This window comes from Netta rufina, assembly GCF_964035555.1.
Source record: "Netta rufina genome assembly, chromosome: 1".
Taxonomy (NCBI): domain Eukaryota; kingdom Metazoa; phylum Chordata; class Aves; order Anseriformes; family Anatidae; genus Netta; species Netta rufina.
This window is the reverse complement of record NC_140123.1, coordinates 191,677,723-191,798,254: the sequence shown is the minus strand read 5'-3', so window position 1 is coordinate 191,798,254 and position 120,532 is coordinate 191,677,723. Positions and strand designations below refer to the sequence as shown.

The 120,532-nt window shown below is 40.3% G+C and overlaps 2 protein-coding genes across 7 annotated transcripts; one reads left to right on the top strand and one right to left on the bottom strand.

Annotated features, from left to right (window-relative positions):
• Positions 1 to 10,907: 10,907 nt before the first annotated feature.
• ERGIC2 (ERGIC and golgi 2) lies at positions 10,908 to 33,447 on the top strand. 4 transcript variants are annotated; one of them, XM_084285927.1, is made up of 14 exons: positions 10,908 to 11,052; positions 16,086 to 16,231; positions 19,045 to 19,153; positions 20,506 to 20,552; positions 21,736 to 21,806; positions 22,874 to 22,914; positions 24,048 to 24,149; positions 24,946 to 25,041; positions 26,101 to 26,156; positions 27,154 to 27,252; positions 28,484 to 28,581; positions 30,107 to 30,269; positions 30,990 to 31,069; positions 31,448 to 33,447. In XM_084285927.1, the coding sequence occupies exons 2-14, from the start codon at positions 16,126 to 16,128 to the stop codon at positions 31,511 to 31,513; spliced, it is 1,134 nt and encodes a 377-aa protein (XP_084142053.1). In that variant the 5' UTR covers positions 10,908 to 11,052; positions 16,086 to 16,125; the 3' UTR covers positions 31,514 to 33,447. The 4 variants fall into 4 exon arrangements, with proteins under 4 accessions (XP_084142053.1, XP_084142055.1, XP_084142052.1 ...); XM_084285929.1 differs by lacking the exon at positions 10,908 to 11,052 and adding an exon at positions 11,117 to 11,223; XM_084285926.1 differs by lacking the exon at positions 10,908 to 11,052 and adding an exon at positions 14,013 to 14,134.
• Positions 33,448 to 40,541: 7,094 nt separating this feature from the next.
• On the bottom strand, positions 40,542 to 117,701 carry LRRK2 (leucine rich repeat kinase 2). 3 transcript variants are annotated; one of them, XM_084303506.1, is made up of 51 exons: positions 117,365 to 117,701; positions 117,181 to 117,266; positions 112,850 to 112,956; positions 109,200 to 109,288; positions 107,381 to 107,515; positions 105,541 to 105,675; positions 102,186 to 102,317; positions 99,182 to 99,301; positions 97,920 to 98,044; positions 97,280 to 97,359; positions 96,423 to 96,529; positions 94,541 to 94,670; positions 93,440 to 93,564; positions 91,660 to 91,790; positions 88,989 to 89,133; positions 88,547 to 88,686; positions 87,081 to 87,209; positions 86,824 to 86,994; positions 84,904 to 85,159; positions 84,491 to 84,679; positions 82,874 to 82,995; positions 82,014 to 82,083; positions 81,335 to 81,555; positions 80,581 to 80,831; positions 79,084 to 79,232; positions 77,774 to 77,867; positions 74,309 to 74,495; positions 73,717 to 73,898; positions 73,164 to 73,393; positions 71,980 to 72,107; positions 70,545 to 70,763; positions 60,921 to 61,122; positions 60,477 to 60,565; positions 59,589 to 59,776; positions 58,563 to 58,717; positions 57,441 to 57,587; positions 57,095 to 57,286; positions 56,284 to 56,430; positions 55,848 to 55,948; positions 55,480 to 55,670; positions 54,785 to 54,945; positions 53,802 to 53,972; positions 53,082 to 53,182; positions 52,235 to 52,429; positions 51,039 to 51,232; positions 50,673 to 50,745; positions 49,639 to 49,823; positions 48,291 to 48,443; positions 47,343 to 47,551; positions 44,227 to 44,301; positions 40,542 to 42,333 (listed from the first exon to the last, which is right to left on the bottom strand). In XM_084303506.1, the coding sequence occupies exons 1-51, from the start codon at positions 117,531 to 117,533 to the stop codon at positions 42,212 to 42,214; spliced, it is 7,605 nt and encodes a 2,534-aa protein (XP_084159632.1). In that variant the 5' UTR covers positions 117,534 to 117,701; the 3' UTR covers positions 40,542 to 42,211. The 3 variants fall into 3 exon arrangements, with proteins under 3 accessions (XP_084159632.1, XP_084159633.1, XP_084159634.1); XM_084303507.1 differs by lacking the exons at positions 117,181 to 117,266; positions 117,365 to 117,701 and adding an exon at positions 116,979 to 117,009; XM_084303508.1 differs by lacking the exons at positions 109,200 to 109,288; positions 112,850 to 112,956; positions 117,181 to 117,266; positions 117,365 to 117,701 and having other exon boundaries at positions 105,587 to 105,675; positions 107,381 to 107,402.
• Positions 117,702 to 120,532: the final 2,831 nt, after the last annotated feature.

Sequence of the window (120,532 nt, the reverse complement as noted above, 5' to 3'; positions counted from 1 at the left end):
GATGATGGTGGCTAGCATCATGCAGCTGCACCTTGTCCCCTGTCTACAGAGAGAACTGGCAGCTAAGGCAGTATCAGGCAGAACAAAGAAAATGTCCTGCCAAGATGGACTTCAAATTTCATAGTCGGTGAGAATAATGAACAAACCCAGAGATGACCCTAAATGCAACCATTGTGACAGCACTGCAGTACAACACAGGTACCCACAGCAGAAGTAATCTACCCATCGTGGTGGTTACATGTCCCAGTCACGCTCCACACCAATGATATTCTTTATACATGGCTCGCTTTAACAGATAAACAAGGAGCAGCAAAACCCCAACAATACTTCAGTTCCACGCTTAGCAGGAAAATTAAATAGTGGAGATGTCTTACCTGTCTTTCAGACAGCCAAGTGTTTCAGCTCCAAGTGAACAGCCCAGAATGAGGGAAGCAAGTAAAGGCATACCTGTGCACTTCAGCTGAACAAGATCATGCGTCCCCCCAGGCACCGAGGTGTAGGTGCGAATGAGACCTGGCCTGCAACCTGCCAAGGGGTGATTTGTGAAGTCATTCTGCCGGGGCTTCTGGCTTTAGCAAGTACGAGCAGTGAATGAACACAGTGACAGGCAGAAAAAGTTCACGCAACTCAGGAGAGAAGAGTGGGGTTCTTAAAAAACAACCCTTTAATTGTTGTATGATTGAACAACTGTTAAATTGCTCCGTTTTGCACCCATACCTTTAAGTCTTCACCTTTGCTTTGCACCAGAGGTCCAATGGCACTGGTTTAACTGAGCGTGGTCTAAAGGACTCCTCCTCACAGCACGGGTGCAAGGTGTCTGAAAGGGCCAGGTTTTGGTTTTGAGGTGACTGTAAATGTCCCCACCCAAAAGCTGTGATCAAAGCCCATGTGGACATATCAAGCCAGCTTCGAATTAGCTCAAGCTCTGGATCAATGCCATGAACACTATCTTTTATTATTATTATTATTATTATCAATTTAAAGCTAAAGACACCACAGCAGCTTGAGGTACAGTCACAGCATTGAATTTCAGCATGTTTTGCCTGTGAGTACCTCACCAGCAAGCATGGGCAGGGTGGTGAGGCCTACCTTGCCATCATGAGAAGCGCTGTGATGAAGCAGCTCCAAGATGGCACTCACCTGCTTGTGCTCTGAACCATGTTCTGATGGCTTTGACAAAATCTGTGGCACTTTAAGTTCAATTTTCAGAACAGCAGACCTTGGATACATATATTTGGTTTTGATTTTTTTTTTAATCAGTTTTCTTCTGACTGCTTCTAAGGCCTAATTCATTGTTGCCTGTAAAGCATCACATCTTCAAATAAAAGATTTTCTAAAGGTGAAAAATATAATTTTTATATAATAATCATTTCTTTTCTTTTGGTAGTTTCTGTTCTTTCAAAAAAAAAACAACAACAAAACAACAGAAAAACAAACAAACAAAAATCAGGTAATTGCTCTTTAATCATATTGTACTGTTCAGTGCTATGCATCTTCTGCCTTTACTTTGAGTGTTCACTCTAGCAGAAATAATGCATATGCTTACATTTTTGGAAATTATCTTCCACAAGTTCATGTGGAAAATACTTATGAGACACTTTTCAGGCTAATTTAATCTGCATTTTTTTAGTATTCATACATGATCAATTATTTATTTAATTTTCTATATATTATAGTGATTATTATTTTTATTTAGTGAGTTTCAATGTTAAGAAATAATCAACTAAGTGATAAATTAAGATATTCTGCTTTTTATGTGTAAGAGGGATGTCAAGTGCACTCTGAAAGAATGACATTTAACTGAAGAAAGTATTGTTATCGTAATGCTACTAAATTATAGAATGGTTGATGTTTTATTAGCATATTTGGTAGGGAATTCAGATTGTGTTACAGACAAGCTATGTGAGGAGCGAATATGAAGGAAGATTTATTTCCAGAATATAGCTGGTCCTGTGTTTTGATTTATGTAGGATCCCAAACAAAAAGGAGGTTTTAAACTGCTTGAGGCAGGGATTAAGAAACTTTTTTCTTGCTTCTTTAATCTCTCCCCGGGTAAAGGATCTGGATTTATAATGCATCACTCATCCCATGTTGGCTGGAGGGTAGATAGCACTGGTGCATGATTTTTCAAGTCATCACAGATCCTATGGGCGTCATTTCTTTGGCCCAAGGCATATCCTTAACACAGACGAAGGACAGGAATTACTAGCACTTCAGCATATTTTCCCTTCATAGGCACCAACCAGCAGTGAGAAAAGAGGGATGAGGAGAGGCACCAGCCCTGACAGCCTCTGTACACCAGCCACGCTTCAGAGTGTGGCACCAGCCCCTGCAGGTGCATGCTTTCCTCTGAAGAACATGTTGAATAAACATATCTCTGTGGGTATATGGATTTTTTTCCCTTTAATGAAAATTTCGAAAACATCAGAGAAAGGATACAAATAATTTATCTAAAAAAAAAATAATAATAATAATAATAATAATAATAAAAAAGATGAGAAATAAAATAATTTGAGCCTGGGATTATTGCTGCCATGTGAAAAATAAGTACTTAATCTAAGCAAGTTACCTGGGCTTCATGAAGTCCTTGGAGAAAGACAAGGACCCCTGCAGATCCATCCTACCATGTTTTTAGATGCTTATCTAATGGGACAAATCACCTTCTGGAGGTATCCACTGCTTTCCTTTGGGTACGGACAGCCCCTTTCCCTAGCTTAGACCAGATGCCTGCATTTTAAGCACCTAAAGTGTACTTAGATGAATCCCATCCATAAAGAACTAGCCAAAATCATAAATGAAATCTAATGGTCTGAAAAGCAAAAATTTCTTGCTACATTTCTATCTTTCCCCTTTTGTTTCTGCTCTTATTTCTTCCATTTTGTTTAAAGTGTCATTTCTCAAAGGTAAGAGTGTGTATTTTTTTGATTTTCCACATATTGACAGAATGCAGCACTGAATAATAAAAACAGAGCAAAGCATAAGCTCACAGTAAAATAAGAGAAATATTTTATTTGACAGATTTGATCAGTAGAGCACTGGGGACAGCAGGACAACACGCGTTTTCATTTGCTCTGAAAAATAGAAATGATCTTTGTGAAAGAGTCCAGGGCACAGGCAGAAGTAACTTTGCCGTGACGCAGAGTATGGCACAGCAAAAATCAAGCAACTGACCAAGAGGCTAAACTCAGCAGTTTGTGCTCTGCTCCTCTGCGAGGCAAATTCTGCATCCTGGAGCAAATAGTTACTGTTAAAATTTTATTTAATTGTTACTTGAATAAACTTTTCAACATTTCAAAAGGATGTAAACCATACTTCTATGTTTTGAGATGCTTCTTCAGTTTTTAACAGTCACAGCACCAGAAGTGCCCTGCACCTTTTGTGTGCAAGTCTGGTATTTGAAGCCTTTGGTTTCTCCTCCACAAGCAAAAAGTCCAGTTTCAACTTGAATGTTACCTCCCTGGCAGGCACAGCGTTGCTGATGGTTGTGATCAACACTAAGGAGAAAAAAAGAGGGTGATGAACTGTATTGTTTTAAATTATCAGTGTAATTTTCAAAGTGCTATTCAAGATATGTATGTATTTGAGATTTAATGTTTCATGAGGTCCTGACACTTCCAAGCCGACAGTTCAATTGGCAGGATGAAAAGTCTGGCACATAGCCTGATTTTATATTAGTTTATTTGGAATCCGTGGGTTCATGCACAACGGGATGATGCTAATTCTAGGAGCCTTTGACCATCGATGAAACAAAGTACTTGACATTTTTCACTTTTCTTTTCACTGCTTAATGGCCTGTTAACCAGATACAATTATTCCTCCTAAATCCAAGAGAACTCTTGTGCGTGAATACACAATAGAAATGACAAATATGCAAAAAGAAAGGGAATGTGCTCAGGAAGAAACAACTGAAGAAATGCATAAGGAAGAGGAAGCAAAAGAGCTTTTTTTGGCCTCCACATGCTTAACACAAGGAGAAGCTGACTGAATTGAAGTCTAAAAATTAATTTTCTGTTGCAAGTAAAGCAAAAGTAGAGGCATCTGGAAGTTAATTTATACATCCTCCCTCCACAGAGGATATGAGTTCCAGGTATCTATTTCACCTGTGTTTTGTTGTTGTTGTTTTCCTTTGTTATTTTTGGCAGTTTAACTCCCTGAACTACCACTGTGTTTGGGCCCTGAATACCCCAATACACCTGAATGCCCCACACCAGCATTACCTGGGATCCCCCAGCCTTGCCCACAGCTCAGCCTGGGGCCATCATTCCCTGTCCCAGAGATGCCACAGGTGTACTTGGCTCCGGCCCTGTGTCCTGGAAGGACCTTGGAAGGTGGCCCTTGGACCCATGTTGCGCCTTGGTTTCAGTTCTGCCTCTGGCACCAATCTTTGCCCTCAACCAGACCTCCAAGATGAACCCTAAGACTGCTTCAGCCCTTATCATGTTTGAGGGTTTTGAAGAACCCCACTACCAGTACCCAGCTCTGGCCACCATGTCCAGATCCTGCGGGACTATCCTCACTGGTGACGTGGCACTACATGGGATTGGACACACTAGTGTTAAGGCCAGAGGTGTGGAAAAAGGCTGGAGAGAACAGTTCTCCAGCAGAGAACTGGAAGATCAGCATAGCCACGTGGTAAAGCCAAACTTCTAGGTCCTCTGAATGCCTTCAGTACAAGGAAATTTACCCTCTCAAGCAAACTCTTGGCTTTATTCAGTCCCTGCATACAAGTTTACTGAATTGGATTTACCTATATGCTTTTAAAACATATAGTTAATCATAACGTGTCTCAAAACATCAAGCCATATTTTGACAAACAGACGATGAAATACATTCCATGGTAAACCACCGATTCCAACTGCTATGTATTCCTTCTGTTGCCTAACTTGGCAATATACGCAGCTAAACTGACATTTGGGAGATTTTCCATTTCTCGGTTGCAAGTGAAATTTAACACGAAGGCTTCTGGGGAGTATTTAAATCTCTCAACATATACATGCCAATTACCTAAAAGCATGATAGACTGACGGCTGGCTGACTGTCAGCTGTTCGGTTGTATCTGTGTCTGTCCTGTAACATCTGGAATCTGTACAAACAAAGAAGCATCACAGATAAGTCATGCACAAAATAAGTGAGGAGAAGGATTAGGTTTTGTCATGGACCTCAGCGACGTAACTGATGTAACAGCAGCACAGCAGTAACACAGCAGACTAGCAAGCTGCAAACTGGTGTGTATAATTATATGATTTGCCCAGGGTCAAGAATATATAACCTCTACTTCATCTTTCTCACAAGTACTTAATTATTCCAGATGGAGACAGTAGGAAAATTAACGTGTCCCTTCACTTTCCTGCTCTCCCTTTGTCACACGGAGGGGAAGCGTTGTCACTGCCAGGCGGTCGGTGTGGTGTAAATGCCTGAAGTAACTAGGAAAATAAAACTAACATTCGCATTTTTAGGAAAAGGTACAGCATTGAAGAGGCTTTCAGGGTAGGGCATAACTGCATTATCTGAGCGTTCCCTAGGCTCCCAACCTTTGATGCTATCGCGCTGGGGAAACTTGGTGTGCTAGCTCTAACGAACAGCACGGAGCGTAGAGTGGAGTGGAGACACCACGGCTAGGCTCTGTAATCAGATGGGGCCTCGATTGTTCTTGTGCACAAAGCTGCACTTTTTGCCACCCTAAGCCAAAGACCTGTCATGTTTTGACAAATGCTGTACCCTAGTGTACTTTTTGCTCATTATAATATCATTATAATACCAAAACACACCTCCATCCCAAAAGCTACCCGCCTCCAAGGTGCGACCACCCCTCACTGAGCATGCGCTCTGAATTCCTCGGAGCCTATTACTTTAAACGGAGACGGGAAAACTTTACACCAATCATAACTAAGATATGCTTGACTAGAGCCACTCAAGCTCCACCTAAAAGATAGAAAATAATATAAATTGGCCCAAGAGAAAGGGGATGTTAGGGAAGATACCACCGTCAGGGGAGATACCATCCCGAGGACAACATCCTTAGGACCTCCTGACTCCCAGGATCAGTCGACGGGCTGAGCCTCTCTTCCCCCCCCATTGGGACGCCTTTGGGTGAGATCTGAATACTTGCTTATAAATCTCTATAGAGTCTTTGATCCTTTTAACGCGTTTATTTCTAGGCTGCGCACCTGTAACATCTATAACACCTGTAACATCTATAACACCTGTAACACTTATAACATCTATAACACCTGTAACACCTGCAGCATCTATAACATCTGTAACATCTGTAACACCTATAACACCTATAACACCTGTGTATTTTATGCATACTAGCTTGCTTTTGCAGACAGTCACTATCGCCGGCAATCCAAAAGAACCTGATTATCTGTTGCTGTAATAAACCATACTTGATTGCATTGTGATAACTCTCATTGAGTGCAACGAGGGTGAGGGTGGTTACCCGTGATAGTTCAGTGTTCTGAATCTAACCAGACCCCCAGGCGGTTAATGCATTTTTGGTGAATGTCCGAACGGACCCCCAGATGGTTAATGCGTTTTTGGTGAATGTCTGACTGGTTCAGTATCCTGAATCTGACCGGGCCCGTAACGGTTAATCAGCTACACCCCTTAACGCGACAGTCGGAAACCCAGCCAAGCTCAACAAACGCCAGCAGCAAACCCAGAGAGAAGGAAAGCCCTCCTGCTTTCAAATGCCATCATCGAGGCAGCTCCTTTTTGGCAAAAGAAGGTAGGAAAAAATTCTCCTTTGCTGACCATCTGTGAGGAGAACACTTCAACAGTTGGTTTGCTTGCACGCTGACCATCCTTTGGAGTCAAGGGGGTGGGAGGCTATGAACACAGGGCAGATGGCACTTCAGAGCCTGCTATATCTTGAGGGGTAGGCAGCCTGCAACAGAAAACAGGGAAAAAAAGGACCAGAGCTGTGAGGAAGCCAAGGTCAGTTTGAAGCTGAGAGGGTGGGAAAGAAAACAGGCTGACCCAGGAATCCCAGCAGGGAAAAGATTTAATGTTTTGAGAAGGACCACAGGTACTCACAGGGACATAAACTGGCCACAGCAAGAGCTGGGCAGGGAATTACCGAGGTGTTGGAAGTTGTGGCTTAGTCAGATGGATATGTAAGAAGTGCTGCATGTTAGGAGTCAGGAAAAAACGCAGTCATCCAGGAATGGGGGTGGAAAAAAAAAAAAACAGGGCTATCCACAGGCATGGTTACAGGACCTCCATTCACTGCCTGGCAGACCTGTGCAGAAATACAACGTTTGTTAAAAGAGCCGGGTGCATGAGACCTACTGGGCATGTTGTGGTGCTCCCGTAAGAGTATCCTGACCCCTTCAGACTGCCTCGCAGAAGTGCTCTGCAAATTAACTAAAACCGTGCTCCGTGCTGATTGCCAGATGACACTTAGACTAGAGAAAGCTTAATTAACAGCTGCTATCTGTGCTAGGTTCAGCTCTCACCAATCATATTTAAAACGGTAGAGAAAATAACAGGCAGAGTAAAACAAAGCAAACCAAACAACAAAGATGGAGTTAACGCTCTTCATTGTTAAAACTAAACCAAATTTTGCTTCTTATAAAGCAAAACCTTTTTAGTGATTTGTCGAGATTTTCTTACAACCTTGTTGGGTTGGCAGAACATCAAGGGAATAATTTTCAAGAAATCTCTACAGATATATTGCTTATAGAACCCAAACAATCAAATGTGCACACTTACCTACACAGCTTGCACAAGAAATTTGGGGAACCTCATTCTACTGATTAAGCATCAATTTATGTGCATTTATGTTCCTTGTATATTTGTAATGTCACATGGATCACAAAAACCTGAAACATTTTGATAAAAGACTGGTAAGATTAAAGCAAATTTATTAATGTTTTTGAATATTCACTGTCAACATCAACTCACATGTGCTTACCAAAACCTCCCCTTGATCCCTGAAACAGACTTCAGTGTCTTTTATGCAATTAACAAACAGAAATGCCTTTTCCCCTATTAAAGGAAAATCATTCCTATCCCTCCACCATACCTTCTGACACAGTTCTCGACCAGGTCGCTCTGCAGAAGCCGAGATCCTTCCAACCACCCAGGGCACTGCTTTTACGACCAGAAATGCTTTTTAAGACTACAGTGTTTGCTGGGAGGCGGCAAAGAAGAAAAATAAAACCAGTTTATGATGATTTGAGAAAAACTTCAAAGAAACTTTGAGAAAACTAATTATTAATGGCTATGAGGTTTTTGCTTGTTTATTTGTTTTTCTCTCCAGTAAAATTGTGTTCCACAGAATGGAAGACAAAACATTAAAATCAAAGAAATACAGAAGGTCTCACAATTTACACTAGTGTAAATATCTTTGTTTCCTGGTAGTTGCTGGCCTTGTGCTGAGTGTTTAGACAATTCAAGAAGCCTTTATGCCGAAGGATTAGTGTTTTTATGTAACTTTATCAATTATCAGAATATTACTGTTTTGTAATCACGATCTAATTACTAAAAATAGCCGAGTGGTGATAGATCAGGATTTATTACCAACCAGATGATCGTCATCTTGCAAACTGACATTTGTAATCCAGACAGGAATTCAGCTCAGTGACTTATGTTACTTTCCTCCCTGCCACATGCCACACCATCTATCAACAACGTATGGCAAATCTCTGCCGAATGAAAGACATGGCTCCAAATGAGTTATCTGTCTACAACAAACAATTTAAATTCTTGGGGAAAGGAAAAAAACAAGACCACACTATAACATCTTTAACTGCAGCTTTCAGAGTACTTCACTCAAGGGCAATACTTATCCCAGCTTCCATGTGAGCGAAGTACAAGCCTCAGTAGCAGCTGTATTAAATTGCATTTAAAATGCTAGCCAAGGCACAGAAATATTGAAAAGAAGAATTAGGATTAATTTTCCTTGAAAAGATTTGTAGTGGTTAATAATTTCAGATTCCAGAGAACGGAGTCAACCTATTTATGTGATGAATTCACTTTAACTGGGATTTTTTTCAGATAGCTTAAGTAGCTATAACACATTTTTTCTTTTCGATAATTGGACTCTTGTGCATTGTGAGACCCTGTGAAAATAAATGCTCATAATGACAATTTTTAAAGTGATCTCTCAAAAAAAAACAGAAGTGGCACTGAACTGGAAAAATGTTGTGAAAAATAGAGATAAAGGTCTCCTTTAATCGCCACTTGTTTTTATTTAAAGTAGCTACAGATGCACCGAGAAAATGTAATACTTAGAAAGCTGTAAAGAAATAAGACTACAATAATGACTGCTATTTGTATTGCAGCATTTGCAGTTCCTGTATGGAGAAATGAGGATTTCCACCAAGGTTTTAGGCAAAGAAACTGCTTTTGGCCACGTAATGCCAGAATACACACGCTATGCACTTGCTGCAGTGATTTAAATAAAATGACAGGATTACAGAATTGTAGATTCCTGCAACTGAAGGGAAGAAGAACATCCAGAAACGTTTCCTGACCATACTGTTTGTAAGAGAGGGCTTCCATAGGAGTCCGTACTGTGCCACCAGTCAGAAGCCTGGAGGGAATACAGGCTGAGGTCTTTGACACATGCTAAAATACCTCATTCTGAGATGCCCCATCAACTCTTCCTTTTCAGAGGGTGCTTTCAGATATTTGGCAGTCTACCAAGCACATTGGGAGACTGATTTTGCAAGCTGTGAGCCTGCAATGGCTTCCCAATAAAAAATTATTCTGATAAAGATAGGAAGTAAAGTTAATAGGGAAAGAGAAGCAATTCCATGAATGACAATGTCCTCATGCAGTCTCCACAGCTCTCCTTGCATCGATTCCCTGGTGCCTGCCAGCAGAGCTGGGCTCACTGCTTTGCCCACAAGGAAAGCAGGACGTGTTCCTCTGCTCCTCAGCTTCTCACAGCTCTGCTGTCCATCACTCCTCTGCTCCTCAGCCTCGCACTGCTCTCTCCTCCATCCGACTGAGTTCCTTAACAAAGAGGGATTGCAAGACAGAGGGACAGACACACAGCAAAACAAACAAACAAACCAAAAAAAAAAAAACAAAACAAACAAAAACGGTGAAATTACAATATCGCTGGCAATTCACATTATTAATGAAGACTCCTGAGCTCTAGACTATCAAAAACATCGCCATTTGTAATTGTTGGCTCATTGTTACAGGTCCACGGGGTTCTTAGGTCAGAATCCACCCAAGCTCGTATTTTATTGCATGGAAATCATGCTTGGGTGGGATTGCAATGAAAGGTGCAATTTTGACTGCTTATTTTCCCAAGAAAGTTTAATTTATGCTGCGGGCCACATCAATGTGCTTTGAAAAACTGCTATTGATGATTTAGGGTGTGTATGCCAACTTGATACCAACACACCCCGAGAAAAGGTTCTGCCCACCACCCAAATTCAGCAGCTAACGACTGGGGCAGTGTAGGTAGTAACGGCAGGCTGATTTATTACCCACTTCAGACATTTTTCCTCATAACTGGGTTGGTGATACCCCAGGATAAGGGGAGAGGGGCTACTGGAATTACTGGGTATGACCCCATCATTATATATGTGCATTAAAAAAAAAAAAAAAAAAAAAAAAAAAAAGAAAAAGAAATAAAAAACACTACTGAGAACATTGTTTCACATCAGACTAACAATAAAAGAAGCCAGTGTGAGGAATGAGACCCAGGGAGCACTTCATGCTGAGGGGATCTGAAGGAAAACCCCAGCTCCCCCGCAGCCCTCCTGGGGGAACCATCGAGTTTGCCTCAGGGTGGGGCTAGACAAGCCCAGACAAGCCCGCTTCCTGCCTCCTCGGCTCCTTCTGATTGGCTGCGCCGAGCTCCCCCCTCCCAGCCCCGCCCGTGCCGCTGCCGCTCTGTGCCGCCACTCGCTGCTCCCGGGTCCTCCAGGGCCGCCATTTCCCCGCCCCTGAGGCGCGGCGCCCCGCTGCCACTTTCCTCCCCCCCTCCTCCTCTCCCCGGCCACTCCCAGCCCTTATCGCCACGCTCGCCCTCCTGCACCTGCGCTTCCTCCTCCTCAAATGCCACCTCGGTGCTTCCACGTTGCGGTAAAGCGGCTCTTTTCTCCTTTCCCTCCCGCGGTTCCCTCCCCTCAGCCGCTCTCCCCCGCCTCAGGCGAGCTCCGCAGCCTGCAGGTGCTGCTTTTTGTCCTTATTCTCCTCTGTTCTGCTAAACTGTGCGGCGTTTTGTGGGGTTTTCCCCTCTTTGCAAGCACCAAGGTACTTCATAAATCGCTAGGGCTAGCAAGTGCTTTCTCTTTTCCTCTTAAATCAATTATATTTCTATGTGTGTGGCCACGCTTGGGAATCAGAGTGCTTTGGGAGCTTGTTAAACGCCGCACTGAAATAAAAGTGTGCCCAACAGTAGCTGTGGGGCAGCCCAGTCGCCCACCTGCAGGGCTACTTGTCGATAACCGGGTTTCTTCCTCCTGTCCTCAGGCTCCCGAAGGTAACTTGGCAGGTGCAGGTAGGCACCGACGGGAGCAGGAGCGCAGAAAGCTGCACGCAGGTGCACCAGGAAAGGAGCACGGTTTGAGTCAGAGCGGGCTGGAAGTGCAGGAGTAGTATACTCACATAGATAATGTTGGTATAATGCTCGTTTTCTCCATTTTTATTACATTCTGGAAAACACTTACTGTGTTTTCCCCTATAAAATCCTATAGAGACATCTATAGATAAAAATACAGCAATAATGGTGCAAAGCTGAAAGCATTTTTCCCCATGCTACTTCTTTTTTCCTCCATAAGAAGCGTCTCAGTGTGGTGTGGAGCAGTAGTGCCCAAGCCTGTGAGCAGATGGGATTGCTGTAGCTCGTAGCCTCTGAGAACATCTGTTGAGCATCTCTGATGCAGAGCTAATAACCAGATCCCTCTGTTGCTCTTTCCAGTCCGTAGTATTGAGAGCATTTCAAGGGAAAGCAGGGCTTAGCCAGTGAAATCCCTGGCTGCTGAATAATACTCATGAATGCTGGCACTGCGATACAGGAGCTTAAAGTCCTCTGGCTAAAGCTGCCTGCCGTTGTGCCTGAGTTGCCTTGGTTGTCTTCTTCAAGTTGCAGTATACTTTAACAGGCTAGGTGAAACAGCTTTGTGGTAGATCTGCTTTCTTCCTCTAAACTATTAAAAAGGGCAAATCTGTACTCGTGCTGTGAAGCTATCGCTTTCTGTGTGTTTCTGGGGTTATGCGTGGATTTTATTTGCTTGTGTCATCAAAAAATACAGCGGTCTTCAGTCTCATTTCTGATCTGTCAGTATAAATGTTTCGTATAATGGTTTGGTGTTATGGTTAATATTTGGTAAAATGTTTTTTAACTTGTTAAAAATCTTAAAAACTGTACTTCTCCTTTATGTAATGTTGATCTTGAGTAAGGTATTAGTATTTCCCCAAAGATATCCAAGATCTCCCCTTTTGGCTCTAGGGAGATGTCTGTATCTGTTCAGCCTCTTGTGAACTGAGGCGCTGTGGCAGTAGCACAAAGTAGCCCCGTTCAGTTTGGCTTTGTGAGTGTTTTGGTAGCAGCACTGTTGGAAAGGCTGTAGAGGACATCAGGGTTAAGGAGAAGGAAATGTTGTGGTTTTAGGGGAATTCTGGAGTTAAATAAGCGTTGCTGTTACTAAGGCCATAAGGTTTGTGGTGAGAGGTAGGACCTTTTTATTAGCTCAGCCTTAATTCCAGTCAGAAAATGTGCTTGTGAGCTCAAAATTTGTTTGTTTCCCCACTATTTGTCTTATACTCCCCCCTGACAGCAAACAGAAGATCTGATAGATGTTGCCTCCTTTCATATCCATAGACCCCTAGTGTCTAAAATAGCATTGCTACCACAGACCAAGTTATTAGTGCTTTCTCTAGTTTGCTTTTAAAGACACCTGGTGTAACAGCTTTTCCCTAACTGATCACTTTACTTCTAAACTTTACAAATTGTTGGTATCTGCTCACCCCTGTTTGGAGCACGATGTTCCTCCAGTGGGGGCATTGCTGGCTGTGGATCCTGATGCAGCAGTGAGTTATGGTCTTCAAGAACCTCAGAAACTCAAAGAATTTATGGAGGGGGGAGCCTTTCCGCACTGGCAGCCCCTAATTCACCTACACTACATGAAATTTACCCCAGCTCAGTGGGGCTCAGCCACTTCAGCTGATCAGGGCAGACCTTACTGCTCTCTGCAGCTACCTGAAAGGAAGCTGTGGGGAGCTGGGGGTCGGCCTCTTCTCACAGGGAACTGGTGACAGGACCAGAGGGAATGGCCTCGAGTTGTGCCAGGGGAGGTTCAGGCTGGCAATGAGGAGCCATTTCTGCTCAGAAAGAGCAGTCAGGCACTGGGATGGGTTGCCCAGGGAGGTGGTGGAGTCACCGTCCCTGGGGGTGTTCAAGGAGAGGTTGGACGTGGTGCCTGGGGACATGGGTTAGTGGTGGCATTGGTGGTAGGGGGTGGTTGGACCAGGTGATCTTGGAGGGCTTTCCAACCTTAATGATTCTATGACTCATTAAACAGCTTTTCTCTAACTGATCACTTTAATTCCGAACTTAACAAATTTGTGGTATCTGTTCTTCCCCCTTTGGAGCACGATCTTCTTCATTCCTCAGTTGGCGCATTGCTGGCTTTGGATCCTGATGCAGCAGGGAATTAACAGCCCTCAGGAACCTCAGAAACCCCAAGGCTTCACAGTGGGGGAACCTTCCCACGCTGCCAACCCCAAATTCACCCTGACTGCGTGAAATTTTCCTCAGCCCTTGGGCTGATCCTTGACTGTGAGCACGGGGAGCCCCGGCACAGCTCCGCACTCGGGGAACGTTCCCTCACGATAAGGGGAGGTTCTGAGCCCCTTGTAACCTCTGAAACTAACATATATACACGTTGGAAGGGAAATCTCTTTATATATGAGAGAACTTTATATGTGCGTATGTATTTTTTATATTTATTTCTCGCTTCCCGCGGCCGCCCCCCCCCCCCTCCCTCCCTCAGCCCCGTCAGCGGCGGCGCATGCCCGTGTGAGGGGCGAGCATGCGCGCGCCGGGCGGGCGGGCGGGGAGCGGGGCCGGGCCGGGCCGTGCCGGGCTGCGCTGCGCTGCCATGGTGAGCGGGGCCGCCCCCCGCCTGCCCCCGGCCTCGCCCGCTTCACGGAGCCGCCTGAGGTACGGGGAGGAGGCTCGGTACGGCTCGGCTCGGTTCCAAGCGGGGCTGAGCCGGTCCTTGGGTTTGCGGGGTGTGGGCGCCGGGGGGGTGGGGTGGGTGCAGGCGGCTGTGGGGTCGTGGGGTGTGTGTGTGTGGGGGTGTAGTGAGCCCAGTGAGCTGAGGGGGCCTGGAGGAAGGTGATGGCCCTCAGGGGGATGTTACATGGGGTGTGTGTGTAGGATTAAAGGCACGTCGGCAAACGCGGTGTTGGAGATGACAGAAATGCCCGTGCCCACCCGCACAAGGTGGGTTACAAAGTTTTGTATTGATGCGCTTCCAAATTCTCCGACTTTGGTGTGTTTCCACGCACGGTACAGAAAGTGGGGAGAATGTGAAGTGGGGCTGAACCGACGCCAGGACTGTGTGTAGGGCAGCAGGCGACCCCATCCAGTGTCTCCTCTGTGCTAACAAATGTTATGGCTCCAGTCACTACAACAAAGCAGCAGCCCAGCCGTATCTTCGTGCCCAAGTTTCCCAGCTTTTCCCTGAATTACTTGGAGTGCAGTTGAGGTGATCCCATAAACCACAACTATGTGGTGTAGTAAGGACAGGACTTTCCAAACCTTCCTTCCCAGATCACCTTTTTTTTTTCCTTTTTTTTTTTTTTCTCTGCATAACCAAACTTCTGTTCCAGCATCCATCTCTTCTTCCTGCTTTAACTGCATTTTCCTCAAATTCCCTGTAACACCCAGTATTATTTTCTTGGTCCCTGCAGGCTGGTTTGGCTGCTGCTCCCAAGCGCAGGGCCTGCACCTTCTCACTAAGATCCAAAGCAAACTTCCGTAGTGAGGAAATGGCAGATGTAGATCGTGACTCTTGAGCTGTTAACTTCCATTTCCACTTAAGCCTATTCCTTATTTCATGGTAGCAAAGGCTACATAGCACCGGTGAGGGGCAAAAGAGGGAATAATTCTTAAGTAATTTCACTAGGCCACATTGGAGGCACGATGTGCCCTTGGAATGGGGGAGAGAAATTAGCAGATTTTTCTACGAAACGATGATGAGTGTCTCACGTGTTAACTTGGTAGCTTAGCCTGCCTGCCTTGGTGTCTTTAAACAAGGTATGGTAATATGACATATTTTCCAAATCTAGTAGATGCACATTTTCTCAGCTTCAGGTTCTGGGCAAAGTGCGGCCCTTCCTCAGGAGGAAGGCAGCAGTGCCAGCTTGTTAAAACATGCGGTGTGTTGGCAGGACGGGGTTGTGAGTGCATTTGCAGAGTTTGGAAACAGTTTAAAACCGCTTCTTGGGCAGGCTGCTTCTCTCAGCATCGTGCTGCTTAATGTATCGGGGACTCCAAAGAAACGAGTTTGTGTCACGGACAAAAAGGATTCTGAAGGACGGAGCTAGGATTTGATACTTAATTTGCTTTGGGGGCATTTTTATAGGAAGAAAATCCTGTTATGATCATAAAATTCTAAAGCTGTGAAAGTAAAAATGCAAAATGCATTCTTTTTTTTCCCTTCAATATATAATGTGTCCACGTTGGCTGGATACAGGAGCCCAGAGCAGTTTGAAATCCTCCTGAGTTTATGCAGCCAATTCTATATTTTTTGCTAAATGGATGACTTCCATGCACTGTCAGATCTGTTTAGCAAGCTTACTTCAGAACTAAGTTTGTTTTTTAAATGAAAATTCTGTATATCCGATATGAGCAGGAATTTCATTGAGAAGTCAGTGAATCATAGTAATTAAATGCTAAGTGTGCTGATTGTGGCTGGAAGGTATGTAGTGGTGTACGAGCCAATTTCAGTCGTTCTCTTAAAGCAAAAATGGCCATCCTGTTGTGTAGTGTGTGTTTTTAGAAAGCACATTTCTTAGGTTTTAATTGCCATGTTACTGTCAGTTGGTTTTGAGACGGAGTGAAATTGTTTGCATCTTTTAATCACAACAAATTACTCCCAATTCAGAGGGAATATATGAAGGAGGAAGTGGAGGAGTGTGCTGAAGATGAGGCGACTGAATCGGAAGAAGACGTTGAATTTGATGAAAGAACTGGATGCCTTCCCAAAGGTTCCTGAAAGCTATGTGGAGACTTCAGCAAGCGGAGGAACAGGTAGGCCTTCCTGGGATGCTGGTGTGATGCTCTGAGGATAGCACCTTCAGTTGGCTGAAGGCAGGCACCTCTGTTTGTTTGAAACTAGCTAAAATTGGTGTCCTGATTTCTTTTGTGGGCTGACAGAGCTGATCTCCTTCACATAAAGACGTAGTATCGTCTCCTAATAGATGTAGTTAGCGCTCATCTCGAGGGTGTTTTTTGTGTAAAACTGATGAAAGATTCAAACAAATGCAAACATTCCCTGTAAATACTTTGAAATGATTAGGACTGGAAGCGCAGTGTGCCACGGCCATAAAAAAACTTTGTAACTCGTGGAGTTCCACTAAGCCCTTTCCTTTTCTCTGCGTAAAGTTTCTGGCTAAGCCTGTGTCAGCACAGAGTGAAATACAGATTGGATTCAGTGCTTATGCTCTTATAAAAAAGAAGGAAAAAATCTCGACCTTTTAGAATTCTCCATTCTCAGAGCTGGCAGAATTGAACATCAGGATGAAGAGCAGCTTTCTAATGCTTCTTGTCTTGAAGATGTATTTATTTTAAGAGTGAGGAAAGCCCTTTGAAGAGCTAACCACTTTACTCCAGGGCATGCGCTAATGCTGTCACTTGAGCTTCTCTCAGAATACTGTAGCTATAAGAAGAACCTTTTCTATTTGTATCTGACCAGAAATTTTTGCCTGTAGTTGGGTTGGGTTAGAGGCAGCCTGATACAGAAATAGTGACTTCATCTGTTGGACTGTTGGAATAGTTCACGGTTAGATAGGAAACTGCTAGCGGTTTGAAATAGAGAACAAAAATCCTCTCATGTGTAATTATTTTGGAAACGCAGTTGAATAAAATGTACAAGAAGCAATTGCAATCTGCGGATAAGCCTTTGAAGTCATTACACGATTTATAGTGCAGAAGTAAATACCACAAGGATCTGTATTTGCTGTTTCCTGAATTGCACTGTTAATAATTAAAGGGTTCTTGAATGTAAAACAACCTCTAAGAGGTAATGAAATAATTCTTTGTTAATTTTAAAAAGCCCCATTCCAGATGAAGCAAGTGAGATCCTTTTTTTTTTTTTTTTCCCCACCCTGCAAATTACAACATAAAATAAATGGCTAAAAATCTCTTCTGGTGTAGCATTGTGCTTCATGAGAACTTCACTTTATTGAAGGGCGCCTTAAGGATTTCTCAGCACCAACAGTAACTGTAGCATTCTTTATATGGTTTATACCAATAGCCTTACAACAGTATATGATTATGCCGCTATAAAGTCTGAATCAGACAGATTGTAGTGTTTCCACTTCATTCAGAATTAAAGTCCCAGGCTCGTTTTCTGGTGTGACAGGGATGCGTCACATCTTAGGACTCTATTCGCAGTCTTTCAGCGTCTTAAAACCTGTTGTAAAAGAAGGACTAGTCTAAGGCTGCAGTTTGACTGGCTCTATGCGGGGAGAACCTTCAGAAAAGAGAGTCTAGTCTAAAAGACTTTAACTTCACATACTCAATTCCACGATTTTCCTTGCTCTGAATTAACCCAGAAGGCATGTGCTGCTGTGATTGTTTCCTGGTGGGTTTGGGTAGGCAGTATGGCTCCAGCTTTCACAGTGCGTGGCTGGGCTACTGGCCTCCAAGAGGAAACACGGCCAGCAGAATTAACTGATGAGTGCGTCTGCTTTCATGGTGTGCCTTGACATGAAGGTCTTATATATGATCATTGCGTAGCATCAAGTGAAAGCTTGAACTTGAAATGTTACTGATCTGAAAACAACCAGTGGTTTCTTTTCTGGTCCTATAGCACAGTGGCTTTACTCTCCTGCTGCCACCCTTGGGCTGTAGACCACAATATAATGAATTGAAGCCTGTGAACAGCGGGCTTGTTTTGCTCAGGCTGCCATTCACACACTCCACAGAACACAGGTGGAAAATGTGTGCTGTAAATAAGCTGTACAGATCACTACTGTGCTGCGTGGCTGAAGGTTTTCTAACTTAACAAAAGCCTTAATTTAATAAAAGGTGCATAGGGAGCACTTTGGTGCGTTTGCCATGTTTCTGTGTGTGGTTGGGTGGTCTTCCCTTTGCATTGCACAACTTTGCAGGTGTGGTATTGTGGAGATAAGTGAGGCACTTACGGTATTAAAATGTACCATTTAGTTTTCTTCCCTAAAAATACCTTAAAATCAGTTCTGCACTTAGCTGTTGGTAGAAGGGATAGCTACATGCTGCTTATCCCCAGAGATGGACTTGGTCAAAGTAATGGGGCTGGCAGTCCTGACTGTTCCTATCCACAAGTAATGTAAGGGCACCTTCTCCTTACTGGACAGTGTATGCAGTGCGTATTATTTCTGTTACCTGCCAGCTTAAAAGCTAGATATTAAAAAATATGTATACATAAACATTAAAACATAAGTTGTAGAGAAGTGGAGGATTGAAGGGACTTCCGAGTTCACCTTTTCCTTCTTTCATACTTGAAATAAGGATTATCTTTGCCTAGCCCAACTCTGACAGTGATTTGTCTGCGTTTTATGCTCAGGAGTATCTAACCTGTTATTAAATCCCTCCAGGGATTTCATAACATCCCCATTATTCTAGTATTTGACTACTTAATATGAAAAGTCCTTTCTTAATGCAAAGGTATGACTTTTTCTTTTCGATCCTATGCAAAAGAAAATACTGTAGGTATGAAAACAGTTTTCTATGAGCAGCTTATGGATTTATAAACCAATCAAAGACATCAGTATTGTACTGGTAATACTCAGATTGTGTAATTTTGGCCTGCTTTTGTTCCTAAATGTTTGTCACAATCTAATTTTCTTTTAATTATTCAGTTTCCCTGATAGCATTTACAACAATAGCTTTCCTGACTGTCATGGAATTTATGGTGTATCGGGACACGTGGATGAAGTACGAATATGAAGTAGACAAGGATTTTACTAGGTAATTTTTATTCATTATAATTTTAAAAGTGAAGTTGTCTGCCTTTCAGGAAAGAATAGATGTGAGATATTCTTGTAACTTGCAAGCAATTTATGGTTGAAATACTGAAAATACTGGTTGAAAAGTGAAATACTAAGGGGGGGTAATTTATCTTTTGTTGATCAACTTGTGGCTTTTTTCCTGGAATCTGCGAAGAAGAGAAACTGAGATTACTGCAATGAAGAAGTCAAAATAGTGTAGGTGTGTTGGTGAAGGAGACCTGCGAGGATCCATTTGCTAATGATTCAGAGGACACTAATATGTAGCTCCCCATCAGCTACGTAAGCCCACCAAGGCTGCATGATGGTAGTTTTTACAGTTGGTATATTGCCATTATACTTCATGCTGCTGGAGGTGAAACTTCAGCACTCAGAACTGGGTTATCTAGAGGTTGCTTCTGATCTTGTCTGTTATGGTTCCGAAGATCATTGAGGCTACGTTTGCAGTTGATTTCATGTGCTCCTCAGGATTGCGTTTGCCTTTCTTCCCAAGGTGATGCCAGGTACCCTTGATTCTGTGTGAAGTTAGAGATTTCATATACTGAGCACCTCTAAATGTCACACGCCTGGAATTGAAATAACTTTAAAAGCTGTTTGACTTGACTTGGTTGCTGTGGTAACAAGCTAAATATGTGTATATTAATTGGATGTCTTGTACGTCAGAAATACCAAAGGGCGCTGTAATAAAAAGAATAAAGAATGGGAGAAACGTAAGGGAGAAGCATCAAAATCAAGTATTTTTTCCTTAGAGAAAATCCGTTCAGACAGACAGGAGTTTCACACTTAGGTCTTTCTAAAATAGGCTCCTTCCCTGGTGAAGTTACTGCAGAAGGGAAGGAAAGTCCAGTGCTTAAACCATTAAGAGACTTGGGAGACTTTCTGCTGCAGACTTTGCAGTTAGGTCGTGCAGGTTTATCACTAAGCCTGTGGTTCTGTGACAATTTAAACCGCTGTAAATTGGTATCACTGTAATTGCTCAGCTTCCGACCGTGCCTGATCCTGAGCTGAGCCAACATTGAATCACTTATGTATGTGATTTACCTGTGGTTAGTTGAGTTCCCAGAAATAGATCCCTAGAGATGATAGAACCCTATGACTATAGGGAGAGTTGTTACCTCTTAAGTTATGAACAGTGCTCAGTGCTTTAATAATGGAAACTGTATTGGTTCACCCAAATTTCAAATGGTTTATATTTGTTGGTGTGAATTTTGTCATTGGACTGTCTTTCTGCAAGTAATCTGCAAAGTTTAGTAATATTTCTCTTGATACTTGAACTCGCTGTTAATTGTTACTTTTTTTTGCCTTTTTTTCCAGTAAGCTAAGAATCAATATTGATATTACAGTTGCCATGAGGTGTCAGTGTAAGTATCCAACGGTGAAAGGTTAAAAGCATTGTGAGGACTCTTTAGTGTGTGCTTTTGTTTGCAGTATGGCTGGATATTGTTCAAAGTATTTATTTTAACGCTGGGATTTATTCTGTTCTTGATGGCATGTAGTGTACTGATATGACTCATTGAAAGAATTGGTATGAGATAAGAAAAAAGCATTTATGCTGTGTCATTCACATCTGGCAGAACTTTGGTTTGTCTTTCAGAAAGAAAATGGTTTGTTGTTCCAGTCTGTCTGTAGCCGGAATATTCTAAAAGTTGATTGTGAGACACAACTTAGCAGCAGGCATTTATCACAGTCATGAACTTTGCAAATATTAACCTGGCCTAATGTTGAACAATACTGGAACCACTAGGTTATAACATGAATACCTTCCCATTTAAAAGCAGTGCTTGCTGTTCTTTTGACAACAGTTAGGTAAAGAACCATTAGTTCTATGCAGTGATCTTAATTGCCCTGGACTGAGGGAGTACTGCTTCTACCAGGAACGCAAGCCAAATCTTCAAATCTTTTTTTTTTTTTGACTAGTGTAATCATATGGTACTTACGTTTATTTCATGAATATTAATTCAGAAGTCATACCTCCTCTGGAAACTTGTTTTTTAAAACATTTTCTAGTTAGCATCAAAAGTCGGAAAATTCTGAAATCACAAGGTTTTTTGTTTTTTTCAAATTTGATAAGTAAAACTATCCTATGCTTTGGCTAGTCTTGGTTTGGATTCCGTGCTTGTGAAACAACAACAAAAAAAATGCTCACTTGCACATAACAGATCCTAGAAAGCTTGTATATGTTTGGTGCATCCAATATCTACAAAGGTGTTACATTGGGGGGAAATATCACAAAGAAACTTCACGCTTCTGGTCACAGTGCATCAGTTCATGATACTTTGAGGTTTAATAGGTTGAACACACACACACACACACACACACACCACCCCATGGTAATCTACTTCTTGACAGCTTTGCTTCTCTTTTGGTTTGGACTTTGTTAACAAGAAATGCAGAGTTGGGTTGCCCTACCCCTCTCCCATTCTTCTCCACAGTAACTTACACTGAAGGTTTATCACAGTACTGTGAAACTTCATCCTACCTTGAACATTTTTTTTGTTTATGATCATCTATATGCCTCAATATTTTTCTCCCTTTTTAAACCAGATGTGGGGGCTGATGTTCTGGACTTAGCAGAAACAATGGTTGCCTCTGCAGATGGCCTCATCTATGAACCAGTAAGTGTATTCTGTCATGCTGGGTTGGCTTGCTGTCTTGTACCTCTTTTTTTTTTTTTTTTTTTTACCACAGCTGGGCTGCGTAGAGCCTCCCCAAGCATTGTCTGATCTTGGAGTGAGGTCTGCAGTGCTCACTGCAGGAATCACCTAAGGAAGTAGGCTAACACTGCGATTTCTGTTTGCTCACTCTCTGCAAATAACAAGATTCAAACACAGCAGACACCCCAAGTCAGTGCTACTTAACAAGCTACAGATTCCTACAGCTAGTTATTTTTACATTCTTAAATTCTTGGGATAAATGCCAATATCTGATGTGGAAGGAAACTGTCAGAGCTCTAAAAAGAATTGATCTAACTGCTTCTTAACTAGAAGAATATTGTGATCCTAAGAAAGTGAAAAGTCACCATGATATCCTTGTAGTATGGAATGGCAAGATCAATTTAAAAAGATTCTTTTAATTTCTGTATTGCAAACCAAAAGTGCTGGAAATGTGTAAGCCTATGCTCCTGAAGTGGACTTGCATAATGTGATAACCTTTGAAGTAATTACATTGTATATAAGTAATTTATCACTTACAGAAAACTGAACTGCCAGATTGAAGTAGGGGAAGTCTGGTGGTTTGTCTTACATCCTCAGTGAGGAATGACCTTAGAAATAAGCTGCACCTGAACCCTTGTCTTCCAGTGATTGCTTCTCTGCTCATTTCATTGCTTTTTTCATCAAAATCGTGCATGTCAATTGTATCACTTAGAATTAAATTGCTGCTTATTGCTTCTAGCTTGTATTAGTCAAAGGTTAGAAGGGCAGGGACTGCTATCTCAAGTTAGTGGAGCTTTAGGAAAAGATTATGAAGTTAGAAATGAAAGCAAGTGAATAATTTTGGGGGGGGGGAGGAGGTGTTGAGGATTTAAAATGCAAAATCCTTTCATAAACTCCAGTATGGGGTACCAAATGGGAGCTTGTTTCTAGCCTCTCAGAACTTCCCACCCCACCAGGTCTCTTCTAGTTTTTGGGGAGGGGACCGGTGCTTTCTGGGTGCTTTATTAGGTGTGTTATTTCTGTTTCAGGTAGTGTTTGAACTCAGCCCACAACAAAAAGAATGGCAAAGGTAACTCTGAAGTACTGAGATGCATGCTTGTGTTATTTGTAGTGGAAGCAACCTTGAGGTATACCTGAGTCACATAACAGAGCCATGTCTTGGGTCTGACAGCTGCTGCTTGTCATTTGAGTGCAAACCTATGAGAAAAAATTTACTTTGCTTTTCTCATCCTTTGAGATCTTCACTGTGTCAAAATTTTCCCTATTTTCAATGAAATGCTGTCATTTCAGGCATTTGTAATGGATTTACTATAAGCATACTTAGGGTTTTGTTTAATTTTATATGATAATGTATGCAACGTTATATTTCTTTATATAACTGTTCGTTTGCTGTCATTAGAAGAAATACAAATTGATGCCAGAGTAGCTCATCTTCTGTTGACAGATGTGTTACTAATTGAGCTATACTATTCCAAAAGATGAGATATCTGAAAAAAAGGGGAGGGGGAACATTCTTTGTACTGTTTTACACAAGGCTGGGCATATAATGCACAACGTGCTTTTATGTGAGGCCTGCAGACTGCTCTAGTAGTTGACTTTGATAAGAATTCCTCCCCTGGGCTTGGACTGGTTTGTGGAATTGGGTCATGCTGTTGCAAGACAAGATAAGTACACAGACTCACTCAGCCTACATTACCAACAAACACTCAGTAGCACAGGTTTTAATTGGGGCTTCGGATGTGTGACACAGACAGCTTGACATCTGAATGTCAAAGCGGAGCCATAATAACAGATTGCACATTCAGGCAAAGCAAACGAATTTGAATCTTTTGTGTATGGCAGTTGACACAGTGTTTATCACTGAGATTGGAATAGCTTGGTTATGTGTGATCATTATGCTGAGAACTGTGCAAAAAGAAAAAGCTTATTTAGGAGTCTGTCTAGCTTTGGTATTTTGATAATGCACTGCTATTAACAGCAAAACTTAAGCTATATTTACTTTTATTTTTTTGATTGTATGAAATGTGATTGTCAATATTTAATGCAGTGCTTGGATGCTGACGTGTCTTTGCTAAGACTTTGCAAGACTTTGGAAAGTCTTGCTAACTTCCCTATATATAACCTGCAGTTGAAGCTGATAATTGTGAATTTATTTTCTGTTTCTGTATTGCATGCTTTCACACTTGTCTGTATAACCTTTAGGATGCTGCAGCTAATTCAGAGTAGGCTGCAGGAAGAACACTCTCTTCAAGATGTGATATTCAAAAGTGCTTTTAAAAGTGCTTCTACAGCATTGCCACCGCGGTAAGAAAAAGTTGGGGTGTTTCTCCCCCAGCGCCCTTTAATTACACTTCATTTTTTGTAGGCTTATTATTTTTTCTTGAAGATAAGTTTGGAAGAAACAAAGGCGTTAGGGCTTTTAATTGCATTTTAAAATAGTGTATTTGATGCTTGTTTTGGAGGGCTGTAGTTTTATGAAAATCTCTGGGTCTTCCAACGTGGAAAAGGCTTACAGGCTTTGGTGTGTGTGTGTAAATGTAAAAAATATGTACATACATGTGTTTACACACACACACATGATACAGACAGCATTATACAGTACAGTATAGTACAGCGTGGGAAGGGGAGTATTACATAGTACAGTGTGGGAAGGGGAAGGCTTTGTAAAAAAAAAAAAGTTGAGAGCTCTCGTTGCTACAGTGTTAAGTGACTCACGTTTTGCTCTGTTCATTGTAGGAAGAAAACTTTCAGAATAATCTGTATCTGGTAGAAATAATTGGAAAAAAAAATCACAGGGCAGCAAGATATATGTAAGGTCTTGGAATGTTTACTGTTCAGTTGTTCAAGTGTTGTACGTTAGCTTTGTAGGCCACATCTCTGAATATAAGTATGAACAGAAGCTTATTGGTTTCCTCAGGCTGAGCTTTATTAATTTATCTCCCTTCTACCATCCCCAACATAGCTCCAGGAGTATATGATAAGGAGGGGTAGATGATAGTGCTTTATCTTTATGCCAGGAAAAAGAAAATCTAACTCTACTACTGTTACTTCTGTTAACAAATATTCTCAAGTACTCTTTATGTTGGTTTTGTTTAAACAGGGAAGATAATTCATTACAGTCTCCAGATGCATGCAGAATTCATGGCCATCTGTATGTCAATAAAGTGGCAGGGAATTTTCACATAACTGTGGGCAAGTATGTTCTGTTCAGTCTCTGAAAATAAAAAAAAAGACTTCTACATTGTGTATAATACGTGCATGTACGTGTGTGTATGCTCTTAAAATAGTTACTTTTTTCATTAACTGTGACATACACATGCATTCTCCATATGGTGTATTTCCTGGAGCAGTTAAAACAAATTTCTTATAAGCTATTAAAATAAGTTTGCAAATTCTTTCTTGCGTTCAGTGTAGTGGTTATGAATTCCAATGACTTACAGGATGGAAACTCTTGAAAATAGGCCCTCTGTAAATATATGATATGGAATGGATTGCTTCTACTGGCTTTCCATCTCTGGGCCTGTCTGGACTTTTCAAAGCTGAGATGTAGTAACAGAACCATAGTGAGGGAGCTGAATTCCCATTCATCTTGATTTGAAGAGACACTTTCTAATCTGCTTCTGTAGTGGTATTAGCTTACGTATATCTCATGCAAATTTGTGTTATGTTTTTTTGTGCTCTCCAACTGTGCTGTCCTCACTTCCCTGTCATCACTTTCAGCAGAGACCTTAGCACACAGTCCATACCCTATTGTATCCACGTGTAATTCCAACTGCTGCCTTTGTGTGGATGTTTCTCCAGGTGTCCCTTCCGTATGGTCTTGAACCACCTCTCTGACTTGTACCTAGATGGCTTCTTAAGCCCTTTTCAAAGCCAGTTGCTTTGGCCTTTCACATGGACTATCTTAACTTCTCTCTTCCTGTCTCCAGTTTTTAAACCCAGAATAATCTTTTGCTTTCCCTTACTTCCTTTTGCTCATCATTACATTCTATTGCTGTTAAGTCTGCTCCTCTTCTGCTACTTTTTTTTTTTTAATTGCTTTCTTCCCTAACCTGATTCATACCTCATTGTTAGAAGTCATTACCTGGTTAGTTGTTGTAGTCCTCATGTATAAATAAATGAAAAGACATTCTCTCCCTATATAGTATTGAAATAGAGAGGGAGAGGAAATTTTTCTGCATAATCCTTTTTAGGAGAACTGTGTGTGTGGCTTAATTGAACAAGTTTTCCATAAAACGTATCTTACTTTCTTTAGGGCAATACCACACCCTCGAGGCCATGCACACTTGGCAGCCCTTGTAAGCCATGAGTGTAAGTTCTTTGTTATCTCCTTATGAACCAGTATTGTTTCTTTCAGACTGCTGTCATCTGTTTCAGATGTTAACATAGCTTGTTGCTGCAGAGATCGTCTAGCTGGGCAACTGCATTGCAGAAGAGAGTGCAGAATATTCTTTTCAGTGTTGTAACTCAGTAGGGATTTCACCTTAACACTATTAGTGTTACCTATAGGTAACACTAGTAGTGTTGCTTCTATACCTAAAGGTAATGCTAATAAGTTGCTTCTATAGTAATGATAACATAATGGTAACTCAGGAATCTTGGATTAAAGATTAAATTCTTGCATTTCAGTCCAAAGTACCAATTTCCTGCAAAATCTGTTTTTCAAAAGGTTAAAAATGTTTGACCTCTGTCCCTAGACCCTTCATTTTTTAGGTTATGAGTCTGGGTGCTAAATGTGTATTGTTGCAACACTTACTGACAGGCAAGGGTGACTTACTTTGAAAAATGAACTTGATATTTAATTGGTTTAAATCTCCATGTCTGCCTGTGAATGTACATTAGCGCAGGTGTTTAATATTGTGAAGCTCAGATATCTGCAAAATCAGGCAATGTAATAACTTGACAGGTGCCTTATGTTTCCTCTGTACATTAAATTTATGAAATTTTAGTCTTTTTAATACTGTTATGCACAACAACCTGAATTGTAGAACTTCAGTATTTGATGAACAAGAAGTTTCCTGTCATGAAGTTTTGACTCTTTCCAGCTTCTAGGGTGGTTCAAATACAGATGTAATTTGTTTTAGAATTTCTTTTGCACAGAAACTGAATTTCTTTCAAAATAATTTGAATTGTATTTGAGATATGTATGTGGATTTATTACAATTACAAGCACAAATGCAATGAAATGCACACTAATGTTCTAAGTTTTCTAATTATATGTTCTCCAATGTGTGTTTTTTTTCTCTGAGAAAAGTACAGAAGCTCATAGTTCAAAAATGTTGTTTAATTTTTCTGTATTGTTTTTCAGCCTACAACTTCTCACACAGAATAGATCATCTGTCATTTGGAGAGCTTATTCCAGGAATTATCAATCCCTTGGATGGAACAGAAAAAATAGCATCAGATCGTAAGTGTTGTGTGTTCAAAAAAAGCATCTTGTTTTGTATATTCTTCCAATAATTACATGTAAAACATTATCACATTTCATGATTTGTGTGACTTACAAATAATATGCCTTATTACATTTGATAGTGAACATTGCACTGTTTGATTACTGACATGGCATCTTAGACATCTTCTTTTTAAGATCAGTACTGTTGGACCTCAGTGTTTTGCTGAAGATGTTTTGCAGTTTAGTCCAGGCTTGTATTGAAGTTACTGTATGCCTGCACTAGTTGTAAAGAGTTTTGCAACTGTGTGCTACAGAGGAGGGTCTGTAAAACTCTTTTGGTTTAAAAATAATAATAAAAAAAAGCAATAAAACAACAACAAAAAAGGATCAAAACCAAACAAAATCCCTAAACCCACCTCTACCACACACACACAAAGTAAAATATCTGGCATCAGGAGTCTTAGTATATTGCTGTTTTCTCATGTATATAAAAAAAAAAAAGTAGTAAAAAAAAGTAGTGCTTTACAGAGATAACTGTCTCATCTTCTGACTTCTCTTATTCCCCATGCAAGGGATCCCCAGGATCTGCTAAAGCTGCTTTTGCTTCAAAGTCAGCCCTTGGTGCATTGGCTGTTCCAGCCAGAATGATTTTGTGTAATTGAAATAAATTGCTTCAATTTATCAATGTTTGTTCTCTAAGAAAATTGAATGAAGACAGAGCAATCATAAATGCATAAGCCTACTGATTGCTTTAGAAGAAGTCTCTAGAAGACTCTCTAATCAGGAGAGGAAACCATAACGAGTTTAGAAGGGATTCTGGCTTTACATAGATGATTAAATGCCTAAAATCTATTCAAACCATTGTCAAGTCAAGATAGATATGCCTGTGGCAGTTTGTATCATGTAAAATGTGACTGTGAAACTCATTCTACTGCCCTGGGAAACTCTGTGCATTTCATTTACAGATCTGAGTGGCTTGACTTTAATGAATCTTTTTGTTACGTAGGTAAAATGTGAATTTCTGAGTACAAACCTGATGTAGGCTTTGCCCCGTGTAAACTTTGTTCACATAGATTGTGCTGAAGTGGTCTGGGCAGTTCTGGTATCCCTTGAAGAATGTCCCTGCTGCAAATGGTGTAGTTGGTTAACTGTCTTAAACTGTTTTTGTTTGACTTCTTTATGACTGTGTCTCAGATAATCTTTTTACTCCGTACTTAACTGAGCAGTGAGATTTGTTTTCTTCCAGACAACCAGATGTTCCAGTATTTTATCACAGTTGTGCCAACCAAACTTCATACATACAAAATTTCAGCAGAAACTCATCAATTTTCAGTGACAGAAAGGGTAAGTGGAAATAAGAGAGAACCCTGCAGGGGAAAATCTAGCAGTGATTGGTCTTAAAAGCTCAAATGTGAGAACTGAGGCTTAGTTTTTGAAAACTCCTCTAGTACAAATGTAGCCTATACAATTTTCCAGTGCACTGGATTTATCTGTAAATAGCGTGATTCTGATGTTCAAATGCATATGCTTGCTGATGCATGGTAACTTCTTGCGTTAATATTTTGCATCTCTAAAATTTGTCTGTGGAGGAAATAGGATGAAAATTGCATGTCAGGATGTCATGAACTTGGTTGTGGAGTGTTAGAAATGGAAGCAATGTGCATGAAACAAAACACAGCATTTCTGTCTCTCAGCTGTCTTGTTTAGCCTTTGTTGAACCACTGACTTTAATTATTCTTCAGACTGGAGAGCTTCCAGTTCTTCTGAGCTTGGAGAAACTTGTAGTGATGAATCTGTAAAGGAAGTAATTATTGCAGTATGGTGCATGAGCAGATCATAAGATACCAATTTAAAAGACTTCTGTAAAAGGCCATGCATGTACCAGCTACGTGTCTCATCATTTCCAGGCTCTGAACTACATTTTGATCTTTTATTCACAAGCCAAGAAAAAAAAAATATATTTGTGAAAAAGCTGAATTAAAACCAGCAGCTAAAGCGAAGGTTGTGGAGGAAGCCTTGGGTTAAAAGGAAGTTCAGAGATTCGGATGGCAGTCTTATTGAGTAGGAAGGTTGCAACACTTTCAAGATGGGAGGGAGAAAAACTTGTCAATAGAGGAGGCGAAGTGGCATTATGTACTTGCTCAGTCTCTCTCAGTAGGTAGCCCTGTTGCCTGTACAGTTTGCTTGTGTTTACCTTTGGAAACCAACTCCCCAGCAGATGAGCTATTAACAAAAAGCTGTTCAGAGCAGTTATTCACTGGACAAATCGACACATTTATTGCATAAGAGTAGGCACGTGTGCAGACCCAGAGAAAGGTGGCCAGCTAGCCATGGCTAAAATGTGAACGCAGCAAGAAGCCAGTGGTGAGCATCATAGCAAGCAGAGCAAGCACACAATGAGCAAAACAAAACCAAAAAAAAAAGTTAGTCTAATTTAAGTTAAGCTTCTGAATTTTTGTGATGGTATATTCAAGTTTAGGATCTTCCCTGATGCTTTCTAAGAACCAGCACTTAAATCCTCTGTGGCACGTAAATCCAGAGATGTGCTTCAAAGGAAGAAGGATGAAGCCTAACAAGTTGTAGATGCTGTTTGCAGATTTGCATGTACCTCTAGAGAAAACTGCAATAGCTCAGGCTGTTCAACAACATAAATGTTTTCCTGAAGTTCTCATCCTGAGTTAAGTGGTTAATAGCAGTGCATAAAGAGCTGGGGCACTGTGTTACACCACTGCATGCTCCTGATTTCACAGCCTAGACCAGGACTTCGACCCTCATCTCTCTGAAGTAGTTTTGTCATCACATCTATTCAGATGGTTTTCCTTGTGACTAATAAGGTGCAACTAACTTGGGTTTCTCTCCGATCTCTCAGGAAAGAGTAATTAACCACGCAGCTGGCAGCCACGGGGTGTCAGGAATATTCATGAAATACGATATCAGTTCACTTATGGTGACAGTGACAGAAGAGCACATGCCTTTTTGGCAGTTCTTAGTACGTCTCTGTGGCATTATTGGGGGAATTTTTTCAACTACAGGTAACTGTCAGTACTCTCCCTTTTTCTTACGCCCTATTAGATCCTTTTTTATAGGTTACTGTGAGTATATTTTGAATAAACAACAGGGAGTCCTGAAATATGCAATAAAAGCTACTCCTTGTCAGTGTTCCAGAATGCTTTGTCTGGAGGGGGCTGCTGTTTTCTTCTGATGTTCTCTGTATTTTCTGTAGCTGGATTCTTGTGCTAAATCAGTGCCAAAAATTGAGATAACATTTCCATCTGAAGTCACTGGGAGGATTTTCCTTATGCAACTTATCAACATACTGCAGGATTTGGTCTTCAGAGGAAATAAACCAAGTCAGAGGGCACAATTCGCTTTGTTAGTCACAACATAACTTGTAACCAAGGTGCCCTGTTATTTGTTCTCTAGCTTTCACTTGAAGAGGCTGTTGTAAAAGCGCTGTCTTTCAAAGTAGTGTTTTTTCTCAGAGTGTATTTTCACCTGTTAAAGCCAGGCAGGGGTATTAAATTTGTTTGGATAGCCTTGTTTTTGTTTTTATTGATGCATTTCAGAATGCAAGAACTTTGTTTCCTTCCTTGATGTTTCCACTTTTATTTTGGTAGTTCTTTTCTTAGCATTTCACATACCGGTCTATTGCACTGCACTGTATCTAGGTATTGTAGAGCTTTGCTGTAATATTGCCATAAATACTTCAGTCTTACTTCTTGTGACGATTTAAATCTTGTTTGACGTTGCAGGAATTTTACACGGTTTTGGAAGATTTGTAGCAGAAGTTATTTTTTGCCGGTTCAGACTGGGCTCTTACAAATCTACGGCGGTAAGAAAAACTACTTGATAGGTATTAAATAAGTATCCAGTGCTACTGCTGGTCAGCCTGTGGGCTACTGTGACGCGGTGTGGAAGAACTGAGCAGTCTTTTACGTTGTACATTAGTAGTGATGTTCCTCTCAAAACGACTTGATTTCATTTTAATTGTATTTTTTCCGTGTAGCCTGTAGGGAGCCTCGTCTTCAAATTTTGTTCACGTTTGCCAGCTGGCAAAGTTAGGTGAGTGGGAGGAGAATAAAGGGAGGTAAATAGGCTCGTAGAATAAAAATTGTACAACTTTTGGAGAAGAAATGTGGTTTTGGGGTGGCAGCGGGGGATTAATGTTCCCAGACAAGCCGCTAATAATGTTTGGTTTTTGTTTAACTAGGTCCCACTTCCTGATGGCCACACAAGCAACCACTTACCTCTAAGTACAGACAATAACACGCATTAGCGCCTCCTGAGAGAATTTTCTTTCGTCCTGCCTGATACAGAAGACTTTTTTTTATAATAAAGAAAACATTGTGCAATATGCAGAGACAGTACTGATGGGCGGCAGAAAAAAATGAAGCCTCTACAAAAAAAAAAAAAAGCAAACAACAAAACCAACAAAATTTCTGTAACTTCTTGTCTTTTTAAGCACGTATGGAGTCATAGGAAGTTCTGAGAGTGGTGCCGTGGACCAGCTGGGGATTAAAGGAGCGTTCCTGCCAGTACAGTATTCGTGGTCGAGCTGAATGTCTTTGTGATGACTGCCATCAGCCACTGGAGTGTCTGCTCAGGGCCTTGATTCTGTGCCGGGGAAGGCTAGCAGGCTCCGGGGAGGACAGAGACCACGTGGGATATGTGGAAGAGCCGGGCAGTAGGCAAAGAGGGACAGTAGCAAAGCTGTTTTTTTCTTCTAGGGGTCTGGGTTTTCTTGTTCTTCTTCGATGGCTGAGGGTGGGGGCTGAGATGCCATTCTTACAGGCTGGGAGTGATTTTGGGAAGTCCTGCTTGAGAGAGAGAACTCAGGGAGTAAGATGGAGCCCAAGCCATAACGTTGGTTGTATCCACTGCCTTTGCGGTCTCCCCGTTCCTTAACGCAGAGCAGGTTTGTGCCTCTGTGTTCTCACACGACCGCTTAGCCAGCAGTGACAATATTGCTCCTGGTGCTTAGTGGGATGTTCTCGAGGCCTCTGAGAATGGGTTCCTGTGTGCCTGGTGCTGGTTTTTGAGGTGGAATCAGAAACCTTTTAAATAAGGTTTCTGAGCGTAGTCTTGGCTCCCTAGCAAAAGATCGGGAAAACTCTTCATACACCCCTTTCTTAAATAAAGAAGTTGCTTTGATAGAATCTTCATTGTACCCCTGTTGCTAGCATGTAAGGAAAAAGAGCAAGAGCAAGAAACTGCCTTGCTTTGGTTCACTTAAATACTGCAAAAACACAGGATTCAGGCCAGCTGGCCAGGCTGCTAGTCCAGGCAGGGAGCAGTGGAGGTGGTCCCCAAATTAGGCCCAACTTTGAGGAATCTGAACCATTTAGCTGCGGAAAAATGATGAGAAGTGATGACGTGGAGTTAATCCTGATTGTTCATGAAGGTTTTTGTAAAATAAATGAAAAGAGCAATATCGGTTTTATATTGTAAATACGCCACTGAGAGTGAATGTTGTTAATGGAGACGGTGCTTGGAGAAACTGAAGAACACCCGCTTACTGCTGAGCTACTGGCACACACCTGTGGTTAAACAGTTACTCCACCAGGGTGAAAAGTGGTATCAGTGTGATTCCTTCTCAGCAAAGTTGGTTTAATAATGCGTTAGGAGATGATGCTGATCCTGGCCTTATTCACCATATTGGATATTAAAAAAAAAAAAAAAAAGAGGACCGACTATGGAAAATAAAAATCTCTGGTGTTGTCAGATTTTTGCTGACTTCTGTTAGCGTAATTTACTGGACACTTGGGTATTGGTGATGAGCACAGTACAAATAATTTAGCTGATTTGCTATGCAAAGCAAAGGGCTTCTGAAATTGAGAAATTACACAAAATGCTAAAATAAAATGCGGGACATGAGGAAAGACCTTTGTCCAGTTTCCCTCTTGAGAAAGACAGGAAGGCAGGTCCTTGGGGTTGGCGGCCAAGTTTGGTCTTCTTATATTTTTTTTTAATCTGTGTTTTTTTTTTTTTTTTTTTTTTTTTTTTTTTTTTTTTTTTTTTTTACACTAATTAAAACTCCAGCAACTTGAGAAACAAACTCTTGTTCTTAGTGAGCAAGAAGGTCAGAAGCTGTAAGTTCTGGGTTCCCGAATCTCTTTGGCATTTCCCTCCGAGGCTTTTTGCCTACTTCCCAGGCTGGTTCTGCTCTGGGCTCTGTCCTAACACCCATTTCTCAGCTGCATGGAACAGACGGCACCAGTGGAGGTTTTGATCTCAGTTGACTCTGTATCAGAATGTAAATGTTATTTTCTATTCTCACATAAAACAGCCAAGTGGCTCGGTGTGTCTTAAATCCTCGTGTGGCGTATTCGTGGTGTTCTGTCTGGAGCAGAGCTCGCGTGACAGCTGGCTGCTAGCGGGAGAGGATTTGGGGTTGACTTCCAGGGCTGAGGCACTGTGTTGCAGGCTGAGTGCAGGATCAGCTCAACTTCGCTGTTTGGTGCTGTTTGCCATCACCCTGCAGGGGGTTTGGTCATTACAGCTGGTGCCACACATTTTAATTACCTTAGCCAGGATGTGCAAGGGGGTTCCCGAGAAAACAGTTCGTTGAAATGATTTTTTTTGGTTGTGTTTATCTATGTTGTGGGCAAACAGTGAGTGGAATATGGAAAGAAAGGAAAGGAATGGGCTTCCCAAGGGAAATAAAATCCTGATGGTGGTGTGTGGGGGGTAGTAGGTTAATATGATCATTTTCTGGGTGAGGAACAATGATCAAAAAGAGAAAGTGGGGAAGCAATGTGAGCAGGTATTTCTCAAGTAACCTGTTGGTTTTAGGGCTCAAGATAAAACAACAAGCTTATTTTTTTTTTAAATCAAGAGAGAAGAGTACCTTCAGGCCCCATCACCTGGCACACATTGGCACAGCATTGAAAAGTCACTATAAAATCTCTAATTTGGGATGTCACGCTTCACTATTGTGTTTCTTGATACATTTCACAAAAAGACTTCAAAGAAAGGCAGAAGGTGAGGATGTAGCGTGCCCCGTTACCTGCAGGAGCTCAGTCTGGGGGCCTGTTTGCTTTATGGTACAGCGCTGGGAAGCAGATGTGTGAAGGGGCAGGGGCAGGCCCACACAACATGCAGGGAGCTGTTTTTTAAACATTACAATCCAAGATTGAGAGTTCTTTGGGGAGGGAGGATTGATTGTGAGCTGATACAGGGAGTAAATTTGTGAAATCGTGGTAAGAGCACATCACTCGGCTCGTGGATGTGTTCCCCGCATCGTGGGAGCACAAGAGGAGCAGGATGTGCTGGGGTGTGTGCAGGTAGGTGATGTGACGGGGAACCCACAGAGGTTCCTGCGACAGCCTCCTGCTGCCTGTTGTGGCTACAGCTGGAGAGCCGGGTGTTGATCCATCATTCTCACCACCTTCTGTGGCGTGCAGTGCCTGTAGCAGGACAGGCGGTGAAATGCGAGTAGAGTGGGTGTGAGAATGGGGAAGGAAACTTCCCTTCCCTGGGCTCCTTCCCTTTGTTTCTGGCTTTCCTGGCAGATGTTTTGGGGCTCTTGCTGGTGTGGAATTGAGGAGGATGAATTCACGCTCCGGAGTAGAGATGAATCAAGATGAATTCATGCTCAGAAGTAGAAGAGGGATTGTGTTAACCTAAGCAGGAGATTTTCTTAGGAAAAAAAAAAAATCAAAACAAGATGATGCTCCCCTTGAAATTCTCATACTAGAAATGGCTGAGTAATTTGAACTCTATATTCAACTCTTCCCATCCCGAAAAGCACCCACCTGGTTTCCTGCAGCGTCTCTGCAGCCACTGGCTCTGCCCTGGGTGCCTCCTGTGCTGGGAGGTGGCTCACGGAGATCCCTCTGAGCTCTTCAGGGAGCGATGTGATGAGCTGAGCTCTGAGCAGCCAGCACCGTTGCCTAGGAACTGTCAGAGGCAGACACACATTGGGGATAAATTTGGCTTTTTTTTTTTTTTTTTTTTTTTTTTTGCGAAGATGTGAAATTTGAAGAGCCTGGTTGAATGCCTGCAAAGACCTTGGCCTCTTTTTAAAAGGTATCGCAGAAGGTGGGAGTATCCGGGCTACATCTGTTACATGCATCTGTTCTACCTCGTTTTTGTAAAGATGCTTTTCCTACCAGCACTTGGTTCGTGCAAGCCATGTCTGGTGTTTTGGACTTGGTGGTTGTCTCTTGGTTAGAGGAAATGTCCCTGCCTGCATATGCAGCTGGTGTTGAGCTGCTAACGCTTCTCGAAGCCTCCTGTGCCCTAGCAAAGGCTTGGTGCCGCAGGTCAGCATTCTGAGGTGCTTCATGTTTTTCTTCTGCCGTGGCTCGGTGTCCTTTCCTGAGCATTTCTAGTTCCTCCTGGCACGGGAGCAAGGCAGTGTCACCTTTTCCCATCTTTCCAGATGAGTCTTCTGTGAGTCTGAGGTGCTTTGAGGTGGTAGCACCATTCCTGTCCCGGTACGTTTTTCTGCTTTGGTAAGCAGCCCTTTTTGGCCCTTACAAGACAATTTTGCTAAGGGAGCAAGCTTAGAGCAATGTCTCCACTACTCAGTTTTACCCAGTTTTTACTCAGTTCTACCCCTGAGACCATTTCCTCTCCACAGCAGCAGGGGGTCCCTCACTGGTAGGGACGGACGCAGCTGTGCTGAATTCAGGGGGTGATGCTGGCTGACCCCAAGTGCCTGGTGTTTTTGTTCTGCCCTCCTAAGTTCTCGATCAAAGCCCTGCTAAGGACAGAAACGAAACGCTGCTGCGTCAGGCCTTCAGCTAAGGCCTAATTACCTGCTCTGGGTGCTTTAACTGTGAAAATCCTGCCCTGGCTGCCCAGTGCAGGGGCACCTTGGGTGCTGGTGCTGGCTGGTGCAGGGGCTGGGGAGGAGATTGACCTGGGTACAAAGGGAGGACATCCCGAGTGTCCTTGAGGTGACAGAGTAGAGCAGTGGCATGGGGTGTGCTCCCTTCTGCTGTGTGGCTCAAGCTACAGCTGCTCTCTTACATGTGCTGTCTGCAGCAAAATCTGGTTTTGTGACTTTTTTTTTTTTTTAAATGTAAAGGGAGAGCTGCTCAAAGTCTGAGAGCCAGTCATTTGAGGTGTGAAACAGACAGCACGTCTGGCTTGCGTTGAGGATGACCCTCCTGGTATTAGGGGCAAGAGGCAATTGCAAATGGGTGCCTGGCAGGCTCTGGGTGAGCAGAGGCCCTGGGGGCAGCCGTGCTCAGGTCCCCACTGTCCCAGGAAGAAGCTGTTTCAGCTTTGCTCTGCCAGCACCAGAGGTGGTGCGGACTGTAGTAACTACCCAGGAGCCTCACCGTGGACAAGGCAAATTGGGCAAGACTGTGCAGATTCCCTGCCTGTGCCCTTATCTGTAGGCTTGGATTTATGGAAGCCAGAGGCTTTCTGAGCTCCTTCAGGAAGGACCATCCCTGCTTGTCTCCAGGACCAAGGCCACCAGCATCCTGTAAGCAGGTGTCTCCCCCTGTACCCTGATACCCTGTCTGCATCTGCCTTTTCCAAGGGCTCCTCTCAGTGCCAGTGCCACCTAGGAGTGACATGGCTTGCAAAACCACCCACCTTGGGCATCCCTCTTTTATTTATTTTTATTTTTTTCCAGTTTCAGCTATGGGGACTTCAGGTTTCGTGATGCTGGACCAGAGAGTTGCACTTCTGAGCCCCTGCAGAGCTCAGGTGTTTGTGTCCCCTCCTGGATCTAGCTGTAACATCTGGGAATTGAAAGGGTTTTTTTATTATTATTTGCAAGGAAAACAAAAGGAAGTGTGAATGCTCAGCACATCCAATTATTATGGAGGAGAGGGGGTAAAAAAAAAAAAAAAAAAAGAATTTTGATGCATGGAAAATATTTGAGAATTACTGATTACCAAAGCTTAATTATCTGGCTAGCGGTTAGTTATTAAGAACAAGTGTGACCAACTGTGGTAGTTGGGCCTGGCTGTCTCCACCCAGCTGGGGCTGCCGTTGCACCTTTCAAAGTCAGACCTCTTCCAAGTGCTATCAAACTCACTGAACCTTGTGCAACACGATTTAACAGCTTCCTTTGAGATACACCAGCTGCCTAAACCCAACAGTGTTAGACTAATGCAGAAAGTTGTGGCCGCAGCAGCCCATGGCCATCGGGCAGGAGGGAACATCTCCCTTCAGCTGGCCAGCAGCACCACGAGCAGCTGGAGCTCTGAAGGAAGACCAAGAGCCCTTCTTCCCAGAGAGGTCTGGTCAGGACAAGGTGGAGAAGGGTCAGCCCTGCTCTAGGCATCAAGGTAGAGGGCTTAAAAACGGCAATGTTTGCATTGCTTTATGCAAGTGCTCAGCAGGAAATGCTTACAGTAATATAACAGGTACTGTGTGTAATTAGCTTCCCCAGACATTTGTGTAAGGTTTTGCCCAAGCCCGGCAGGATTTAGGGGTGTTTTCTGGCTTTGGACCCCACTTTTGCTGCTGTCCCGGCCCAGAGGAGAGGCCTGAGGCAGGTGCTGGGAACATATCGGGCTCCCTTCACAAGATGGCCACCGCCTCACGCTGCTCCTGTGGTGATTGCCCTTTGCAGCCCAGAGCGCTGTCAGCAACCCAGGGAGGATCATGCAGGGATATCAGGGATTCATCCCTGTCCCCACACCCACAGCACTGTCCTGGGATGGAGGCACGGGTGTGGGATGATGACAGGAGCTACTATTTTTGCTGCCCTGTGCCCCCAGCCCATTGCATGGGGGAGAGGTGGCTGGGTTGATGTCCAACATTTACCGCCACCATATGTCTTCCAGGGGCTTCACCACACGAAGCCACCCCAACCCTCTGCTGAGCCTCTGTTACTTCTGCTTCAGCAGATGCTCTGCAGCTATTAGGTATTTACTGTGACTTTTGAAGGTGACAGCGTGAAACCAACTGTTTTCTAAACCCCTTGGCCTTAGCTCCTTTGCTTTAAGGCTTCAGTTGCAAAGCCCGGGAGCGCTGCTCAGCCCCGCTGGGGAGCGGTGAGGGTGAACAGATGCCGTCAAGGTGACTGCAGAGATGTCAAGGCAATGAAAAGCAGCAGGACCAAGCATTAATGTACCCAAAGTTCATTTATTTGCAGCTCAGTTGTTCCCTACTATGATCCTGCGTGGGCAGAGCTTGGCGGGAGCTGTCGAAATGAAGGGCAGCAGAAGAGGGGGCGATGCCGGAGGTCTGGGTCACTGCACTCCTGTCACCATGTTGGGGTCCCAGGACCTGTGGGTGAGCCCAAAGCCTGTCCTTCGAGTCCGTGATGTGATGTCCTGCTGCAGGAGGGCAGGCAGGAGCTGTCGCACGCTGCAGCCAGGGCAGTCAAGCTGGGGTATATTGTAATGTTTAATAACTTCCAAAAATATTTCCAGTTTACTGCCCCAGTACAAATAAATGGTAGATACCAGGAACCATAAATTCATCACAGTGTACTCTGCAGGCAAAAAAAAAAAAAAAAAATCATAATTTGATTATTCTTGTAATTCTGTTATTTAATCTAATAGGAACTAGTTTGTGTTAAAGAGTCTGTGCACATATGGGCACTGCTGTCTTCATACTGTAGGTGTACAGTCCATAAATATAGAGAAGAAATTCTTGAAGGGTAATACTGGAAATTTTACTTGCATTTTCTTCTAAATATTTGCTAAACCAAGTTTCACTTTGCTAATACAACAGCAGTCGTTTGTGCTTTTTTCTTAAAAATCATGGATTTAAAAATACAAATATGCGATAAGTATGACTCTCAGATCTCACCTTGCTGTGTCAATGTACTTATAAACAAAATTATTAAAAAGATAGGCACCCATCTAACCAAAAGTGCTTTGGTAAGGTCATAAAAGGGCCACAGTGGACAGTCAATAAAGGTGAACTTTTTTTTTTTTTTTTACACTTGTTGAAATGACTTGGAGAAGGTTTTATTTAAAAGACAGAAAATAAGTAGTCTTGAGATTAGTTCATAGTACAGCTGCATAACTAACTCAGACAGAAAAAAAAAAACAAAAACAACAGTTTTCTGAGCAGAAAAATTCATCCTCTTAAGACAAGTAACGGAAGTTGTCTTCAGCTTTTTAATGACTGACAGGCGAGGAAAAAAGTAACAAGGGGAATTGTTTGTAAAATTGTCTAACTGAAGTCTGATAGAAAAATATGAATGTCATCTTTTAGTCACTCACTCACTGAGCCCTTCTCCATTTCCTAGGCCAATAACTTTTTTTTTTTTTTTTTTTTTTTCCTTTTCTTGCTGCTTTCTGATGCCTCTTGTATCTGAAGAGTTCATCATAACATAGACTGTTTGTCTCATTAGCTCTGGGTATGTCTGTGTTATGTTCCTGATATGCCGTCTGGCCTCTTGCATCTCTCTAGGGGCAACTGCTCCTGCTGCTTCCCTGAAGTCCCTGTATTCCCATGCACGAAGCATGGGGAATAAACAGGATGAGCTTGAGATCTGTGTACGGTCATGGGGCCACAATCTCATTGTGATCATGGAGATGTGGTGGAACAGCTCTCATGACTAGAACGCTGTCATTGAGGGCTATGGCCTCTTTAGGAAGGCCACTAGCAGCAAAATCCTGGGCACTGGGTCTTACGGGGGACTTTATTTATCCAGACAGCTGTTGGGTTAGCAACTCGGCCAGGCACGTGCAGTCCAAGCAGTTCCTACAATACCTTGGAGATAATTTTCTGACACAGGTGGTAGAGCTGGGCACCATTCAAACAGCACTTCTTCCAAGCTTGGGATCGATGCATCCCTAAACGTAGGAAACTGGGGAAGGAGGACAGGAGACCTGCATGGATGAGCAAGGAGCTCATTGACAAGACCAAAAGGAAGAAGGTCTATGAAATGTGGAAATATTTCACCAAAGGGGAAATTGTGCTTGACCAACCTCGTTGCCTACTATGATGGCATCACCAGCTGGGTAGATGGGAGGAGAGCAGTGGGTGTCATCTACCTTGACTTTAGCAAGGCTTTCGATACTGTTTCCCTCGACATCCTGCTAGCAAAGCTGAGAAAGTGTGGGATAGAGGAGTGGACAGCAAGGTGGGTTGCGAACTGGCTGACTGGCTGAGCTCAGAGGGTGGTGATTGGCGGCACAGAGCTGGACTGCAGACTTGTGGCTAGCAGTGTTCCCTGGGGGGGGGTCTGTGCTGGGTCCGGTCTTGTTCAACATCTTCATCGATGACCTTGATGAGGGAATAGTGTCTGCCCTCATCTCTGGAGCTCCCTTCCAACCCCTACAGTTCTGTGATCTTAATGTAAGGGATTAAGCTCAACAAAAGCTGCACACAAAAGCTCCTCCTTGGAAATTCAGTAATGAGAAAGTAAACAATGATATTAACAAAGCAGGGTTTTAATAAAAAGATATGAGTTACATGTCAAAATGATTTATAAATAAACATAATCACATTACATATATTCTGTCTTTTTAAAAAAGTATTGATTATACAATAATATATATTTTCTGAGTTATAAAATCCCATATAAATAGCAAATTATTCTCAGTATGAAGAATACAAGAATACATTAAACACAAACAAACAAAACTGGGGTACATCTCTGAAAGGAATCCTGAGTACACACAACCATGGGCAGAAAACAGAAGAAGGGAGCAGTGGTTGGATATATATACAAAATCTCCAAAACTGTAAAATTGGAACCAAGAACCTTCTGGTGGCACTAACCCTCGTTCAGCTCCATAGAAATAAACTCAGGAGTGGCTCTGGGTACTGCTTGAGATTTCAGGAGCACTCTATAGATTCTTTTGGTATTACAATAAGAAAATGAGCTCTGTCTTCTGGTGGACAGAAAGAAGGCACTTAGAGCAGGTGAGCGAAGGCTGTAAGCAGCAGCTTGGACTAATAGCCAGGGAACAACGAGATACAGCTCCTGAATGAAGACATGTGGCAACAAATTCTTGTGGAGTTACAAGAGGTAGCTAACTCTTCCACTCCTCAAGGTTTCACTGCTTACCGCCAAAATAATGATATAAATTAAAACAAGACTAAATCAAGGCAGCACATCGTACTAAGGACTAGCAGTCTGGATGCAGCAGCGTGCTTCTTTCTTCGTGGTACGAGTTGCAGCAGCATTTAGATCAAGAGTTTTCGCTGTCTGTTTTCTCTTGGCTTTTACACCTGTACAACAGACACAGACGACTGGTAATGCTCAGAGCTGTGACTGCATCTTGGAACAGGGCAGACTGCAGCACTGCAAGAGGACTCCACCTAGCAGAAGCTGGTCTGTATCTCTAATGTATTTAAATGCTGAATTCTGAGATTTTTTTTATTATTATTATTAAATACTATTATTATTTATTATTTTATTATTTTAGCATAATTTTTTTTCCTGATCACAATGAAAAATGTCAATTATTCATGGAATTATTCATTACTGTTCAGCAATGCCTCACTTCTGCCCGCTGTTTTCAGCAGCAGTAATGCAGCCACGACACGTTCCCTCAAACACTGCTCTTTATATAAAACAGAATGTTTTCTTTCACAGGCCCAAGGTCATGAGCTCTGACTTGCTAAGAAAATATGAATCATCAGAGAAAACTCACACATGCAAACGGCAATAAGCACACAGAGGCTTAGATTTTGCTCCTTATTACAGCATCAACTCAACAGAGATAACGAAGTAAACAAGAGCCATTTCCAGGCTCCTGGCTTATTACCAGTTTGACAGAGATCAAAAACTGGATGAACAAAGTTATCCTGAAGCTGAGCCAGAGTTGCTCAGAACAGGATTTAACAAGTAAACAGACACGTGAGAACACTTCAGTTTCTTAATTTCTCAACGATTTTCTGTCCTTTGAAATACTACAAACTAACAACCTTCTTTCTGCTTGGTATACCATGATTTGGGAAGATCCTGTCCCATGGCACTTTTTTTTTTCCTGGTTTTGGGTTAAAAAGCCCAGCAACAAGAAGCAGTAAATATTGCACAGTGAGTTAGGATAGCAGTCTAGAAAAGGGAATAGCACTTGCAGGGTGGGTTTTTTTTTCAGTCCAAAGGAAAGCTCTTCATTTTTTCTGCTAGCTCCTGTCTCATTTCTATATGTTTTTTCAGGTTTTGCACTTCGTGGGGGAGGTTAATGTCCCACACTGACAAACAGGATTGTAATTCTGAAAAAAAAAAAAAAGAAAAAGAAAAAGAAAATGGTAACAGTGAGAATTATTATTGCATAATTAGAAGCGGTTTTGCTTATCTGCTTTTTTTTTTTTTTTTTTAATTACTCATAAATTGCCTCTCAGAGGCATAGTGTTTAGGACCTGGAGGCCAAGTTGTGTGACACCTTATGTGTGAGGTGATGAAGATACGGGTTACAAGCCATTTCTACTTGCACAGTAGTTTGGATTCCACTTCCCAAACCATTTAAAAGCACTTCAAAAAAACATTTCTGGTGCCTGTGGACCATACGGTGTTTACCTGAGCTGCAGCCAATGCTAGTAGTGAGGTGCCTGCATAAAATTTCATCTTTATTTTCCAGAGCAGATATACCCTAAATGCTTACAAGACTCAAAACCCATTCACTACAAACCAGAAATGAAAATTGATTTCATAAGGTAGTAAGTATACTGAAAAAAGGTCACTTCTTCAATCTCCACTCAAGCAAACAACTCTGCTCCTGGAAAAACATTATGTTTAATGAAAAATGGAGAACACTTACATGAGCAGGGACTCATAAACTAAGGTCCTGAAGGTTCCTGAGAGTCTGATTACTCTTTGTATAATTTATGGCATTCTCAAATACAATTAGAAAGCTAAAAAGGCAATAGGTGCTCTTATGGTAACAATCAGGAACTATCATAATGTAAAAAACACAGCTGTAAGTCTGGTTCTTATTTTAGTCCAGTTGGCTCACCTATGCTTGCCACCTTTAACTTTTTACTATTACTGCCATATTATCAAGAAACTCAGAAATTGGGATCAAAGAAATGTGAAAAAGAGCATCCATCAGAGCATCAAATGTAACTGCACTATGAAAAAAACACACAAAGACGGTGATTTCATATCTTCCTATTCCAACACTTCCTCATCCTAATTGTCAGGAAGCTCTTCCTGATGCCTGAACTAAATCTCCCTTATTGTAACAGAATCTGCTTAGCTTTTATCCTACCCACAGGGAATGTGTTGAAGTATTTATTCCCTTCCCCTTTGTTTACATATTTGGAGCCTATCATCACATCCTTTCTATGCTTTCTTTATATTAACCACTTTGTCTTCAGTATTTCCCCACAGGCTGCATTTCACTCCTCTGGGCTGTTCCTAGCAGTTCAGATCATTCGGCAGTGTCCCAGATGGAAATGCTCCTCCCGCAGAGGCTTCACCAGAGCTCAGCAGAGCACAGGAATTCACACATCTTAGAGAAGCCACTTTTCTACTGGTGTGAGAAGGTGTTTGCCTCTTCCACAGGAACATGATGCTGTTACCTCATGTTTAGCCAGTGATCAATTATAAACCTTTTGCTGCAGCATTGCTGTTTAAGCTGGCCATTTCCTCATGTTGGTACAACGGATCACTCCTAATTAAGCAAAAGGTCTCGCATCTGTCCTTAGGGAACTGTATGCTATTTCCTTTGGGACCATTTATTCTATTTGTCAAGGTTATTTCAAATGCTAATCCTGTCCTCCAGCGTGGCTTCTCTTAGCTGAGTGTTGTCTGAAAAGCACGTTCACCTTTCCTTCCTCCACATCACTCATGAAAACACTGAGCATTCCTGGTTTAGCACAAACCCCTCTGGAAATCCATCCGATGCATTCTCCCATTAGACAAGGACTATTACTCTTTAAATACAGTTTTCCACCAAATTACATGCCCTTCAAAGAGTAGCTTCATCCGATCCATTTTTGGAAGTTCCTGTTAGTTTGTATGGAGCCCAGAAATGCAACAGACTACAAAAACTAGTGACAATATTTTGCTAACCACCACCTCTCCAAACATACCTCAGTGGGTAGTCAAGCATAATAGTGTCTACTCCACTAACAATCTAAATTAATAAAAGACAGTTGAGGTACCTTTGTGAGATTTGTCGTCTTCGGTGTCACTCTTATACCAGTATCCCAAAACCAGCACCACATTCTTCAGACTCCCTTTTTCAAAGAAACAAAATGTCACATTTTAATTGTAACGGGAACTTGGTAATTTAAGGAAGAAAGAGTAGCTTACATGATGCCATTAACAGGATAAAAAACGGAGTTTTTATCTTTATTCATAGTCATTAACCATGAAAAAAAGGACACTAAAACAATACAGTTCACGTCTCCATTTAATGCAGGGGTTTGCCAGAGTTCAAAGCTGTAAGCACGGGATCAGCCGGCCAGCCTGTTGAACAAGCCAGAGAACAAAGCACCCTATTATTTACCACATGCAGAGGTAGCAGAATCATGGAAAACAGATGTCACAGCGAAGGGATAGGTTGCGAACGGAGTCCCAATGCACAGCAGAAGCAGAAAGGGCCAGCAGTCAGTCTGGTTATAAAAAACAAACAAATAAAACAACCAAGTGTGGTACAAACTAATTAAAAGTGTTCTGCAGTAACCACGGCACGTAGGTAGGGAAGGAGAGTTAGCAGGGATGTAGAAACATAATGAGGTAAATCCCAAATAACACAAAAAAACAGAGTGGGAAGACACAAGTGGATGGATCACAGAGGCCTGGTGGGAACCCCGTGCATCCTTCCTGATCAGATGTTTCATTGCTTTACCTTTTTTTCTGCAACCAGCTCTAGCTCTGTACCAAATGGATTGGAACTCAAGTGCAATGTTTCTTATTCAGAGTAGGGCCCTTGCTTTGAAAGCTCTGCCTTTCCCCTTGCAGAATGAACTACATATATTTACGCGTTAATGATTCTCTACATATGATGTCTTGTCGATTATATGTCAACTGTTAGGTGAGAGAATTAGAAAAAGACATTATATTCATATATTCATACACAAACTGCCAGATTTTGAGACATCAGTTTTATCAGTAATCTCTTTTCCCTAAAGCATTTACATTTGATTGACGTTATATGTTTTAATCTCAAACTGAAACTTTTTAATGCAAAAATATTTCCCACTATCTTCTCTCCCCGCAGAGATGCAGTGTGTTACTATTAAAGACGTGTTCAGCAGCCTCTGTGCCATTTTCAGTAATTCTGTGAATATACCAGTGGAACCAAAGCCCGAATTTAGGAAAAAAGCCCAACCCTTATAAATAATTGCCGGGAGAAAATGATCAAAAGACGATGCACACATCAAACTGCATGCATCAGTCTCACTTGCCATCCGTGAGTTCTGTGCAAACACAACTCATCTATTTCTCAGGGAGCACTAACTTTTCTGTATAAAACATTTTGATTAAAAATGCTGTGTTGGCTGGAAACCGAGGCTATGAGACTCACGCCTTTCTAAGTCACTCTCTATTATTTTATCCAACACATTTTGCCTATCAGTGACAATAATGTGAGGCAGAAATCTTATTTTCGAAGTAACTATTCTTTACAAAATACTAGAAAACAAAACAGTCCCTTTATAGCACTAACACTGCAGCTATCAGGACCAGAAGGACTCAAAGTGCTGTGCTTGGGCAGCTGGGCTCTACAGCTGGCACTCCAACAGCGTGGGGTTGAACAGACTCCACAAACTTGCTGTCTTGGGCAGAAGCAAATCATGGGAAAATGGATAGGTTTTTGACTGTCAGCACCGTGAGCTAGTCTACAGACACTCCTGGTGCCAAAAAGGCAAAAGCAGCCCCCAAATTTGGTTTACGATGGTAATGAGAAAACCATCCACAGGCTGCAACAGTGAAATTTGCTAGCAGGATTACAGTGTAATTCTGACACCTTAAATCCCGCTGACAAAGGAACAAAACCATTTGAATGACATCCAACAAGGGTAAGGGCTGGGCCCTACACTTGTGTTGTAACTACCCCATGCAGCAGTATAGGGTCAGGAAAGAGTGGCTGGAAAGTTGCCCGATAAAAAAGGACTTGAGGGTGCTGGCTGACGGCTGAACACGAGCCAGCAGTGTGCCCAGGTGGCCAAGAAGGCCAGTGGCATCGTGGCTTGTGTTACAGAAAGAGTGTGGCCAGAAGGATTTCAGAAGTGACAGAAGTGATTGTCCCCTTGGATGTGGCACAGGTGAGACCACACCTCGAATATTGTGTTTGGTTTTGGGTGCCTCACTACAAGAAGGATATTGAGTTGCTCGAGCATGTGCAAATCAGACAGAGCAACAAAGCTGGTGAAGGGACTAGAGAACTTATAACTTAGAGAAGGGACTAGAGAACTTATAACTCGGTCACTTATAAGGAGTGACCGAGGGAAATGGGGTTGTTTAGTCTGGAGAAGATGAGGCTCAGGGGAGACCTCATTTCACTCCACAACTTCCTTGGGAGGTTGCAGCAAGGAGGATGTCTGTCTCTTTTCTCAGGTGACAAGTGATAGGATGTAAGGAAATGGTCTCAAGTTGCACCAGGGAAGTTCAGATTGGGCATTATGAAAAATTTCTTCATGGAGAAGGTGATCAAGCACTGGACTGGGCTGCCCAGGGAAGTGGTGGAGTCCCCATCCCTGGAGGTATTCAAGAGACCTGTGGACACGTCTGTAAGGGACAGGGTTAGTGATGGGACTTGGTAGGTCAGGCTGGTGGTTGGACTTGGTGATCTTGAAGGTCTTTTCCAACTTAAATATTTCTGTGGTTCTATTTTTCCTGAATAAGGCTGGGAGAAGACTAGAAAATTAGCAATTAAGGAAAAATAATTCAAACCTAGCGAGCTCCATGGAGAGAGAAGCCAAAAGCATAAAACAAGATGGAGAAAGAATACACGCAGACACAGGTCAAGATAAAGACTACCAGACAGAGGACAGTGAGAGCTGTGCTGAAGCATTGCACGAGGTGAGGGTGGGGAGCATTCACGTGCTGATCAGTGAGGAGCCAGAGAAGAGCTGTTGTTTTACGTGGGCACGGCTAGGACAGGCTGCTGGTGTTCAGCTAACACTGGCCCGTCTGACACTGAGGGGAGATGACAGCAGTAGAATAGAATGAAGGAACAGGATGTGGAAAATGCTAATCTGTGCCTGGCACACCGTGTCAAACAGAAGCCAGCAATCCTAAACTTGGCGCTGATTTCACCAATGGCTTTACTTACCTAGCTGAGCTGTTAGCATGACTCGAACAGAATCACAAAATTTATCTATAACTCGTACAGGGCGACGCGTTGATAAATCGAGCAGCAGAATATGTCCTCCTCCTGTCCCTATCCACAGCGCAGTGTTTTTCTGCAGGCAAATTGTCTTCACTCTTCCAGAATAAGCAACTTTCTGTTTTAGTTCTTTATCTAGTTTTTCTACTTCTTCCCTAAAAGCATGGAGAGAACTTGCATTAAGTTTTGGTGGCATACTATTGTACAGCTGCTAAAATGACTCCCTCAGTACCAGCCTTTTAAATGATCATTCATCACGACAAAGTGCAAAAAAAATCATGCTAATAAGTTGTCTTACTTTAGAGAGTCTGGGATGAAAACTATTGGACTTCTAAGACTTGCTGGCATGCTTGGAAAGACCTTTAAATAGTAGACAGGTACATTTCTCTGTTTTCTCCCAGTATGCAGGAGAATAATGTCACTGCCAAGTGGGAGGAGCACAGCTAGATAGAGCTGCTCCTAGCTTCACCATAAAAATGAAATGGACGTAGCACATGAAGGAAGAACAATTTAAATGTAAATCACTGTCACTGTTACTAAAACTCTGATGCAGAGATGAGGCATTCTTAATCAGGGGATGCAGGAAATAACTGGATGCAAAAGCAGCAGTACCTTATCGCATCAGGTAAGGCCAGCAAAATACTTTCTTCTTTATTTAATGAATCCTCTCATAATCCCAAACTGTGAAATACAGTAAGGGTCTTAAAGAACTGAGATTCTGCACAGGATGTTATGAAGTTCTGGGCCAGAAGAGAGGAATTCCGCATTTGCCCAAAGAGCTGGGCAGGTCTCTTATCTCCCTCTCCCCAGAGGGCTGAGGTGCTGTGCTAGGGAAGGCGATCTGTTAGCCAGCTCTCCGTGCATCAGGTCAGCAATCTGAAACAGGATACTTACTTAAGGAAATGTGCACAGTCAATGAGTTCAGAAAGCTTCTCTGTCTTCTTGTCCCAGATTTCCACAAAATGACTGTTTTTCTTTGCCAAGTAGATGGATTTATCTACTGCTATTGAAATTATGTTTGCATCACTGTAAGCCTTATGGCAGAACCTAGAAGGGAGAAGAACTCCAGTTAGAATCCCAGGCAATATCCAGTAGAAAAACTTGAACATTATGAGTGAGGTTCTCTGTAACTGTTAAGAGATTCAGCCTTGAGACACCTATGTGGGCTAGGATACAACTGAGAAGGTTTGCTGTGATCTTCCTGCAGTTTGACCTGAATTCTCACAGTAGTGGAGCTGGAGTTATGTTATCCCCGGAGATGTATCGATGCCCCAAGCCTGCTCAGAAATCTTTCCCATCTATCTGCTCAGATCACACACACTCACATCACAGCAGGGCAAACCCCACCTTTTGGTGTCTGCAGACACCCGACAGTTCCTACAGGGCCCACAGGACCGTAAGGGGTCACTCGACAAAGATGACTAAGCCTAAAAAGCAGCAGTGAGATTTAGCTCATCTTGCTCTGCTCGTTTCACTGCAGCTGACAGCCGTTTTGTCTGGTTTTCTCTACATCTGAACGTGTCTCTCCTGCCAGATCTGTGCCTGTACATATCAAAGTACTACTGGCTCTGCAATTTCATAGCATTAGCTTTTCATCTTGCCACTGAACTGAATTTTACTGAAGCTTTAGTTTCTTGCTTTATATTAACTTGTTATTTTCCAAAGCAGATTCATTTCCTGAAATAACGACCTCTATGAGTATAAAATCAAACACTGTATCACCTGCTCAGGAAAAACTCCCCTTAACTTCAGAGCAGGATTTACCCAGGTATGAATTACAGGAAGTGTTCCAAACACTTCAGTCTCTGATTTCTATATAATGAGGTCAGCAAAGATGTGCACACATTCTGTGCAAACAAACACGTAACGACAAATGCTGTGCAAAGCATGCACGTGTAGCTCTTAATAAAGTAACCAGAGCTTGGACAAATGTCATCAAGGGAGAAAAACTGAGCAGTAGCATTTATACATTTTCTGACTTCATTATACTGACTTCATAAATCCTTTATATAGTAAAAAGGCACATCCCTTCTTTAAAAGCAGTCATGAATATTTCAAACATTACTCAGTGCTCTTATTTTAATGCACATTATAGTTCATCAGTATTATGGAAGGAAAATAATGGAAACAAAATTAAAAAAAAAACACAACTCTAGAACAAGATATTATATAAAATTACTGTTAGAAATCTTTAATAAAAACAAGAAAAGAGCCAAGTAGCATTACATAAAAATAAACTTACAGTTGACTTGTTTTTGTTTCAATCAGCTTTTGGACAGAGAAATCACTAGATAAGGCTATGAGCTTTGTTCCACAGCCTCCCCAGATTATATTTTTTTCAGATAAGTGTGAGGATTCATTTAAGCACATTAGTGGTGTGTTAACATTTCCTATAGTTAGTATCTTCAAAGGTGTTGCGCCCTTACACTGCAAAAAGAAATAGACTCTCCATTAGAAACAAGGAGTATGCAGACATATGAAGTAGAAACTGTTAAAACAAGGCCACACAACCTGCAGAATACTTACACAGCTAGATTTTCTGAACTATTGTGGTCTCTTTCGAGAATGTTAGGGACCAAGAAGCACTGTACTATCATTATAAACGCCCCCAAAAAACAGGCTGTGTGAGCAGAAACTGGATGGAGCTCAGACTCCTACTTTCTGCAACCAGAGGCCCAGTTCAAGAACTGAGAAGAAAGTCACATCGGTATCCTAAAGACATCCCACACTAGACTATATCCTAGTTCTGCAATGGATTGCAACCGTGTAACTGATCTAAGGTACATATGGTCAGGAGCTAACCCTCAGGAACCAGTTGATACAAACAGCTACTGGCATTTCTTTGTTCTGGGAACAGAACTCTGACCTAGAGGGAACCTAAACAATAAATGTATTTTTTGCAGGTATTTGTTCTACAGAGTGGTGTGATTGAAAGGAAAAAGGAGCTATAGCAGCAATAAATAAAGGAGATTCTGTTAGAATATTATATATATTCTATAAAAGAATATCTGTTAAATAGTAGCCATTAATGTCACTCTCTAGCCACGCCTGTCAAAGACTTATTTTCTCATTATAAATTATTTCCCCCTCTTAAGTCTGTTGTAAAACATTTATTGTAAAACATATGCATTTCCTCTAAGACTGCACAGAAAGTGATTTTTAATTTTAGAGATGTAATTTACAAATAATAAGATGTATGAAATAAAGCCACTGCCAGTAGCTGTATCCATATTGCTGATAGTTTTTTGTAGAATGGACAGCAAAGAACAAATCTACCTTTACTGCTCTGTCTTCAAACACTGCCAGTTTGCCATCAGCTGTGCCAACCAGAAAGAAATTCTTCTGTTTGCTGAAATAAAATAAAATAATTAATTCCAGAAATGCCCTGATCAGGTAAGAAAAAATTAAATTTGTACTCTGCTATTTCAAGAGTTTCACTGAACACTAAGCGCAAAACCAGCCAGCTGTGGTCAGGAGTAGAGTCTCCAGCTACCTTGGGTGCAAAACTAAGTGAAAGCATAAGCAAAATAACCAGCTGTGTGAAGAAAGCTGTCTGCATGAATGTACAGCTGTTATTTTCTGCACATCCCCGTTAGTGGTATTTTCAAAGCGTAACCCAAAATATTTAAAAATCATGCATACCTTTGCTTTGAAAGGGAATTACAGTATAAACAGGTGATAGAATCTGACATTTTCTGCAGACGATGCCTTCTTGTTTCATCTTCTGTGTTAACTGCCCACAGAGAACCAGACTGGGTTCCTGCTACAATCCAGTTTTCTTTCTCAGTAGTAAGGGTCACTAAAGCCAAACTTAAAATTTTACTGTCTGCAATATCCTGAATCATACACAAAACAAACAAACAAACAAAAACAAACAATGATATGGTTATATTTTCAACAATGGTAAATACTAGCAAATAGCTGGTAATAAAAGTAAATTAGTCTTGTACTGGGGAAGACCCTGGGCCTTGGATCTTCCCGTGAAGATCTTCCCCATGAAATCTAATCCTGATTAGCAGAACTTATCTTCAGAGGTACCATCATCTTCAGCGTGCTGTGAAGGGCCCCTCAAACAGTACACTGGAAAATCTTTAAGATGAATACTATAAAAAAAAAATCTCTATTTTAATGAAGGTCTCAAAGCCATCAGAGCATTAAGCAAATGGAACTACACAGTATAGGTTCAGTTTAATTGCTAACAGTAAAACTACTGGTCTAAAAACCTTTTTTCCATTTTAGTTTTAGAAAAACAAGCCATAAAATTTAAACCAAATCCACTAATTCAAATGTATCATGGTCAACAGATGGCAGATACTCTGTGGAAATACAATTTAAATAGCTTTGATGTTGAGTCATACTCAGCTCTGGCAGCCAAAGAGAAACACGTTACATCACAGCACTTCAAGCCTGAGTAAAACTTTCCCTTTTCTGATGGCCCAGGACTGGGATGAACAACAAGCAAACCCTGCCTGCAGTGGGAGAAGGAGGTGGCATCCACAGGAAGAGAACTGATAAGAGACTAGCTGGATTGTTACGGGAGGCAGAGATACAAAGGGTTGTATAACTATTATTTCTTGTCCTAGCCTCCATGCCAGAAACAGCTTCTATCTGAGTGTAAGGAAGAACCACAGTAGTGGAAAGGCAAAGTGTTAGTCAAAATTTCAGGCTGGACAGCAGGAAGAGAAGGAAGACTGACACATAAGTAATCTTTGTTCTCTCAAAAAGTCTCCCAAAGCTGAGCTTTCCAAAGCAATATCCTACTGTTCAGATACAGTTTATTCTTCTGAAATACATCTGGGTGTGAAAAATTTAGAATAAATGACAAGTTCCACACATACCTCACAAGTATGTCCATCTGTATTTAGGTTCACAAATGAGAGTTGTGCTTTTTCTGTGTTCCCATTGCCTATCCAGACTCCTGCCTTCTTGCAGCTTTGATTGGCAGCTACCATGCACTCTGCTGTGGAAGTGCTGGGTATTGAAACGTACCTCATCAAACAGATAAGCTCTGCAGAATTCAAAATCTCATACACCTGCAAAGAAAGCCACAAAACACTCATGGTAATAAAAATGGCTTTTACAGTGATACATTTATGACAAGGAATGGATACCAATGTTTTATGGAATACCAGCACAGGTTCTCAGCAGATCTGCAAACTTGTATATCACTTTCGTTCACTGAGCAATTTTAAGTTCACTCTTCTTATTTTTCAATTAAAATTTCCAGAAATCACTGGGATTAAGGCAGATTTCAAAATTTCACCCAATGCAAAGAGTAGTATGATGTGTGATACCAGTAGGTTTCACATCCACCCCACTGTTCCTCCTCTCATGTGCATGGAACAGTGTAAGGTAGCTTCACTGATACACAAAGAAGTCCTTTCTGCATAACTCTAGTAAAAAACACAAAGTGATCTGCATTCTGTTTCAATACCATCACTGCATACCATCACACAGAGAAAAACAGAAGGTTACCAATAAATGGTTGGGAAATGTGAATGGAAACATTTATTCTGGATAGCAAATCCAGGCAATATTCCATGGCTGTTTCTGCTCCAGAAAAAGAAAACAACAGAAAAAACACCATGCCTTTACTAATATAATCTTGCCATTTCTTTTTAGAAAGCACAATAAGTTCACGGTATCATTTATGACAAAAATACTAATAAATACACTAAGCAGTACCTGGGAAGATGTTGGTCGTTCCTGAGGATTTTCCTTCAAGCACTTTTTAATCAAATTTTCAACTTTAGGCCAGGGGGCACACCCATATTCTTTGACAGGATCTAAAATGTAAAATCACACAACTTCTTAGCCAATGTTTACCCGAACTGTAAGTTCTGAATAACTTTCTCTGTATTTTAAGAATTTATCTAACTTCTTATGAAGCTGCTCTAAGAAATACTATAGTCTTAGGTAAAATGTCAGTATGATCAGCTTGGAATTTCTCGTCTGCCATTACAGGATAATGAGAGTCACAGGGCTACAGTCTTTTTAATTAAAAGCAGCTTTTTTTTTTTTTTTATATAAATTTGGTACATGATAAGCATAATCAAAGCAATACACAAGGGTCAAGGCCAGACATTGTCCTAGAAGGTACTTCCAGCAATATTCATTTTAGGACAATATTCATTTGGGACAAAATCCCAAGTACACAAAATCTCTACTTCTTTATAAAATGAACCAGCTTGTTCCCTTGAAATTATAACCAACATAATGATGAATAGATGCCTATTTCTCACAATTTGAAGACTGTGTGAAATTAAAAGTTTCTAAAAATTGCTATTATTTAGCCTCTTCCCCTGATCACTGTCAGATTACAACACAAAACAGGAGGTGCTATTTTTAGAGGAGGCAGGACAAATTGTCCTCTTTCATGTTAAAACTGGAAGAAACAAGGCATACCTGGTAACTTTCCTTGTATTGCTAACTCATCAAACTCATTTGGAAACTTCAAGCCTTCCATTATTCTACCTCCTCCTGTTAAAATGTCATACAGGAGCAAGCCAAATGAATAAACATCAGCTTGCTGATTGTAAATAACATTTCCTCTGGCAACTTCTGGTGCTCGAAATCCTGCAAATAAATCATTAATAGTTATTATGATTCATACCAAGCTGAAGCCATCTTTATCCTTTTAAGAATAACCACTTACTGATGAAAATATCACAGGAAGTGAACCAAAAATGGCACACTACTTCTGGGCATGTGGCAGACTACCAAAAATATCAGCAATCAGTGCAAAGGAAGGGTACAGTACGTTAGTTACAAAGCTCCTGCACCATTACACATAAATAATTCATTTATAAATGAATACTGAAAATGAAGAACAATTCTACACAATTCTACAGTCTTTACTGAAGGCCTAATATTTAACACTTGTAGGCACACGCTTACACACAATTTCAAAGACCTAAAGGCTCTCTGTGAAGTTCAAGAAGTGTGTAGTGCTTTAAAATGGATACTAACAAGTTTTCTCTCAGGTTGGGGAACAGTGCAAGTATTCATTGCCTTTAAAAAAAAAAGACCTACCTATGCATTACTGAAAATTAAAACAACAAACACTTTCAGCAGTTTAATTTCACTACCACAATAACCATACTAAAACAAGACAGGGAAAAAAAATCAAAATTAGTGCATGTAATTCAATTTGTTCTCCTTTTAGCCCCTCAGTATACTTCTCAATTCTTCTAAAAGGGTTTAAAGCACGAATAGGAAGAAAGGCCTAGGGGTATTAATTTGGCATCACAATGTATAATATGATTACGACTACATTTTAGGATTTCAACTGAAGCATACATTGGAGTTACTTCTTATACACTAACTCAAAAAAGTATTAGCTACTTTTTTTTTTTTGACACAATGTAGAACAAAGCATTTTTCCCTACCTGGTGTGCCTTCAGAGGTTTTTATTCCCATTCGGCAACAATACTGGGCGATGCCATAGTCAGCTATTTTTGCAATGACAGCTGAATTGGGATATAGGGTAAAGAGCAACACATTGTGAGGCTTTAAATCACGGTAAATGATCATTGCTGAATGCAGGTACCTGTCAAGCAAAAAGGTATTAAAAGCACTCATAATTAAGGGATGCATGTGCACACAAGTGGTAAATACTCTATTCCCACAACAGTAAATTGTGCTTTCAAGTGTTATATACTGGGTAACAAGCCACATATTAACAACATGATACTGCCTTACTGAATAATGACTTCAGAATTGTTCTGACATACTATTTACCAGCACTCATACACTGCAATTTTAGTGCCAGCTCTTATCTGAAGTGTCACTGGCTGTTCGATAACTGAATTTCAAGCTGAAGGTTCATTTGTCCCTGAGCTCCTCTGAAGATTTTGTGGCTCTATAGTCACACTGCGATAGCTCCTGAAGACATTCACGGACTTGCAGAACTTTAAAAACACAGTAAACTCTTTTATTTGACACTTTTACAAGGAATCAGCAGCCACTTTTCAAATTCCAAGCAGCGTTTTTGCTACTTCTCTACTTATATAGGCACCACTTGTTAACGCAAAAAAAACACAACAGGTAACAAAATCTTGTTTTCTATACCAGTCACATTTACCTTAAGCCATCAGCTACATGTAGAGCTATCCTGTGCTGAAGTGTTCTAGTTAAACTTGCTTTGTCTTGTTGAAGCAAGCGATCAAGAGATCCTTTAAGGGCCAATTCCATCACCAGCATTCGGGGACGGACTGCAGCAGCCAGCAAAGACACTAAACTGGGGTGATGGAGGTGACAAAGCACTGCAAGCTCCTGTAAATTGTAAAATCAGATGAAACACTGCAAGTAGCATAACCTCTGTAGCTCTGAGGTGAACTACGAAATGTTTTGAAGTAAAGTATGGTACTTAAGTTTTTAAGCTCTTCACCAGCTCTAGGGCTGGTGATATTCCACAAGCAACATTACAGCAGAAAATGCAACATTTCTTACTTGTCTTAGAAGCCTGAGGGAAGTATGTTTATTGAAAATCTTTACTGCAACTTCTTCTCCACCATAGGATGCACGGTACACAGATCCAAAGCCACCATCACCTTTTCAAAGATAAAATTGAAAAGAATATTAAAAACAAAGGGATATCAACCATTTCTCAAATATTGCCAAAAGGGTCCAATTCTAAAACATGTGGATCATCCACTGTGTCAAACTTCACCAACAGCCATCTAACCGCATAAAAAGCAGTGTCCCAGTATAAAAGTTAATGGAAAATTCAAAATTCAATAACCTGAAATTCAGAGTACCTTAGAAATACATTTCCAATAAGGAGAAATCTCTAATATGTTTTCCCAATGTTTCCACATTGCCAAATTGATTTCAATAGATTTGTTTACATAAGCTCTTTTAAAAAGACCTACAAAATAATGATTACCCAAGAGAAATTCAGGAGCTTTGTCAAATTCCAGGTCATCATTGTTCAACATAATATTTCTAGGCAAATCAGCCAGTATCAGATCAGGAGCAATCTGAGCTATTGGGATGGTATGTCTGGGTTGCTCCGGATTTACTAAGAGGTCACCTGCAAAAAATAAATGAGACAGTACTGAAAGATGAAGAAAAAAGGCATGAATCTCTGTGAGTGCACATGATGAATATAGCTAAAGTGAAATTCCCATATATATGTGTGTGCATACATACACAACAGAACACTAATTAACTATCCTATTCAATTTCTACAGTATCTGACATATTTAAATATTTTCAAGGTTCTGTATGTGTACCAATCAAACATGACAGCAACTGTTGCTATGTCACAGTACCAAACTAACCCAGAGATCAGTTTTCTGTCTACAAAAATAAAGAATTTGCTTATTATGCGCTATGTCATCACGAATATTGCCGTTTAAATTACTGTTGTACACGGTCCTAACAAAAATATCTAATATCAGTTTTATTACGTGTTGGGTTTGACTACATGAATGAAGTTGCATTACCAGTACCATGACAGAAAAACTCTTCATTACTGTCATTTATACAAGAATATACTAGGCAGCTGCAAACTGACCCATATTATATATAGTTATACATTTTTTTTTTTTTTCTCTTGGAGAAAAAAAAGAACAAGTTGCTTTTGACTCATGCTGTAATTATTTTTAAATAACATGAAGTATTCAAATATTATAAAATCGATTCCTTGGATGTAAAACTTATCTATCTCGCTCAAATAGCACAAATATATATACCTTCTTCAGCTTTTTTAAGCAAGTCATCAAGTAGTATTTTTTGGTGTTCTTCACCATCCTCAAAGCTGTACAGAGCCCATTTCTTCAACAGTGTCTCCCCTTCACCACATACATCTATATCCAGCAAACCTGGAAACCATTCTTCCATGAGAGAATCTATATGATCCACAACTTGTCCCAGAAGGATGCAACCTTTAACAAAACAAAGGAGGAAAGTTACAGCCTCTACCTGCTATAGCTACAATTACAAAGCTAAAGTCTACATTCCAAAAGGCAAAAGCACAACAAACCAAAATGCCAAGCTGCAATCAAACTGGAGCACAAATCAGGTTCAGGAATAATTAACCTTTTCTGCAAGAAGGTGCCGTAATTTTCAAAAAACTGTCCGGGTTGTTGTCAAATACTGCTGATTCCACTAGACAATAAGCTTCAGGAGACCAGTTCAAGTAGATGCCTTGTCTCCAATACATTCTGTTAGGACGAAGAGCTCGTGCTAGAAAATAAAACATTTGATTAAAAATCTGACCTCAAATATGAATGTATTATTTTTTTAAATTTTGGAATAATTAGTAGTATTAAAATATTTAATTATTATTGTACATTTATGCCTACCCAAACAACAAACAAATTGAGTGCTACAACTTTGCAGTCGGAACAGCCCCACAAAAGCTGAAAACGTGTCAACTGGTCATCAGTTCTACAAGGCAAATCCATAAACTAAGTATTTCATGAGATGCTAAGTAATGCAGCAGGTGATGCATGTAGGGATTACCCAAGTGCTTAAGTACACTTGGCTTCAAATATAGATTACATAAGGCCTGTGTGAAAAAAACCTCAGTGATTTATATTTTCCCTCTATCACACAATCATGATATAGGATGCGACTGGAATTCTATACCAAGGAGATAGCTATAAATCACATTTGTACATTGGCAATGCATATTTTGCATACTTCACCTGTCACCAGTATTCATAAATCACACATTAAAAATACAAAGATGAATGAAACTGCAAAGTTCAGGAGATAGATCTCATGTCAAAACATGTAAATGGTAGAAAAAAAGTAAAAGAAAAATCTCCACTTCTGACCAAAGCACAGCTTTCGGATTTTCATAAAGGGAGAACAGACAAAACCTGTCTTTAAGACTTATCCTTTCCTGTATTCCCTGCAGAATACAGGACCAAACAGCAATATTGCATAAGTACAAGGAGTTCCTCTACCTCTCTGGCATGTGAATAGGCTGCTTACACCTTCACTTTCTTTTGCACATCACTGTGAAGACCTGGCACCAATTGCTCCAGGATATTTCTAAATTACAAAAATGACCACTGTTCTTTTTCTCACATTTATGAAGTGGCCAGAAAATAGCTAAAGCAAAACAATATCACGGATAAGAGCTTTAACACACAGGTGTTTGTGTTTACAGCAAACATGCTCGTTATTGCTTTTGAAGTCAAAGATTTGTACCTCTTCCTGACAGCATGTAAGGTGATATTTCAAGCAACCTGTTGATCAGCCTGGACCAAAATCCCATAGGAAAGTATGGCATCTCATAGAGCCTGATGATAATTTCTGAATTTTCACAGTGAGGAAGCTCTATAACCGGTCTGTGATCAGACAAACTGAAAGAATAAAAACATTAGACAGTATTTAATGATTTACTTTATTCAAATGACTGATGGCATACATTATTTACTATATAAAATGTATTATTTATTACTGAATGATTCAAACAATCAGGGAACAGACAGTATATTTGCTTATTCTGTTTGTTTGTGCTAAAGTAAAGTTCTGCTGTAGTTTAAACCCATCACAACCTCACTAACAATCATTAGATAATGTGTGAAAAAAAATAGAAATATATATAAGGCAACCAACAGGCATTCAGAAAAAATCTACTTATTCAGCACTTAGAAGTTTATTGTATAAACTCCTATCAATTCAGCTATGTAATACTCTCATTCATTACAAAAATAAGTATTATTAAACACGTTTGGGAAATCTGTAACTGAAGCAGAGAAACTTACTGGCTTCATATAAACCAAAAAGACCACATTCACATTCAGAATGCTTTTTTTTTTTTTTACACATTTAATCATTGGACTGTTTGGAGGAGATTCTACCTCCAAGTAATGTGACAGCTGTTCTGACTCCAAGCAAATAGGCTGTAAGAATTCATGGTTACAATTTGCAGTAAATATCTGTAATGTTGGCCCACAATGTAAGGCTACGTTATAATCTTCTGCTGGAGGGCATGATAACTGTAAAAGAAGTATTTTTCCCATAAAGCCTTTCATTATTTATAATGGTAAGCTTTATCTGCTATAAGATCAGTTTAACATGTCTCCAAAAGCAATTACTAAAATGTACTGTACTAAGTCTGTATCATGCTTTCATATCCCAAATTGCTCTGGTGATCAGTTAAGCTAGGTAGCCTGATGGGAGGTTTTTATTTTGATTGATCTCTGTGGCATATTTGTGGGCTCTGCTTACCTGCTTGGGATTAGGAGCTGATCCTCTCCTAATGGCAAAGCAATCTGAAACTTTTCCAGAAGCTTGAAGTACTGTGACATGTAGATCTTGGGAAACTTGCTCTTCTTTAAAAGGAATTTTTCCACATCTGAGCGCTTTACAATCCCCTTAGGATACTTAGAAAAGCCTTCCATTTTCACTGTCAGAATCTTTCCAAAAAAGAAAAACAACCTGAGGTGTAGAGTCACCATTAGACTGCATTTTCCTGAAAAACTTTGGTCCCTGAAATATTTGGTAGCCTGTTGTTTAGGGGGGAAAAAGGACTCCATATCACAGTGAAACCAAACACTTCCATAATGCTAGCTAGCAAGAAGAGAGCAGTGAAAACATGTAACCTGTCCAAGACATTAGTTTGCCACACATTCTTCAGTAGCTTCCACTGTTTCATCTTCTATGGAAAATTATTCTGTAAGTTAATTTGTGAAAATGTTGTCTGAAAAGAACCTATGAGCACAGTGATTTTTCAGATCAGCACATGACACATGCAGACTGGCACAGAAGAAAGACCTTTCCAGGTCTTTTCTCACTCTTACTCGCATCAGGTTTGTATGCTCAAACTTACTTTGCCATCCCATTTCTTCTACTGAATGAAAGGTAAAGTTTCAAAGGTTAGCTTATATGAATATATATCAAAAAGTCTGAAAATGTTTCTCAATTATGGAACAACTGAAACAGACATTTGTCTAGAATGCAAAAACAGAAAGAGCCAGGTCAACCAACCTGGGCCCTGAGAAAATACTAGATCACAAAACTCTAAATAACTTGTGAAAAAGAATCAGTTGTTACAGTTGTTTGGAACAGGGGAAAAAGTTTCATGAATGTAGATGCAGAAAGTAATCAGAGACTAACCTGTGCCATGATTTTACACAGCCACTTAGGATCTACAAAATAGAGATCTCTGAGCTGTAGTGCTGGGTCTTGAAAATGAAGCAGTACACCTGCATGGAGAACACTACAATTAGCAACGTATTCTTCAAGCTCTGTATTAAACAAACTATACACCCCACTCTGGGCTGTCTTCCTTATGTAACTTGATATAAGCAATTTGAGTAACAACTACAGTTATTGATTTTATGTCAGTAAGTCAGGACGTGAATTGTTACAGCAGTGATCCTTTATATCATGAAATTCCTTTATGAAATAAATATCTGGATTATCAAACTGTAGTATCGCCCAAGGTTAGCATTTCAGCTCCACAAAAACTTTGTCTGAAATTTAAAAATCCATGCAAGTCCTGTCTGCTGCAGATGTGCAACAAAATGCTAACAACATACATTAAAGGTAGTATCTTACCTGATTCATTCAGAAAGTGAATCGCATGAGGGAGTTCATTTTCATCCAATTGCAACTGGCTTTCTTGTACCAGTTCTAGTAATCGTTTCTGGTCAATCACAGGAAATTCAACGGGGACGTTTTTACGTTCCAGCAAAATTCTCTTCTCTAGCTCCAAATAGCTGTCAGGAATTAGCTGACCCACCACAGGCTGATCTCGGATCTGTATAGTTAGGGATGATAGTATAAAATATATTAATCTATTCATGTGAAGTGCAAACAATAATGCAACTAGGATGTAAGATGGGTATAACCACTCAATAGTAATGGCAATAAGGAACAAGAACACTCATTTATTGTATAACATGGCTTCTGAAATGTCGATGGGACTAATTCTTTCAGAACTAAAGTTTGCATGTTTTTCTATAAATTAATACTCATAAAAGAGAATATTTCCATATTATATGCGTGTACATCTACAGAAAAATACAAAATGACATCTGAGAAGTACAAAGAGAAGCTTTGATTTGAAGTAAAAGGAAAATGTTCACTATATGAACAGATGATGCCACACGCCTCAGGTTAACAGAGAACAATAAGTAAATAAAAGAATAAATTTTAAAAAATGCTCCTTGTAATCTGTAATGTCCAGATATCATTAGACAAGCTATGGAGAAAAGGGTAGTAGCTCAAGTAAGACTCCACAGTCAACTGGTAGTGCTAGTCAGTGGATGAGAGGAGGGGAAGGAATAATTCTAGCAGAGCTAGTGAGACTTAATGGAAACACAGCCAGGAGCTTTGTCCCTGTTTCCTGTAGACTGAGTTTCTTCCTGGAGACATGTTTTGACCTTCGGTACTGGCTAGCAACCAGTCAGATTTGTCGTTCTCCACTGAGGAGGCTGAGCTAGCCATTTTGTGGAGGAAATGGGAAATGATTTTCCCAACATTTCTAAATTGGCTTCTGTCCTGGTTTCAGTTAGCACAGAATTAATTTTCTTCCTAGTAGCTGGTGGAATGCTGTGTTTTGGCTTAGAATGAGAAGAGTGCTGATAACACCCCGATGCTTTAATTGTTGCAGAGCAGTGCTTATACTAAGCCAAGGACATCTCAGCCTTTGCTCTGTCCTGCCAACGGGCAGGCTGGGGGGTGCAGTAAGAGCTGGGAGGGGACAGACCCAGGACAGGTGACCCAAACTAGCCAAAGGGGTATTCCATACCATCTGACGTCATGCTAAACAATATATAGGGGTGGCTAGCCGGGGGGAGGGGGCCGGACTGCTCGGGGTTAGGCTGGGCATCGGTCAGCGGGTGGTGAGCAATTGCATTGTGCATCACTTGTTTGTACATACTATTATTACTTTCGTATTATCCCCATTGTATCATCATTATTATTATTGTTATTATTATTTTTGTTATTTATTTTTTTTTTTTCCTGTCTTATTAAACTGTCTTTATCTCAACTCACGGGCTTCACTTTCCATTTCTCTCCCCCGTCCCAGAGAGGGAGGGGGGAGGGTGAGCGAACGGCTGCGTGGTGTTTAGCTGCCGGTCGGGTTAAACCACGACAGTCTTTTTGGCGCCCAACGTGGGGCCCGAAAGGTTGAGATAACGGCAGATCTGATCAGAGTGTGTTAAACTAAAATTGGTGTAAGGATTAGACCTGCTTAATAGTCACTTGTCATGATGCTGATTGCTTTAATCACAACTCTGCTGCGCCTGTTTTCCAAATTGAGTATTATAGTACATTATTTTCCGTATTTGCTCTCTGTAGTGTTGTTTCTCCTCTCCGGGCCCTGGTTTCAGACCATTATGGTACTAAGTGTTATAGCAATGGCTTATGAGACGATAAGATATCTGGTCATGACTCTAACTTGGTATTTATACTCAGTAACATCGTGGACTCTGTACTTTGGAAACAGCATCTTGGGAACTATTAGCAATTATACCTATTGTTTTTCTCCATTAGAGAGTCAATCTGTGGAGGGGAAAGGGGAGGATATTTTTCCTTACTTGCTTACTCTCCCTTTCTCCTTCACCACCCCTGTATCCTCCTGGGTCACTCTGCCTTCCTCCTTCACCACCCTCTTATCCCCTGAGCTTGTCACAATAGCTCTCCAAGATATTGAATATTTCTGGAATACTCAGAATACCATAGTCTTGTTGTTCTGCCTCATGAATGCACTTCAGATTCTGCTTAAAGTTAAACAACTACTTATGAAGCTCATCCGGAGATCTGCCCGGAGGCAGTATAGTTGTGGGTGGCAGGGAGTATGGGTGGATATGGGCAGGCATCTAGAGCAGTTGGCACCCCCAGTGTGTTGGAAATTCACCCCTGAACAATGGCAAAATCCTCAAAAACTGGCAGAATGCTTGAAAAAAAGGTGTAATGATTCTGGCAGTTCCAAAGTAACACAAATCATTGTAACGTGCTGGGGCCTGGCTCATGCCTATCGAGCTGCCATTGATACTGCTGTCAACTTAGTGACAGACCCTGCGGCCACTCCAAACCCTGTGACAGATCCAACGGCCACTGTGACCCCTACGGTGGATTCTGCAGCCGCTCCAGTCCCAGCTCCTGCAGCCGCTCCAGTCCCAGCTCCTGCAGCCGCTCCAGTCCCAGCTCCTGCAGCCGCTCCAGCTCCAGCTCCTGCAGCCGCTCCAGTCCCAGCTCCTGAAGCCGCTCCAGCTCCAGCTCCTGCAGCTGCTCCAGTCCCAGTTCCTGCAGTCGCTCCAGTTCCAGCTCCGGCCGCTACTCCAGTCCCAGTTCCTGCAACTGCTCCAGTCCCAGCTCCTGAAGCCGCTCCAGCTCCAGCTCCTGAAGCCGCTCCAGCTCCAGCTCCTACTGCTGCTCCAGTCCCAGCTCCTGCAACTGCTCCAGCTCCAGCTCCAGCTCCTGTAGCCGCTACAGCTCCGGTTCCTGCAACTGCTCCAGCTCCTGTAGCCGCTCCAGCTCCTGTGGCCGTGTCAGAGAAACGAGCTGTAGCAGTGCAAGTTGACCCTGCAGAGGGCATTCCAACCCCTGTGGCAGACCCTGTAACAAAGTCAGAGAAACGAGCAGTAGCAGTGCAAGCTGCCCCTGTAGAGAAGGTGAAAATATGGTACAGAAATTCAAGTCGTTTAGAACGCAGAGAGTCTTCTGCCAATCCAGGTAAGGCTTCTGCCAAAACTAAGTATAGAGATGACGAAGATGATGACGACGCTGGGCCGTCAAGGATTCAGGAGGAGGAAGATGAGGATGCCGAAAGAGCAACAGTAACTACCCGAAGCCTAAACGAGCGCGAGCTACGAGATGTGCGAAAAGATTTTGGTCGCTGTATAGGTGAGCAGCTTGTCACCTGGCTGCTCCGGTGCTGGGACTCTGGAGCCAATTGTGTGGAATTAGACGGCAGGGAAGCCAAGCGGCTGGGATCCCTTGCTCGAGACGCCGGCATTGACAAAGCAATTGCAGATGGAGCACGACCCACCAGCCTCTGGAGGCGTCTCCTCTCAGCTGTGAGGGAAAGGTATCCCTTCAAGGAAGATATTTTATGTCTACCAGGCAAGTGGACCACTATGGAGAAGGGAATCCAGTACCTGAGGGAATTAGCCGTACGGGAAGTGATTTATGAGGATCCAGACCTCAATCAAACATCCACAGATCCAGATGAAGTCAAGTGTACACGACCCATGTGGCGGAAGTTTGTACGGAGTGCACCATCATCATATGCCAGCTCATTGGCAATAATGGCCTGGAAAGAGGATGAGGAACCCACAGTGGGTGAAGCGGCTAAACAACTCCGGCAGTACGAAGAAAGTCTCTCCTCTTCCTTACAGGCCTGCGTCTCAGCTGTGGAGAAACTTTCTGAAAAGGTTCACCAACTTGAAGAGAATCTATTGTCCTCCCCACCTGAACCAACCAGTGCCCACCGACCAAAGGAGAACACTTGGGAGAAACTTTCTGAAAAGGTTCACCAACTTGAAGAGAGACTATTCTCCTTCGCACCTGTACAAAGCAGTGTCTCAGCTGTCAGGGGTAGGCGTTCACCCACACAAGGAAGACGATATGGTGGGTACTCACCCCGTGCCACCCTGTGGTTTTACTTACGAGACCATGGAGAGGACATGAGAAAGTGGGATGGAAAATCTACCGCGACCCTAGAGGCACGGGTACGTGAGTTGCAAAAGAAAACAATCAGGAAAAAGGGATTCTCCGAAAAGTTTGCTGCTCCAACTTCCAGCAGACAGTCCTTCAAACACAGAAACGAGGAAGATTCTGACCAGGATTAGGGGGGCCCTGCCTCCAGCCAGGGGGAGGAAAGGGACAATCGAGTTTATTGGACTGTGTGGATTCGATGGCCTGGCACATCACGCGCACAGAAGTATAAGGCTTTAGTAGACACCGGTGCACAATGTACTGTAATGCCATCGAGCTATAAAGGACCAGAGCCCATCTATATTTGTGGAGTGACAGGGGGATCTCAGCAGTTGACTGTATTGGAGGCTGAAGTGAGTCTGACTGGGAATGAGTGGGAAAAGCACCGCATTGTGACTGGTCCGGATGCTCCATGTATCCTTGGCATAGACTATCTTAGAAGAGGATACTGCAAGGACCCAAAAGGGTTCCGGTGGGCTTTTGGTATTGCTGCCTTAGAGACAGAGGGCATTAAACAATTATCTACCTTGCCTGGTCTCTCAGAGGACCCCTCTGTTGTGGGGTTGCTGAGGGTCGAAGAACAGCAAGTGCCAATTGCTACCACAACTGTGCACCGGCGGCAATATCGCACCAACCGAGACTCCCTGATTCCCATCCATAAGCTAATTCGTCAATTGGAGAGCCAAGGAGTGATCAGCAAGACTCATTCACCTTTCAATAGTCCCATATGGCCAGTGCGAAAGTCTAATGGCGAGTGGAGACTAACAGTGGACTATCGCGGCTTGAACGAAGTCACGCCACCACTGAGTGCTGCAGTGCCGGACATGCTGGAACTTCAGTACGAACTTGAATCGAAGGCAGCCAAGTGGTACGCCACAATTGATATCGCTAATGCATTTTTCTCCATCCCTCTAGCAGCAGAGTGCAGGCCACAATTTGCCTTCACTTGGAGGGGAGTCCAATATACTTGGAATAGGCTGCCCCAGGGGTGGAAACACAGCCCTACCATTTGCCATGGGCTGATCCAGTCTGCACTAGAGCAGGGGGAAGCTCCTGAACACCTGCAGTACATCGATGACATTATTGTGTGGGGTGACACAGCAGAGGAAGTTTTCGAGAAAGGGAAGAAAATAGTCCAAATCCTTCTGAAAGCCGGTTTTGCCATAAAACAAAATAAAGTCAAAGGACCTGCACGGGAGATCCAGTTTTTAGGAATAAAATGGCAAGATGGACGTCGCCAAATCCCAATGGATGTGATCAACAAAATAACAGCTATGTCTCCACCAACTAACAAAAAAGAAACACAGACTTTCCTAGGTGTTGTGGGGTTTTGGAGAATGCACATCCCAAATTACAGTCTGATTGTAAACCCACTCTACCAAGTAACTCGCAAGAAGAATGAGTTTGAATGGGGCCCTGAACAACGACAAGCCTTTGAACAAATCAAGCAGGAAATAGTCCATGCAGTAGCCCTTGGGCCAGTTCGAACAGGACCAGATGTAAAGAATGTGCTCTACACTGCAGCCGGGGAGAACGGCCCCACCTGGAGCCTCTGGCAGAAAGAACCTGGGGAAACTCGAGGTCGGCCTCTGGGGTTTTGGAGTCGGGGATACAGAGGATCTGAGGCCCGCTATACTCCAACTGAAAAGGAGATATTGGCAGCATATGAAGGAGTTCGATCTGCTTCGGAGGTGGTCGGTACTGAAGCGCAGCTCCTCCTAGCACCCCGATTACCGGTACTAGGCTGGATGTTCAAGGGAAGGGTCCCCTCTACGCATCATGCAACTGATGCTACATGGAGCAAGTGGGTTGCACTGATTACTCAGCGGGCTCGAATAGGAAACCCCAGTCGCCCAGGAATATTGGAAGTGATCATGGACTGGCCAGAAGGCAAATACTTTGGGATATCATCAGAGGAGGAGGTGGGTCGTGCTGAAGAAGCCCCACTGTACAACCAGTTGCCAGAGAATGAAAAGAAATATGCCCTGTTCACTGATGGGTCCTGTCGTATTGTGGGGAAGCATCGGAGATGGAAGGCTGCTGTATGGAGTCCTACGCGACGAGTTGCAGAAGCTGCTGAGGGAGAAGGTGAATCGAGTCAGTTTGCAGAAGTGAAAGCCATTCAGCTGGCTTTAGACATTGCTGAACGAGAAAAATGGCCAGTTCTCTATCTCTACACCGATTCATGGATGGTAGCAAATGCCCTGTGGGGATGGTTACAGCAATGGAAGCAAAACAACTGGCAGCGTAGGGGCAAACCTATCTGGGCTGCTGCATTGTGGCAAGATATTGCTGCTCGGGTAGAGAACCTGGCTGTGAAAGTACGCCACGTAGATGCTCATGTGCCCAAGAATCGGGCTACTGAAGAACATCAAAACAACCAGCAGGTGGATCAGGCTGCTAAGATTGAAGTAGCTCAGGTGGACCTGGATTGGCAGCATAAAGGTGAATTATTTATAGCCCGATGGGCCCATGACACCTCAGGCCATCAAGGTAGAGATGCAACATACAGATGGGCTCGTGATCGAGGGGTGGACTTGACCATGGACGCTATAGCACAGGTTATTCATGACTGTGAAACATGTGCTGCAATCAAGCAAGCCAAACGGTCAAAGCCTCTTTGGTATGGAGGACGATGGCTGAAATATAAATATGGAGAGGCCTGGCAGATTGATTACATCACACTCCCTCAAACTCGCAATGGCAAGCGCCACGTACTTACAATGGTGGAAGCAACCACCGGATGGCTGGAAACATATCCTGTGCCTCATGCTACCGCCCGGAACACCATCCTGGGCCTTGAAAAGCAAGTCCTATGGCGACATGGCACCCCAGAAAGAATAGAATCAGACAATGGGACTCACTTCCGAAACAACCTTATAGACACTTGGGCCAAAGAACATGGTATTGAATGGGTGTATCACATCCCCTATCATGCACCAGCCTCCGGGAAAGTTGAACGATACAATGGCCTGTTAAAGACTACCTTGAAAGCAATGGGCGCTGGGACGTTCAAAAACTGGGATACGCATTTGGCAAAGGCCACCTGGTTAGTCAATACTAGGGGATCTACCAACCGAGCTGGACCTGCCCAATCAAACCTGTTACGTACTGTAGATGGGGATAAAGTTCCTGTAGTGCATGTAAAAAATATGCTGGGTAAAACAGTCTGGGCTACTCCTGCCTCAGGAAAAGGCAAACCTATTCGTGGAATTGTTTTCGCTCAGGGACCTGGATATACTTGGTGGGTGATGCAAAAGAACGGAGAGGTCCGGTGTGTACCTCAAGGAGATTTAATACTAGGTGAGAATAGCCCATGAACTGAATTGCACCATGTTAAATAGTATATTATACTGTATGTTATCACTACCATGATTACTATAGGTGACTAATTAGAATGTATGGAAAAGAGGGTAACCTGAGCATGACATAAATGGTATGGAATAAGGGGTGGATAGATGTCCTGGTTTCAGTTAGCACAGAATTAATTTTCTTCCTAGTAGCTGGTGGAATGCTGTGTTTTGGCTTAGAATGAGAAGAGTGCTGATAACACCCCGATGCTTTAATTGTTGCAGAGCAGTGCTTATACTAAGCCAAGGACATCTCAGCCTTTGCTCTGTCCTGCCAACGGGCAGGCTGGGGGGTGCAGTAAGAGCTGGGAGGGGACAGACCCAGGACAGGTGACCCAAACTAGCCAAAGGGGTATTCCATACCATCTGACGTCATGCTAAACAATATATAGGGGTGGCTAGCCGGGGGGAGGGGGCCGGACTGCTCGGGGTTAGGCTGGGCATCGGTCAGCGGGTGGTGAGCAATTGCATTGTGCATCACTTGTTTGTACATACTATTATTACTTTCGTATTATCCCCATTGTATCATCATTATTATTATTGTTATTATTATTTTTGTTATTTATTTTTTTTTTTTCCTGTCTTATTAAACTGTCTTTATCTCAACTCACGGGCTTCACTTTCCATTTCTCTCCCCCGTCCCAGAGAGGGAGGGGGGAGGGTGAGCGAACGGCTGCGTGGTGTTTAGCTGCCGGTCGGGTTAAACCACGACAGCTTCTCAAGTTTCTCCAAGAAGATAAATACCAATGCACTGTGGTATTTTTATTTGTCAAAAATGTAATCACTACCTTGTTTAAGTTCAAAGACTCAGAGCATTTGATGACCATGTTCAATACTTAATTCACTATGACTAACTTCTAAGCAGGTACCTTGTAACTCTCCTTTCACAAAGTGTCTGCATTATTTACGGAAACTATCTCCGTTCCTTCAGGCTACCTTACTTTTCTGTGTAAGTTCAAATACTGGTTTAAATCATAGTCGCAAGGGATGTGGGTGTTACAGGAACAATTTTTAGTTATCTAAGAGCAAAATGTTCTGAAAAAGCAGTATTTCTCCTGAGTGCTGAACACATATGGCGAGTACAAGAGTACATATACCTTTATAATGCCAGCTCTGTTCATGCCTATTGGATGTATTATAAACAAAATTAATTAAGGCCACCTCACTGCCACTTAGCACTGGTTAACTATCCCTTGAACTGTGGAATGAAGTTAGGCAGACCATGGATATGGCTGAGGGGGTGGTTTCTCAGAGAGAAAAAAGAGAAGTGTGCACTCTTCCCTTCCTTTGTAGCACAACAGTGTGAGGCGAGTCGTAAACACAGCATTTGCTTTTTAAGGTCATCAGAGCAGTAATTCAGAAGAAATTTTGACTATGCTGTGACTTACGGAGTTGTGACATTGACTTTAGTAGCATAAAACATCACCTTTTCCCTTCAACATCTTATGACACTGAATGCATGATCAATATTGCATAAATAGAAAAATAAAAGCAAATATATTCTTTCTGCTATACATTGGATTCTGTCTTGAGTGGACAAGCTCCATGTTTGGGCTAGTCTCTTTGCAGTTGTTCACACTTGGATGCTGTGGCCAAGTAGACAGCAGATGATGAGTGGTAGTGATGACTTTGGAGACAACAGAACTATCAGTACTCCAGTTCAGAAAGTCTTACTTACTGGATAGCGAGACTATCCAGTTTAGGAAGATCATTCAGACCATTGTGTCTTCTTTTCCTGCTTTCACTCACTTTCCTCTTTCTAAGATTAGTATCACACAATGTAAAATGAAATCAGTAAATGGAGAATTAGTGGGCTTTCAGAAATTACAAAATCTCATTTCTTGATCTCAAACCAACAAAAACGGGCGGTTTTTGACCAGATTTCTTCATACAAAAAAAGAACAGCCTATTTTAAATTAAATATTCTGTGTATGATATTAGTGTTTGAAAATTAAACTTAGCTGAGTTTTTTACTAAGTTGATTTTTTGATAGAAAAAGAAACGAATACAAAACTGGTGACTCGTTCTGTCTAATGCTTTAGAGAAGTCACAATGAGTATACTATCAAACTAAAAACGTAATTATGTGTTTAAAAACATTTCAAAATACATTTACTTCACTAAAATTAGGATGTTTTCAATGTTACAAACTGTATGCAGCTTACTTTGAAGTGAAGACTCTCCTTTATTATGATTTTCCGAAGTCTGATAATGGAATCCGATTCTTCTGTAGCATTCACAAAGTGGTAATTTTGGATAGCTGGGAAGCCTCGCTTATTTAACAGCTCTCTAGTAATTTTACTCATGCAGGCCTTATGTTGCTTTTCATCAGAAACATCTAAATGAGTGCCAACCAGAATGACGGGGGATGTTGAAGCTCGAGCCTGTCAGCAAGATCCATATAACCCATTAATTCAACAGTGAATGTTGATTTTATTTTACATGTGCATAAAATGTGAACAATTTAGTTAAAACAACCAATACAATGAAAAGAGCAACTGTTTCTTCCTCTTTCTTCTTAAATATACTTCTTTTAAGTACATTTGAGCAGTGGATAGATCTAAATCTGAAATACTACTTCAAGCCTTTGATATTCAGAGTAACTTTAAGCTGCAAACCCATCCAATAGTCTTGACTGGACAAGGCAATAAAAATGCATCAGCCTACAAACACGAAACATATTTTTTAACATAAAGACAGAAGTCTAAATCAAAACAGAAATCTAAACATTACGCTTTTTAAAGGAAGTAGTTTAGATCTGGATTTCATTCTTTGTAGATTAATAGTATCAGCAGTAACAGAGCCCAACAAAGAGGAAAAGCAAAGGGTACTATGTCAGTTGTCATAGGAACAGTGCATCAGTGGAACACCAGCAAGCACTGCATAGCAGAAGAGAATACATCAGAAATCAGCTTCAACAACACTTAACTGACCATAACCCTCTGTCCTGCACCACTGCTCAAGGTAAAAGGAGTAAAAAAAAAAAAAAAAAAAAGTTTAACAAACAGCATGTAAAATCTTGATGTGAGCCCAGATACGGCTAACTATCAGACTGAAAGCTGAAAGACAAGCCATGTTCAACATGGGGTGATTCCACCCTGGGCAAACAAAACACTTTCAGCAAAAGAAAAATCCACAGGCAGATTCTGAGACCAATTTCCCAATACAGTCCTGGGATCATTCCTATTAACAACAGGATGCTAAACATTAACTTATAAGCATGATTTCAAACCAACATCTAGTCAGTTTTAAATTAGTGAAATTCTGATCTGCCCAGAATTTACTATGGTGTGGACGAAAAAGCGTGCTTAACTCTTGTTATCCTTTAATAGCACCCCTTTCTTATTTTTATCAGTCAATATAAAATATCAATAGAACATGCACACTGTTCTGCATGTCAGTGAACCATTTCAATTGCATAATGGTGCTAATCTTTCATATCCGATTTATTATGTATTTCAGCTCATCTCATGTATCGTTTTATTTGCTGAAGAGCTTCTTTTTTATTCCCCTCTCTAAAAAACACTTGTGGTTAATTTGTGTTCAACAACAGACCCCTGAAAGTGGCAATCCATTCTGTACATATCTATGGCTTAATACCTTGATGTTAAAAAGCCACGGCTTCATAGCATCCACCTCTGCTTGTCCTTTGCTGAGATCATAAACAGCCAGATATAAAGCTCTTTGGGTCATAAAGTGAGGATGGGTACTGTAGAACTCTTCTTGTCCTAATGATAAAAAAATCCCACTGTTAGTACTTCTTTCATTGAGCAACTCAGATCACAAAAAGACAGCAGAACACTTATTCTCACATCACTAATCCACAAATGAAATTAACACTCACATAAAATTGTCTATATTGACAGGAAACCTGTAAGAACTATGCATTTTAAGTAGGTATTCTGTGGTATCTCACTGACTGAAGTATAGCGTTGAAACATGTAAGGTAGTTTTAAATCAAGAAGTGTAAGGAGATAAATACAGTTGCTGCAAACAGAACTTGAAAGGTCATGATTCTTTTAAAAATCCAATACTGAATATTCCTAATCACCAAAATTTTAACTCCTTTCTTCCATGCTCCTTCCCTTCTTTTTTCCTTTCTGTCCTTCTTCCCTCCCTTTCTCCCATCATTTCAGCAACTTCAAAACAGTCATGTTCACACGCTTAAGCACCTAAAATCTCAAGGTGTCTCAGCTAAAGCTGGACAATGAACGTGAATACTGCTCTGCGTATATACATTGTGATATAGATTCTATTAAGCTGATCAAAGACCAATGTTTAAAAATAACTTTTCTATAGTCTAAAACACCCCTAAGTTTTAGAACTGCTTCTGGAATCCCTAGACTTACAAAATTTTACCTTCTAAAGTCCCAAGTCTCTCCCTAAGTGCTTTGTTTTATGACCTTACAAAACCATGGTACTGTGCAGCCTAGAGAGGCCCAGACTGCAAAAGGGAAAAACAGAGTTAAGTGGAAGATGATTTTTCTGGTGATTAAAAGCAATTTCTTATTATTCTGAAATTACAGTTCTAGAGTGCAATGGCTGAAATGAATGATTAGACTGCATTTGGTGATGAAAAATTCCTGAAGCTTTACATTACATTTGAAGCATTTATGGCCAATTTGCAGAATTCACTGCCACTTCGGTGGCCACCTGACTCTTGGAATAAGTTTGTATGATTTTACTGTCTACAGCTTGAAATTTCACAGGCTGACTCTAAGAATAACCAATGCATTCATGTGTTAGAGAAGACAACAATAAAGGACAATTAGCTCTAAACATACCTCCGAAATCCCAGACATTTAATATAAGCTCTTTCTTCATTTTGCCTTTCCCTTGAATAATCCAGTCTTTCACATCAATGCCTACTGTAGCTTTTGGGCAACAAAATTCCGATCGTTTGCATTTCATTAGCTGTTGTAATAGTGTAGTTTTCCCACTACCCGTGTTTCCAACAATCATTAGCTTCATTCTGTTATAAGGAACCGCCTTCTTCAGTCGTTGCTGAAGAAATCTGGCATGAAATAAATTTGCAGAACTCACAGAAATGTGTAGTAAATTAAAACACCACCAGAACTCAAGACCAAGCAGAAATCTAAAACCATACAATTTATTGCATTGTTTATAGAAATGTCAAATTCAAGAAGCATTCAAATCATATTTTTATGACTATAATCTGTTTTATGTGTATGAGATAAAGCCTACCTTCAATAGAGAAGCATATCATATGGATGTCATACGACAAACCAGCACTTCTTTTCAAAAGGATATGTTGTTTTCTTACTGCTCACCACATATCCCAAGAAAACAAACCAAGAATATTAAAGGGCAACAAACCTGATAATGTCTCTGGCTTTGCATCCCACATGTTTGAAGTCAAAATTAAGATGGAGTCCTTCCAAAGGAAGATCCCAGATTTTGGATAGCCTTCCCATTTCATCTGGAAAGAATCTCAAATCGGGATTATAACTTACATCCAGAGAAGTCAAATTTTCTAGGAGGCCAATCTGAGGTGGAATCTAAAAAAAAATAAAAAAAATATCAATGGATGACTGAACATAAAAACATAATGTTATATGAACAAGAATACCATAAGTATTTAACAAAAGACAAAAGTAGGTGTAATTTTTACAGCTGTAGTTTTTTTTTTTTTTTTTTAATAAACAGATCTAATATCCTTCACTAATAGACAAAGAACCTCATAATGAATTAATTATAAAAATTGATTATATGTCACATTCCAGACAGAAAAGCTTAATAGAATATGGGGATTCTCCTTCACAGGAAATACTATTTCTAGTTATATACCATTTCACTAATAGAATTTTCAGTGATATGAGGCAGTGACATGAAAATCAATTGAACATTGAAAAACTGTATTCAGTTACAAAGTGAGTTAATTTTCTTTAGGCAGAGTCTTGTACTTTACCTCCTTTAACTTGTTGTGGGACAGGTGTAGCTTTTCTAGCCTAGACCACGCACATGCCTTTTCACTCAAGTCCAAGATGCCAATTTGATTATGATTAAATAACAGCTCCCTTAAGTTTAATGATTTCCAGTGCACTGGCCCCGGCAGGCTTATGATCTTGTTTTGGCTTAAATCTACTGATCGCAAACTAAAGACATGAATAAACAAAAGAGAAAAGTTAGAAAATGCAATAAATAAAACTGAGATTAACTAGAACAGTATGAATTTTCAATGAACAAACAGATTAGATATCAGAATGGACCGTTTCTATGGTCTGGAATCTAGATGGGAAGATAGAGAATTACTATCATGATCAAAAGTAATTAATATCAGAAAATAATAATACAAAAATACATATGATTAATACAGTATCATATGTTTTCAATGTAATTGCCAGTGAATGAATTTTCCTGGTCATGAAAATAAACATTCACATTATACTGTGCACATATGTTTCAGATAGTAAAAGAGAGAACCATAGAATGGTTTAGGTCAGAAGGGACCTTAAAGATCACCTAGTCTGAACCCTCCTGCCATGGGAACGGAGACTTTCTACTAGACCAGGTTGCCCAAAACCCCGTCCAGCCTAGCCTTGAACACCCCCAGGGATGGGCCATCCACAGCTTCTCTGGGCAGCCTGTGCCAGGGCCTCACCATCTCTGAGTAAAGAATTTCCTCCTAACATGTAATCCAAATCTCCCCTCTTTTAATTTAAAAACTATTCTGCCTAGTGCTATCAATATCTGTCCATGTGAAAAGTTGCTCTCCATCTTTTTTATAAGTCGTCTTCAAGTAGTAAAATGCCATAATGAAGTCTCTCTGGAGCTTTCTCCAGGCTGAACACCCCCAGCTCTCTCAGTCTGTTTTCATCAGACAGGTGCTCCAGTCCTCTGATTATCTTCATGGCCCACCTCTGGACCTATTCTAATTAAAGAGTTTAATTTAGTCAACTTAAGTAAGCATGTATATTGGGATAACATTACACTATTTCCTTTTTCTGTGATGTGCAGATGTGCATGGCTCTATTCAGATTAGTAGGAGACAGATAAATATGGTTCACACTCTTGTAGTGCATGTATTCTGTAATTCAATTGTAAACAGTACAGTCAATGTTCATTTAGCCTGCAGAAAAGAAGGCTTGGGAGACCTTTTCATGCTCTACATTTACCTTAAAGAAGGCTATATCAAGGTAGGGATTGGTCTCTTCTCCCAGGCTCCAAGTGATCGCCAGGTGATAAGATGAGAAGAAATGGGCTTAAGTTGCGCCAGGGGAGGTTTCGGTTAGATATTAGGAAAAATTCTTCACTTAGAGGGTTGTGTGGCATTGGCAAAGGCTGCCCGGGGAAGTGGTTGAGTCACCATCCCTGGAGGTCTTCAAAAAATGTGTAGATGTAGAGCTTAGGGATCTAGTTTGGTGGTAGATTTTGCATTGCTAGGTTAAAGGTTGGACTAGATGATCTCAGAGGTCTTTTCCAACCTAAATGATTCTGTGATACTATGATTTACACCCAGGCAACAGAGAATAGGATTAGGCTCAGGGTGCCAGTAACAGCTGAGTGCAGGACTACAGAGTACAACATTGAACTTATTAGAATAAATGTATTTTAAAAGTTAAGTGCAGTCTAACATACCAGTAATATACATATTCATGTGTTTTATAATTTTCAAAATATTAATTAAAAAAGTGTAATAGGGGAGCTTCTGGTATTATCAACATTCTAGAAACCACAATTCCATTTACAAACTATAGAGATTAGTTAACACAAGTAATCTGAACTGCTTTCTTTCTTGCTCCTAATTTAGGAGACTAACATCGATGATTCTGATACTTTACCCTTTTATCAGAATGTTTCTATGAATATATGCTTGTATATAAAAGTACATGCATAAATTATGTAGTTCAACTGTGTGTGTATTTAAGAACCATATAATAAAGAACATTTAATTTCTCTAAGTCATCTGTTGGACAAATATGCTGTTTATGTCATTGTGAAGCATGAACCATACAATAAATCCATGAAACTCCTTGTTGACTCATTAGGACTGGGAGTTGTGGAACCTGAAGGATGCATCTTTTTCACTCCATCCATTAAATCTGCTGTTGTGAATTCAAACATCAGCATGCTGACACAGTGTAACACCATATTAATAATGACATGCTGTATGTAAATTTGATTAATGCAAGTCCAAAAGCGTTTTTCTTAAGTACTAGAGTTGCTACATATGTAGCCTAGCAACATTTTTTACATCTGATTGTTTCTATGAGCACAAGAGTTTGTTTATTCTTTCCTCCTACCCCTCCATCTCACCTTTCATTACCTTGTAGGCATCAGTGCTCTTTAATGATTTACTCCCTTGCCACAGTGCCTTCAGCACTCACACCTACCCACATCTATCAGACACCTGATCTATCACCCCTCCCAGTGCTCCTTCCACCATCTGATTCTGCTGACCTGTGAAGGTCAATAACTTCTATAGAAAAAGGGGGAGTCCTGACTTTCACGTGAGTAATGCTTTGAAGGTATAGCAAAAGAAATGTCACATGCATCTTCGTCACAGTTCCATACAGCGGAAGTATCACTCTTTGAGAATAAACATCTTGTGATATTTGGGAAGTGAAAAACTCATTTCAGTAGCCTTGTGCTGAAGAAGCTGCGGAACTTCTTGAAAAGGAAGAAAACTGCCAGTATCTTTTTACTATGTTGGTTTCAAGGAAGTAATAAATTAATTCTAGTCTTCTCAGAACTGTCAGCTTCAGCAGTCAAGCAACACATTTTTAATAATAACTATTTATTAGCCGAGGAGCGGCTGAGGGAGCTGGGCTTGTTCAGCCTGGAGAAAAGGAGGCTCAGGGGCGACCTTATTGCTCTCTACAGATACCTTAAAGGAGGCTGTAGTGAGGTGGGAGTTGGCCTGTTCTCCCACGTGCCTGGTGACAGGACGAGGGGGAATGGGCTTAAGTTGCACCAGGGGAGTTTTAGGTTAGATGTTAGGAAGAACTTCTTTACTGAAAGGGTTGTGAGGCATTGGAACAGGCTGCCCAGGGAAGTGGTGGAGTCACCATCCCTGGAAGTCTTCAAAAGACATTTAGATGTAGAGCTTAGGGATATGGTTTAGTGGGGACTGCTAGCGTTAGGTCAGAGGTTGGACTCGATGATCTTGAGGTCTCTTCCAACCTAGAAATTCTGTGATTCTGTGATTCTGTGATTCTATTTGAATCTGAGGAATAATGCTTCTCAAGATAATGAAGGAAATGTTACTGATTTGTCTTCCGTTGAAAGATACTACTAAACATTTAACCTTTGAGAAAGGATTTCCTGAAAATCATTAAAACATGCTGAATGTTCTGCTTAACAAAGGTCTTGACACAAGATCTTCTTCATCAAAAACTAGTCACTAACTTTAATAAGAAAAACATTAACTTACTGTGGTAAAAGAAGAATTGTTTCTGGAACATTAATAAAATTATTTTGGGATAATTTTAAGGTTGTTATGCTGGATGACAAGTCAGGCATTATCTCTGGAATAGAAAAAGAGGTTGATACCATTATTTTTCAGAACTATTGACATTATTTTTAATATTGGAATTTTCTAAAATCAGACAGACTAAAATGTCAGTCTATCATCTATACACACATACTTAAATAAACTGCTCTGGACGGAAACTGTATCCTTTTTTTAAGGCTTATTTAAAACTAACTTTCCCAAATAAAAGAAGTGTAGAACAATAGTTAATGTATTTGCTTCTATCACATTGCATTCTATTAAACTTTATTTCATATTGGCATTAAACACTGAAATAATCTTACTTACACTTAACTGTATTGCCAGTACACATGACGTTCACATCACTCACCATATGAGTGGTAGGTCTTACACATTCAAAAATGACTCTAATGTTGCAGCTGTATTTAATGCAAGTATAAGAGCTACTTCCTGAAGTACTGTGTCAATTATTTCAAAATGGAAATTTTGTATTTTGAAGATGGAAATAAATGCTAGCAGTAATTTATGAAATCCTGCAATATCACTAAAAGTGCACTTATGTAATTTGTTTTTTTTTTTCATAAAATAACTTTGGAACCTTTGCATAAAATATACTTAGCCACAGAAACACATTCTGGATTGAATTAAATTCCTTAGACACAGGTCCAGAGAAGGTGAGCTACTCTGTGGTACCTTAGCTATCTGCACAACTTGGAGATGCACACTGGAGCTATGGAAGACCTGCTTGTCCTGGATCTGAAGCTGTAGGCTAAGTGGAATACTTCAGGGCAACTGAAATGTCACCTGTGTTTAGGCAAGTGAATCAAATACCCTGTTTTATTCAGAACACTATGCTGGATATAATGTGGTAATACTTGACATGCCTCTCTGTACATAGTCAGACCTGTATTACTAACAGATTTTCAAGCTAACTTTGAAGAACTTCCTCTGCCCTGAGCCTTCCCCAACAGGATATAACATCCCAGCTTCATTCAACCTTTTTCATAGCTTCCATTACAAACATAAGAGTAGTATCAGTTACAAAGTCAGATCAAATGTCCATGAAGCTCTACTGGAAGTATAGTGCTTCCAACATTGATCAAAAGCTGCTTAGGGACAATATAAATAAGGACAAGCATATAAGATGTTCTCCTTGACTCTTCTCCCAAGACTCCAAATGCCAGTGGCTGAGGCATTTTGTGACTCGGAGTGGTTTCTAGAAGGTGGGTCTTACTTTCATAGATACTTACCAAGAGCATTCATCCTGGCATTGAACAGCTCCAGTTTTGTACAGCCCATGAAGATGTTCTCAGCAAGGGAGGAAATACTGTTCTTACTGATGTTTAAAATTTTCAGCTCTTTCAAGCATATGGGTGAACATATGCATGAAATTTTATTTCTGTGGTAACAAGAATAAAAAAAAACAAAACGTGTTATTCAGAAACTGTTAGCTAAAAAGTGAATGTAAAGAGTATTAATCTGACTTTGTTATCCTTACGCTGGTAAAGAAAAAAATACGTATCTTATCTAGATTGACCAGTCAGCTAAAATACTGGTACATGTAGCAACATGCAATAACATGATTGATTTAAATTTACTTTAATTAATGTGGAAAGCAGATGTCAGAGTATACTCTAGGCATAATTTCCTGATTATGTAAGCTCAGTCCCACACAAAGAGAATTGCCATGTTTGCGAATAGTTCTGTTTACTAAAGATGTGTATTTGTTTCTGTGATTACAATCACAGAAAAAACTGTTAAAAAAAAACACAACAAAAACAAAACAAAACAAAAACAAACAAACAAACAAACAAACAAACAAAAAACACAACAGAAATTCCACATAGGAGATATAATGTAGGTGGTATTTGATGCTACAGACAACGTATTCCAAAAAGAAAAATATAGGAAAGAGAAAAAGACAATGATACTGAAAATACATTGATATAAGAACCACGTAGCAATGTGTTGTAAGGGTAATGTTGCTAGTAAAGCTGAAAATAAAGCTCACAAAAATAAAGCTAATAAAGTTTAAAATAAAGTAGTACAGGATTTTGAATTCAAAATACCGCTTTTGTGATTTTGATTCAAATACTTAATACTGCCTGGTTTAGATTTGTATCTTGCTACTACTAAGTCTGTGTGGATTTCTGTGTAAGAAATATCATACCCTTATGTAAATCGTGGGAAACGTATGAGACAGCACCTGCAGTTTACAGAACTATCAACATTATCATTTCTACAAATTCCCAATAGGTATGAATTATTTCATTCACTAACAAATATAATAAAAATGATGGTAAACTAAAAAAATACCTATTTTCTCTTCTGTTATTTGAAATATATCCGTAACAAGCATCATATTTCAAAAGAAAAAACTTTGGTTAATATAAAATACGGTGGAAACTGTATTCTCATACTGAAAAGCTACCTAAATATATCAGACAACATGGATGGTCCTGTGGATATGGAGTGTGACAAAATAAAAACGCTGAACTACAACACTTTTAGTACATTACTGAAAATGCAATGTTATTAGATTCTATCAAGGTTCCCAGATGTTGTAATGTACTTTGTAACACAACATTGAAAATTGTAGCAATTTACACATTTGTAAAACAATGTCAATGTCTCATTGCTGATCAAATGATCCTTTCCATGCTACAGCAGTCACCATTCTGGATAACAAATGCATTATTTCTGCTATTTTTGTTATGCTACAGTCTATTTACAAACGTTACTCTCACCCTTCTAGCAATAGCTGTTCCAGGTTTTCAGCGACATTTGCAAGAAATTCAGGAGTGCACACCAGTTGATTGTATGAAAGATTAAGCTGTTTTAGAGTTGGACATCTGAAGCATGGATCCAAAGCAAAGGAAGGTCCAATGTCATTTCGAGAGATATCAAGGTTTGCAATACAATTCATTTTCAATAAGTAAGTAGGAAAAGAAGTAAACCGGTTACTGTGCAAATCCAAATAATTCAAGCATTTCAAGTTCTGAAAGAAAAAAGGCTTGTTTCAAAAAAGAATGTAATGAAAATACCAATCCATATCTTTTAAGCTGAGTTATGTTTTATACACTTTACTTATATTTGTCTTACTAGGAAAAATAGCAGAAAATATTATTCATAATAATGTAAGCTGTAATATTTCTCTTAAAGATTAAAATATAAAGCATTCTTTAAAATTAATTAACTCATTTTCATAAAATCTAAGTTATGAATTGCCTGCAGTTCTCCCTTCCATTTATGTTACTATGTTACTGAATATAACATGTTCTAGAGCAGTTCTCTGAAGTTAATGCTTTAAAACAGTCCCATGAAAATATTTTTATTTCTAGCTGCACATAAATCTAAAATGAAAACAAATAGAATGGATGAAACATGCAAAGATACACTCAAGAGTAGTACTGTTAATAGACTCCTACTGTTATGAGTTAGAGTCAAACAACTAATTGTAACTAATCTTGACTTGTGTTATATAAAATTATGCAGAATTACTTCACACAGTTGTTCTGGAATGTTTGTAAGAGCATTTTGGTGGAGCTCCAGTTTCTCAAGATGTTCCAAATGACTAGTTAAGCTGCTATTCTGGCTGATGGCATCTATGTTCTCCAGCTCGTTTGATGAAAGATCTAGTGATTTAATATATTCTTTCTCTGAGATCAATGAAGAAAGACTGTCTGATGGTCTTAAATATGGTGAGAATTTTGAGATTCCTTCTATTAAAACAAAAACATGGGAAAAATAGCATGATTTAATTGAATGCATAAATTAAGATGAATCAGCTTAGGATCTAAAGAAGCAGAAGACCGTGAATGTTTGGTTCAAGATCCAAACAAGATCCAAAATCCATGAATATTTCTTTCAGAAGACAAATTTGTAAGACAGTAGGGAAGAGAAATAGGTTTATGCATTACACAACAAAAGTGGGTTTTGAAAGCTAGTAATGGCACCCATGAAATTACATTGTTTGTAAAACTCTACATAAATTACTTGTGAAGCCCAGGAAAAAATATTTCACTATATATACTGTATTTGTACTCCATGGTAGTATTTCAATATGTATCTTCCTCTTTGTAAACAAACATATAATCTAACTAAAACCTTTGTGTGCTATGCTTATGAAAGCATTAAAGATGAAACATCATATATATATCCTAAACTGTAGTTTACTTACTGGGAGATTCGTCTGAAGGCAATAGTTTCCTTCTTTGTTTCACTGATGGTTCATACTCTGTGCCAGGTCCCTGGAAAATCCCAAAATAGAATAACAAAGAAATAACAGCTGTGGACATATGCAGATATATGAAATGATCTAAATACAGTAGATTTCTTTTTGTCATTTCTTTTTATCAGATCTCCCCAGGGTAACACAGAGACTGAATTTTTAAACTCTAAAAATACCACCAGGCCACATTTTTATGAAAATTACTGATCCATGCAATATAAAACAAGAGCAGATTTTGATGTGCAATGGATATAGTGTGTTTTTTAACAACCTAAAATGACTTCCACCTGGGTAGGCTGAGAGGGTGAAGCAAGATATTGCAAAAACTAATTTTTCCAAGGAAGCCAGTCTCTCTGATTTTGCAGACAATGGAAAGAGACACACTCCTTTCAAGGGAACTTGACTTTGACTTCACTGATTTGTCATCCTGAGAAATCTGTCTCTGCATTGACCACAGAGGCACTCCAGAGATCAGCTTCGCTACAGGATAGTTAAGTCTTTGTGAACAGAACCTTATTTTTTGTATTTGTATTTGAACAGTACCAGAACATCCAACTGGAAATCTGAGCAACTTGGAAGAACACATTTTTTTATTGATCATAAATTTTTGCTGAAATAAACTCTCATCTATACAGGTAATCTGGAGCACAGTAATTACACAGCAATAGAAGGGAGCATTAAATAGCAACATTCAGGCAAGAGCCCATGTAATTTCAAGACCTATCCTTACACTTGATTATTAACAGTTTCACAGTAGGCAACACAGATGGATTTATAAGGAACCTGATACGAATAAGGATCTGACTTACCAGAGAGTAGGAATGTCGCGGCAAAGCAGAAGAACCTCTTTGAAAGGCATTTTCCCTACAATATAAGTCCGCAACTGCAATGGAATTGGACTTCTTTTTTGTAAAAAGTGAACCTTCACTTCCTAGTACAAAGCAACAACACAGGAAGACAGGTAAATAAGAAAATATATTTAAAGCTGAATTCAACTGTAACGTAGATGCTGACACACAAAGGAGAGATATATTTCAAAAGCATCAATAACAGCAGGAACTAAATGGTTAATTGTGTGTGCAATAGGCCAATGATATTAACATACTTACCTGGTATGTTCTACATATAAACTGTAGGTTGTTACATTGGTGCTTTATTGCTTAAAATTTCCATCAGGTTTGTATTATTATACATGTTTTATGACACACCTTTGTACTACTGCAGCATCAGTAACTTTTTAATAAAGAAAATGTATTTGAATAGATACTTTTGCACTCACACCCTTACTGAAAATCAAACATCAAATACTTCTCTGGCTCTGGTGATTTAGGGTCGTCTAGACTCATTTAGTATTCTTCCTTTCAAAGCTAGTTTTTTAACTCCTAAAAGCACTCCTGTTAGTGAAACCTATGTTTTTTTTTTACCATAATTTATGTAAGACTTAACAGCTTTTCTATGTGAAAACAGTACCTATCAGTGTCATAGGTCTGTGCCACGGTCCTACAGAAATGAAAATGGTGCTGAACGAAAAGAACAAAAGCCAACCAAAAAAAATCATTATGGTTCTCTGATTCCAAAATTCAAATTCTTCATCTGTGATGATTTTAAGTATCTAACACTTCTAAAATACAACAGTGACTCCTGAATAAATAAAAGGCACATTATAAGATAAGAACACTTACTGTTGCTATTAAGTTACTGATGCTGCAGACAGAAATGCTGTTTTTCGTATGTTAAAGGCATTCGGATTTCTTGACATGGCTACCAAGAACAATGTTGGACTGAACACAGACTTGTCACTTACACTTTCTCATCAGTTAGATATCTTTGGGATAGCTTTGGGAAGCTTATTTCACTTTACTTATTTGTTAATAATATAGTCCTCTGTACCGAATTTAGTTGTGTTTTCTTCATTTACTGACAACAGTGGGAACAGGGCATTTTTGAATCACAATTCATCTGACTTCATGATGAGACAATGTGCTTTTGAAGCACTTGCTTTTTGCCATTGACTATAAAGGGAGAATACAAGAATTGCTAAGAAACAGACATCAAAACAGTTGATGTAAGCTTAGCCCAGAAACAGGCATCAAAATAGTAAAATACTCATTATCTGAATATGGTTAGATGAATTCCACCCTTTCTACAAGAAAGCAACTGAATGCATTTCAGTTCAGAAAGAACTGATTTTAAATGGATAATTGAAAAAAAATAAGGTGCTAATTTCACAGATATAGAATGTACTAACCATAAACAATTTTCCAGTGGACCTGATTTATGATTTCTTTTTTGCACATTATTTATTCCTCAGCTGATGGTTTCATAATTTCCTATATAATTTGAAGGAATTCATAGTTATTGCCAAACCCCAGTAAGCTACACTGCGACTATAATAGGAAAAAAAATTAAAAAAAGAAAACATTTACCTTCACTATCAATATCATCATTCAAAGGAAAAACACTGTCCACTAGTGGGTCAGGAATGAAATTCCAATCATAGTTTTTATCCATTCCATCTTCAGAGAAGTTTAAATCAGAGCAGGCTCCTGATCTATCCTCTGAAATATTCTTCATCTGGTATCTAAGCACCATTCTTGCCAGTACAGAACCTGCATCTATATGAAGAAGAAATCGAGATGGTAACATGTTCTCCAAGAAATTCATATAGCTTAAAATAGTAACAGAAATACTTGGTGCATTTTCAAGGCTTGGCAATCTTTCTACAACCAGCTAAGCACCATAAAGAGATTCTCAACTGAAAGTCGTGATAAAAAACACTTAATTAATACCATCAATAGATATAAACACATGAAGTATAGCAAATTCTGTGTATACTCACTTTGTTTCCTTAACGGAGTAAGTTTATCTGGGAACAAAGGAATGAGCCAGGAAGGTTCGAGTCTCCCTATACCAAATCCTCCAAGACATATACTGCTGTTGGCAACATCAAGGCTAAGCTTCTTTAAGAGCAAGCTGATGATTTGGCTATCTCCTCTCTTTATGCTGATGGCCAAAGCACTCCGAACATCTTGCTCCCGAGCACCATTGGCTAACAGCAATTCCACCAATTTAGGACTACTTCCTTTTTCACAAACCTAACACAGAAAAACAAACAAGTTTATGTGAGGGACTCAAACAATAGCTGAGACTGCAGTCAGACATTCTCAAATTCAGATTCATGACATTTTTAGGCTCATGCCCCCTTTTCAATTACACAATTCCCTACACCTCAGGGCACATGCCTGCTTAAGGCATTTGAGTACCAACTCCCACTTTCATCAAGTCTTTACCAAAATATAGCAAATGCCTGAGTTCTGTAATTGTAATTTCTGCCATGAGTACACCCAATTTTTAGACAAAAATGAATGGTAATTTATGTAATTTGGTTATTGCATGTGGTCTGTGGTTCAGTGGAAAAAACACTTTGTGGTTATTTTGCCACGTTATCAGGATACCAGATGAAAAGCCAATAACATTGAGACTCATTAAGCTCTGCTTAGTGCTAGGGAGCTCAAGTCCACTGGTTTCAGTCAGCTCCACTCCCTTCAGTCTCTCAACTTGCATTGCTAAACAGAGCAGTGTTGATTATGAATGTTACAAATATTTTTTTTAGAAATACTTCCAGTTACTTCAGTATTTCCACTGGGGTTCACTAACACTGATTTGCCTGCCTCAGACTTCATGGCCTGTTCCAAATCCATCTGTGCTTTATCACCCAGCCAGCTCTGCTGGCAGAAATCTTCATTCTTCACTTCCAAATTTACTTCAAGCAGTACTTGGTAGAGTTATCTCAGACCAAGAATTTAAAATTGTGACACTGAAGCAAAATTAAGAAGCACTCATACAAACAGTTTCTCCAAATGTTTTAAAGACAGGCACATTTAGCAGGGAATACTTATGATCAGGTGTGAATCTCATCTGTTGGCACACTTGAATCCAGATGGGATGTTTGCCTGTGGCTGTCGTAAAGTGTATTTCAGAGAGTTCAGGCTCTGGATGTGGCCACTGTTTGGATCAAACTCATTGCAGCTCGTGATTCTTACACGTATTATTCTGGTTATGTTGATAGAAAGTCAGAACCCTAGCTTAATAGTTAAAACAGCACAAAAAATGATGACTGTATTGATCTGTAATAACAACAGAAAGTAAAAAAGATCCAACACTCCAGGGCAGGCACTTTAGGCAAAGTCTTCATTGCAAGGTCTAGGACAGAGTGGGATTTTTCAGTGGCACGCAAACTTGGTTATGGACAGTTTTGCATGCAGGTCTGTCTGCATTTTGACTTCAGAGTGCTTGGGAAAAGCTGAATTGGAAGATCGGATGTTCATGGACTGAGCTCTAATGGGCTTGATGCTATCTATGCCTGATAGTTCAGAAGAAACAGCTGTGAGGTTGCAACGCCTGAGCTTAAGTCTTCTTCCTCAAAACTACTCTAAAGCTAAGGCAAAGTCAGTACTTGAGTGAACCCTGGTTTGCACATGAGCAGGGTGAACAATCTTGCATCAGAACCAAACCAGCAGTGCAGGCATAATCTAAGCGACAGTAACTATGAGCCTCAACGAAGTGAAGGGTGTTTCAATAAGTATCAGACTGCCTGAAGTCACCCGGAATAGCAATGGTTGTCAACACTTAAGTCACAGTTAGATTGCCCTAGAGAGTACAACTGTGTTATGGCTTATACAGCTATACACAAAAAGAGAAAAGAACCCAAAAGCTGATATTTTATAGCAATGAAACTACGTATCTTTCCATATATTACCTGATAGATCAAAGAGCTTGTCTTTGTCTTCTTGTTAATATCAGCTCCCAGCAGAATTAAACATTCAGCCATGATACTATTGCACTCCATACATGCTTTTTCAAGCATCACACTTTTTAAATCATCATTTTCCGCTATTTTAGCAAAGCATTTACAACACAGGCTTTGAAACTGAAAGGGAACACAAACAATCAAAGTTAGGACTGAGAAAGCACCAAAGTTTTTCAGATATTGAGCTGCCAAAAGAGAGAAGATACCTGTCGATCTCGCTGGTCAGTGAAACACATAGACATTTGGTGGAAAATGACTGTGTCAAAGGATTCGTGTACCAGCAGCTTGGCGAAGCAAGGTGACAAACTAAGAATTGACAAGATTGCATGAAATCCCTACAAATATAACAAAAAGACTGTAAGCACAAAGTCATTTTAAAACAAGTTATGAAACAAATCAAACTGCAGCTTCATTTTTTGTTTTTCTTTTAAACATTCAATAATTCACAAATTATAACACATTAGCAAAGAAGGAAGACACCCTGGTGTTTCAGTGTTTAATACAGCTGCAGTCTCATGCTTGCATAGCTGACCCACAAAAGCAGATATGAACTGACATTTTGAAAAGCGCAGTTATGCACAGTAATATCTGACAGCATCCTGCCTGGCACATGTACATGTGATTTCCTGAAAATTTACAGAGGAAACAATCCGCTCCTAAGGATATGGGATGACGATGCATTGCCTGACCCAGTGTGTTGCTCCAGAATCCTTGAATTAAAAAAAAAATAATAATAAAATATATATATAGGCTAAATGAAAAACTGAATATCTAGAAACTAAAAAAAAAAATAATACAAAATTATCCTGTGATTCCACAAGTAAAGTTCACACAGAAGGGTGAACTGGGTAAATCATGGACTCTTGTCCAAATGTCATTAAGACTAAATGATTTTACGCAACTTCTTTATTCCTCCACATTATTTTGATCTCTCTTTATGCTAGTTTATATTGGTTCCTAAGCAAAACTTAGGAACTGTGGGAAAAACAGAAGTAAAAATAGGAGGCTGTACTTGTGATAGTTCTGACTGATCTGAAACAGAAGTGCAGAAACTCTGACAAGAAGCTGATCTCACAGGCAAGCTTCATTCCACCAGAAAATGAAACTGGCAACAAACAGGGAAAGCTTCCAGAGCAGAGGAAACAGAACTTTCACATGAGGAAGTCTGAACATGATTTCTCTGACAGAATAAGGAGAACTCTACTTCCATGTTCAGAAGTAGATTCAAAATCTGTCACTCTGACACAGATGTCTTTCTTAAATAAAAAATTCTTAAACAGAGCCTATTGCTAGTGACAGGGCTGTGAACTAGGGTATTTTCCCTCACTTTTTAAAAGAAAGAGTGATTTATACTATAATGATGGTTGCTTCACTGCATGATTCTGGATTGACTGAATAATGGACTGTGACCAAAAAAATTGTTCTAGTTTGCTAGATAAACAACCAAACTTGTGCTTTTATATTTTGGACTGAATTGAATATATGGTTCCAAGAAACCCATCTCTCTGGCAATCATACTGGTTTAATTTTAAAGGCTTATAACTAGTAACTGCAACAAAATAAAAATGAAGTGATTAAAATAAAGAATTATACTTCAAATACAGCTACATTAAAATAATTTCATAAACTTTTGCCTTTCACTTTTATCTTTGTAAGTAGAAATAACACATACATGCATCTGGATTTCAGTGACCTCTTTAAATCGCCGCAGAGTAGAAACCAGAACTGTTGCCAGGACATGCATAGTTGCAATACACAAACTCCTCCTTGTAATCAAAGAGCGCAGAAGACTCAAACCCAAACACTGTATGTCTTGAAGAATAAAGAAAAAATAATAATGTTGATTATTCAGACATTCTGAGTAGGATAAACCCATGACCTAAATAGAGTGTGATATAGCTAATGTGCTAGAAAGTTATTTGCATCACCTATTACAGGGCCAAGCATAACTAGAAATTGGATAAACCTGGGGACTACACAGTACTGCTGCCTTTTACTGCCATGTAACCTACTTCACATCGAGTACTAAAGAGCGCAATAGGCTACAGATTATATGGTTAATCAACCCCTTCTACTATATCATTCAAGTTGAACTAACAAAATAACTTCCATACCTTGTGTATCTGGATACATCTGCAGGGTGTGAAGCACAGTGTCAGTAGCTCCTTGTTGGGTTAAAATTTCTAATGCACCAGTGCACTCAGCTACAGAAGTAAGCAGTTTCAATCCACACCTCTGAATGCTAGGATTTCCAATAAACTAACAGAGAAACGAATATAAAATCAGATCAACACTTTGTTTTGGTACAATGGCAATAGAAGAGTTGATAGTGATAATTTTTCAAAGAAGTATGTCAAATTAAAGCTGATGTGACAGTAAATAGCAATAATTACAATTTCAAAAAGTTTTCCTTTTCAATCAAAGTTTCAGTTGCTCATACCCTCAGATTTCTACCAGAGAGTAGGAAGATCTGGTTTGAGAGCATCTAAGGAACCTAAAGGCGTACAAGTCCATGGGACCTGATGAGACACATCCACAGGTCCTGAGGAAACTGGCAGATGTACTTGCTAAGCCACTATTCATCACGTTTGAGAAGCTCTGGCAGGCCAGTGAAGTTTCTGCTGACTAGAAATGCCATCCAGACAGACCTTGAGAGGCTTGAAAGGTGGGCCCACATAAACCTCATGAAGTTCAGCCCCAAGCACAAACACAGACTGGGCAGAGAACGAAATGAGGCCAGCCCTGGGGAGAAGGCCCTGGGGGTGTCGGTGGATGAGAAGCTCAGCATGAGCCAGCAATGTGAACCTGCAGCCCAGAAAGCCAACCGTGTCCTGGGCTGCATCAACAGAGGAGTTGGAGGTCCAGGGAGGGGATTGTCCCCCTCTGCTCTGCTCTCATGAGGCCCTACCTGCAGCACTGCGTTCAGCTCTGGGGCCCCCAATGTAAAAATAATATGGACACATTCGAGTGAGCCCACAGAAGGGCTATAAAGATGATCAAGGGGCTGGAGCACCTCTCCGATGAAGAAAGGCTGAGAGAGCAGGGGATGTTCAGTCTGGAGAAAGCTCTGGGGAGACCTTACAGTGGCATTTCACTACTTAAAGGGAACTTATAAAAAAGGTGGACAGTGACTCTTTGCTCAATCAGATAGTGGCAGGACAAGGGAGAATAGTTTTAAACTAAAAAAGGGAAAATTTAGCTTAGAGGTTAGGAGGAAATTCTTCATTCAGGATGGTGAGGCCCTGGCACAGGCTGCCCAGAGAAGCTGTGGATGCCCCATCCCTGGAGGTGTCCAAGGCCAGGCTGGATGGGGCTTTGGGCAACCTGGGCTGGTGGGAGGTGTCCCTGCCCATGGCAGGGGGTGGAACTGGGTGGCCTTTAAGGTCCCTTCCAGCCCAAATCATTCTATGATTTTTTTTTCTAATTTTCATTACAACCACTCAAGTTTACACGATCTTGCCAGGAAAAGGAGGGTGGGGAAATGTGTTTCCTTTGTGGTTCAATGTAACCAAACGAGGTTTTGTGAAGCAAGAGACAAGTGACAAATGTGGTGGCTGTTGATAAAGTTAGGATAGGAAAAAGGTATGAAGCAGGATACCTATTGCCACACCACATCAAGTTTTTAAGTTTTCTTTTCCATCACAAAGTAATTCAATAGCTTATTTGTTATTATCTGTCACAATTTTTCCCCACTTTTAGGTGGAGGAAACCTAGATAAGGCCTAGATCTGAAAGTGTGTGTGGACATCACAGTGACATGCAAAGCTGCAATATTATTTTAGTGGAGTTGTGCCCATCTCCTTCCTTATTCCTTCTCTACTTTTTCATAAGAATATGTTAATTTCTAGCCCTTCTGCTTGATTATGTAGTACCCAAAATCACAAACCAGCAAGTTCAAAAAAGCCATCGAGGTGGTAAAAAAGCACTGAAAACTTTGACGAAGTCTGAAGTAAAAAATAATTTTGCCTTGTTAATTCCTGTATCCTAGGTCTTAAGGTCAATAAATGTCCTTTAGATTTCAGCATTCTTTTGCTGATACATCATTTGCTCTGACTTTTATAACAGATGTTCAAGACATATTTCCTTGACTGAAGGTTTTTGCCAAGTCTAAAGTTGTTAACAGACTTCTAGAAAATCATGAAGTGCTGTATCCATTTTGATTGTGGTCATGTGAAACCTGTAAACCAGTGGGAATCTTCTGAAGGCCAGGAAGTTAAAAATTTCCTGTCACCAGGATTTAAGATTAATTTGCTGTGCAAAGTGCCAAGTACTATCTCTGCTTAGCCCGGGCCTGCTTTGGCAGTGATGCCTTTCACTTTTCAGATTCCACTTTAAGGCACTGTGATCATTTTGCCTTCCAGTGGCTGGAGAAAGTCATGGAATTGAATAATGCAAAGAATGGAGACAAGTGAGAAACACTGTTCTGTTGAAAACAAAAAGTATGTATCAATGAAAGCTATACTAAAGAACCACTTGGCTCTATGCACAGCTGAGGCAAAGACACAAGAACACCTTTCATGTATAAAATAGTCCATAACAAAATTACAAATAAAATGCTTGAAAAAAAATCATCACTGTGTAAGTATCCCCTAGAATTACTATGTAAAAGATGATCTAATGTACTCTAAAGTAGAAAAGAAACACCCAATAATAAATGAAACTCAAGGTTGAGATTGATTTTATCCAATCAATAGGAAAATCACCATGGAACTACGAATTATAAATGATTCCTCACTGCACATGTAAAATAGTGACAATATTCATTAGGATAAATCTTTAACCATACCCTGTTCAAAGCACCAAGCACCAATGAATGAGTTCCCTCCAACAGACACTGGCTTTTAATGACTTTTACAGTAAGTGTGAAAGCAGCATCTCCCATATCTCCCAAAGAACCATTCTGGTCATTCTTTGTATCTGAAACAATGGAAAACAGGCTTCTTCAGAAGAACAGATTTAATATTCTCCCCATTATTAACCCAGTATTATTAACACAGTATTACAATCAGATTGAACACACAGGCTAAATGACTCTGCAGGCATACTTCTAATCTTACGACATTTTCAGAATGCTGCAGTGATAGAGACTGGAGTTCTTCCAGATTTACAATGCAGCATTGGGTACATCGTGTTTGAAATGATAATTTCACCATATGTTTGCTCACTACTTACTGTGAAAATGCAAAATCATGCCAAAGAATTTTGCCTAAGGAACACTGCAATACATTAGTACTTCCTTGAGCTATATGGTTTCTTGGTGTTCCAGATAACCACTTCAGAATGCTTCTTCCTTCTGGGGAGGAGACTCTATAAGGAAGCCATAAACTATTTGTTCCTTTTCACTTGGCAGTACATCAGAGGCTGACTTTTACCAACAGATGAAATAAGTGAAAGGTGAGTACAAATTAAAGAACACAGAATGGTCTTTCAGATTTACCTTTCCAGTAGCTATTAGCACTTGCAGGCAAATGGCACTACAGAAAGTACTTAGATATCCTTTAAATGTCAATTCAGCATTCGTATTTTTCTGATTACTATTTTCCCATAAATGACTATTTATTCCCTAATTAACATGCATATTTTAACATCCGCTCTGTGTATTGTTTGTTTCATTGCACTCTAGAAGGGCCTCACTTTAAGGATTCTCACCAAAAAATACTCTTGCCTACATGTTAGAATATATGTATAAAGTCTTAATCCCCTTGTTTATTGAAAAAGTAGGAAAGAATTGGAATTATAATTAAATGAATAGGAAAAAAAAGGAAATCTATAATCAATCTGCATGCTAGTGGAGCGACTAGATTAGAAACTATTGGTTTTGTAATATGCAACTAAAATTCATGAAAGATACTTGCAAAAACCTGTTTGGAAAAAAATCAGCATGTTTGTACTCTCACATTTAACACTGGGGAAAGAAAAATGGGATATACAGCAGTAAACTGATAAAGAAGAGATAAAACTTCCCCCATACTCTGTTAAAGGTATGGAAATAAAAAAAAAAAAACAACAAACACACACTTTTTTCATAATGTAGATTGCTCTTAAACAGTTTTTTTGGGGGGGAAAAGGAATTCCTAAGCTAGTCAGTTTGGTTTCTCCTTTGCTGGAGAAAATAGCATGTAATAGTAGCTTTCATATCTTTGAATCACTTTCTTAGTGTCAGAGGTCTAGTTTTGATGTTTCTTCCAAGAGATACTATCAAAACAATTGTATTTTGTGGTAAAACCATGCTGATATCATTATCACTGCTTGCTCTCACTTAAAAATCATGAAATCATGGTAGGAGTATGCAACCACAGTAGTGGCTCCACAGAAGCAGCAGAGCTAAATCATTACTGATGAAATCAAAGGGATATCAGCAGTGATAATTTTGGCTTGTTATTTTCAATGGACTCTCCATCTTGTACATTCTAAAGTTACAGTTGCTCTGTCAAATACAGAATTTTGGTATTTTTTTAAGTCCTATTAAAGGCTGTCTCATTAGATAAGACTAAAACCAAGCTATCTAATTAAATTCTCTGATTTGACATATGAAGTCACACCAATTATATTTTTAAATGACTTACCAGGCATCATGAAGTGTAAAAGGACTCGAAGTGCTTCCAGTTGTACAGAGAGTGATTTTTCATGTTTCCTCATGGCTTTTACAACTTCTGATGCAGCTACTGTCATTATATCCAGATGAGGGAAACTGAAAATATTATTTATAAAATTTAAATAATTTAAATTAAAAAAAAAAACATTTATAGATTTTATACATTTGCTTCTTTCATTAGTATGGTGTGACATCCCTTTATTACAATGCAAATCTGTTTTAGTTACAAAATATAAACTCAACTATGTTTCTTTTCTTTAGCATAGCAAACATGTTATTTTCATGTCATTTCATGAATGTAGAGTATGTAATTAATCCAATTTGAGACTACTGAGAGGTAATTTTCAATTCAGTCCAGAACGCTGGTACGCAGTATAGTACTTCACTCAGGGTGAATGGTGGATTCATGTATTTCTCTTTGATTCTAGTGCAGACATATGAGAAGATAGATCTTCTCTAATTTACTGTTTCATAGTCGCCATAACATATTGATGAATTGCCAGATACTTGCAGAATAAACAGAAAAACATCAATCATGTCAGTTTCTAATCTTGAAGGAAAAAAAAACAACTACAGCACAACGACATTAACTTAGAAATGATAGTAGCCAAAGGCTACTAATTTATTTCTAAGGTCACTTTCTTATTTTATTTTATAATACATTTTATTCCTGTAAACATGTTTATGGAATTTTGAGATCTTCTTTCTGAGTCATGTCCTAGAGCATTTGCAAAAGCCTTTACAAAAGAAACTTTTATATACATATATATATAAGTTTCTTTTATATATATATATATATAGTTTCTCTAATTATATATATATATATATATACGTACACACATATATATATATAATTAGAGTTAATATTGTGTGAAAATTTTTAGCTCTCAATGGAAATCAGTGTGGCTAACAGGAGGGGCTAGATGTGATTCAGTGTCTTGAATAGAGCTGTCAGACTGTGGTCAATTTTAACATAAGTGAAACAGTCAGTAATTTAAATGTAATCAATTAACAGCACTGAATCTCACAAACCTTCGCTTTGAAAGTGGTCACGTATTTCTAAGTGTATTACCTTCCTTTGAAAACGTGATTCAGAATTCTGCAGGCGCTTTCAGCCACTTCAGGGGAATGCGGATGTTTCCTCATTATATCCAAAACATTCATGTGTATTCCTTTAGACAAAAGTGTCTTCCTAATATTTCCTACAAGACAAAACAGCAAGCATCCCATAAGCAAATCTCTTTCTCCCTATATAAAGAGTTCTAAAAAAACAACAGTACTACTAATTTTTTTTTCTCATTTTGATTTTTTCCCTCAAAATCATACGTGTTATAGCATTGTAAATTAAAATAGGAAATGATTCAAGCTGAAGCTGACTTTATTTCCATATCTTAATCAAAAGCATTAAAATTCCTGAAGTGCCTAATAAGTTTAAATACATCTGTATTTTTACTAGCACCTTTAACTTAGGGGAAGGAGAATATATCACTTTACTTTTATTTTTGAAAAATATTTATTTTTAAACATTTTTTTTCTCTGAATTGCACTCTGTGATTCAGTAGAAAAGTGAGAATTTACCTTTCAAAAAACCTTCTAAATTCCAAAATAAGACTTCAGAAATGAAATATTAACCCAGTCTAATTACTTTGTTCACACATTTTTAAAAATTCAAATACCCAAATATATGTTAGAGCTCTAAGTGTAGCCAATACAGCTCTGAATACTATACAAATATTCTATATTATCATGGTAACTAGCACCATTTTTTTGTCATTTTCTTGGTTGGCTCAGTAACCTAGTGATAAACCAAAGCTTTCTCACCTAGAGAATGGTAATTAAGTTAGTCCTTATCTTCATATCAAGCCAGTGGTTTTCAATGCACAGTGTACAAACCACTTGAGATCCATAACCATTTCAAAGGATTCTGGGAAAATTATCTGACAAAAGAAGGCCAAAGTAGGCTTAAATAGTCTAGCCAGAGGTCCACACTGCCACTGAAAAATGTTGAAGGGGTCCACAAATAGAAAAATTTTAGGAAAAGCTAGGGGACACAATCAGGACTAAAGCAATCTTGAAAATTGTTATGCACATGCTTAACTTTCAACATAAGATTTGATTTACTGAAGTAAACGTGGCTGTTCAGATCCCCTGTATTATTAACAAAATGTTATTTGTCAGGCTGTAATCCTTACTCATGTGAGTTTTGACAAATTCTGGTCTTGACGAAATTTAAATGTGATAAACATTTAAACAAGCACACAGAGAGAACAGACTCTTCTCATGTCTCCTGCTCCAAAAAAACAGCAATTAAAGTATATAAACTGGCAAAGATCTCTTTCCTTGGACATGAATTCTTCAGTACTAGAATCACAGAATGGCTTGGGTTGGAAGGGGCCTTAAAGCTCACCCAGTCCCACCCCCCTGCCATGGGCAGGGACACCTCCCACCAGCCCAGGTTGCCCAAAGCCCCATCCAGCCTGGCCTTGGACACTTCCAGGGATGGGGCAGCCACAGCTTCTCTGGGCAGCCTGTGCCAGGGCCTAACAATGAAGAATTTGCTCCTCAAATCTAGTCTAAATCTCCCGTCTTTTAATTTAACAACATTCCCCCTTGTCCTGTCATTATCTGATTGAGCAAAGAGTCGCTCTCCATCTTTTATATAAGCCCCCTTTAAGTAGTGAAACGCCACAATGAAACCTCCCTGGAGCCTTCCCTTTTCCAGGCTGAACATCCCCAGCTCCAAGTAGATGACATCGGTCGGTCTAGCTCCTAGCTAACAATACCTTTTTCAAAGCAAGGAATAAACCTCCTATTGAGCACAACTTTACAATGTTCTAATCACAGGGATTACGGTATCCATACCCTAGCACATTTTGTATGTTCTTTAATATCAATATTTAATATTATAGCAACGACTGCAGAATCAGAAAGCAAAGACAGTTACATTCCCTTACCATTCTGCTGTGACAAAATTGCCAAGGCACTAGCAGCTGCCTGAAACACTTCTTTTGAAGAGGAGTGCATCAGCATGGACAGCATCACCGCTCTGTCTATTGGGAACCTTTCACAGAGAGAAACGAATCACTGCACAGGGAACACACTACAGCAGTTACTTCATAACCATAGTTCAGTTTACTAAAAACCCACTAAGTGACATAGTTAATTTTTTAGATGACTGAACTTGGCTATTTCACTACAGCAACATCGTTGCATACCATGTGTGTAAGCCAACTCTGAATCTTACCAAATTCACTTGGAGTCATGACTTCCAAGTGACTTGAGGTGCAGAAATGAGTAAAAAAAACAGTCTTACCAAAATTTGCATGATTAAAATTTTAAACAACTCTGAGAAAGAGTTTAAGGGAAATTCTGTTTTATCCATGCCTAGATTCTCCTTGATGGCCAGTGCTCCCTCTGCTATGCCCTTTCATCTGACTTGTGGGAAAACGTGTGCTGCTTTTCTATTCTTCCTACCTACTTAATCTGAATCTCCTCTATTTTCCCTACTCTTACATTCTTTAATCCCCCCTATCCCTTTTTTCAACTGAAAATGAAGTTCCTTGTAAACTGTATAAATTCACTCTATTAAGACTGTGTCCTGACTCTTTATTAAAACACTAACAATTTGGTCTATGTGGAGATTAGAATACTTTTCAAGAAAGAAACTTTCTATGTTGATTGTCATGCAATTCATCATGTATTAGAAAACAAGAAATAAAAATAACTGAAACATGAGACCCCCAAATGGCCAAATAGTAGGCCACTTTTTTTTTTCATTTCCAAAAATACAGTAAAAGGTATTAATACTGACTGATTATCTCCATCTCCAATCTTTTCATGAAGGTTGCGTTGATACAGGAACAGATTTTTCAAAGCCCAGCATGCAGCCTCCTAAATACAAAAAAAGAGGAAACAAAAGGATTGAAGAAATAAACCTTCAGAATAGAAAAAAAAAAAAAAAAAGTTTGAGACTTGTTCTGTCCATGATAAAGGTGTTAGTTGCTTTATGTAGAAATACAACAAAGTATGGACTGCTGCGTTTTTATATCTGGGATAGAACTCAGTTACAAGCATGTGCCACGTTCTTATTATTTGATTTTCATTTTGTTACCTACATTAGGCCAACATTAATTCTTCAGCTGATGAGCCTGTGTTTTGCTGCTGTATACAGAGCAGCTGAGCTTTTGTATACAAAGCAACAAGCTTTTGGGTGGCCGAAGTTCCAGGCACTAAGTCTCAACTACCTAACCACATTTGATCCAAAGGAGTGACTGAAACTGCTTGGGGTGAACAAAGGTAAGGATGGAATGAAAGGGAATTTTTTTCCAAGGCTAATACAGTCCCTCAGACCTAGTTTGTCTGAGGATATATGAGAGAAAATTATGCTGCTAAATGTTTTATTTAACGTGTAATGCTGTCTTTCTACACCCCCATCATCCAGAAATTCTCACCAGTACATCTGTGTTTTTTCGGTGTAGTTCTAATGCTCTGTAGCATGCTTCCAACCAGCATAATTTTTCTTCCTCCTCCTCTTCTTTTCTTTCCTCTAAGTCTCGGTTTAGGAATATTGTTTCAGCTTGAAATACAAAATATTTACAATCAATTCTTATTGCAAAGACAAAACACTTATGTCTTAACTGTAGTCATGGAGGTGCTCCCATTGCCTGTGTAGGAAAGTCAGCTGGAGGATTAGTCTTTTCTGGGAAGGGAGAAGTCTTTTGCTCTGTGACAGAACTGAGACGTCTCCAAGGTTATAAAAGGAATAAGAAAACCCCTTGCTATGTAGTACTTTAGTGTAGCCAGTTATATAGATAGTTACAGATCAGTCAATGGTCAGGTTCTGAAAAGAGCAGCACATACTTGTTCTGTTATGCATTTATATACAGAACACCACACACATAAAATATAACTGTGGTTCATTTGCACGTAACCACTTATCGCTGAGCCATCTTCACTCTGAAGATATGACATTTAAAAATATAAATTGCAATTGCTGAGAGAAACAGTAGGTCCCAGAAAGCGCATTGAAATGTAAAATAAATCATTTCATACCTGTGTTTTTTAGCATTTAAGAAAAAAAGGTATCAACACTGACCATAGTATCTGAAGTCTACTGGAGTGTATGCTGATTACTAACATTTGCTATTGTGAGGACTGTTACACAGCCTTTCTGCTGACATTGATATTACTCAAAGACTAATAGGATCTGATCTTTAGCTTTGTGCCACTAGGTAACTAATTTCTGTTTAAAAATAACAACTGGAGCGTACTCAAGGAAAAGGTTAAACCTTTTCTTTGATTTCAGAACTCAGGCACAAGCATTAACTTGGTGTTGCAATCTACTGGCAGTACATAATGAGTACTGCCACACATGGCAAACATGGCATCAAATACATGTTGCTGTCTGCAGACATTTTATATTAATCAGGGATTATCCAATATTTGCCTATGAACAAACAGGTTGCTTTGTTAAGATCTATCAGCATAACGTCCCAGCTCTGAGTATCTGGGAATCTGGTATGAACACAGGATTGTCATACTAAACCATAAATGTGCAGGAAATCTAGCCCTATCAAAGCTACCTTACTTGAGGCTTCCACATTAAAAACAGAAGCAGAATTAAGAATAATTACAGGAAATCACCAGTATGAAAACATTTACTTGTTTATTTCATAAGTAATTTATTTATGTGCTTAAGAATGAATTTACTTACTGAGAAGAGCTAAACAGCTGAGACCTGCAGCCTGTAACTTCGCATTTTTAGAATACGTTTTCACAGCCTTCACAATGACTTCTGGAACCTTATGTAACACAAGGATATTGAAAAAATTTCCTGAAAATAGATGAAGGTATTAAATGAATGTAAACACACATCTATAGCTTTAAACACATTTAGCATAGATTTCTCAGCACATAATGCATAAGCTTTGTTTGTAGTAAACATTAGATTTGTTATTAGGAGGCTTCACACAATGGTATTTTATTTGTGGAAAGAAGAGGACAAGGATAAAAAGCATCTGGGATCTACATGTAGGTTCTTTATTTTTAATATGAAGACTGAGGTTTAATGCAACATGACATACACAGTGTCAGCAAAATAAGATACCATCTATATATCATTTGCAGACTTCCTGCCAGGAAACCAAAGCAGTGCTGGTCTTGAATTCTTGCAGTGATTTGATTTATCCTGCCAAGCAAGTGTTTAAAACCTGTTTTGCCCTCTAGTTTTGTCCTCCTTGTTCAGAAGATCAAAGTCAGCCTTATAAATACAGAATACATACATTTTGGAACAGCAGAAAGAACTAGCTTTTGATGATAAATGTATTATTTAAAGGACAGCTTTTATCAAAGGCTATACATTACATGTAATTGAATATAAGGTTGAATGTAAGAAATTCTACAAATGAAAGCAAGCAAAAGAAGATAACTTCTCCATTTGTTGTGCAAACAAGAATTATGCATACAATAATATAGCTATGCTCACTTTGTAAAATATAGTCTGATAGATACAGTTTCTATTCTGATATTTAATTTTATTTAATTCTCAATTACTAAAAATGAGAATCATACTAACCACATGAAAAGTGAAATTCAAATCTGTATCAATGTTTCTCAAGTGCTTGAGATAAGGCACAAAATTAAGAATTACATGATTTTGGTGCATGAAAAATAAAATTAGAACTAGAAGAAAAGCTAACTTCATTTCTTTACCTCAGTTCTGGTCCTGAGCCCTATAGGTGCTGGCTACCTGCAATGTCTAGGTTGTTCACTGGGAACTAAGTACCTCTCCCAGTGTTTGATGATTGAGCCTGGTTAGTCCAAGTCAACAGAACTCCGAAGAACAGACTTTAAGGCAAGTCCTTTCCAGATCCCTCATTCTAAAACTTTGGCCTTACCACCCACACAAGTGCAAATGGAAACAGCATTTTTCTTCTTAGTCTGTACTAGTGTTGTCATGTTGTAGCAGCGTTGCTGTTTCTTGCTGTATTTTACTGAAAATGACATGTTTGTGCAAATATGCCACTTATCTCACAGAAAGTAAGAAATTTAGGCTATGCAACTAGTAATTATGCTGGACTTGTGGCTGCTTAAACAGGTTGCAGTCAGTTAAAATTCTGATGACATTCTCATCTTGAATAGTCATTACCAGATTAGCAAGAACACATGACAGTGATTTTGGAAGCTAATAGATGTTGACTTTACAATTTCACTACCGATTAACTTGGGTTTAGGAAAACAGTGTCCATCAGAATAATTTGCGAACCCACACTGGCTATAAGAAAATCTTCCAGACTATTTCCAGTCTCACGTGGAAGGACAGGACGGACAACCTAGCAATTTCACACCTGTTCTACCTAACTGTCTGGTGCTCTGGGCACACATTCCCAATCTCCTCCTAAAGTGTCTGCTTATCAAGATGAAAGGGACCTGTGGAGCTGAAAAAAGAATTAATAGATCTCATGTCTGTTTAACTGCCACTATTACTTGTTGGTCAGTAAACACAAATCACAAAAGCATGTTCTGAGGCCATGAAGTCAGGCTGGTTGCACACAGGGCAGGATTGAAGCATGCCAACAAAGTTGCTGTGTCCCCACAAGTGCTTGGTTACCATGCCTTCCGTCGGCCTTGCAGAGGAAGCTGTTGAAGCTTAACACCACCTCTTGCCAAATAACTGCAAATACCACCTCAGAAGCCACATTTTCTTTAAATGTTTGTTTGGCTTTTTGAAGGGGAACTGGAAGTTGCACTCCATTGCACTCAAGGTTGATCTGCATTCTCTACAATATCTGCATGAAGGAGCGGAAACAGATGGTGACAGGACAAGACTGATTTGATTAAGAGGAGTCATGCAGTGGCACCAGCATCTGCAGCAGCTTCAGGCCACCACCTGCAAGAACTGGGAAGTCTAACTCATGAGAAAGACCTTGGCGGAGTGATGAAAAACCTGCCATGTAGTGTGGGTTATTCCAGCTGCTCTACTCACAGCCTTTTTTTCACACAACGGGGGAAAAAATGTATTTATTTTCATTAGAATTTGCTATTACCTGGTCCACTGCAACTGATCTGATCATATTCTTATAGTGGTAAGAGCACAGAGCTGGGAAGAGGCACAACAAAATCCTTGTAGACATTGCCATTATTTGGCTTGACATGACATTAGCCAACCCAGACAATGGAAGTACTATTACCCAAGCCAAGGGAAGTCCAGCAAACTGGTTCTTTCACTGCTGCAGGCCAGGGCCCCCAAGGCTGGCACCATACCTGAGCAGGAATGCAGCACAGGCCTTTGGGTAGATGCATTGCAAGGAGGAAAAACACAGTCTTGGAGAGCATGCCCCACATAATTCAGTAGCACCAACAGGATCTCAACATCCAGCACCACCACTTCAAAGAAGAAATTTGGAAGGAATTTTCTTCCATTCTTTAATAACATCATAAAGAATGGGAGATCTATCGATATACTCCTTTTTTCTCACTTTTTCACTCTTGGTTTTTATGACTGTTTCTGTCATTGTTGCTAGCCTTTATCACGAAAGGATTCCATACTGGTTGTTGCCACTGTTGCCTCAATACCTTCATGTCAGTAGAAAAATTGAGTTATACGCCGTCCTGAGGATTCACTGGAACAGTAGCTCTCTAATTGGCCTAACATTTCATGTCAGTACCTCCAGTTCTTACACAAAGTAAGCTGACTAACACCAGCTTTGTGAACTTACCCAATGTAAGCTTATGCAACAAACAGCAACAGGCTTCCTGAACGGTTTCACTACTGGGGAATCTTTTCATGGTTTCCACTATAACATTGTAGCAGCGAACATTTCCAGACATCAGCACTTCCACATTGCTGGCTAAAGAGGGAAACAGAAACAAAAATTACTTAAGATTAAAATAAAAAGAAAACACAAAAAGAAGCATGGTAATTGGGTTCTAATATTAATGACTACCAACACTTGGTAATAATTTATAATAATTAAAGTAATTAAATTCAAATAAAAAAATCATGTTTTTCTTCTTTTTTAGGGTGCAAGTTAGCAAGTTAATCATTTGGTTTAAACTAGTTCTCCTCTATGACTATTACATATTGAGGGTATAGAAAGGTTCACCTCATGATCCTGAAATTTTTCACAGAATCACAGAATGGATGAGGTTGGAAGGGACCTTGGGGGTCATCTTGAACAACCTCCCCTGCACAAGCAGGGCCAGTTGTCCAGAACCACAACCAGGTGGCTTATGAGTATTTCCAAAGATGGAGACTCCACAGCCTCTCTGGGCAATCTGCGCGCCAGGGCTCGGTCACCTTCACCCTATTCACTGTATATTATGCAGGTCAGATACTGAAACTAACAGGCATTCACATTAGTCAGTAAAAAGACAGAATGCAACCTTTCCTACTGAGATCAGAGATCCCACACCCAGTAATTTAAAACAAAATAGTATCATGGTAGTTAGAAACACAGTGCTTGAAAGCATCTTTGCAGTACGTGTCTATACAGGGCGTGATACAGAACACCAAAAATCTTGGACAGAATCTTGGTTCCAGTGAATGAAAGTCCTGTCACTGCCTCCAAGAGGTTCAGCATTATTCTACTGAGGTCTATAAACTTTCTTAATATTCTTTTCAACAGCTTGGCTGTCCTGTATACAAAGATATTAAGTTGAAAAAGCAAGCTGTGAGTGGGAAGCGTTTCTGAATCATTCTGTTTGTTCGTGTAGGAAGGTTCTTTTCACAATGCTTTAAGATGACAGTGATTTATTAATGTCACTCACTACTGAAAACACCTTTCATTGTAAAGGTTTGCACACTTCACAGGTGATAATTATCAACATATTAAAATATTCAGATCATTCTAAAATTGTTGATTACAGAGAGAGCACAATCAAATGTATATTTAGATCCTGCAAGAACGAAGCAGTGCTGTGGAATGGCTCTCATTTAATATTTACCACTAGAACTCGGACATCCAGCTTCTCACAGAAACTGATGAGGAGATCTGAGCACTCTGTAATTCATGGAATAACAGGTACCTCTCTCAGGGTGAGGTGAAATTGCCTCTGGAGGTGCCTGTTTCTCCCCATTAAATATAGGAGAAGCCTGGATCGCTGCCTATGACTAACACTTAGATGGCAAACATCATGTGATACATTGCTTCCCTGGGGACTTTGAAGGACAGTTGTCAGCAAAGCATTTTCTCATTCACTCAAGACTACTGAAATTTAAGAGAGTTCTTGTCCTGCACTGGGATAAACTGCCCGCCCACGATTTCTCACGACATATGAGCCAGAGCAAAGTCTACGTATGTATTAGTGTAAGAAGGCATCCTGAGGCACAAATCCATGATGTATGTAGACTTCAGGATATGGGGACACTACTCAAACTACGCTGAAACTATCTTTGTTTCCCTATTTTCAATACTTCACATCAGAAAGGGAAGTGCAAACTCCAAAAACAACGCCTGCTGTAGAGTAAGTCTTTGTCATGGCTTCCTCTTGGATCTGTTACACATTCTCTAATTACTTTCTTTAAAGAGCACTTCAGGCTCTCTCTGAAGTGCACTCTCTTCTTCAGAAAAAAAAAAAAAAAGCACTTAGCACTCTCTGCTTTAGAAAATGGAAATAGGCTATGGTAAAATTATTTCTGTCTCAAGGAATGCTTTATTTTTAAAGACAAACTGGAACAGCAAGAAGCTTGTGAAAGGGAAATTAAATAGCTTGGAGAATGATGAAATTTGGAAAACTGCAGTCTAGTTCCTGTTTTGTGGCACACCCTTGGCCAGCACGTTTCCTATACGAATGGACAGGATGTATGAGGTAGGCTTTGTGAGGAAACACTTCTGCAAGATTACAGCCATTGCTCAGCCTGGAGAAGAGGAGGCTCAGGGGCGACCTTATTGCTCTCTACAGGTACCTTAAAGGAAGCTGTAGCGAGGTGGGGTTGCTCTATTCTCCCTCGTGCCTGGTGACAGGATGAGGGGGAATGGGCTAAAGTTGCACCAGGGGAGGTTTAGGTTGGATATTAGGAAGAACTTCTTCACTGAAAGGGTTGTGAGGCACTGGAACAGGCTGCCCAGGGAAGTGGTGGAGTCACCATCCCTGGACGTTTAGATGTAGAGCTTAGTGATATGGTTTTACTGAAGGACTGGTTAGTGTTAGGTCAGAGGTTAGATTCGGTGACCTTGGAGGTCTCTTCCAACCTAGATGATTCTGTGATCTTGTGGAAGAGACAAAGAGCTTGATGCCTGCTGAGTTTGCCAACAGTAAGGTGCAAGAGCTGCCTCTGTGTCAACAGCATCAGGCACCAAGTCAATAAAGGGACACATATTACCAGGGACTCTTCTTGGAGCCTGATTTTGCCCATAATAGGGACTGCTGTGATGAGAGAACGAGACACAATGAGATTTTCTTCTGCCCTATTGCACAACACCTGAGGACACCATGAGGCTCCAAAATGTGCTCAATACTACCTGTGCTCCTCATTGCAGCCACCACTGACTGGTCAGAGGGGGGTGCTTGAGCCCTAACACCATGTCTTAGCTCTGGCCATTGGATTTGCATGGGAAATTTTCCCCTTGTGGAACAGCCTCTGCCAACAATGTTCTTAACCAGCTACCCAAACTCACTGAATGTTCATTTAGTCAATAAATATACCTTATTATTCAAACTTCAAAAAAGGAAGAGCAAGGATTTGAAATCTGACCTCTGCAGCCATGATAAGCATCTTAGTTAACACTTATTCTGAGCAGAAGAAAGACTCTTTACCTACTTTATGAGAGATTCCAGTCTTGTAAGTATGACTGAATAGGAAAATTTCCCATAAAAAATTACAAGTCAGTATTTCCCACAGAAAACAGAAAAGTGATTTGTTTAGCAGCTCCCAACCAATTCTCATTTCAAAACTGTTCCCTCTGTCAAAATGTGTCACTATTTTTGCAGCACTACCAACTGTTTTTCCCTAGAGAGACTCTGAAGTTTTGTTTGCTTTCACAGTCACTGAAAGATTACCATGCACTCAGGTGAACTGACGCAAGCTGTGGGAGGTGAAGAATTGAAAATGATTTCCAGTAGTGCACTTACATGGTCCAGCTAAGGAATGTAATGAGTAAAGTGCAGGAAGAATCACCTCTTCTCTCTCTGGAAACTCTTTAAATACTTCCAGTATGATCATATGATCTTTGCTTTCAACAAATTCAGTCAGCTGCTCTTCTGGAACTAAATTAAAAAGAAAGAGAGAGACAGTAAGTTTTGAGGAAGCAATTCATATCCTGATACAACATGAAAAAATACAGTTACTTTAACGAAGTTTCCTTATATGTCTTTTGTATATTCCACAGAAATAAAGGTAGTCTCCTCCACAGAGATCATATTCCACAGTTAAGACTCCTTATACCAAAAACCGAGCTACTTTACAGAGACCTTTTTCTAGCCCACATTTTCTGTAAATGAGTTCTGACTTTCAAGTGCCTTCCTGTGAATGAGTATTTTTTTTTTAAAACGAGTATTTTTTTTAAAAAAAGTCTTTTAGTCTTTTCCACAGAACAACCTTCAGGTATTCTTCACCAAGACAGCATATAAGTGAAGGAAAAGCTAAGAACACAGTGAAAACAATTTGATGGAATGCATTTCACATACTCCATTATTTTATTTTACTTCTCAACTTTTTTGATAATAGAGTTCTTTTCATAAAGACTACAGCCATGCTTTAATAATACCCTACCTTCACTGTAATAATAGCATAAGGTTTTTCAATCACTGTCCCCCGTCATTTGTGCTGACATCACTGCAGTTGTGCAGTGAACCAGATAAAGGAACTGATCCAGCTTGAGCACGAACCCCACACTTCAAACTTTGTAAGCAGGATCATCTTCTGAATTTGGTTCATGATAAGGGTACAAAAATTCACATTGCAATAGCTGAGAAGGTTTCTCAAAGGCAAGAAAAACATATCCAGGGACAGCCTAGGAACTTGTTATGCTGCCGTCAAGAAGAAGGCATGCAGGTCTGTACCTGAAATGTCTGTGAATCTGTAAAAATCAGGCACTTCTTATAAAAGGCATACACAGAAAATGCAAGAAGCTGAGACACTTGTGGAGACTGAAGAGAAAATATGGCAGGACAAAAGTATTTAGGGAGAGAGGAAAAGGGAAAGAAAAGCAGACAATAGTTCCAGGCACATGTGTGGGAGGAAGACTTAGAAAAAAAAGCAATATAAAATGGTGCCAGGAAGAACAAATCTGAAGAACTGGAGACTATCTTTGAAGCAAAGGAGTATAGTGGACTTTCTAGGAGTACTAGAATTTCTCAATAGTTATTCCGAAGCAAGAAACTCAATGCAAAGATAAACTGTCACAATAATGGGATTTTTGGCCATTATACACAGACAGTTCCTAAAAATGTTGCAGAAATTTAATACATGGTGACATTATTCCTCAAAAGAAACACAGGGATATTGTAGAGATACAATCTTAGCCTTTCAGTGTTGTCAGGATCAATAGCTGAATCGTATACTTTTTTGAAAGTGCAAACATTTTGCTTGATTTTAGACTTGCTCACAACTTCCTGGCAATCCTAAAATTTATCAGTCTTTCAAGAAGCAGCTTTGGTTATTGAGAATTAAAATCAAGTGTCACTACTCTTTGTCCCAGTGTTACTGACTAACTTTAAATCCCATCTTTCCCACTAACTCTAGTCAGAAATGTAGTGACATTTTCCACATTAATTTAACCGATTCAGAAAATTTATGATACTGCTTGGAAAACCTGTTTTGTGCTAATGGGTTTTGAGAACAGATATAATACAAAAAAAAAAAGAAAAAAAGGAATGCAAGAATTCATGTTTTTGCAGTTAAATAAATATCTGTAGTACCCTCCCAATCTTTTATTTTTTTTCTAACTTAAGAGCCCACATGATATAATACCTTTTTCAAAAAGCTTGTATAATGCTGTGCATCCGTGTTGCTGGATCTCTTCATTTTTAGGGAAGGTGTGCATGGCATTAAATATCAAAGAAAACACATCCACCTCTTCCTCCAGGAGCAGGAAAGCAACTACATCTAAAAAGCAGAAGAGATTACATGTTGTGCTGAGGTGTTCTCAACATGTTAATTGGAGCACTGTACTTAACTATTAAAATCCCAAAGTCTTTAATATTGTCCTTCAAATTTACTCTGGTGGCTCACACCCAGGCTTTTATATAAATTATGAGGCTGTTATCTCTTAAGGTAGTATTTCAGAAGACAAATGAGGTGTTCTAAAAGATTACTGGCAAAAAGACAGTTTCCTCTCTCCACTCCTGCTCCCACTGGCTTTGGTACTTGGCTGACTTCTCAGAGACAGCTCACCTCACTAAACCAGTGGAAAAATAATCAATGCAAAAAAACTGCACTTTTTGCAAACTGAAGAATTTCACTAAGAAACTAAACTTGTGGAAAAAAAAAAAAAAAAAAAGAAAAAAGATAGGACTACACTGCCAGAAGAAAGCACAGGGGGAGTTGAAATCTACCTTTCAGCTATGGTGAACCATGAAATTGACCCATCTGTATCATGAAATGCTATTCTCACTCTGTTGGCCATTCTTTCAGCCTGGAAAGATTTGCTACCTGACAATGAACTAAAAAGCCAATGTCACTGTTGCTCTTAAAATAATAATTAAAAAAATCTGAAAAAAGTTGCTGTCTCTATGTCATGTATAAGGAAGAAAATCATATTCATGACAATTTTTCAAGCTTACATCAGTAACAGTAAAATTAATAGTGCCTGATCTGGTATTTAAGCTGCAGCTGTTTTTTTTTTTTTTTTTCTTTTAACGAAAGGATCTTTCTGTATGGCTACCACTCTGCATTCACAGTGGCCTACCACCTCCAGCTGTAGTGCAATTTAAGCTTTTGGACATACAGACATAAAGAATACCAAGAGATTTTTCTGACAAGGTACAGTTTCAAATACTTTATATAATTAAATAATTAAACAAATAATTAAAAGGGAGAAGAAAGCAGATTCAAGAGGTAATTGATCTTATAAAATAGACAAATAAATAGCATGAACCATCTTCTTAAAGTTCCTGTTTCACTCTATTGCGTATAGCAGGAAGTTGGACAGCCAGATCAGCTTTAACTACCTAAAGTCTAAGCCTTATTTTGTAAGGTTGATTACAAGGCCTTTCAAAGCCGGTGGAAACTCTCCTATTTCGACAGTAATTTAGTACTAGTTATTATATGCTACCTTGAACCAAGCTAGCAGATATTTCCCTTACCGTCTCTTTAATTTCAACAAAAGATCGAGAAAAACATTCTCAGTACCTGATAAGATCAAGTCTCTAGAGAGCAGAATAACAGAAATATATCGGAGACAATTCACTCTTTTCAAATATATAAACCAGTACTAAAGAAGCAAGTCAGAATGTGACCAATTTTATACCTTGCTAAGAAAAAGCTCTTACTTATTTAACTTACAGCACAGCACAGCACTTATTTAACTTACTGTACAGCAAGTATTTGTGCCTATGCTAATAACAAGTTGGCAAAATTATTGGGCCGTGTTGTTCATAGCCTTGAAGTTTGGAGACTCCTTTCTACCTGGATAGAAAAAGGTGTAAAACAGTACTGCACCTTTGTATACAAGCACAAATGACTTTACAGAATAAAACGGAGAGACAAATAGGGTCCAAAATGTATGGTCATGCACTTTGTATCACAGTTCTTTTTTTTTTTTAAAGGCTCAAAATGAAACAGACAATACCTGACATGAGGAGAAGATTTAATGTTTTCAGTCCTATTACTGAGAGATTTATGTTTCCTTTGTGAACTGTGAGCATTTTAAGGATCAGCCTAAAAAATTAAAAGATGGAAAACAAGAGTTAGGGCTAAGTAAATACTAACAAAACTATTTTTTTTTCAAACATTACTTTAAAAAAAACAAAAAAATACAAAGTAGCTACAGAAATTAGTAAAAGCTTTCTAAAGCCATTTTTGTCATTTCTCAATTCATTTTTCACTTTTCTTTCAGCTTATGTTTTTTTCAAGTTAGCAATTAAATTACTTTTTAATTAAATTACTTACTCTAACAATTTTTAGATTACATGAAAGTAATGATGTGTAATTTACCAATTTAAATTTAAATTAATTTTATATGCATATATTAATTCTACAGGAGGCAAGTCTTACATCCAGGCTGGAATTATTCTACAGAAAGCAGGGCTGGGGAGTGCAGCAGTCTGCAGGTGGTAAGGCAGTGTACTGCTTGTTGCAAGAGAGAAGTTACAGTGAACGATCAAGTGTCTGCTGGAAGACACAAAGCAGTTTCCAGGCTAAAGAACTTGAACAGCACCTTGAAGGCCTCTATCCTATCGTAAGTTCCACCATGTAGCACTTACAGACAAATGTTGGACAAATGTTGGATGTTGGACAAATCACTGAAAAGAAGACCCAGGGATAGTAACCTCTGAAATGTTGCAAGCAGAGTCAAACAAAGTTGAATTCTTAAACACAAGGAGAGCCAAACAATGCTAGGTGCTCTGAAAAATCCACTGAATGTACCCAGCTGTGTGCCCAAAGATCTGTTGGTACTTTTAACGTGATCTTCTAAGACAGTGACCTCGAATCTGTAATACCTTCTCATTAAACAATTTTTAAAAATCTCTAGACAATACTGAAGAGCACTAAGAAAAACTGAGAAGAAATTAATAGGCCAATTTTCAGATAAGGTATCAATAATGTACAGTAAATAAGGCGGTGGGCCCCACATTCAATGATGATGATGGCAGAAAATAAATGCAATTGGCTTTGTATTTAATGAAGCATATCCAAAAATGGGGGAAAACCAAAACCGTGTAATTAAAAACTAAATAAAAATAGAGAGGCTCAAAAAAAAAAAAATCAAGAAACTTTCATTGTTGATACTCATAACTTTGGAGAGCCAGACTCTGCAATCTTAATGATCTTCAAATGAGAATGTCTTTGTACAGATATTTAATCAAAAGGGATCATGCAGTAGCTGGCAATGTTAACAGACATTCTTGACCTGCCTAGGAAAACAAAAAGAGCACTGAAAGCTTCATCCAAATTTCATTCCCAAGATAGAGCAATGATGTTGTGTGCCTTGCTACAGTCTAGCTTTATAAACTAGGAGGAATGTATTTATTATTATTAATTCTTTCTTATTATTTTAAACTGAGAATAGATACCTCCCTGAAACTTCTGTATGAACGCTTTGGACCAGCAAGTCCACAGACAAGGACAGGCACTGGCATTTCAGTCCCCAGGCAAATTCTTGGCCAAGCACACAGCCCAGATGTATGGACTAAGTAGTAGGGTGATGAATCAAAGAAAACAGGGAGCCACCCTAACCAAGCTGGTAGAGTAGCTAAACAGACACCCTTAGATGCACTTCTTTAATGTCCTGATTAAAATGTTTTAGTTTTAAGCCTTCCTAATGCACTTTATTGAGTGGTTGCAGGTGTGTGTGCACATGCATGCACGTGTAGAAACTGTACCTGGGATGCAGATTCCTCCACCTATTTGCTCCATCAGCAGCTGTGGACAACAGGCTGGGAGGGAATGCAGCCAGAACAGCTCACCTGGACTGACCAAAGGGATATTCCATGCCACGTAATGTCATGCTCAGCAATAAAACCAAGGGGAAGTTTACCAGGGTTGCTCAGGGACTGGCTGAGCATTGTTTGGCTGGTTGTAAATGAGAGCTTTTGCATCCCTTGCTTTGTTTTGCTGATTTTTGTTTCTTTTACTTATGAAACCGTTTTTATCTCACACACCCACAACGGGAAACTACGGGAAATATCAGCCCAAATGGGAGTAATTTTCTGGGACCTAAGAATAAGCATCAGTCAATTAGCAAGCCTTTAAGCTGCCAAAGAAATCTTAACTAGCTTGTACAGCTCAGTCATTCCTTGCTCTTGAAAAGCAATCAAAGTCACAAACATACTGCATCTTCACGCAAGGGATCTCATAATGGCAACCTTTCTAAGGAAGGGCAGGTTAGGACTATAAAAGCAGAGGCAGATTTACTAGTAGAGTTATTAAGCTGTAGCTCCTTGCTGTCATAATCAGCCCTGAATGAGGCAATCTGTCCAAGAGAGAGAACTTCCAACCAAGTCCTATTCATATTATACTTACATCTGCAGCTAGCATTTGTGCTACAGAACAGCTTTGGAGTTACCCTCTGCCAGTCTTTGTCCCATCTAACCACAGCCATGCAGAAGCCATTTACTTAGGCTCCCTCGACGGGAGAGATGGGCATACTCAAATCAAACTACACTTAGTTCCAGGCTTACTAAAAAGAAGGAAAAAAATTACCTTCTGAAGGTAATTGCGTCCACTGACTGCACAGGTAGTTAAGGTGACTACTTTAAATACTTAATTTTTAGACAACTAAGAAATACCCCTTCTCTTGATTCCACTTCAAGCTTGTGGATTTAATGCAGCATAAAGAACACACGCACACAAAACCTGCCAGGTCTATTACATTGCATCTGTCTATTAAAAGAAAACATCTTCCTAACCACAGAGTCCCAGAATCACTGAGTTTGGCAGGGACCTTTGAAGTTCTCTTAATTCAATTTCCCTGCTCAAAGAAAGGCCAATTATAGCTGATTGTTCAGGGTCACGTCCAGTCAGGTTCTGAGTATCTCCAAGGCTGGAGACTTCACAACCTCTCTGGGCAACCTGTTCCAGTGTTTGATCAACCTTAAAATAATTTAAAAAAAAAACATTTTTTTTTTTTAAATCCTTACGTGGAATTTGCTGTATTTCAATTTGTTTCCTGTCCTGTCACTGGGTGCCACTGAGAAGAGCCTGGCTCAGTTTTCTTTATTCTCCTATCAGGTATTTATGGATACCTCTAAGATCCCTGCTTGTATGCGCCTTTTATTCTGGAAGCTGAAGAAACCCACAAAAGATCTTTAACCATGTAGAAGCTGATGTAATAAGCTTCTACATGGTTAAGTTGTAATAAGCTACAACTTCCTCGTAAGGGGGTGTCGAGAGGCAGGAGACCTTTTCTCCATTAACACCAGTGACAGGACCCGCGGGAACGGGGTTAAGCTGAGGCAGGGGAAATTTAGGCTGGACGTCAGGAGGGGGTTCTTCACAGAGAGGGTGGTTGCACACTGGAACAGGCTCCCCAGGGAAGTGGTCACTGCACCGAGCCTGTCTGAATTTAAGAAGAGATTGGACTGTGCACTTAGGCACATGGTCTGAACTTTTGGGTAGACCTGTGCGGTGTCAAGAGTTGGACTTGATGATCCTTAAGGGTCCCTTCCAACTCAGGATATTCTATGATTCTATGATTCTATAATAAGTATATAAATACATTTTATTGCATAAATATGCTGCCATGATATCCAGAAGACTCTTGGCATACAACATACTTACTGGTGAACAGCCAGGGCTTCCCAGTCCTTCCCAACATCCCTAGGAGCTATGTTCTGTAGCGTACTTGGACAAATTTCTATCAATTTACAAAGAAGTGACCAACCCATCTGTAAAATAAAAATATAGCTATTTCAGAAGAGATGCTCTATTTGGAACTTAAACATTGTCTTCCAATATTCATGGCAACCAGAAAATGGATGTTCTCAATAGTTATCTAGCTAAATGAGGGATAATTACACAAGGGACATAAAAAGTTAAGAGGTGGAACTAAAACATGCCTATGATTATCATTTCTTGTAGCATTGTATCACCTACAATGTGTTCCAGAACTGCTTGAGGATAGGGGACATACTTACAGTTAAAAGAGATGCTGACAGTGAGAAAAATAGGATGAGATCAATAATATGCCATCATGTGCCATGGAAGACCACTGCACTATTACAGCTACTCCAGCTTCACTGAAGCAGGGCTGTCTTCATAAGAATTTGCTACTTAATTGCAAATGAGAAAGGGTAGTTTTCAAAGGTGGTCAGGTTAAAAGTGTAAATGTTCTAAATAGCATGAGATACCTAAATGATATTATATATTTCATATTCTTGCCATCAATCCTCAGTGTCTGTGTGCTTGCAAAACACAAAAAAGGCAGTGAAAGTCTTGAGAGCACAAGGGATGAAAGACAAACTGAAAATATATTTATTCTAATAACTACCTGCTCCATCCTATGCAAGTGCCCTGACTTTTAGATATCTGTAAATAATACCAAAAATGAAAAATGTCCATACTGGAGAAATCTGTTCCCCCATGTTCCCTAGAACAATGTTCTTTATTATTATGAGAGCTTGCTGGGCGTATCGGCCCGCAGGCTGATAAAATTGAATGTGCTGCAGTATGAATGAGAGCAGGGAGAAAAAAATGTAGAAAGAATTAACTGATGAGAAGAAAACCTCGCTGTACTGAAAGAGAGGAAGTAATCTGAGAAATGTCAAAAGTTCAAGACAAAGTAGATTTTACAAAAATTAAAACAAAGCATAAAACTCTCCCTAGCCATATGAATAAAAAAGAACAAAAGGAGGAAGATGGCCTGTGTGCTGTAGGAATAGGGTCAAGACAGAAGATAACCTAGGTGTAGCTCAAAAACCACAAGCATAATGAGATCCCATTTCAGGAAAGAGTTATGCAAAGCTAAGGGGTCAGCAGAGGACAGCCACCACCACCAGGAATGTAAACAGCTGCTTCGAAGGAGCTTCACTGCAAAGTTCATAGAAATTGCATGACCTCTAACCCTGCAGCGTGACAGAGGAGAGACGTGAATGAAATTGGAAGTTGGGTAGCACAGAGCCACCCAAAGGAACAGCACTGACTAGAGAGCAGGAAGCTTTTATGATAGCTTTGGCAAGTCTATGGAAAAGGTGATGTAAATCCCCAGAAACTGGAATTCTGCTTTTATATTTCACAGGTCACAGGCACTACGTTCACGCTATCCGCGGTAGCTTTGCTTTTCTTGCAGTGCAGATTTCCAGAATCTTAAATGTTTAAAGCCCATTATACCCTCAATCAGCAGATTGAGCTTGACCAGAAGACAATTTCCTTGCTTAGACAGCGAGCTGACTTGTCCTACGTGAGAGTGCAAACCAGCTACTATGGACATTCAGGAAGATGAGTCTGGGCTGTGGGATCAACTCCTGATCAAGCATAATTTCAAAGAACAGCCTTAGTGACCACCAAATCCCCCAAAGATGGGGTTATGCATTACCTAATTTTCCATGTTCAAGCAGCAAATTTCCAATCTGCACGGAAAGGACATTGTAGAGGTGACCATTAATTCAAACACTATTTATTGCTAAAAATAAGATTTTGAACTGCCACTTCCCACCATGCTAATTGTAAAACTTAGAACCCAATTAAAATTAGCTTAATAACTTTAGAAAAGTCACTTTTTTACTGTCTCTGATGAAACTGATATTTCTGTTAAAGATTCTATTTGGATTGTTGTGACTCCAAGCACTGACAAACATTTGTAAGGACTGTGGAGCCAGCAAAGACAGAAGCAGATATCTGACCTGCTGATAATGTAGTTTGTTTTATAATATTAAAAGCAAAGCCTGGGGTAACAAAGACCCTGTTATCCTTTTAATAATTACGTAAGAAAGTAAGGGTCTTTTAAATAACAGAGATACTAAAGGCTACAGGGAAAAGAAAAAAATAATGCAGTAAACAAAGATGTTCTTATAAACACTTAACATGTCCTGACACACAGGGACAGTTGGCGGCAGCACTGAAACCCTGTTATTTTTGTCAGCCCCTTTTCATTTCTGGCATGCAATGAATTTATATTACATTAGCTCACACCTTCTGCATGAGACAAAGCTCTACTGACTGCTCCCTGCTCTTTCCTGAACTGTAAACAAGTTCTGCTCTACTGTTTCTAACCTGCTCCAATCACTGTCAGCCAGCAACTGAAAAAAAACAAAACACCACACTATCAAATTTACTTAAAAGATGCCTATTTTACTGTTGCGGCACTACTGACTTTGCAGCTCAGCATCTTCCTATTTATAAAGAAGTTTGCCTGTAGTCCAACTTGCACTGGTACTCGCAATATTGATCTATTAAGCTAATTTATTCTGAGCAAGCATAGGACAAAAAAGTAAATCTTCATTTCAGGTATGGCTCCTACTCAGTTTTTTTTCTTATATGGGTCAGTTTTATTCCAATGCCAAAAGCCAAGGAGGCAACTGGTTGGTTAATCAATTTATTCAATGAAAATTCTTTAGTAGTAGAGGGAGACTACACCGAAGTCAGGACTATGTCACTTCACTGCTGCCAGGGAGAGCTGTGTGTTCACAAAGACTGTAAACCAACTGCTGTGGATGAAGCAAGGAAGACAGAGGTCTACTAACACGCTGGGGATGTTGGTAAATACCATAACAAAATATGAAGGACAAGCTGCCTATGGCACTTTGTGAGGAACTGGATTAGAGCTTTGCACTGACTCTGAATTTGACACATGAATACAATGTAGTACTGCAAAGGAAATCCCAAACTTCTAAACTGAAGCACTGTACGACTGCAAATGTAGGCAGAGAGAAGATTAAAACTAATTTTTAAATTCTGTATTAAGTCAAAGTGAGGATTTTTAACATTACTAAAATAAAAATTAAACGATCACAGTCCTCTTACACGCATCTTGGAGCCCTGTGCAATCACTTCAGACCTGCTTCTGGTTGTGGTTGGATTTCATATTTTTTACTTCCTAGACTTAATTTCTGGGCAGTGGTTTTGTAAATTGTTACATACGTAATATGCTTTATTCTGAAAAAAAATACTGATTTACCCTTTTGTATTTCTTAATGAACAATGCTTTTGTATTTCTTGATGGCAATTCAATAGTAAAATAACTTAAAAGTTCAGACTCTGTACAAGTTACTTAGTCTTCAAAGGAAACTTTCATGTTTTAATCTGAATCTTATGGTTGTGATCTACAGTTTAAGATCCAGTAGATTAAAAAAATCTTAAAAAACACTATTATTTATGTGACATCATTTATGTTTTGCTTTCTAGTGACTCCAAAAAAAAAAAAAAAAGATGCCAAAAAGCTTGTAATGATACAAAATTGCTTAATAAAGAAAGCAAGCAAGTGGCACGCGAACTTGGACTTCATAAACATCCTTTGAGCATAACGTAGTCAGAAATTTAATCTATGCCTGCCAGGAAGCAGCTCTTTCATACGACAAGCCTGCCAGCTGTACCATAAGCACAGCACCGAGTTGTGCAAGCGCCGCACCTCCTTGAAGTGGGCCAGTGCTGTCACAGGAGCAGCCAGGCAGAGCCTCAAATTGCAGAAGCTGCACTGAGTTACAGCACTGTTTTCCCCTAAAAAGTGGCCTCGTGCAACTCCCACGGGATGGGGCTATGTATGGATGAAGGTGTCTTAAATGGTGCCGCTCCTCATGTTTGCACGGCAGGATTCGATGTTGATATGCTGGAGTTATATTAAACAGCAGGATTTAATGTTGATATGCTGGAGTTATATTAAAGGCCGGATTTAATGTCGATATGTCAGAACTATATCGAATGGCAGGATTTCACGTCGTCACGTCAGAACTATATTAAACAGCATTACTTGTACCTCAGAAGCGTGGGACACGCTGCATCCACGCCGCTGCGTTTACGCTCATCACTCCACTTTCTTTTGCCGTTCAGAGCTGCTGCTTGCATCTGCAGAAACCTGGGACTCCCAGCCCCAACCCCTGTCCCGTCCTTTTGCCGGGGAGCAGCGTTTTCCTTCACACAGCCCCCTGGAAGGGCAGGGGGGGCTCGGGGCCGCTTACCTGCTGCACGCCCGCTGCCCCCGCGTACATGTCCACCACCAGCAGCACGGGGACGTGGATGTTTTTGCCGCTGAAGAGCCGTGGAGCTGGAAGGGGGGGACACAGAAAAGCCGCATTAAAGGCGTGTGGGGCGGCCCGGGATGGACAGGGCCGGGCAGGGCTGGACAGGGCGGCCGTCCCTTACCGCTCTGCCGGGCCGCCAGCTCCAGCAGGTCGCTCAGGGTCTGCACCAGCGTCTCCAGCCGCTTCCTCTCCTGGACGTTTTGGAGCCGGACCACCAGCTTCCTCAGGGCTTGTTCCTCCCTCGCCGCAGCCGCCGCCGCCTCCTCCTCGGCAGGGCCGGCGCTGGCCATGGCGGCCCCGCTGCCCTCCGCGGCGGCCGCTTTGCCTCTCCTCGCCTCGCCTCACCCCATCCGCCGCGGGGACGAGGAGCGGACGACGCGGGCCCGTCCCGCAGCCGCTGGCAGCGCCGCCCGGCCGCTCCGAGCCGCCCTGAGCCGCCCTCCCCGCCGCTGCTGCCTCCCGCCCCGGGACGCGGTCGCGGCCGGGCGTGGAACCCCCCCTCCCTCAGCCCCCCCACCCGCTGCCATTAGGGGGCGCCCGCGGCACTCGCGCGCGGTTCGCTGGCAGCGCGCCCGCTTGCGGAGATTGACAGCGCTGGTATCCAATAGAATCACAGATCACAGAATCACAGAATCACAGAATTTTCTAGGTTGGAAGAGACCTCAAGATCATCGAGTCCAACCTCTGACCTAACGCTAGCAGTCCCCACTAAACCATATCCCTAAGCTCTACATCTAAACGTCTTTTAAAGACTTCCAGGGATGGTGACTCCACCACTTCCCTGGGCAGCCTGTTCCAGTGCCTCACAACCCTTTCAGTAAAGAAGTTCTTCCTAACATCTAACCTAAAACTCCCCTGGCTCAACTTAAGCCCATTCCCCCTCGTCCTGTCACCAGGCACGTGGGAGAACAGGCCAACCCCCACCTCGCTACAGCCTCCCTTGAGGTACCTATAGAGAGCGATAAGGTCACCCCTGAGCCTCCTCTTCTCCAGGCTGAACAAGCCCAGCTCCCTCAGCCGCTCCTCGTAGGACTTGTTCTCCAGGTCCCTCACCAGCTTCGTCGCCCTTCTCTGCACCCGCTCAAGCACCTCGATGTCCTTCTTGTAGCGAGGGGCCCAAAACTGAACACAGTACTCGAGGTGCGGCCTCACCAGAGCTGAGTACAGGGGGACGATCACCTCCCTAGCCCTGCTGGTCACACTGTTCCTGATACAAGCCAGGATGCCGTTGGCCTTCTTGGCCACCTGAGCACACTGCTGGCTCATATTCAGCCGACTATCCACCATCACTCCCAGGTCCTTCTCTGCCTGGCAGCTCTCCAACCATTCCTCTCCCAGCCTGTAGCTCTGCTTGGGGTTATTGCGCCCCAGGTGCAGGACCCGGCACTTGGCCTTGTTGAACTTCATGCAGTTGACCTCAGCCCATCGGTGCAGCCTATCCAGATCCTCCTGCAGAGCTTTCCTACTCTCAAGCAGATCGACACACGCACCTAACTTGGTGTCATCTGCGAACTTACTGAGGGTGCACTCGATGCCCTCGTCCAGATCATCGATGAAGATATTAAATGGCAGAGATGCAGAGCGGGTTCCGCCCACTAGGGTGCCTAGGGTATAAATAGGGCCTGGAGGGGGCGCTTAGCCTCAGGTGAGGGTGGTGGGGAGGAAAGTGGAAGGGTTATTTTCTTCTTCCTTAAAAAAAAAAAAAAAAAAAAAAAAAAAAAAAGGAGTATATGTAGCTGATGTGTGAGGCTTTCTGGGCAGACAGCAGGCCCTGAGGTCTCCTTGTATGATGTAGGGTCCTTTTTCCTGCTGTGGTGGGCCAGGGAAGGTGGAGAAGGAGCTGTGTCCTCTCCCGAGGGTTGAGGCAGCTGAGGTGAAGCTGAAGGATCACCAGTTTTGGGGTCACCAGCTTTGGGTTAACCTCGCCCAAGGAAGACCCTTGCTCCATGCTCATGAGTGTTTTGGCCTCACAGGCTCTGATAGGTTTGTGGGTTTGCTTAAAACAGACCTGTGTTGTATTTGGAAGTAAAATTTCACTCCAAGCCATACAGTGAGAGGTTGCTGTTCTGAGATACGAAAGTTCTCCCGCTCTGCGGGTGCATTGCTTCACTTGTGGTTGATGCAATCTTCCTGTAACCTGGCAATGCTTGTGGGACCTCACTGCTCTTCTGAGAGAGTGGTATGTGGGTTTGAGGTTGCCAGACACCTCTTTAAATACTTGGTTAGAAAGTCAATGCCAGTAGGATATGCTATACAGAAGTTGGCATGCCCTTTGTAATACCTAAGTATTAATTAAGGGAATAAACTTTCCAGTTAAATTGGACTTCATTAGACAAAAGTTCAGTTTGGAGGATCATGGTAGGGGTATGGATTTACTTGGAGCTTCTGTTTAGTTTACAGTGTTTTGTTAGAAATCCATGTCGTTCATTGAACAGCACTTCCACAGTGCTAGCTTCTCAAAATAAGCTTTAAGAAAGTGTTCAGTAATGCCCCTGAATCCACACAGAGCTGGTTGAACTGTCCCTGGCCTCTTGGTGTATCGGTCCTGAAAAGCTTGGACATGGCTGCCTTAATAGTTCAGGCTTTTTTTTTTTTTGGCACAAAGGAACTATTGTCTTGGCATCCCAATTATAGTCTACTAACTAGGACTGCATTTGTTAAATGATGAGCTAGTATTTCCCTCTCTAAAGCACTGGAAAACAAACATGAATGTGAGATAGCGTTATGAAATAGTGACTCATAGTTTATGATGTGTGGAACACATTACATCTGGGCTGAAACAAAAATGAGTTGAATTAAATGGATTGGTTGCACTTAAAATATGTTTTTATTTCCTGCAGAACCACTAATGCAAGCACAAAGAATGACTGAAAAATGTTTTTTTTTTTCTTGATGTAAAGTTTTTTTTTTTTTTTTCTTGCAAAATGAATGCAAATAGTCTCAGTTTATATTGACTTCTTCCAGTATCTGCAAAGCTGTAGCTGCTATGAGACTTAAGCAAAAGATTTTTAGAGGTCACTCTTTATAGCTTATGATCTGAAATGTCACTTGTGAGTTTTAGAATCTCTGCAGCTGTAAGGTACAAGTAGTGATATTGATAAAAGTTGTATTAATACGACTTCCAAATCATACTCTTAAACTGAATTTGTGGCTGCTTTGACCATTCAGCAGAGCTTCCTTCTGGATGTGCTGCTGCTCTGGACTTCTTTGCAGCATATTTTAAATAAGAATGCACCAATACAGGTTATGTATTGGTGTTTCAGTGGATAAAAGTGGAATAAAGTTGTGG

What these genes read in the sequence shown, in the direction of transcription:
- LRRK2 (XM_084303506.1), bottom strand. Translation starts at nt 117,533, where the DNA reads ATGGCCAGCGCCGGCCCTGCCGAGGAGGAGGCGGCGGCGGCTGCGGCG. An exon ending in AAATCTTCTCCTCATGTCAG is followed by an intron (nt 107,516 to 109,199) that starts GTATTGTCTGTT and finishes TCTGCTTTTTAG; the next exon opens with ATGTAGTTGCTTTCCTGCTC. An exon ending in CTGACCAGCGAGATCGACAG is followed by an intron (nt 86,995 to 87,080) that starts GTATCTTCTCTC and finishes GTTCCCTTTCAG; the next exon opens with TTTCAAAGCCTGTGTTGTAA.
- ERGIC2 (XM_084285927.1), top strand. Translation starts at nt 16,126, where the DNA reads ATGAGGCGACTGAATCGGAAGAAGACGTTGAATTTGATGAAAGAACTG. An exon ending in TCTACAGCATTGCCACCGCG is followed by an intron (nt 24,150 to 24,945) that starts GTAAGAAAAAGT and finishes TTGTTTAAACAG; the next exon opens with GGAAGATAATTCATTACAGT. An exon ending in GGGAATTTTTTCAACTACAG is followed by an intron (nt 30,270 to 30,989) that starts GTAACTGTCAGT and finishes TTGACGTTGCAG; the next exon opens with GAATTTTACACGGTTTTGGA.